Below are 144,179 nucleotides of genomic sequence, written 5' to 3' on the forward strand. Positions count from 1 at the left end.
TGGTAATAGTGTTGCCCCATCAAGAAACACCTCTCGATTTTGAAATTATCACATTCCTGCATCCCCATTATAATAATTAATCTAAATTATTATAGCAAATCAAATTATACTTGTGAAAATGTACTTTTAAGTTGACATTTGTTTTCTAAGGGAAAGATATGGCCATCCTTAACCCCCTTTCAGACGTCCATGCCCCTATATTATTAAATTTGCACCTAGAAATTTAGGATAGAGGAATCTTATCGCCGTTATTAAACGATATTATACCCTTAAAGAAAATGAAGTATTTTCAAGCCGATGGAAGTTCAAAGCAACTACGGGAAAAGGGGGGTGATGGCGCAAACAGAGGGGGCAAGGGGCATTGCCCCCAACCTTGGACGGAAATCAATTTTAAGGGGGCAAACATCGAAGTAAAGGAAAGCAGAATAGCAGGACAAAGGGGTACTCAAGATGGAATTAATTTTCACGTCTTTCTTGAATCATTTCTTCAGACGGGCAAGAGTACCTGCAGGGGGCACAGAACTGCAATTGCCCCCTCGGTTTCAAATTTTATAAACATTTCGCAAAATTTTGTTGCTCGCTTTGCTCGCAGTATCTGCTTTTCTTGCAGTCTTGTCAACTTCTGGACGCCGAAAATCTAAATGAAAAAAATTGTAAAACAGAATGTCTTGGCGCTCCATGAAAATTTTTGCGCCATATAAAATCAATATTTTTTTTTTCATTTTGCAAAAATTTGGATCTGAAAATTTTCTTGCGAGGTCAAAAGAACCTCAGATGAAACTGAACTGTGCCCTTTAAATGGTAGAAGGTCACTGTTAGAATTTTTGACTGGCCAGCGTATCTCCCACATGTCCAGCATGGATAAGGTGGGGGGAAGGAGCCAAACCAACACGAATGCGCAAAAAGGCAAGCAAGGACAGAAATTTGCGGTTAAACCACCACTACGTGAAGTATATATTTGATCTTACTTTTCTCTCTGGTAATTTACAATTCATTACAGCAAAAAAATGACATTGCAAGCGAAGCGAGCAAGAACATTTTTAGATCCAATTCTTGCAAATTGAAAACAATATTGTTTTAATAGGGTGCAAATAATTTCACAGGGTGCCATGGCATTCTCTCTTTTACAACTTTTTCATTTAGATCATTCGGTGCCCAGGCCCGACGCCTACCGCCCCCTAGCTACGGCTCTGAGGTTGGTGATACTGTAACGAAAGCAGGAATTGCGAGCAAGAAAATTTTACCTTACGTAGTATTTGCGTAAGATTTGAAATCGAGGGCGACAATTGCCCCCTCTGTCCGCCCCCTGCATGTGCTCTTGGCTGTCTGGAAGAAAAATGCAAGAAATGTATGAAAACTAATTCCATCTTGATCATTTTGTCCTGCTACTTGTAGATTCTGCTAGCATATCGTTTCTTTACTTCAGTGTTCCTCCCCCCCTAGAATTGGTTTCCGTCCAAGGTTGCGCTACTGGTACAAACCAAATTGCACTGTCTGCCCTCTGGGGTGAAAGGCATTTCATTGGGCCGTACACAAAATCATGGTATTATTATTATTATTATTATTATTATTATTATTATTATTATTATTATTATTATTATTATTATTATTATTATTATTAAAGTAAAAAGAACCAGATTTCTCCTCCCTCCAGCTGCTCAATGTGCAACTTGCCAAGTGGCAAACAACTTTATTATGATCCTTATTTAATAAGGTTTGTAATGAGGTAAGACACAAATTCCATAGGCTCATTTTCGCACTTTAGTGTGGTCCATTCAAAATATATCGGGGGATTTTAGTCTGCATTAATGCATACACTCCTCATGGCACTCTTTTACAGCTTTGCTAGCAATATGTTGATATTGAACGTGTCTGTTGAGAAGAATACTTTCAGAAGCCTTCTGGAGACTGGATTAGTAGTCAACTGTATATTGTATGTACCTCAGTGGCGTACGCAAGGGGGGTTACGGGGTTTAAACCTCCCCCTTTGAGTTTGTGAAATATTATGAAAAATTCTGTGGAAAAAAAATTAAATGGCCAATTTATCACAGTCAAAGATCTGGGACAATACTATTACTATTACTACTACTACTACTAATAATAATAATTTGAATTATTATTTCCATGCAGCATTGAGAAAAGCACAGCATTCCAAACACACGCGTCTTTCGGTGAATGGCTTCAAAATTAACACGAAATCTTGAAAATAAAATATGAGGGCAACTATGATTTAAAAGAGAGAAAAGTTGTTTTGTATCTCAGCTGCAACAATGTGCAATACACTGGCGTACGTAGGATTTTTTTTTCGGGATGGGCTGGAATAGTAAATATGGAAAGCACATGGCTTCGTTTTGGAGGGCAGGATGCATAATAAAATATTTTGTATTTTTGGAGTTTTTCAGTCTATTAAAATTGTATTCAAAGATAAAACATGGTAATCGGGACTCACTTTAATACAGGTTTCTCATTTACACATTTTGATTTTTTAATGTTTTTAACGGATTTTTATTTGAAAATTCTGATTTTTTTTTCAAAATTTCGGTAGGTGCTGTAACCCAATCAGCCACCCCTCTACGTACGCTAGTGTTCAATGAACATGTATTTTTTTTATGTGAGAACAATGAGAATTGACTAAAGAAAGTTCTTGGTTCGTTGTAAGCGGCTAATGTATAGACAAAGGCTAGGCGGACAAGAATACAGTCACCAGTCCGCCTTCCCATTGTTTACCACAGCACGTTTGAATGTCTCTTCTTAAAATGTCTCACCTTGTTGACTAGACAATTATTCAAATGACAATAAGCTTAACTATTGCAAAATGTTTTGTTGGTAAGAACAGCGAGACAATCCAGATGTGAATTATCGGGAACATTTATGCAGGGAAGAAGCCGGAAGAATTCCAACTAATTTCGGGAATCGAATCCGGATCTCCCGCGTGGTTGTCAGACGCTCTACCGACCATACCATCGCAGCACCTTGGAGGAGTTCCATACCTTGATTATTTAAATTTATTTTCTTGTTTTTATGGATTTTCTTCACACTTAAAATGTCTCGCCTCATTGACCAGACAATTATTTCGTAACAAAGAGACAAAAAAATGCTCCCAGAATTTGATAAAAATCGAATGACTAGAAAGTAATTTCATTCTATTGCCTTCATAAATAAGTACTATATTTATGTAGATATCTACTACTTAATAGTAGTAGTGGTATTAGTAGTAATTCAGCTAATTATAGGTATTATTAATTAATTATGAGTATTATTATTTAATTAAAGTATATTTAACAATGGTAATGTAAATTTGGAGAAAGTTTTAGAAATACCCCCGTCCCTTGATAAAATCCTGCGTACGCTACTGATGTACCTAGATAAGCGACGTCAGATGTCTCTGTATGTTATTGGGGCCATTTATATAAAATTGCCATCACCCATCCTCATATCAATGGGTACCTGGGGGCAAACCTAGTGGGTAAAGGCAGCTGGGCGTGATGCTGATCACATCATCCTAACCATGGCCGAGATCAAGAATATATGAAGCACTAACTCCACATGACTCCATATCCCTTCATGGCATGTGTGCACATTAGGGTGGAACGAAAACAAAATTAAAATAAAAAATCTAATAGTGCGGAAAAGTTGCCATTTAATGTAAAAACGACCAAAATAAAATTTGATGGTAATCGGAGCATGTATTACCGCAAGTACGATAAAGTTGATTTTTTTCCTGCTCTATTTTAACCTTTTTCTCTAGTTTCTTATTTGGGCTATAAAAGCCCAAATCAAAAAGTTCGTACTTTTTATGCCTTTTTATTAATAGAACAAACGTTTTGGGGGGGTTAAATTTAATATTTTAATATTTTTTTATCCTCGCCATAAATTTAAAAAACCCCAAAAAACGTTTGTTCTATTAATAAAAAGGCATAAAAAGTACGAACTTTTTGATTTGGGCAAATAAGAAACTAGAGAAAAAGGTTGAAATAGAGCAAAAACATTTGAAATTTATGAAACATTATCGTACTTGCGGCACCTCAAGACATGCTTCGATTACCATCAAATTTTATTTTGGTCGTTTTTACATCAAAAAGCAACTTTTCCGCACAATTAGAATTTTTTTTCGTTCCACCCTAGTGCACTTGCAGAGGTGTACCTTTAACATTAAATGAATTGAGCGGCTCGGGAGTAAAACTTGATAAACCTCACTCCATTCAAACTTGAGATAACGTTGTCTTCAGCTGCTGGACAGTCTCCTTTTTCTCGCACATTACTGAACAAAATCTATTCAGTAGCTGTTAATTGACAAAATTATGCAGGATATGATGTAGGCAGTAGCGTAACTAACACACTCTGCGCCCCCCCCCCCTTTAACTTTCAGTTGTGCGGTCCTACTCGTTTTTTTTTTTTTTTTAATTAAAAGAAGCTTTCCTTCCTAACATTTATGTTAGGTGTGTACAAATATGAAAATACATGTAATTTGAATCAATGTAAAAACTAAGACAATAGACAAACTGTAACAACGATATGAGTGTTAAGAAATGCGTCATACCTCGCTAACAAGTCTATGATGTCGATGCCTCCTGAGAGCCAAACTACAGGTGGATAATGTTATTATCAGATACATATAAATTATTTTAATGATTTCGCACCACTTATCCGGACCTTGTTGCAACATTATTTTAATATATTTATGATTTTGCCAGGCACTACATGCCATATATGCATTCAATTGAATTCAGTACATTTCGTGTTTTGATTTTTTTATATTTTTTACTTAAACCTTTCCCATCATTAACTTTCTCTTTACATCATGCATCACTAAAGTGTTTATCGAACCTATCTTCAAACATCCAGCACGGTTCACAATAAACAGATGAGTAGCATAACCAAAATATCTCTGGTTGTAGTGCTGGCGTAAAAATAATAATCGGAGGTTGAAATATTCAGGTAATGAAGGTTTTCTTCTAATCTGGTAATCTACTTTCTACTTTTCTAGTTATTAACATATTCTGTTTGCAGTTGTAGGGGCATAAAAATATGTGATTGGTTGAAAATATATAACTTTGTGAACAATCGGTCTACCTTAATCTATCATTCTTAATGCGTCCCGTGCGGGGGTTGCGGGGGTGTTATTTACGCCACTGGATCTATGTAATACTTGTATAAAAGCCACAATGCAATAGACGAACTTCCATTTGCATTTTTCTCAGTTCCGAACTTTTGTGGTTATCAAGTTTTACTCCACGTAACTGCTCAATTATTTTCTTTTCAATTGTTATTATTACTCGTATATCCTTGGTGAGAACGTTCATCTTGATACATCAGATGAGTGAATAGTTGGAAAAACTTTTCCTTTTCTTTCTTTATTTTTTTCACATTTCTTACTGTTAATATATTGAAATGAATAGTTATTCTATTTTGTTAACTTTTACAATTTATTCAAGAAAAATCTTTTGAAATTTGGAGAGAAAATTTTTGGCATGGACTCTGTGACCTTTCATGTAAGAATTTCATTTTGGAATTTTGAAAATTCAGGAACCATTCTTGACAGAATATGAAACATTAAATTCTGACCTGATTACCGCATTCTAGGCCTCCCCGATGGCGCAGTGGTAGCGTCGTCGCCTTGTAATCAAGGGGTTCCGGGTTCGATTCCCGGTGGAGGCACATAGTGCTTCGGATCCCACTTTAAACTGTAGGTCCAGTCCCGATTAGCCTTACTGTGCATAAAGTGGACTTAAAAAAACAACCAATCAAGATTACCGCATTCTACACCCAATTTTTTCAATCAAATGTTTCTAATTTGAAATGGACGAAGGCAATTTACAAGGAGGTCGACCAAACCCTCACAATGCCCACAAGTACATGTATTATTCTCTACATGTAACTTGACTCCCAAAATTTTCAGGTTTATTAAAATTTACAGGTTGAGGGTACTTTCGTTAATCTCCTGGGATCTGAGGAGCAAAGTAACAGTCACATAGCCAGGGAGTCTGAAGCTCCCCCCCCCCCACAATCGTACAAATATCTAATTAAAGTAATGTATATTGGTAATTAATTTTACATCCTTAGCATGACAAAACATATTGTATAATATACTGAGAATTTATTTTCAGGGCTTCTATCCCCCAATTCACTTTTTCGCCTTTAGATGGCTGATGAGGGATGGCCCCATGGCCATATTTAGATGGTGGTTTCTAGGGTTCAATCCCCGCCGAAAATTCTCACATGTTGAATTAATGGAAGTTCGGAAACCATAATCTGTAACTCAGTTTCCTAAAAAATATTCCAAGTTCCAAAGAAATACAACAAGGAGACAATGTTGAAACGATCCATCTAGAATTTTCATACATTTGGAATTCTGAAACTTGAGTGAAACAGCATTTTTTCTCGGAATTGCAGCCCACCCAGGCGACCCCTCCAATTTCCCTTCTGCTATCCTCTTTCCAAGATTATTTCTGGCTGGGTCAGACTGAAAATTCCCTGATGATTGTTCCAAAATTCCTTTCCAACTTTTAAATTCCCTATCCGATAAAGTTGAAAATCCCCCTTCACAGGAGTTGAAACCTCGGATCCCCAGTTGTGTAGCGGGTTATGTTCGCGATTGCGGTTACAATACATGCACCGGGCTAAGTTTTTTGAAACAATAACAGGTTACATAGTTTTCAAAATTCCAAAAATTACGTTTTAAGGTCAAACAACAAAAACTTTATGACTAAAATTTCCATCTAACTATTAAAGCTTCTTCTTGAAGGTGTTTAAAATTTAATAACAAAGTATAATATTTGTGCATTTCAGTACACACAGTATGCTGTGTGAAACGTGAAAAAATATATTAAAAAACATGCTGGATAGTCACTCATCTGGACTGAGTAAGCCTCCTCAAGGAAATAACAACAGCAATAATAATAATTATTATTATTTTGGAGTAAAATTGGTTTATAATTATATTTTATTTATTATTATATAATTATTGGTATTATTTCTATTATTCAAATTTCTGGCGACGCCTATAAGAACAATTATGAATGAACCCACCCGAAAATTTTTCCTGCTTACGGCCATGGAGGGTCCCCCTTCCCCCTAAAATAAAATTCTGGTTACCATCCTGTAAAGTAATAATGAAGAATTTTGTGATTTCAAAATTAATTAGTAAATAATCCTGGACACTATTTTTAATGTGATGGAAAAGTTTTCGATTCTCCCCACCCAAAAAAAATAGGCACCAAGTTACGCTCGTGGTTCTCTAGTCGTTGCTTGCTTTTATTATACAGGGCGAATCAAAAGTCCCTTAACACTCCTATGGAATGTAAAGGGTTAGGCTGGGTACAATTAGTCATAATAGAAACAGGTTAGGCGTAAGGGGAACCATATTGGTGTGTTTCAAGCCGACCTCCGCCATATTGAATTCAACTCAAATTTTTTAAATGGAAAGGGAATGGTGTGATATCAAATCAAGCCTAGTCACGAGAAATACAGTGGTGAAGGTTTTTTCGGTGTATCTCTTATCAGTTACAGTGACTGCATTATTGTAACAAATGACTCATTTTCCATGTGTGAGAAACATTGCCAGAATGTTCCTATATTACATACATCACCCCCTTCCCATTGAAAAATTTTGAGTTGAATTCAATATGGTGGACGTTCTCTTGGAACACACCGATATGGTTCACCCTAGGCCTAACCTGTTTCTATCATGCATGACATGGCCATTTGTACCCAGCATAACTCCTTTATATTTTATAGGGAGTGTTAAGGAACTTTTGAATCACCCTGTATAATGTAGTTCACAATGATAGTGATTTTTTCGTTTGCAGTGCAATATTTAGTGTCTTTAATATTTTTATCCATTTTAATTTTTGTGACATCTGTTTAATATCGCTCTGGACGAGTATACACGCGGTGATACCACCGAGTAAGACCAAGGTTATTAGGAGTAAAGCGTTTGCAGGGTACTTAGACACAGCGTTTGTTTGCTCTTCGCAAACGCACCAGTCACGGATTGACTCAGTCGGCCCGTGAGGAAATTTAAAAAAAAAAGTCCAAGGTCAAATATATTGCTTTGTTTTGAAGAGAACGAATAATCAGTGATGATTGTTAAGACACTAAAAAAATATAAATATGATTCGGCCTACTTACCGTCTACCAGACATTTTCTGTCAATGACAAATGAGTTGGTCTGAGGAAAGAGAAGATTGTCCATAGCATAGATAAAATACAGCAAAGGAGGTCCGCATCCAAAAAAGTTCAATTACTGTCTGCTAGCTTGTTGTACATACAGTGTTTCCAAATCACGCATATAAAAATTTACCGCACCGCTTAATTTTCCCTTTAGCTCAATTTTACCTCAGTTTAAGTAAAAACATTAGTAACAGTGGCGTAGCGCAGTTTTCTGTGGCCATCCCGCAAGTAATCTGTGTCCCATGAGTGAAAAATATGTAAATAAATAACAGTACATAGGATGATGATGCCATAGGGGTGGACGGACGTTCAACAGTCAGCTAGCCACCACTACTCGTTCACTGGGGGTGGCTTGTTTGTAGACTGAAGAAACCCGTGTCGCATGTCACTTCAGTCTGATAACTATCCAACCCACGTCATTTTATGAACAGTCGCTTGAGAAGACAAACTTGGTTCTCAAAGAATGTTGCGACACGGATACAGATCTTACTTTTAATTTTAATGGACCTCAATATGAATTGTACATAACGACGTACTTTCTTTTCGATACACCAATGAGTACACTTTCCTCGGACTTTTCAGAAAACAAGACTCATTATTTCCATTTTTTTAAAAAATAAGATCGTATTCAAAGCATTCGTAACAGACACGCTGCAAATGAAAAAGTGTCTCGATAAAAATGTCACTAAAACTTCAGTACGCAAAGTAAGTCGATTCAAAATAGCACCTGGCCAGAGGCAGATGCGGCGATACGACCAAGAAAAGTAAAAATATGTTATTTTTTTAAATTTATTACTGAAGGACCAAAGAAAAGGAGTCAGAATATTCCAAAATTTGTGCGAGATTAGTCAAATGGCAGCATAAAATGACTAGAAATACGCAAGAGGTTCGCAAAGTTTAGCGCATCGAAATGAGAACCCAGGCCCGCTACGGTTCCTCTTGAGTGCAATGCTGTTACCCGCGACCATTCCGGCGGTCAAGGCGAAATCCGATGTGCTGAGACTAGCGCATCCATGATGTCTCGGTAGTGTTCGGCTGATCTCGGCAGCAGTGATGTGCCGTACACTATACGTTTACGTCTACATGCGTTGTATACACGTAATCTACGCATAGATTACATTGGGTTGTAGTTTACATAGAGTACGTAGACAATCTACAGTGCATTAAAATTAATTTTCAAGGCTTTCATGAAAGGAAAGTGACATTTTCAACAATTTTGGTTCCTAACGAACTGACAAGAATCCTATTTACAACAAAATGTCTCTTCTCTTCTATCATCAACTATGGAAGAAGATAAATAGTATGCAAGAAAAACAACACATGGCAGTCATGAGACAAAATTAGTCTTTTCCCCATAAAACACTAGAATATTTTATATTAGGTTTTCTTCCTAGGTGATAAATTGTTCGAATTTGGAAGGAAGAGCATGAAAAGTTCTCTTCACACATAAGTAACTGATACGCAATATAATTTTGTTTTACTTTCACGGCGCCCTTTGCTAAGTTATCACCTCTCGCCATGTTGTTTACATAGATTACGTCATCTACGTGTATAAAATAGTCTACGTGTGCCTAGACGCACATCACTGCTCGGCAGTCACGGCACGCGGAGCCAGCCATGGGTTTTAGCGCCTCAACGAAGATACAGAAGGCTTTCTTTTTTCTTTTTTGCTATTGACAACCTGTCATGCAGCTGGGCGTTTTTCATCGTTGCCGAACTTGCTCTATTTTAACTTCATAAATCATTAAATCATATTCGGAAAGAAACATTTTCCTGAAAATCTGCTTGCTGACTTGGAAATACAGTTTAATCCAAATGTTTTTGATTCACAAGGTTTTAGAAATGAACTGATAGTGTCTTATAGAACTGCACTACGATAAATCGCCATGTAACTTGGTAGCATTTATGGTAAAATAAATTTTGACAACGCTTTAAAGAAAGTTTTCCGTTTAGCTCAATTATTTTGCACACCACCAGTTGAAAGTTTTCTGCTCTCAAGAGAATTCATACTTTTTAAAGATCAACTGAAGCGGATGTGCGGTCTGGCCGTATTATCCACTGAGATACCTCTCTTGGAGTAATATAAGGAAACAAAGAAATGTACGAGTTGTAGATTTCACAAATTCGCCACGAAAGCAGGGAGGCTAAAGTTTCTGTTCAAGTAAGATTTTAACTTAATGAGGCCTATGTTACTTCGTAATTCAATCATGACAATTTGTTATATTTATTTACTGAAGGAATTCAAAATAATAAGATTTCATAATTCTCATCGTATGGGACAGCTTATTTTATTGTATTATTCCTTTGTAGTTTAAATGTCTATTGTATTGCAGTGAGCTTTTAAATTTGAAAGGGCAATGACCTTGCCGTTTATCCCACAGCATTATTGCAACCCATCCCCTCCTTCCAGGTTAAAATATCGATCCTGACATTCGGCAAATCTTGCGATGACTACGTAAAAATGTCACGCCTCGCCACTGCATCTGGTCTACATTGCGAGCAACGGGGAAAAAATTAACTTCACAAAATCCTCAACAATAATGACATTAAACTTATACCGTACCATTTTTCTCAGAATAGTTATAGCAGTAGCGTATCCTGAGAATCTTATCCGCTTTGCAGCAACATTTATTATTTATTCTCTCTCTTTACAAGGAGAAAGGAGTGGAGGAAGACAGCATGCCAAAGAGCTCAATTCAAAATTCATCACGCTTCTCGAAGATACATAAATTTTATTAAACAGTTCTAAATTTTATATACCTGCTTATAACGGAATATGCCTCTATTATTATTTTGAATCACGAAAAATTTGCAACAGAATTTTGTAACTTTAAATCTTTCTCGTCTATGAAGTTAAAATACCACGAACTTTTCATGGCATTTCCATAAAAGCACGTATTGAAAATGACGGTTTGTGAGGAAGGAAGAACACAGGCGATTCTCTGATTGCAAATGTGATAGAAAAGCGTTGGACCTAAACATAAGTTGTTCGCAAATAGCTGTGTATATCGTGACATTTGAGAAGACTTATCAGAGCGAGAGGCTGTGTCCGCTACTAGATTACATTCGATCTTCTAAGTTCCACAATCTTGCACTGAAAAGTAAAGCAATATAACTGATATTATTACAGGAAACAGCCATTAGTCCACATTAATAAAAAGCTACCGTATATTCTGCAATCCTTCATGTGCACCTTGATTTGTGACACAAATCTACTTGTAGGTAAAATTCCACTTTTCTTGCTTTCATTTTCTTTAGAGAGTATACGATTGCAATCGAGCCTTAAACACGAGCCATGGTTCTGAAGCGTTTAGAGTTCTGATGCAAGTTTTAGTCAGAACGGGATGTAACTCATTTGGCTATAATTGAAGCGTTGTATCAAGAAGGAATCGAAGTATAAAATGTTATTTTTTTACGATGGATACTCGTCCTGAACATTGTTACTAATGCACTGTAGGGAACAATCGTGGCGTATTGTTGGGAGAAGCGTTGCTTAGAATTTAGTGAGAGCGGAAAGCTTTTAAAGACCTTAGATTTTTTCGTTTCACTTGAATATATCAGTAACTGATCAGTTATGGATATTTCATTGTACTTGAAAGCAGCTAAGAGTTAAGTTCGGGATGCTCTCACTCGGATGACTTCCGACTGTCCATATTGTAAAGTGGGGGACTGCGAAGTGCATGAGTTGGCTACGCAGTTTTCCCTCCTCGTCCCCCAGTCTGCAGAACAGCGAATAAATACCACTGTTCAGTGCTGACCCGAAGAAGATGGATCCGTCTTCATGGAAGTTGAGGATGAAGAATTGGCCATCGTCCCCTACCAAGCTCTTGATTTCCATGATGAAGAGGATGATGCCGTTGGCGATAAGGCGTTACCTGCAGATGAGCAAGCACCGAATGCACACGAGGAACTGTTTCACCCATGGTTGAATGGGAACATGGTGCACCCTGAGGAAGATGCACTTCAAGAGCAGATCTAGAAAAATCAGCAGATACCGGTGGATGTGGATATTGAAAAAGAAACTAGGGCGTTCAATTGGGACAATTACGATGGAGTTGTTCCCCTTGTTAGCCCTGATGTGTCACACTTTTCCGGTACAACAGATGAATCAGAGGAATACGAATCTTCTTTAGATTCTATGGTATTGCAGTCGAGCCTTAAACACGAGCCAGGAAACGGGCATTCAGGTACGAGAGATCCAGGCTTCAGGGACCCCTGGTCGACGAACAAACGCTTGGACCAAAGTCCTCCCCTTGCGGAGGTTTCGAAAGTTTGTCCTCTTCAAGACCCACCACAAATCCATGAGACAGTGCGTCGTTAGGAGGAAGTCGGACATGAGAGAGCCAGGCGCAGGAAACTCCGTGAACCAGAATAAGCAGACGCTGAAGTTATGAAGAAATAGCCTCGTTAGCTAATAGCAAAAGTTCCGTCTCTAAACTACAAGTTGTGATAACCACCGGCGAGATGAACGTGCGAAGAAGGAAAGAAAATCGTTGGTTTAAAGTAAGGTGCACTATGGGTTTGCGGGTAATATTACAGATTTTCTCCATCCTTTCAAGTGTCAAAATGCTAGGGCGAGAGGGTTTACCCCCTCTGGAAACTGTATAGGGTGGAAGCGCCGAAATTGGATATCTCAACAAGAACATAAGGGGGACATCACGTAGAAGGCAAACATTTAGTATGGAGTTTTGGTCCTGCAACCATTAAACAGGTTGCAAAAATTTAGAAGCCTGTGTGATAGTTTGTACATAATTGACGTTAAATAATACTGAGTTGAGATTATAATGTTGTAGAGTTAGGAAAAAGCAGGAGGAAATAAAATGTATATACGAGGTTACAACTGTTTTCTTGTATTATATATTTTTACTCACATACTTCTTGCAACTTGGATTCATTTCTAGTTATGGCTAAGACAAACTTCAATATAATACCAGATGATGAGTAGCGCAGCAACATTGCCGATTTGAAATATCAAAATTCCTTCTCCCAGATACATGAACCAAAATATACACTTAAATTAAAGTAAAATAATTTCGAAAACGAAGCCACGACATTGATGTTTTATCAAGAATGAACAACAGTGTTACTAGGTCCGAATAGGGTGTGTACATGGGCGTATTTAAGGGGGGCGTTCACAGGGTCCAACCCCCCCATTTGGATCAGTAAAATTACCAGATTACTTGTTCTATCCATTTGTTCATAAAAATTTCTTCGGACATATTTTATTTTCCTAAATTAGAGACGCACAGGACGGGATACAGAGGGAAGGAAATTACGTAATTCCACACACCAGATGGGACTGCAGACAAAATTGCAGACATTACTGATAGTTTCGGAATTTCTGCGATAAGAAACTGCATTCGGACTGTCAAATCAGTTACAATTTTCCCCCCTTGAATCTTCTTAAAGGAATTTGGTTTTTAAAAAGGCAGTGCAAGAAAACCAGGGAAACACCGTAGCATTCTCACGTTGTTTGACACAAGATGGACAGAAAAGTATCAATACTAAGTAGCGTGACTTGTGGAAATGTAGAAACTTTAGAGGCTTTACAATTTATCAGTACAAGAGAGACATTTCAGTAAGTTCTTCAGTTTCTTCAGTGTGTAACCTGTGGGGAGTTTGAAATATCTCCACTTATTCTAACTAAATTGCTTTATACAGTTGCTTCGTCCTTTATCGCTCTCCAAGCGCTTGCTGAAAGCTATAATGTTTATTGTGTCTTAGAAAAAAAAAATGAGTCATGATGGTTCTCAATCGACTCGCGAGAGGTCCCAGTTTGAAGGACTGACAAAAGATTTGATTGATTGGGTTTATTTTGTTTTGCATTTTCTGTCACTTTTGGCTAATCGTAAAGATGAGGATGGATGGTAATAAGATGAGATTAGTTAAGGACAATTACACATATGGACAGGACACAACACAGACCCCACAGAGGCCTCAACTGCTCTATAAGTTCTGATAGTAATACCATTGTAAATAAAATAAAAAAAAATGTTCCGTTATTGAAGCAAAGCAAGAAAGTGACATGGCTAGAAAAACTCTTGAAATATTGAAAACAATGGGAGGATGGTAGTTCACGAGTTAGAGGAAAACTATATGTTCGGAAGATTGGTGGGTAATATGAATAGTCGGTTTTAAGACTTAGTTTCTTTCAGCATGCAGTCATATTATATGCAGATACATGTCCTTCTAATGAGTGTAAAAGTTTTTTATGTGAAAAGGTGAACTTAAAGGTAAGCGAATGCATGTAGTACATCAGCATTAACTGGAGATTTTCACATCTACAAAGAAAATAAAAAAACACCTTGTGCATCCAATCGAAATTGCAAGTTCATTGCATTAAATCTAACCTTAACTGATTAGAGAAATCATTTAGATGTTTCAATACTTTTAAACCTACTTTTCCTTTCAACAAATGGACCTCCAGTGCATTTCTTCGATGCAGAAAAAATTGCAACAAAATGGATCAAGTCTAAGCATCACAGTGCCCTTGACCTTCACAAAGCAACTCGAGCCTACAGAAACAGCCCCAGTCAGACGTCTGTTTAGCTGATTTACATAATTTTCTTAAGAGTTTGGTTTTACATTTTGACTCGGAAGAATGTTGATTTGTGTTAAATTCAATATCAAAATTAAATTTGAAACAATTAACATTCAAAGCATCCTTACTATGTAGGCAAAAAATTGTATGCGAAGATTAAATTAATGGAAACCTGTGTTTCTGGGAATAATTGACAAATATCTACACGATTTTTGAGGCAGTAAACCCAAGTCTATCACTTCCTATGTAAAAAATCAAAGGTCGCAACCTTTCTTAATGTCTAGGAAACATTGCTGCTCCATACAACTAGGAATGTTATCGAGATGAGACGACATACGAGACAAGATTCTTGTGTAACGAGGTCGTTCTCATTATTATATATGCTTGTTCTTGTCTCAGTCTCTTCTCAGAAGTTTGTCAAAAACCTATTCTAGATTCACTTTATGTTCAGATAGACTAATCGGAACTGGATCTACAGTTTAAATAGAAATCGAAAATCTGCAAATAATTTGTCTCATGACAATTTCCAATGCATTTATATGTGTTAAAATGGGAAAAGTATAAACTCTGCTAATAGTGCCGGAATATGAAGTTATAATTTATGGAATTTCATAGCTAGTAAAAATTTTCACAATTTCTTTTGTGAGAATTGTGGAAGCATTTAGTCTAAGAAAACTTTATTTGATAAATTTGAAAGGAAAGATGGTAATACTTACGTATACTCTTCTGAAGCAGATACATATCTTATCAATCAATCTGCTGAATTAGCCTGCAGAATAATTTCCTGAAACTAAATTTTATCTTATTCCATCTCTCACACTCCTTTTATACAATTTTCATCTCCTCAAAATGGTTTCCCAGAGCACAAGTGGAGTGAACTAACTTAGAGTACCATTATATACAGCAATAGGTTTACAGTGGTTTGAAATAAATTTGTGTTGAACTATTAGAAAATAGGTTCTTTTTACAGCAGCACCATGAGTCCCCCCTCCCTTTCAAATTATTTTAGGGGCCTACGGTTTAGGGGGTACTGTACCCCTCTGCGCCACTGAGATGTCAAACGGAAATTTAGGAGTAAATACATGAAAGAAGCACCATGCAGGAAAGCAATCTACGATTGGCATCGGAAATTTGTTACAACCGGGTGCTTGTGTGCGAAGGAAAGAAGTGGTTGATTGATTGATTGATTTATTAGCATCCATTCAACTTTACAAAAGTTTGGAAGGCGTGAGTGAAGGTGACATTGAACGTGAGGGAAGCGTTCACAAGGAGCCCTAGGAATTCTACACGCAGAGCTTCACGTAAGCTGGGTATGTTACCAATGACTGTGTGGAGTGTTTTGTGTAAAAAAAATATGTGTATGAAACCGTACCGACTGCAGTTAGTGCAAACGTTTTATCTCCGAGACAAAGAAAGGCGGTTCCAGTTTTGCTGTGAATTTATTAATTTTCAGTGATGAAGCAACATTAGATTGCCATCCTGCTTGTTGCTTCTTTCTCGTATTTGCTCCTAAATTTCAGTTAGATATCTGTATCACTAAAATGTAGCACACAAATAGCCTTTTCAGCTCCAGAAAGTGACATCTTGAATTTACCACCATCTAGCGGCGAAAATAAAACTACAGGGAACACCTGAAATAAAAGAAAATAAGAAAACTGCGACTTTACTCGTTCAACTAATGTACTGTGTAACTTAGTAATGCTAATAGTTTCTTTACAATAAATTTTTGAAAGTGTTACCAGACTTTATGTACACCCTGTATTAATTTTTTAATGGAGATGTTCGTTATACATTATATGAAATCCACCAAGTTAAATCAATATAATAAAAATTATTATATTGAGTGAGGAGTCAAATTGGCTCCTTGGAACATTTTGGCAAGAGTAGATCTCCAGAAATTCTAGTCTAGAAGACGGAGGCAGATTCAGCCTCCGAAACGTAGGTAAATCTCTTTAAAAAAAATAACAATGCAGTGATTAAAAGTCCAAAGAACTAGAAAGAAAATCTAGTGTTATGTTAGGCAGGAGTAAGGACTCGGACAAAACCCATCAAGTTTTCAGACAGTGTTTACAAAACATTCCTTACGGAAATTTCTTCATTGTAGGACAAGCAACGTTTTTCCAACAGTTGTTTTATTGTTGAAGGCAACAATCCACACGTGTCTAGGCAAAAAGAAAAGTAAGTTTACACAACAAATACAGATATTTCTATGGGAACTAAAAAGCAATTTTTCTTCAGAAAAAGCTAAAATGGATACGAATACGGACGTATCAGATAGGTCAGAAATAGCGCTTCAGATTGTCGAAGCTGATAGCTCGAACATGTTTTCCGAATTCTCCAGCGATTCGGAGGAGGATGAGAAGCTAACGGTCCTCGTGCAGCGATCCTCGGTCTTCGAGAATCCGTCGAGCTACAAGTCTGTTCTTGCTCGCGCTGCAGACGCCGGCTACGAAGTGATCATAGTCGACATCCCCGGCCTCAACAAGGAGACGGAGATCCTCATATCGGCGGGCAACATCTCCCAAGCGACTTCCATAATCTGCGGATTGGTGTCGGTCGGTCTGGCAGTGGCTACAAGGAAGATGTCACTGGCGATGCACCTGGCGCTGTTCTCCTGCTTCTACTCCGCTCTCTACTTCACGGCTTCACGGTGGACTCCGTGCATGGGTTACGAGGTCAAGAGGAACGTGTCGTTCTACCGTCGCAGCCACCACGCGGTCTTCGAAACGCGGAAGCCCTTGGTTCTGGTGAAGAAAAACAAGACGAAGTGGAGATTACTGCAGAAAGTCGCATTTGCTGGTTCCGTCGCTGTTACAGGATGGTGGATGTATCGTTCTTGGACTTAGGAGCTACGTGAACTCTAGTGCTTCACGTAAGACTCTCCCACACGCTCTCGCAGTGACAGCATCGACTTAGCTCAAGTGATAGGCACTGATACACGTTGAACTAGAAGTGTACAGTGGCCGAGTCAAGTGTGTGATAGTGTTGATCAAGAAGCTACTAAAAGGACGCCCTTAGTGCGGATAAAGATAGTGCAGTGTATCAGAACAATTGTGCCCGAAATTATGAACTTGCATAAGGTACTAACTGAAATTTGCTGAAGAAGTGACAGATGTTCGTCAAAAAGATGATCTGAATTAGTGTGTAAATAGAAATGTAAGGTTGAATAAAGATATGTAGTTTTTGTTTCTGAGTATTTAAATTATCTAAGCAATTTTTTTTTAAATTGTCATCAGTTTCTAAGAGAAATGCCTCACATGCTCAATTGTATCTGTAAGAATCTTCTAGTCAGTCAGCTTATCAATGCTAATTGCATTTGCTATTGTATAAATATTTGGAATAGAAAACGCCGATATAAATATCAAATATCAACATTGAATGCATTCCACATGAAGATTCCTCTAATGCTCCAAAAAGACTTCTAAACTTCTCCTTCAAAATTTAAACATTAAAATATTTCCAGAAGGCGAGAGACATCTAAAAACTTGTTATTGAGGCAATGCCTATTTTTAACAAGACTTGCACAAACTCTTGTTTGCATGCAACGTCATGATTGATAGGTCATGGATCGCAACACGTCAACATCATGGTCATATAATATTACTATATTAAAAAAATGTATTCTGTCGTTTTTTCTTCAAACACTCATCATCAGTGCTAACAGTAAACGTGGAAAATTATTTTCAACATTGAAGAGACTTAAAACTATAGACTTAACAACATGGCCCTTCTTTTCAGTCCACAATGACATAAGTATTTCTCCAGATGAGGTTCTGAATATTATAGCTCAGAAAGCAAGATTGTTGAAACTTGATAATAGACTAAAAGATGTCAGTACACAATACTTTGTTCTATCTTAAGTATTGAAAGATGTCTTTGTTCTATGTGGAATGTTTGATCAGTTGACACTGGTTTTTGAAAAGTGATTTTTTTGTTATAGAATGTATTCTGTTAACAATGATTTTTTTATGTGATTGGAAGATTGGTAGAAGAAATTATATACACCTGCTGGAGTCCCCTCCTCCACAAATTTTATTTCTGGATACGCCACTGGTTTCGGGGAAACTTAGTCTAACCTCGGCTTCACTCATCACTCATGCACGTATAAGCATTGTGGGGAAGGCCGCTACAGAACTGATTGGTAACTGTGGGAAAAGTGCTCATCAACATTTGCTAATCAGTACATTAGAATATAGAAATTTCAGCGAAAAATGTAGGACTTGGGTCTCTTGGCTACGATGCAATGCACTACCCTAAGCAGTAGTTTCCCCACCATTCTCTTTCACTGTTTTCATATATATCAGTTTTACTCAATTCTCAAGGACAAACATTTATGTCTTAACCGGGTTTCGAACCCGTCCCGGGAGCTTGCTGTGCTAACCAATCCACCACGGAGATCGACATACCAACTGAACTGCCGAGCCAGTCTTAGTTTCGCCTGATGTTTCGCTGTCACTGTTTTACCTGTGTGGAATTCTTTCTGCCAATGCTACCACAACGGGATCTGTTGCCTTTGAAACACTGTCAACGTCATCATCAATTTCACACAGGCAGGGGCGGCGCTAGAAATTTTCGACCGGGTGGAAAGAAGCTGCATATTGATAAATTTGGGTGGCCAGGAATGAATGTGAAAGAGGAGTATTCTCCCGTGTTATCTGGTTTACCACCGGTAAATCAACTCTCAATTTTATATATGTAGAAATTGCTGGAAAATTTGAAGTTGTCAGACTTTTGTTTGTCTTACTTGCATGCCTGTATTGGTGTTTTATTTCTATTATATCTAATTAATAGCAAAGCATGAAAATTGTTGCAGGTCAAATTTTCAGAATACGCCACTGGTTTTACAAATATGTATTCCCCTCCCCCTATATCTCTCTGTATTTCTTTCGTTCTCGATTTTCTTCTTGCATCTTTCCCCTTTCCCTTTCATCTCTTCCTCTCAACTCCTATTTTTATGCCTTCTTACTACTCTTTCTTTCTCATCATGTGTTACCCCCCACTCTCCCTCTCTCTTGTTTTCTCGTTCTATTCTTGAAATCTTTCTCTTTACTAATTTTCTCGTCCATATATCTACTTTCCTCTTTCTTTCCTGTACTAATCTATCTCATATCTATGTTTCATTTCCTTTTGCTTTGCCTCCGATAGAATTACCTGCAGGCAGTGACGCAGTTTTGTGGGGTACAAAATCAGAGCTCCACACCCTACACACGTACAAATACATACATGTATATGATTTATTTATTTATTGAAATTAATATTGTTGAAGAGTCAGCACTTAGGTGTTTGGCCCCGTTATATTGTACGAGATATGGGGAAGGCATGAGAATTTCCAAATTTAGAATTGGACACACGGATTCGCTGTTTCTATTTCTTCTTTTAAGGTTATTTCAAAGGCATGGTCATGTTTAAAACAGGTTTTAAAAATACTATTTCCGGAACAGATGAAACTATGAACAGAAATAGATGCTTACACGGCTTATATTGAATTACAGTTTCTATTGTTAGTGTATCTAGGAACATATTTGATTAAGAAGTAAACTGTAATATGGACAATGTGAAGTTGATAGTAAGACAATTTGAACAAACAAACCTTTCTCTTTATTACTTGCTTCATGTTAAACCCGCATGGAAAATTACTTTCTACTTACACACACATTGAATTTGTAATTCATATTTCTAACAATTTTGTATACGTACATTCAAAAACGTATATGCATATAACTAAACTAAATGTTAGGCCACTTATCCCCGTTCATTATCTATCATGCGAATGTCGAGAGAGGCATGATGAAATCCAATCTCAAAATCCGGTTCTGGGTCAGTACAGGAAACAGAAAGCACCCCAAGATTCCGCATGCACTTCACCCTTCGGTTCAAATTGGGTAGATGGACTGATGAGTTTTTCTAGTCGTTCTATCAGTGTTCCATTTGTAGTTAATACCTTGAATATAGCGTCCCCTGGTATGAAAAATGCAGATACTAACGAGATGATCGAATTTTCTTCCACCCTAAGGAGCAGCAGGCAAAGATCACAGAGTTCGCTAAGAGATGAAATAATAACATCTCCCACACAAGTCCTTTAGGGTCGTCGATATTGTGAGATGTCCTGAGCGCTAATCTCTTCAGGTACTGCTCTGATGGAGTTTCTGGACTAGTCGCTATACTGGCGACCTAGTTCGGTGCAATTGCCGTCATTCCATCTTTAATTGCAGGCATCCCAGTCGATGCGCTGACGTAGAGGGGAAATTACGGAAAGAAGAGGGAGTAAGTTCGTGTAAGCTACAGGAAAATATTCACCACCAATGTTGCGTCCTTGCACGACTGGTGACGCAGCGAACACTTTAATGTGTCCCCTGCTTGTGAACTGCACCACGACAGTAGCAATCCACAAAACAAGATCATGAGGAGGTAGGGAATCAGGAAGGCTCCTCCTTTGAGAACGAAGCACAGGTAAGGGAATCTCCACGCCTCCGATGCCAATGCAAGAGATGAGGTAGAAGAATGCCTTTTCAGGTCCTTCTTCTCTTCAGTGGAGTGGACATCGGACACCATCAATCTGATGCGAAGGGTTTTCTGCCGTATTCGAAGCTCAGAGATTATGGAGTGTGTACAGTTGCTGATGGAGTAATGCTCGATGACAGAGGGAGGCGTACTTCACCACTCTGGGAACGTCTCGTCCTTTTCCTAATCCTCAACTCTCGGCTGTTTCCGTCTGAAGATCTTTAGACGAACCTACTTTTCGGTGGCCTTTCCTAGTGAGATTTGAGGAGGGTTTGCATCAGCTGATGGCCGAGCCTCATCGCACATATCTATCGCGGTCTATTCAACACTGGACCTCCATTGCTCTTCACTAGGCATGATACTCATATCTTTTTTGCCTTTTTTCCTTGTCGCTCGCAAATATAAAATTTGCTATTATTTCTTAAATCTTTCTTTCTTTTTTGCTTACCGCAAAATATACTTTTAGTGCTGATTTGTTATTTTCTCTGCACTAATTCCATGCAAACGTTCAGTCGATATTTTAAAAAATATGAACAATCAAGGATATCAGTGGTATTGCTCCTTCCTTATCCAATAAAATTGGCATATCTTTCATTGTTTCGAACAATTAATGTCGGGAAAGTATAAATAGGAGAATTTTAAAGTTTTAGCAATCAATAACATTGGCCTTAGAAGAAAGCTGATCTTTATAATTTAGTAAAGTTACTTCCAGTTTCAAAAACTGAGTCAGAAAACAATAAATACACACACATATTTCTTAACGATATCATTTTTGTTTGACGTATAACCTCGGATTACCTGTAAATAATCAGGTAGAAATCTACTTAATGTGTTTGAAGAAGTTTCATAATAAGTAAATTTTGTGGAAGTTATTTTTTAAATGTCTTACCAAAGTCTCGTACGGCACCGACATTCGGCCAGCTCCTGTGACGTAGTGATCACACTGTCATCTTGTAATCAAGAGGTGCCGGGTTCGTTCTAGGCGATGGTACATTGCACAGTGTTCGTATACCATTTTAAAATGTAGATCCAGTCCCAATTAGCCTATCTGAGCATAATGTGTACGTAAATAATAATAATAAAACTTTCAGACCGAGAATCTGAATATTAAATCTTGGTCTCTTATCGATAGTACAAAATCCTGCCTTGTTCTCGAACTCGTCTCGAGAAGTCTCGAAGTGTCTGGTCTCATTCTCACCTCGAAGGCCATCTAGGGCCGTGTTCGAAAGGTGCAAGACCGTACTTGAAACTAAGGCCGTGTCCCAAAGGTGCAAGACCGTACTTGAAGCGAGCATCCTCCGAGTATGATCTTGGAGTGCGGTCTTCAAGTCGTGGACTGGAAGTACACGTCTTTCCAATTGCATTTCGAGTGCAGCGCCAAATACGATCAGTAGATAAAACGAGTACTCATTGTTTTCCCCACGTTTTAAACACATGTTTTTCACCATAGAAATCACGTTGCATTTTCAAATGTTTGTACACATACATTTCCACACATTAGAAGCACTTTAACCAACAACTTCCTGACCCATAACGTATATTTAACCTCTGTTGCTGCCTTTCTATCTCCGCGATTTTAAACAAACGAACAACAAGTGTGGAAATCACGTGACCGAGTCAGCTTCCATCTGCACTGCGAGATATGCACTTGCGTACTCCTGTTCTTGGCGCTTTCGAACTGTACTAGGTGACGTCACTTCCGTCAAAACCATGCTTCAAGTACGTACTTCGTACCTTTCGGACAAAGCCTAACATCCTTCGAGAATGGTCTCGCAGTTCAGTCTTGATGCTTGGACTGGAAGCGAAGATGTTTCGAATTGCATTCGACTGCAGCGCCAAATACGACCAATAGATAAAACCTAGAACACATTGTTTTCCCGCGTCATAAACACTTGTTTTTCACCATAGAAATCACATAGCATTAAATAAAGTTCTTATACTTACAGTCAGTAGCGTGTCCAGAATTTTCGAAAGGAAGGTGTTATGTATATTTTTTTGGTAGTCAGTCCTCATTTTGCTATCTTTTCCTGCCTTTGATGTTCTTCTTTTTAGGAATGCTAGGCCAAAGGGGGGTTTATGACCCCCACCGCCACCCCTTGGGCACGCCTCTGCTTACAATACCTCTCCGATGGCGCAGTGGTAGCGTCGTCGCCTTGTAATCAAGGAATCCCGGGTTCGATACCCGGTGGAGGCACATTGTGGTTCGAATCTCACTGTAGGTCCAGTCCCGATTAGCCTTACTGTGCATAAAGTGGACTTAAAAAAACAAATGCAAACAACCAACCAGATTCCGGAGATAGAATATACATGACTTTGCAATATGCTTATTATATTATGCGCAGTGGCGTCGTGTGGAGTAAATCCTTGGGGTGTTCACAGCCAGCCTAAAATCAGAGACAAATTACACTTCCTCCCCCAGACCGAGGGGGCTAAAACACACAGAGAAATCAATTATTCATCACCATCGCACAGAAGAAAACAGTGAACTTAAGTGACATTGGAAAATCGAGCATACAAAAGACGAAATTGCAGCCAAGAATGGAAAGCTAAAATTTATTTTCTTTTTTTCTCCGAGTGCCTTTGCCAAATGTTGAAGAAAAGCAACATGAAAGTATGAATTTAACAGCGCGTGTTTATCGAGGATACGCCGCCCCTCGTGGCGGAGTGGTTAGCGCATTGTGCTACAACGCGAGGGGTCACGGGTTCGAATCCCGGCATGGGCATGGATGTCTGTGAGTGTCCATTCATCAATTTCATCATATCACTCATCCTCATTTTCGCAAATTAGCCAAAAGTGGCACAAGAAGCGAAGTAAAATAAACCAAACCAATAAACAATGACTTTTCTCATTTTTTTTAGTTTTGGAAATTCCTTTTCTTGCTTCTAAGAATTAACCCCCGCTCTCATTTTAGCTCATCATGATACCGTCGAATAAGGTGATTTTTTAAAAAATAGCTATTTGTAATTTCACAGTGTCACGGTGGTTCTTCCTTTTGGGTCTGCAAAGTAATTCCTTAAACTTGTAGGTTAGGTTGAGTGATAGGTATTTCAAGTGCTTTGTGTAATTTTTATTACCTTAGATTTAATCATGTCAGTATTGCAGACTCAAGAGGAAGAATGGTGTATTATAAGAGATCGCTGTGGACATGAAAGCGAGATCTTGTTATACACAGATGCAATCGACATTTATATCGACTGTATTTGCAAGCGATATATCAAGTCGATTGCAGTTGGTTCTCCGGCGCAAGGCTGTAAGGTTCAAATGGCCTTGCATCCCTCTTCGAACTGAAAAAAGAGGCCCTTACAGATGGTAGAGACGTTGACGGCGTTGTGAGGCTTTGAACTGACAACTACCTATACCAACCAAGCCGTATCTTCTCAGGACATATAGGTATTGCCCAGGAACCCTCGACAGAATTATGGAAGCTTTGCACCGACAGGAAAGCATATAAGATGTTTTAAGTTCATGGCCTCAAAATCAACAACACAATGATGTTCACAGGGACGAATCCTAGGTCCAGAATTGTGGAATCTAAACTTGGAACCATCTCTAGAAAAATTAGGATAGATTTCGGGATCAAAAGTACGAATAAACTGTGCAGATGACGTAATAAGAGTTGGACAGGAATTCCAACATTGCGATAAACTCTTTCGAGGACTTGTGTGATACGGCGAAATTGATGATTGCCATGGATCCATCACTGTGTGGAAGAAATGCTAGTCTTGTGCAGTCTGACCATCGACTGACAGTAAGAATGAGTTGCATTAGGTGAGAAGTGGCGCAACCACGGGGGGGATTGCCCCCTCCAACCTTCGACGGAAGTCAATTCTAGGGTGGGCAGGGGGGGCAAACGTTGACTGCCGACGACACTGGCTCAGAAAAGCAATTGCCCCCCTCAATTTCAAATTTTATGCAAATAAAAGTACATTTCGTAAAATGTTCTTGCTCGCTTTGCTCGCAATTCCTGCTTTTCTCAGTATCGTCAAGTTCAGATCCGTAGCTAAAGGGCGGCGGGAGTCGGCCATGGACGATCTAAATGAAAAAAGCTGTAAAAGAGAGAATGCCATGGCGCCCTATAAATCAATATTGTTTTCAGTTTCAAAAATTGGATCTAAAAATTGTCTTGCTCGCTTCGCTTGCCCCTCCAGGGAACGCCGCCTTAAAGTAGCACTGACCGTGCGGGCGGAGGGGTTTGCGTGCTTTGTTGAGGCTGAGAGCTATGCCAGCGGTAGATTTTCTACCAGCAGGGTCACCCATGCTGGACAGGTCTCAGAAGAGAAGCCAGACTAAGGCGTTCTGCAACGCCCCATCTTACCTAGTATATCCTATCCCAATATTCCTACCCAGTCCCAAACAAACAAATGCGAACATCTGCATCTGTGTCCCACATTGTGGAGTGGCAAGTGCCAAGGCCTAAAGATGGCAGCCCCATCATGGCACTCGGGGTCAGAGGGCCAATAACCCACTACCCTTAAAATAGATTATTAAAGAAACCAAACGAGGAAATAGCCGGACGGACAAACTGTTGACGACCTTTGGACTTAAAAAGAAAACTGTAGTAGGGTTTTGGAATGTTAGAACATTATATGAGGCAGGAAAATTGCAACAAGTAGAAGCAGAAATGGAGAAATATAAGTTGGACATCTTGGGAATGAGCGAAGTGCGTTGGAATGAATTTGGAGAGATGAAAACATCTAGTGGTATGACATTCCTCTATTCAGGTAGACCAAATGAAGATGATGAACATCGTAATGGAGTAGGCATACTCATAAACAAGAAGACTGCTCGAAGTATATTGGACTGGAAGCCTGTATCTGAACGAATAATTATGGTCAGATTACAGGCAAAGGTTAGAAATGTGAGCATCATACAATGCTATGCACCTACAAACCAAGCAGAAATAGAAGAAAAGCAAGAGTTCTACAAAGAATTACAAGACACTATAAATAAGGTTAAGAAGAAAGATGTTATTATTGTAATGGGCGATTTAAATGCTAAAATTGGCTCAGAAAATGTTGGACTGGAGCAAGTGATTGGCAAGCATGGTCTAGGTGATAGAAATGAAAATGGGGAAATGTTTGTAGATTGGTGTGCCTCAAATGAAATGACTATTGGAGGTACACTATTTGCACACAAAAATATACATAAGATCTCTTGGGTATCCCCAGATCATAGAACTCAAAATCAGATTGATCATATAGCTATAAGTAGGAAATGGAGAACATCTTTATTAGATGTGAGAAGTAAACGTGGAGCAGACATTAGCAGTGATCATCATCTTATGGTAGCTAGTTTTAGGGTAAAAATTATGGCTGCAAAGGAGAAATTTAATAAACAAAGCACAAAGTTTGACATTGGAAAACTACAGAATAATAGTGTAAAACAGGACTTCAAGTTGCAACTTCAAAACAAATATCAAGAACTAGGGGAGCTGGATGGTGATGAGGTGGAACAACACTGGGAAAAGGTGAAAAATACATTTACAACAGTATCAAAAGAAGTTTTGGGATATAGAAACCCTAAGAAAAAGAACTGGATGTTAGAGGAAACTTGGAGGAAAATAGAAGAAAGGAAACACATTAAGCAGAAGATTAATATGTGTAAAACTAGGAAAAAGAAAGCAGAATTACAAGAAGAATATAGGAAAAAAGATCATGAAGTGAAATATAGTGCGCGAGCTGACCGTAGAAAATGGACCAGTGAGTTAGCAGGGAAGGCAGAAAAAGCAGTAAATGAGGGAAATATGAAGGAAGTGTACCAAATTACAAAGATCTTGTCTCAAAAGAAAACCATACGGAATCGCCCAGTGAGAAATAGAGATGGAGTACTCCTTACGAATAAGGAAAATCAGCTCAATAGATGGAAAGAACATTTTTCAGAAGTATTAAACCAAACCATAGAAGGGACAGAAGATTTGCTTGAAATACCGGAAGAAATGCCAGAATATGAAATAGAAGATGAAATAACTACTAAAGAACCAACAAAAGAAGAAATTAAAAAAGCATTGAGAGAACAAAAGAGTGGTAAAGCACCTGGAATTGATAACATTCCACCAGAAATTCTTAAGGAAGACATGGATATGACAATAGAAATATTACAACCACTTTTTGCAAAAATATGGAAAACAAAATCAATACCAGAAGATTGGAAAAGAGGTTTACTAGTAAAAATACCTAAGAAGGGAGATATTACTAACTGCAATAACTGGAGAGGCATAACACTACTTTCAGTTCCTAGTAAAGTTCTAAGTAGAATTCTTTTAAACCGAATTAAAGGATGTGTTGAGAAAAAGATCCGGAGAGAACAAGCAGGCTTTCGAAGCAACCGTTCCTGTATAGATCAGATAAATACACTGCGTATTATTATAGAACAGAGTATGGAATACTTCTCTAATATGTACCTTATATTTGTGGACTTCCAGAAAGCATTTGACTCTGTAAATAGAATGAAAATGTGGACAATTGTAAAAGAATATGGCATTCCAGCACATATGATTGATCTTATCAAAAACTCCTATGATGGTTCCACATGCCAAGTTGTGCATGAGGGGATACTTACGGATCCAATACCAGTTATTTCAGGAGTAAGGCAAGGATGTATTTTGTCACCAACAATATTTCTGATGGTAATTGATAAAGTAATGAAGAGGGTAACGGAAGGAAAAAGGAGAGGTATAAATTGGAGTCTCACCCAACAGCTAGAAGACTTGTGTTTTGCAGATGATGTTTGTCTGCTGTCTCACACATACCGTAATATGGAAAAGAAATTAGGAGATTTGGATAAGGAAGGGAAAAGAGTTGGTTTAAAGATAAATAGTACAAAGACGAAATCATTAAGAACAAATGTAAAAAAGATGGAAAATTTCCACTTGAATGAGGAAAATATTGAAGAGGTTAAGGAGTTTACATATCTGGGGAGTTTGGTGACAAATACAGGGGGAACAGAAGATGATGTTAGATCAAGAATTAGGAAAGCAAATGTGGCATTTATTCAGCTATATAAAGTTTGGAAAGCCAGAGAAATTTCAATAAGAACTAAGCTGCGAATTTTTAGAACTAATGTGAAGTCAGTTCTCCTTTATGGATGTGAAACTTGGAAAGTAACAAAGAAAATTACTAAAGACCTACAGACATTCATAAACAGATGCCTAAGGAAACTTCTGGGAATATATTGGCCAGATATTATCTCAAATGAAGATCTATGGAAACGTACGCAAGAGGAACCGGTGGCAATACAGATCAAAAGAAGAAAGTGGAAGTGGATTGGCCACACATTGAGGAAAGATCCATCGGCAATAGAGAGACAAGCATTGAGCTGGAATCCACAAGGACAACGTAGGAGAGGAAGGCCAAGAATGAGTTGGAGAAGGACAATAGAGCAAGAAATATGGGAAGCAGGAAAGACCTGGAACGAGATAAGGAAGATGGCTGGAAACAGAGTCCGTTGGCGATGCTTCGTTGAGGCCCTATGCTCCATAGCGGAGTAACAGGAAATAAGTCAAGTAAGTCAAGTCGCTTCGCTTGCACTTTCATTATTTTCTTTAATGCATTTAAATAATATGTGTTGTACTACTGTATATATGTATTGATAAACTTTGAATACGTGCACAATTTCACAATTTAGATGTTGCATATGTATTTTCTTATTGTATGTTGCTCCATGTTGCATAGGCTATGTGTAAAACATATCTTGTACATGAAAGTTATACATATTATATGTACAAAAAGAATAATTTTCTGAATGCATTTATCATTCATTTTCTACCATTCAAAAATATAGTTTGAATGTGCTGAAAAAATATTTCAAATCGTTTGTTCCAAAGAAATGCCTTAGTACCGACTTTTACCCCCTTTTTGCTTAATTTATGAAAATAATAACGTATTTGATACTACCACTACTACTACCACTAGTAATTATTATAATAATGATAATGTCATTATTATTATTATTATTATTATTATTATTATTATTATTATTATTTGTACGTTTATTCTGGTACTTGCCCCCTTGACAAAAATTCGTGGTTTCGCCTATGCTGGTGATCTCCTGGAATGAGTTTAAAGTGACAGAAATTTCCTGAACAATGTGATTACAACTGACGAATGATAGACCTTTGAGTTCGATCTTGAAAACGAATATTCAAAGTCAGAAATGGCACACATTGTCCTCACCAAGTCCAAAAAAGTGAGAATTAGGAAATCCAAGATCAATTTCAGGCTCATCTATCATTTTCGACAGTCAGGGAATATGTCGGGACAGTCCATAACGAATTTAGACTTAAAGGACAAAATGTTACTACCGCGACGTTCTTAAAAGAGACGTTCGCGTGCGCCCGGGCACTACCAAATCTTGGATGGTTCGCCATGACAAAGGCCCTTGTCACACAGTGACCTCTGTGATGACATGTTGGTTAAAAAGCTTATTCCTGTGCTTCTTCTTTTTATTTGTCTCTCAATGGCTATTCCCTGTCCTCCAAATTGAAGATCCGCCTCAGAGGACACCATTATCTGACGGTGGACAACATTGAGAAACAGTAACCTATCAATTAAATGCGATTCCAGTAATTTTCAGCGTTACTACGAATAGTGGTTGGTTGATTGATTTGGTGTTTTAAGTCCACTTTATGCCCAGTAAGGTTAATCTGGACTGGACCTACAGTTTAAAGTGTGATCCGAACCACTTGTGCCTCCACCGGGTGTCGAACCCGGGACACCTTGATTACAAGGCGACGACGCTACCACTGCAACATCGGGAAGTCCATATATATATATATATATATATATATATATATATATATATATATATATATATACACACACACACTCATGCTCATAAATTAAGGATAATGCTGAATCTTATACAAAGAAATATTTGATGTGCACGTTGCAGCTTGAAATGATGTCTGGGTACTGTACCAAAGAACCTGTGTTGACTATGACCTTGATCCAGTGTGTGGTGGCGCTGTAAGCAGACAAATGACTCACAGGAGCGAAACTGCTGACCAGAGTACAGTGCCTACAGGAAGCGTGCAGTTGTGTTCGGTTGTGCGAATTGTGAGTGTGTGTGTGAAATGGCTCAACAAACACATATTGATGATGTAATGAGGGGAAGGATACTTGGGCGGCTAGAGGCGGGCCAAAGACAGCAGGTCGTGTCACAGGTGCTCCATGTGCCACAAAGTGTCATCTCACGATTATGGCAACGATTCCAACAGACTGGAAACGTGTCTCGGCGCTATAGCAGTGGACGTCCACAGTGTACAACACCACGAGAAGAGAGGTATCTCACCGTCAGTGCCCGGAGACACTGACGGAGTACTGCCGGGGGCCTTGCTCGAGACCTTGCAGCTGCCACTGAACAGTTGTTTTCAGACACACTGTGTACAGACCACTCAACAGGCACGGTTTATTTGCCCGGAGGCCTGCAATTTGCATTCCACTGTCACATGGTCACAGAGTAGGCCGTAACAACTGGTGTAGAGAACACAGGACATGGACAATGGAAGAATGGTCTCGGGTACTCTTCACTGATGAGTCCAGGTATAGTCTCAACAATGATTCTCGTCTTGTAACCATCTGGCGTGAACCAGGAACCAGATAGCGACCCGGTACCATCGTCGAAAGGGACCAGTATGGAGGTGGTGGTGTCATGGTGTGGGTGGCATTATCCTGGGTTCACGTACACCCTTGCATATCTTCGACAGAGGTACTGGTCAGGTGTACCGGGATGTTATTCTGCAAGACTATGTTAGTCTTTTCAGAGGTGCAGTCGGTCCTACGTTCCTCCTGATGGATGACAATGCCAGGCCACACCGAGCTGCTACTGTGGAGGAATACCTTCAAACAGAAGACATCATACGAATGGAGTGGCCTGCCTATTCGCCTGACCTCAACCGAATGAAACATGCTTGGGATGCTCTAGGCCGACGTGTCGCCGCACGTCTTCCACCTCCTCGGACTCTTCAGGAGTTCCGATAGACACTGGTGCAAGAATGGGAGGCCATACCCCAACAGCTGCTCGACAACCCCCTCCAGATTATGCCAAGCCGTTGTACTGCATGTGTCAATGTGCATGGGCATCACATTCCATACTGAAACCTGTGCACATGCTCAAAGAACTGCGGAACAACATTTTACAATCTCACTTGCTTTGTATCGTATGTGCGCTCTTTGGTTTTTCTCACGTTTTCTGTAATAAACAGGGTTAAACAGGGTATGTGGATGTCTTTCTTGTGTGTTCAACATGTGTGTGTGCTACCACAACTAGTTTGTTTCAGTGCTGTATCGTGGGGCACCAAAACCTGTATTATCCTTAATTTATGAGCATGAGTGTGTGTGTATATATATATATATATATATATATATATATATATATATATATATATATATATACAGGGACGTAGTTAGGGGGGCTGGGGGAGCACTGGCCCCCTCAAACGTCCAAGTGGCCCTGGCAAATGTTTCTGTATTTTAGTGGAAATTTTAATTTGATGGCAAATATTGCAAAATTGTTCTTCAGTAAATTTTGCTTATAGTTTTAAACATTGCTCCCAAATTTCCCGCACCATGAACGCCAAAGCAACACTTGGTACTCATTTGCATCTGTCGAAAACAGATGCAACGCAGGAGCTGCCGCTGATGATTTTGTAGCCCGTCCCGTTATAGACTGGGATATTTTTCGAAAATTCTGACTGTAGGAAGCATTTTTGAGGAAAAGCGGGCAAACAACATTTTCTGAATGTATTTGATGTGCTGATTACGAATATTTTGTTTGCCACTCTCGATTTTGGTGTTATATGCTTCACGCTAAAAAACAAAATGGCGGCCATACGAAATGAGTTCCTATTAACTTTTGAAGGAGCAGAAACAAAATAGTGATCTTGGTGTCAAACATTATGTTTTTGGATATGCTGAATCCAAACATTATGTTTCCTAATCTGAAATTTTGAGCTATGTGCTCCAAATCGCTAAAAAGCAAAATGGCGGACATACGAAATGAGTTCCTATTTACTTTTGAAGGAGCAGAGACAAAATAGTGATCTTGGTGTCATACATTATGTTTTTGGGTATGTTGAATCCAAATATTATGTTTTCTAATCTGAAATTTTAAGCTGTTTGTTCCAAATCCCAAAAAAACAAAATGGCGGTGCATCCATTCTATGTTTCATATCCATACTTTTGAACTAGTAATAAAAAGTGTAACAGTAGGTTTTTTAATTTAGAAAAAAGTATAGAACATTGCTAAAGTAAAGATGAAAAATAATAATATTATTCAAAGCATAAGACATATTGAAATATTAACAGTATCAGTGTATGTTAAATCCGCACGTTATCCTTATTCAACCTTATTTTGCCTACAAGAATAGTATAACATTTTTTTAGTCACGGATATTCATGCACTCCTTAGTGCGAGTATCTGCACATTTGCAAGTTGCAGTACATACAAGCTGGCCTTCCCTGCAGGAACATGTAGCGGATATACAACCACCCAAACATCCACAGGTGACAATGTCGTAGCAGGGTTGTGTAATTGGTGGCAGCGATTGAAGTTTTGGAACGAACTGTCCATCAACCATTTTCCATCCCAAGATAGTAGGTGGTGGTAGCACACGTTTTTGTATGACCGACTACCTCCACACCATGGCTTGATAGTGGACCCGTTGTACATGTAACCGTAGAGAATCGGAAGGGGGGGAGGCAGTGCTTACTGAACAGCTTTACTCTGGCTTCATCACAGCTGCTTGCCTCCGGTACACCATACAACTTGCATACGAACTTCTCTGCCTTGTGTGCTGTTTCTTGTTTCAATTCGTCAACACCAATATTTAGTAGATCATTATTATTAGTGTTAAATATTTTCCATGCTGTCTTCTTACTGATCCCAGCAATGTAGGATACTGTGTCTCATCCTGTTATGACGTGGAATAGGATGAGAGTTTCGAAGACAGGATCCGTAAATGAAAGCTTCTGCCTGACTTCATGTTCCTGCTCGCAACCACAATTTCGTACATCTAATCTTGTGAAATAACGATACCAATTGCACTAATACATCTGCATCACGTGCTGAGACAACAATGTTATCAGCACCAGAATGAAGACAGTGAAGGACAATGCGCGTGTCCGCCTCTTCTTGGTTTACCTGCAATCCTTCAATAGACAAATCACGATTGTTTGTCCGTACGTCATCCTCCTTGTGAAATCCCACTGGTACTCTACAAATATTTTGTCTTCAGGAGCATTGTTGATCAAATGATTAGAGAAAACAGGCCAAATCTTTTTTATTCTCTGAGTTAGCAAGAAAGTCACTGAATTTGTTGGGGATTGGCACGGATCAATTTTCTATTACTCTCCTTACTAAATGAGCATGTTTCAAGAACCTATCCCTTGTTCCAGCCTTGATTGAAGTTTCGTTGTACCGATCAAAGGTGACATCAATCCTCTTAAAGCTTCTTCCCATAGAAAGAACAAGGTTAAGAAATACATCTGCCAGTTGACCAAAGTTTAAAAACTCCTGCAGGCTTTCCAAGTGCAACAACTAATGCTTGACCATCTATTTTAAGGCATGACGCAGACGGAATTGATATATCAGATGGACAAATTACATCCTTGGTCATCACATCAGCTAGAATGGCTTTGTTTCCTGTTCTCAGATTTCCGTTTGTGTTGGCAAGGGAGATTGGAATTGGCATTAGTTCATGACACAAAATGCGATTTAGATCCACATTACGACCTGCCTCATAGGCAGTTGCGAGGCGCTGGAGAATATTCCTGTCAGTTTTCAAAATTGTGTCCTTGCCACTTACTACCTTGAATATATGAAGTAGCTAAATCCTTTGTTTGTGGCAATGTTTTGGAGGAACTGATAAGAAACATCTTAAGATAATGGCTCATTTTAAAATTTATAGGTGGATCCATGGTTCTATGTTTCTATCATTCTGAAATAAAGTTAAAAAAAAGTTTAGTCATTTTTGTGGTTGTTTTGTTTAAAAAAGAGGAAAAAAACTACAACACTTTTAAAAAATGTCATATTAGAAAACATAATATTTGGATTCAGCATACCCAAAAACATAATGTTTGACACCAAGATCACTATTTTCTTTCTGCTCCTTCAAAAGTTATTTGGAACTCATTTCGTATGGCCGCCATTTTGTTTTTTAGCGATTTGGAGCACATAGCTTAAAATTTCAGATTAGAGAACATAATATTTGGATTCAGCATACTCAAAAACATAATGTTTGACACAAAGATCACTATTTTCTTTCTGCTCCTTCAAAAGTTATTTGGAGCTCATTTCGTATGGCCGCCATTTTGTTTTTTACCGATTTGGAGCACATAGCTTAAAATTTCAGATTAGAAAACATAATATTTGGATTCAGCCTGCCCAAAAACATAATGTTTGACACCAAGATCACTATTTTCTTTCTGCTCCTTTAAAAGTTATTAGGACCTCATTTCGTATTGCCGCCATTTTGTTTTTTTTAGCGATTTGGAGCACATAGCTTAAAATTTCAGATTAGAAAACATAATATTTGGACTCAGCATACCCAAAAACATAATGTTTGACACCAAGATCAATATTTTGTTTCTGCTCCTTCAAAAATTATTTGAAGCTCATTTCGTATGGCCGCCATTTTGTTTTTTAGTGATTTGAAGCACTTAACATCAAAATCGAGAGTGGCAAACAAAATATTCAGAATCAGCACATCAATTACATTCAGAAAATGTTGTTTGTCCGCTTTTCCTCAAAAATGCTTCCTACACTTTTTACAGCCACATTTCTGAGAATTTGCACCAGGCTATTAAGGGAATTCGGAGGTCTTTTGAAAATGTAGCTACTTTTCTTCCCTGCCAGGTCAAAATTCGAGCCGATTGACTGGTAAGCGCTAACAGATGTCCCTTGGGATAGAAGTGTGATAGAAGTTCCAAGATAAAACTTCAGGGGGAGGGGGATTGCCGCTAACACTTAACCATAATGAAAAATAAGCCACCCCTCATTTATGGAAGATAACGAGGTATGTACTAAATTATAAACAATGATCTTGTACATGCTTTAGATACGAGATTACATTAGCTTTTCAAATTCTAAAGAGCTTTCTGTTATCATTTGTATAATTACTCAAGGAAAATGGCGGAGTGGTTAGCACATCTAGCTACGACGCCAGGGGTCCTGCGTTCCAATCATGGCCTGAGCATGGATGGTTGTAAGTGTCCATTCATCAATTTCATCGTATCATCACTCATCCTCATCTTCGCAAATTAGCCAAAAGTGGCATAAAAACCGATGTAAAATAAAGCAAGTCAATTAATCATTACTCATAGAAGCGGAAATCTTCGTCCCACGGGGTAGTGTACTCAACTTGTGCAATTTCCAGAGAACATTTTCTAATTCCATTTCTAGGTTGGTTATTTTTCGTTACTTTCCGTTAATCGCGGCGTTGAGGATGAATGATGAACTGAAGAAGTGGTGATGGGACAAGCATAGTACAATCATGCCTGACCAGAGTTAGAGTCTGGGACATCTGGTTTCATAGTGTATTACGCTTACACGTCGGAAGCGGAATTTTCTAAAAACTGTAGAAGTGGGCTGAAGGAAAGTAGCATCGCTGGGTGCATAAAAAGCCACGTTCGGCTGAAGCATAAAAATAATATTAGCCAATAACTGCGTGAAATCTGTTATATCAATTCAATTCAATTCAATGTTCCTTTATTAAAGGGCGAGGTTCCAGTGCCATCAAATATTTACAATAGTTCTGCATTCACAAACAAGATTATTTTTTACGAAATTATACCATAAACGTATGTAAATTTTGATATCCAGCGTCATCATTCTTGAAGTTCACAACCAGTTGGAAAACAGACAGGGACCTCCCTGAAGGTCGCCTCGAAATAGAAGGTGCTAGGTTCGATTCTGGTATAAACTATATATATGAGATGCCCAGCTGAGGATTTATTGGAGTCAGGGGCGGCCGCTCATAAGGACTATACGGACGCCGCACTGCAGTGTGTAATCACAAGTGAACAAACATTACTTTAACATTTGTATATTATATTTTACATTGTCTGAATTACAAATATTCCGTTGCTTATAGATCGTTGGTTAGTCGGTTCTGTATTCATTCTTCCGCGACAATTGCGAAGTTTGCAGGCCACCGTGCGGGGTAATACGGAACTTCGAGAGAAGTCTGGCAGGGCGGCGTCCTCCCACCTTACGAGACGTAGAGCATTTTCAGGCGCTGCCGCGAGGGGTAAGAGGCGAGGGAACTGGCGGAATAACACGCGCGGGATCTGTGGCTGGGAATGGGCTGGGAGGACGGAGGGTTTGTCGTCCGAAACCAACCCCCTAGGCGAAACTGACCCTCTCTCCGGAGAACGGTAAACAATGACGAGTTGCCAGAAGCAATGAAGTTAACGTAAGAAAGAAAATTACCAACCGTCGAAAGAAATCATTCTGTATTCCATAGAGCAATAAATAATGCAATTTCCAATGAGGAAAGAAAATATCGGTAACTGAAAAAGTACAGACAGGTGCTTGATATTTGTTATTTACCGTCGCTTTCTGCTACTTTTCGGTAATCACGACGATGAGGATAAGTGATAATTAAATGATGGAAGGGCACTCACAAAGAACACCCATGTCCAGGCCGGGATTCGAACCCAGGATCCATGGCTTTTTATAGCCACGGAAGTCGGCTACAGCTTCGTGTTACTCACAAAATTAGAATTAATTACATGTTTTGATTAGCACGTTTTGAAAAAACCCTGATAGTGTGACAAAGTTTCACAATTTCTTTTCAAGCCGGCTGTTAAATAAATTAGAAACTAGTCATCTTAACTCACCAAGAGCCGCTACAGGAACCTGTGTACTACGAATTTCTGAAAATTTGGCAAAATTGTCTGGCAACCCCGAGGCAATAAAATGACTGCATGGGAAGACGATAGCATTGACACTTGTTGCAAAGAGAATACTCGATTCTCTTTGCTTGTTGTTTCTTCGTTTTCCATGGAAAAGTGAAGCTTTTTCGGTAGTGTGCTGTAGTTGTGCGTTTGTTGCGATGAGCTATGTGGAGAACTTGTTGGTGCGAAGTTTTTCTCCCAGAAGTCTAGATGAATAAAATAAACATAAAAAACCTAGGCCGGCCTAGACCGAATTTGAATCTAGAACAAGCATGTCTGAAGAAGATTTCTGGTGAACAAGCATGTCTGAAGAAGATTTCTGGTAAGTTTGAAGTTTTTACTGTAGAGCTTGAGCTTCTGGTAACGCAGATATCACCTTTCCAGTGAGATATTTACTTTGCTGCCCTATTTCATATATCAATTAGTCATGTTGGACAGGAAACGTTTTTTGTGTAACATTTTTGCTAGAAATTTTCACGTTCAATGCACGTAAATATTCGTCATTGTGCTTATCAATTTTCCCCTCTGTTAAGTTAAAAAACAAACAACTAAATCTGTTAGAACTCTATTTCTTCTTCCATCTTTCGTAATCTTCGCATTACTGTTAAATAATTATTAATTTATCATAATATGTGCAAACGTGCAAAGCATGATATTCGGTAAAGACAAATATATCAATTTCTTATCATGTTGGCTGTTATATACGAAATTAATCAATTAAACTCACATTACAAGTAGAGCAAATTTATGAGCTGTCGCCCCTCCACTTTGGTTCAACACGAGCCGCCACTGATTGGAGTTATATTCCCATATTACAGATCCATCACCGCATTTGAAACCCTAGCATACAAGTAGCAGGGTGAAAGAAAGAGGAAGGGAAGTCTGTAGTTCCGATGTTTCAGTTATGTTGACGCAAGTATACACTGCTCAACATCCATTTCTAGTAAAATTCTACTCTCAAAACCAACATCGTTATTAATATTGCGTAATTATTATTTTTTGTTACACGCGCACACACACACAAGTGCGCTTGCGGTATCCCAGTAAACCACCAATATTATTTATAATAGGAAGTGGTGTTTACGGAGGGCGCTGAAGTATCAACCTTTCTTCCATGTAGCACACCGTGGACTGCATTGCTGTAGATTAATGAGACTCCGGTATGTGGACCCACAGCCAGTGTAATCCTATGACGGGTTCTGCCTTTTCTTGTCAATGTTCCTTCGTGATTCTCCTTTCATCTTATCATCATTCGTCCTCAACGTCGCGATTAAAGCCAGTTTTTGAGAACTAGATATTATCGTAGGAATAAAAGGGTAGGATAACAACGAAGCAAAAGCAGTAAATGCATCCACAATTTCCAAGTTCTTCCCTGCAATATGCTCAAATTCATATTTCTTCTTATTATTTTCTTTGAATAAAGCATTTTCCATATCATCAATTTCATGTACTATTCATCATATTAGTTGCCATTAACCGAATGTAAATAAAGTGACGCAAATATAAGAAAAATACAATAAAATACCAAAACAATCAAGTCAACAGTTGTGCCATCAAGTGCATGCGTGTATTTTCATCATGTTGGGTGCCTATTTGTCTGCCGTTTTAAAAGATCTTAGCGTCTATAAATCTACACCCCTGCTCATTACTCTAAGAAACAACAGCAGTACGTGCTTTGTAGTACTGAAGTATGAGATACACGAAAGGCAGTTTCATCTTGATGTCAGAGAAACCCTCCCGCGGTTGTAAACGCAAAGGGCGGAAAAGAGCCCAGTGGACATTCTGGCTTCTGGCTTCCTGAATGCCGACGGCAGAGAGAATGGGATGTATCCCAATGTATTTGGCCGACGGTCTGTCCGTTTCTTTTCATCCTTCCTCAAGTTTGTCACACCCTAAATGCAAGTGTGCGAGGCGATACACTTTCAAATTTGTCTCTGTCAGCTTGAATACAATAGAATCACGAATGTACTCTTTCCAGAAATTGTTTATGACGGGAAATCGGTAGAAACTTTGTTTCACAAATAAAATAAATATCCCGCTGTTCGGTGTCGGTCTGTCAGAGAATTTGGACTGTTAACCTAAGAAAGAAAGAAAGTGGCAAATGCAAAACCCCATTAGCCGCCCCAGTGACGGAGTGGTTAGCACATCGCTCTACGATGCCAGGGGTCCCGGGTTCGAATTCCGGTCTGAGCATGGGTGTTTGTTGAGTGTCCATTCATCAACTTCATCACATTACCACTCATCCTGATTCTCGCAATTAGCCAAAAGTGGCAGAAAAGCGAAGAAAAATCAATCAAGCAAGCAACCCCCCAAATACTGGCCTCGCCGATGGCGCAGTGGTAGCGTCGCCACATGTAATCAAGGGTTACCGGTTTCGGATCCCAGCGGAGGCACACAGTGGTTCGGATCCCACTTTAAACTGTAAGTCCAGTCCTGATTAACCTTCCTGTGCATAAAGTGGGCTTAAAACGCCAACTCAATCAAGCAAACCCCCACTAAAATTAGCCGCGATTATTATTTTTTCTTAGTACAATTTTAATTCCCAGAGTGTATTATCCACTTTTACAATTCTAACCCCCCTCCCCCTAGCCAGAAAAACATCCTGCATACTATGGTGAGTGACGTGCGTGTGTATATGAGAGTTGATTTTAATTTAACAACATCTGTCTGTCTCTCATTCTCTCTATCTCACTCTCACATATATACATATATACATTCATATATACATTCATACATATATACCGACAGAAAAACATCCTGCATACTATGGTGAGTGACGTGCGTGTGTATATGAGAGTTGATTTTAATTTAACAACGTCTGTCTGTCTCTCATTCTCTCTATCTCACTCTCACATATATATATATATATACATTCATATATACATTCATACATATATACCGACATACAGCTGTACATACATAATGTTGGTTATTGTTAAATTTCTTAATGATTTGATCGAGAAATTTCTGACATTTGGGCCCGTCCAAACTGATGAACCTAGCTACGTTCCTGTGTGTGTGTGTGTGTGTGTATATATATATATATATATATATATATATATATATATATATATATATATATATATATATATATATATATATATGTATGTATATGTATGTATATGTATGTGTGTGTATATATATATATATATATATGTGGGGGGGAGGAGGGGGGTATGTGTTTTCAACATTATTCACTTTTTTTCACAGTAAATTTAAGGAAAACTGCATTGTCTACAATGTTATTTCTGCTATTGTATTGAGTACAATGTAAAACACTAATGTTGGTGGTCAGCGTCCTAGGTTACGTTCACCATCCCTGGGTTTATTAAGGTCATAGTTCAAATATAAACAACGAACAACGTCCTCGCCCTTCATTTCTTGGTCAACTAATCTAAACTTTACAGTTTTTCTGAATGGCCATTTTAAAATGGAATCATATTGCCATTATTTCAATATATATAATTAAATGATATTCGCAGAAAGGCCAAAAAACATATGTTTATCAAGGCTCTTAATTTGTACCCGTGCTTACTGCTGTAAAATGGAGGACTGTAAATCACGTGACCAGTACTGTTCTTAGCTCTTTCTATCTCCTCAGCTATGAATTCCACTTTCCACAAGAAACTCCTTTCGCTCTCTAATTTCTTTTCAATACTTTCAACTCTGCAACAGAGCTTATCGATGACACTTTTCGATAGTTCGAAGTGATGCTGCATCGTGTGTTCCGTCATCCCTGCAGGAAATCCTTTGTAGCTGCACTGCATTTCCTTCCAAGCACACACAGCAAAGTGCCTCTGACATTCCTCATCCAAACGTGCGTCCACATCTTCTCTTATAACTTCAACACCACAACTCTCAGAACAAAGAATTTGGAATTTCAGACATTCAGAGTGGTGACATTCCAGCAGTTGTTTCTTGATTTCCTTCTTGCAATATTTACACTCGATCACCGTGCTGGGGCACTCATTCTCAATGTGTTTCGCTGAGATCTTTCCTTGGCAGTTTCTCCCCACAGTCATTGACACAGCAATTTCCTGTTGCAGAACACGCACTGGGCCTCACGCTGCACACGCTTCTTATTTTATTCTATTCAGAACATAGAACAAATATTTTGATCGTTTGCACCACTACTGCCATAAGCTCGCCGGCTGGCGAAAGTTAATCTCAAAGTTTCACGTCATTGGGGGATATTTAGCTACTACAGTTATTTTTAAGAATTATTATCTGGCTACATTTTGAACAATATGAGAGAAACGAATCTTTCAGTTCTGCGTTCTGCTAATCGTTGCTTGAACTCTAAGTTTGTAATTTAATTCAGTATAGATAGTTAACACAATTATTGATGAATCTGTGACGAAAACACACTGATAATACAAGAGTAATAAGATTGAAAACATTTACGCCTTAACTGACAGAGAAAACAGAAATCCGTCAAGCTCTCTTTAGGTGAGTATCACCACTCAAAAGGTATCGTCAGTTATCACGGTCCAACATACTAGATCTTTATGATTTGGCGCAAATTACACTTTTTTGTGCTTACTACAATCAGTCATGCCATTTTCTCTGTAATTGTTTACGGTACTTTGTGTTTAGTTTTCGATACCAACGAGACATGTGGTTTTGACAGGTTCCTTAACATATCGTCCATTGAGAATGCAAATGTTTTATCGGTACTAATCTGATATTCCCCGGACAGATTTCTTCATTTTTACAGAAGAAACTACTTACGGTAATAAGTTCCTGTAGCATTGTCTAACATCTGGAAGGTGTTTTGTGTGATGTGAGAATGTTTCATAGCGGAAATTCAACCATTGACGCCTAGCCCCATGAACCTTTACCGGTAAGATTAGGTTAGGTAGGGTCACGTATAGGTTACAATAGTTAAAAATATTGGTACTATTATCGTATGGGTGAAACACCTACGAATCATATATTTCGGACTTCTTTACATTGCTAACGTGTTGCGGAACATTTCTTAACGCGAAATAATGCATTTCTAACTAAGATAATGTTTATTTTCTTTATTTACGAGTACTTACTGTTACTTGTTGTTTCGAATCTGTAACACATTATGGCCGTCATAGCATACAGGTTTAGGGGGCGTTCTGAGAGTGTTTTGTCGATTTATGCAGTGGTGCAACCTCGTTCACCGGAAAATATCTACTTTCGTGCCCCTATTTGAAATTATGCTAATACGTCGCATTTACGTGTAGAACTTGTAAAATAACCTTGCGATTTACCACGTTCATTGTCCATACACAGCAATTCGGAACCATCTTTCTTTCTCAATTCGTTAATGCTCTTCCTTTACGCACAACACTCTTGCGACCTTGAATATTGACGTCAGACGAGGAATGCCTACGTGGTTAGGTTAGGCCTGTTAGGTTAGGTTCCATTAGCATAAATACAAAGAAAAAATAATATTTTCCTTAAGAGACGCGTTACCTTTCTATTGCCTAACATGAAAAAGGTCTCTCCTGTGACGTCAGAACACAATGTTCGTAGAGTGTTGTGCGATAAGTGACACCCATTCGGGTCGGAACCATCTTTCTTTCGAAATTTGTTAATGCTCTTCCTTTACGCACAACCATCTTGCAACCTTGGATATTGACGTCAGACGAGGAATTCCTACGTGGTTAGGTTAGGCCTGTTGGGTTAGGTTCCATTAGCATAGATACAAAGAAAAATTATTATTTTCGCTAAGAGACGCGTTAGCTTGTATTGCCTAACATGAAAAAGATCTTTCCTGTGACGTCAGAACACAATGTTGCTACAGTGTTGTGTGATAAGTGACACCCATTCGGGTCGGAACCATCTTTCTTTCGTAATTCGTTAATTATCTTCCTTTACGCACAACAATCTTGCAACCTTGAATATTGACGTCAAACAAGGAATGCCTACGTGGTTAGGTTAGGCCTGTTAGGTTAGGTTCCATTAGCATAAATACAAAGAAAAATTGTAAAAACAGCTCTCTCCTGTGACGTCGGAACACAATGTTGCTACAATGTTGTGCGATAAGTGACACCCATTCGGGGAAAAATGGCTTGTTCCGAACTCGACAGGTGGTTCTAGTGAAAACACGGCGAGGCTGAAACACTGGCTACGGGGTTGCATCGTCTTAACACACGGAACATTGCACTCTCATGCAAAAAGCAAATGGCGGGAGCAGAAACAGCGTGTCAGACAGAGATTTTCGCAGAAAACAACACGCATTCACATTAAAATGGATCAAATCTACATTCAGGAACTTCCAAAACGCTCAAGAAAATGATTTCCGTAAGTACTTTCTCCTGTAAATTTGAAGGAAATTTGAAGGAATCCGTTTTACCCATACGATAATGTTACCAAAATATTTTTTTCGAAACCAATTTGGTAAATATGCCATATCGCCCGGACGGATTTCTTCAAATTTACAGGAGAAAGTACTTACTGAAATGAGTTTCTTTAGCATTCTAGACGTTCTTGGAGGTATTTTCTTTCACGGAAAGTAAAAACTTCGTAGTTTAATGCTGCCGAACAAGAATTAATCACTTTTTACGTAAGAAATTGGCATTGCCCGTCACATTATGCCGTTGTTTCCATTGTGTGCGTGCAGATGGCGAGAGCGTTGAAAGTCACGCGATCTCTGCAGTGTTTCCAAACGTGGGTAACATTATCGGGTAACACTTTACTATACCTGAGACAGATTTCTTCAAATTTACAGGAGAAAGTACTTACGCAAATCATTTTCTGTAGCGTTGTTGATGTTCGGGAATGTAATTTTGATTCATTTTAATGCGAATGCATTTGGTTTTGTACGAAAATCTATTTCCGACGCGCTATTGCTGCTGCCGCCATTTATTTCCTGCATGAGAGCACAATACACTCTCGTATTGTCCGTATATGCTAAATTGAACGAAAGGAGTGCTAATGGAACCAAACCTAACAGGCCTAACCTAACCTAGTAGGCATACCTCGTCCCCGTGATGGTTTGTGGGACTATCGTGAATTTTTGGGCTAACGTCAATGGTTTTTCTGGCCAAAGGAACGATCAACGGTAAGCTATCGCCATGTTGTGTGTGGAAATCAACAAGAACAGTATACTCGTAAATGTAAGAAATATACATTACTTTCCTAAAAAATTCAATTATTTCACCTAAATAAGTGTTCCGGAATGCAGAATAGTACGTTAGCAATGTAAAAAAGTGCGAAAGAAATTATTCCCAGGTGTCTCAGGTATAGCAAAGTAGTACCCATTATCGTATGAGGGAAACTGATTCCTTTAAATTTACAGGAGAAAGTACTTACGGAAATCATTTTCTTTAACGTTGTGGAAGTTCCTGAATGTAGAATTGATCCATTTTAATGTGAATTCGTGTTGTTTTCTGCGAAAATCTCTGTCCACATGCTGTTTCTGCTCCCTCCATTTGCTTTCTGCACGAGAGTGCAATGTTCCGTGTGTTAAGATGATGCAACCCCGTAGCCAGTTTTTCAGACTCGCCATGTTTTCACTAGAACATGACGTGTCGAGTATTTTTAATTTTTTTTTTAGCTATGCTTGCCTAACCTAACTTATCCTAACCTAACCTAACCTTACGGAAAATGGTTTTTGGGGCTAACATGAATGGTTTTTAGGGCTAACGTCAATGGTTTGCGACGTATTAGCAAAATTTCAAATCCTGGCACGAAAGTAGATATTTTCCGGTGAACGAGATTGCAACACTGCATAAATCGACAAAACTCTCTCAAAACGCCCCCTAAACCAGTACGCTTTCACGGCCATAATGTGTTACAGATTCGAAACAACAAGTAACAGTAAGTACTCGTGAATCTAAGAAATAGACATTGATATGCATTATTTCACTTTAGGAAATGTTCCACATTCGAAAATAACACGTTAGGAATGTAAAGAAGTCCGAAATATATGATTCGTAGGTGTTTCCCTCATACGATAATATTACCGATACCCCAAACGTGCCTTTTTTTTTACGAAAATTTCTATTTTTAACTATATTCGCCGCGCTTTCTTTTTTCGATGAATTTAGGGGTGAAATGAGTGCTAATGGAACCTAACCTAACAGGCCTAACCTAACCTTGTGTGAATCCGAGACCCCTTGATTACAAGGCGACGATGAGGAAAAATCTTGACTAGTGTTGTCCATGATCAGTGGTTATGCAGTGTTGCAACCTTCTTCGTAGAAAAATACGTACTTTCGTGTTACAGATTTTGTATTTCCAAGTTCGAAAAGTGCACGAACCATGCACGGATAGCCCCTCAAACCATTCATAAATTGCCCCATGAATCATGCACGGCAAGGTTAGGTTAGGTTCTGTTAAGTTAGGCAAACATAGTTAAATTTGTTTTTTAAAATTAGAAAAAATATTTTTTTTTTTTCGGGTTCGAAAACCCCACAAACCATGCACGGATAGCCCCACGAACCATTCATAAATAGCCCCACGAACCATTCACGGATAGTCCCATGAACCATTCATAAATAGCCCCACGAACCATTCATAAATAGCCCCACAAACAATTCAGAAATAGCCCCATGAACCATTCAGAAATAGCCCCATGAACCAGTCACGGATAGCCCCACAAACCATTCAGAAATAGCCCCACGAACCATTCATAAATAGCCCCATGAACCATGCACAGATAGCCCCACGAACCATGCACGGCAAGGTTAGGTTAGTTTCTGTTAGGTTAGGCAACATAGTTAAAATTGTTTTGTTTTTTTTTTTAATTAGAAAAATTGAAGATAATTTATTTTTTGGGACATTCCAATTCCGGTACTATTATCGTATGAGGGAAACACCCACGAATCATATATTTCGGACTTCTTTACATTGCTAACGTGTTATTTTCGAATGGGGAAAATTTCTTAATAATTCATTTTTAACTAAGATAATGTCTATTTCTTCTATTTACGAGTACTTACTGTTACTTGTTTCGAATCTGTAACACATTATGGCCGTGATAGCTTACTGGTTTAGGGGGCGTTCTGAGAGTATTTTGTTGATTTATGCAGTGTTGCAACCTCGTTCACCGGAAAATATCTACTTTCGTGCCCAGATTTGAAATTATGCTAATACGTCGCAAACCATTGACGTTAGCCCCAAAAATCATTCACGTTAGCCCCAAAAACCATTTTCCGTAAGGTTAGGTTAAGTTAGGTTAGGCAAGCATAGTTAAAAAAAAAAAATTAAAAATACTCGACACGTGGTTCTAGTGAAAACACAGCGAGGCTGAAACACTGGCTACCGGGTTGCATCATCTTAACACACGGAACATTGCACTCTCATGCAGAAATCAAATGGCGGGAGCAGAAACAGCGTGTCGGACAGAGATTTTCGCAGAAAACAACACGTATTCACATTAAAATGGATCAAATTTATTTTCAGGAACTTCCACAATGCTAAAGAAAATGATTTCCGTAAGTACTTTCTCCTGTAAATTTGAAGGAATCCGTTTCCCTCATACAATAATGTTACCCCAATTCCTTCACAATTCCATGGTGAATTACAAATTCTACTGGATCTTCAACGCCGTGCAATTTCAGGTATCCTGTGCCCGTCATGTTGTCGCAAGTTCGTAATCAGAAATGATGAACAGTAATGCAAGCTTATTTACGTTCTACAACTGTTACACAGTTACAATACCGCGTATTAGGAAAGAGTGACCAGTTGTTACATCATTAAACGCATGCAAAAATTTGGTTCACGTAGTAGACGGACATCAAGGGAACAGCTTTCGTGCATAGGAGTGAAATTAATATCGAAAATTGCATGATTTACCGGCAAAAAAATTTAAGCGAGGGGAAGACATACTTCCAAGACCTTCCTAAAGTATAAATAAACTCATTTCGGTAAGTACTTTCTCCTGTAAAATTGAAGAAATACGTTTTGCGGAAATGAAAGTTTTACCCTTTATTTTTACAGAGGAAACAACTTACGGTAATAAGGTCCTGTAGAATTGTCTTAACATCTGGAAGGTGTTTTCTGTCATGTGGGAATGTATCATAGTGGAAATACATGTTTTTAGTTGAAAATTAATTCTCTGACGCACAATAGCCTTTGGTGCGTACACCTTCGTAGATAATCGCACGTCGTGCTTGTGTTTTGTCGATGTTTATTGAGTATGCAGTGTTTTCAACCTTCTGTGTTTCCAACCAAAAATACAAACACAGTTAAAATCCATTGAATCATTTACGATAGCCCAAAGAAACATTACGTAAGGTTATGTTTTAACTATGTTTGCCTACCCTAACTAAACCTTACCTAACTAGTTACACGAATTTTAACTGTTTGCCTAACCTTACGTAATGTGTCTTGGGGCTATCATCAGTGGTTCAACGCATTTTAAATATGTTTGTATTTTTTGGGTTAAGAAAGTTGGAAATGCTGTATACCCAATTAAAATTACAAAAAACAAGCACGACAGGCGATGATCTACAAAGGTGTTAACCGCCATATTCCGTCTTACGGAAGCAAAAACACGGGTATGACTAAAGATGACCGGACCCCTCTCCGATTTTCTTCATATTTGACATACTTACTAATTGAGGCCTGCTAATGACGAATTTGAAGTTAAAATTTGTTGGAAACTTCTAGAAATTGCAAAATAATTGCGAACCATTGATGTGTGGTTAGGTTAGTTTCGGTTAGGTTAGGCAAACATAGTTAAAATTTGGTGTCGTCGTAGTATCAGGAATATATATATTTGCTTGTGAAACAAAAAATTTCGCGAAAATCGACTGTTTCCATTCCGAAAACTAACGCCTTATTTTTGCTTATTTTGCAATTTCTACATGTTTCCGACAACTTTTAACTTCAGATTCGTGATTAGGAGGCCTCAATTAGTGAGTATGACAAATATGAAGAAAATCGGAGAGGGGGCCGGTCATCTTCAGTCGTTCCAAAAAACTAAAAGAAAGAAGTACTCTTAATGTGAAAAATTGAAATGGCCCAAGTTCCATTTGTTTTATTGCGATTTCATTATGCTACGAATGCAATTTTTACATGGTTCAATTTCGATGTATGACTGTTAACACATAATGCGGAGTTTTAGCTATTTCTAAACTTTTTGTATCTGGAAAATGCCTGAAACTCGCTATTTATGTCACTTTCCATATTCCTACTTACATATTCTGCTTTGAGAAACATTGCTGAAGGTGGCATTTCACTTTTTTCACAGAAATAATCTATATTTTCGACGTATGAAGTAAGTTTTGTTCGTTTCTTTTTCCCTTCGGTAACATGCTAAATGGCGGTCACAGTTTCACTACCGTAGTCGGCATGCAGTGTTTCCACCCCACCCAAAAATACCTACATAGCCCCACAAACTATTGAGGCATAGCCCCACGAACCATTCATACATAGCCCCACAAATTATTTCCGGTAAGGTTAGGTTGGGTCAGGTTTAGGTTAGAATAGTTAAATAAAATAGTAAATAATTTCTCCTGTAAATTTTAAGAAATCAGTTTTCCAGATACGGAAAGTTTACCCTTAAGGTTTTGTTCAATATATGCTTTTGTGGTTAGGTTAGGCAGGTTAGGTTCCTTACTTCTACATTCATTCCCACACTTCTACGATATTTACTGTCGACGGAGAGTATCTTGTCCATGAGAAGTGTGTAAGGTAATTTTCAAGTTTTTTTTTTTCAATATAAATAACTTTTTTAGAGTCCAAACAGTGCTCATTACTTTAAAGAAGGTTCAAATTTAGTGTGACAATAATTTCCAAAATTCTACGATAATTAGTCTTTGTGCTAGGAGAAATCATAAAACAATCGGAACCGATACCGAGTTGGCAACCTGATTTCTTTGGAGTTGGTAAACTTATTTCTATTCATAGCCTAGGACCATCAGACATAGTGAGATAACCCATACCTTGGACTCAGTATACGCCACTGATTGAGTGTGTTTTTGCCCCATATACAGAATTTGAAAGCATCCATGAGATTGCAAACTCCAACAGCCAATGAAACCTTACAATTTCCTCAACCAACCATAAGCTCCATCAGAGGAAGATATAAACCACTTGCATTATAACCTCAGCCACTGGTGGAAGATGCTTAGCAAGAGTAGTGGTCTTTGGTTGTTAATTTTGTGGTTAACAGACATAAATTTAGAATAATGGTGGAATCAGAGTTGTTGATTTATTTCACATAATATGAATTATTTATTTCACTTTGGTACCGAATGACAAATTTACAATGAAATTCTTTCGTTTCCAGAATGCAGTGTTACATCATGTAGATAGAGCCTTGGCACTCTAAAATCAAACTAATGTTGCATGCAATTGTTCTATCTAAAATTTCAATAATTAATTACAGCATGAATACCTTACCAAACATCTACTTCTTTTTAGAGAAGCTTCAATATATCTTTACAATGACACAAACTTTTAGCGCAGTGTGACAAAGGTGCAATAAATATATCATGTCAAACTTTAAAGTGCTTTCCTGAAAAAATGAAAAATTGGACATAGAACATTTACATTCTGAGTGGACGATAATGTGTTTGTGTGTTCATTTCTCAACTATAATCTCCAATGCTAAACATGGACACATATCTAAACAAATCCTCATCCATTACAAAGACCAAACCAAAAAATTCTGAGTAGTAGAGGGTATCGAATTATAGTTAAGAATTTACAATACCAGATCCTTCCGTAATTTCTATCCTACTTCTGATACTCACGAAATACGCAGTGTCGATGAATTATCTAAGGTTAACATCTGGGGGTGACTTGTAGAAGTTGTAAAATAACATTCTCAAATTTCGCAATCATTCTCCGTATAGAAGCATGGGCACCATGTTTGTTGATATGAACAATTGACTTTTGCGAGCATTCAATCGCAATTTACGAAAATGGCATCTACCGTGGGGAAAGTTTGCCGTTATAGTTCTACGAAAATAACAATTTTTGTCGGTCCAAGATCGCAATTGGCCCATAAACCATTCACGGATAGCCCCAAGAACCATTCTTGGTAAGGTTAGGTTAGGCAAACATAGTTAAAATTTGGGGTCATAGAACCATTCGGGGATAGGTTTGTTTAGGTTAGGCAAGCATAGTTAAAATTTGAGGTCATAGTAATACCAGGAATATATATATTTTGTTCTGAAACTTAAAATTTTGCAATAAACATTGTTTTAGTAGAGAAATCCAGGGTTCCTGTTCCGATCATCAACCATTCAATTTCGCTTATTTCGCAATTTCTATATGTGACCCCTAAATTTTAACTTGAAATTCATGATTACAAGCCTTCAATTATAGAGTATGCGAAATATTTAAAAAAATCGGGGGTGGGGGGTCGGTATTGTAATTTCACTCCAAATTATATTCTCACCAATAAGGAAACTTTCACGTTAAAATACTTTAGTGCTTGAAATGCCCATTTTTAATATGTTTATTTTATTGAATTAACCCAGGAGTGATAACCTTCCTTTGATAAATGTTAAGTCGGTCCAAGTTGTGGTTCTTTAATTCGAATTAATCATGGGGCAAGACTTTCTTTTACATAACTAAATTCCTAGTTTTGTGTTGAACACAAGACGGGCCAAGTTCCTTTTGTTTTGTTGCAGTTTCATCATTTGTTTACTATTGTCTTGGTAACGAATAAACTGTCCCTCCTATGTAAACATGTATGAGGCACAAATTGATTTCCGGTATCGGTTCACGAAATCTGTTTGTTTACCGTGCATTGTGATGTGTACTTGCTTCGGTAACGCTTCCAATTGTTTTATTTTTTTTTCAAATTCTCATAGCAGGAAGACTAATTATCGTACAATTTTGGCAATCACGGTCACACGAAATTTGAACCTTCCTTAACCCTCCCTCCGTAACCCACATGCCGACACTGAGTTCCGCCTTTTTAAATTTTGAATTATTTTCCTTAGCAGCGCAATAATGGTTGGGAAAGCACTAAGTAACTTATCTTCACTATTTCCCCGAAAACATAGAGGCATTAGCACCTATTTTCTGTCGTTCTTTCATTTCCTTACATGCATCTGAAGTAACTGGTCCCCCTTGGTTTCATATCTTAAATCACAGCATGCCAGCCATGAATTTGGGGGAAATAAGAAGATGAAAACCACGGTACGTTTTCGAAATACAAATTATTTGTATGCAGAAACCATTGCAGTACACATACGAAATGTTGGAGTTGTCAAAATAACGATATTGAAAAGTGACAACATTCGGTTCCTTATACTTGAGTCAGTATGTCTTTTCTTATGTACATATACCTCGTAAGAGTACAGGAAACAAATTGAGATTTGAACATTTTAAAAATGTTGTGTAAGTTTCTTCGAGGTGTGTTTTCTACATTTGATTGCTTTTTCTGCGAGTCAGTAAGATTTTGACAGAGTTTTGGAACAAATAGTTCCTTTCTATGCCCATATAAGTTTTACAATTTCAATTCAATTTGAAAAATACGTTGAAAATTTTTGAATAAATACATTCAAATTTTATGAAAAATACCTTGAACATTTTTGGAAAATACGTTGATAATTTTGTGAATGGACAGTTAATTTTTTAGTGCCTTCATAATACGGCAAAGTTTAATTACTTTTAGAATAATATTTTGGTGCATTTGCTGCAAGAGTCTAAGCTTGTAATTCTATAAAACTAATTTTTGTTTACTTTTCTTTTAATAGCTGATAAAAGTGTCCGAAATGGACATGTTTACATTCATGAATATTTCACCTGATTTCCAGCAAGTGCTAGTGTAATTCAATCTTGATTTGCATCAATAATTCACGTAAATAACGTTGGTATTGATGCGGCGGCACTGAGTGCCGTACGCGGGGCAATTTGTGCTGCAATGAGGACGCGGATGACAGAGGGTTAAAGTAATGAGCACTCTTTGAATTTTGAAAAAAAGTTATTTATGTTGAAAAATGAACAACTTAAAAAATACCTTATGCAAGTATATACACTCCCAACGGATAGAGGCAACAGTAAGTATGGCCCAAGTTCCTTTTGTTTTATTGCGATTTCATCATGCTACGAGGGGGGGGTCCATAATGGAGCAGTGGTAGCATCATCGCCTTGTAATCAAGGGGTCCCAGGTTCGATTCCCAGTGGAGGCACATAGTGGTTCGGATCCCACTTTAAACTGTAGGTCCGGTCCAGTCCCGATTAGCCTTACTGTGCATTAAGTGGACTTAAAAACAACCAATCAATCAATCATCATGCTACAAATGCAATTTTAACATGGCTAGATTTCGATTTACTTCTGCTAACACATACTGTGAAGTTTTAGCGATTACTTAAGAGAATATATGCTTTCATAGTCTACAATACTTACAGTCGTGTAGCGATTACTTAAGAGAATATATGCTTTCATAGTCTACAATACTTACAGTCGCGTCAACGGAAAATACATTGTACATGCTTGTGTATGGTATTTACAATGTATTTTCCATTGACGCGACTGTAAGTATTGTAGACTATGAAAGCATATATTCTCTTAAGTAATCGCTACGCGACTGTAAGTATTGTAGACTATGAAAGCATATATTCTCTTAAGTAATCGCTAAAACTTCACAGTATGTGTTAGCAGAAGTAAATCGAAATCTAGTCATGTTAAAATTGCATTTGTAGCATGATGATTGATTGATTGGTTGTTTTTAAGTCCACTTAATGCACAGTAAGGCTAATCGGGACTGGACCGGACCTACAGTTTAAAGTGGGATCCGAACCACTATGTGCCTCCACTGGGAATCGAACCTGGGACCCCTTGATTACAAGGCGATGATGCTACCACTGCTCCATTATGGACCCCCCCTCGTAGCATGATGAAATCGCAATAAAACAAAAGGAACTTGGGCCATACTTACTGTTGCCTCTATCCGTTGGGAGTGTATATACTTGCATAAGGTAATTTTTAAGTTTTTTTTTCCAATATAAATAACTTTTTCAAAATTCAAATAGTGCTCATCAGTTTAAGAAAGGTTCAAATGTTGTGTGACAATGAGTATAATCAGTCTTTCTGCTAGGAGAATTTCAGAAAATCATAAAACAATCTGAATGAACAAGTCTGAAACTGCTTTCAAGACTTCAGAGTCTTAGTGATTACTTACTGTGCGTTATCTGGAGATTCATTTTTCCCTTCCATACCCTCGTAGATGATTTTTTGTGTTCAAGCAGCCATTCGTTTTCTGTCAGCTTGGATAGGGGCCACTGTTGCCATCTACTTCGTGTGCATGAGAGCATAAAACCTCCTTCAAACCTCGCATGAAAATCCTGGAAAACTTTGTCTGAGATGACCATACAACCAAAACTTGCTCCTTGCTGCAAAGTGTGGATGCTCATGTAAGCTATCTTTCAAATCATAATTTTTCTGATAAAATACTTAGTGAAGCTTTCAATTGCGCTAATTAGTTTCTCGAAGTTTTGAAATCGCTTCCACAATAGTTTCGAGTGTTCTAAAGCATTTCAGTGGCATATTTTAATAAGTGGGTAATTTCTGAACCTTTTCATCCACACATCCCTAAATTCTCACTGCAAATTTATTTAGCATCCAGACATGTTAAAAGGTTAATGATCACCAGCAGAGGGGAACAGCAAAGGATCTCGGATGGAGAATGTGATGAGTGGAATTTCTGTAATGGTTTCAATTGTTTAATATTTTTCAAAGTTTCCTAGGATAAAGACTAACTATTGCAGAATTTTTGGAATTGATTGCTACAATAAACTTGAACCTTCCTGAAAGTAATTAACACTGTTCGGGGGCCCAAGTTCCTTTTGTTTTATTGTGATTTCATCATGCTATGAATGCAAGAAAAAGTGAAGAAATTATGCTTGTGGTCAAGAATTTTTGCTATTTTGTTTACAATGGTTCCCACACATCTGAAATGTCAGGGAATTTGAAGAAAGTAAAATTCTCAGGGAAAAATCATCTAAATGGGCAATGGGCATCTGAAGGTCTCAAATATGCTCCTACCTGTTGATTTTCTTCACAAAAAAACTGCTTTGAAGATATATTTTATGTTTATTTTCTATTACAGATTAATTGATATTGTGTCCATTTGTAAACTTTTCTTTCTCAAAAGTTTGAAAATATTTGTTCTATATCTTTTGTTTGAAATGTTATTTTGTGCACTATTATACAGTTGGGAAAGGTGTTTAACTCACACAAATATCTGTAACTGAATCCTTAATTATATGTGCACAGGGATGCCATTTTGTACATCATTTAGTGTGGTTTCAGAAAGTATACTGATATAAAATATTTCCCAGTACTGATACCTCCTGACATAAAATTAACTGATTGCTATAACAGAATATCTGCTGAACCAATACAAAATTGCAAATTGATTCTTGCAGAACATTCATTCACCTCCTCAATTAATGCATGTAACCAAGTGGTTCAATTTGTTTTACTTTAATAATGAACTGCGTATTTAGAAATTTACTTTACAAAACCATGACATACAAATTATGCATTTAAAATTATCAGTAATATTACTGATACACAGATAGGCCCATATAAATAGAGTAACAATTTGTCTCCTGCTGGGTTCCCAGTCATGTAGGCATCAAGGGGAATGAAGGAGCTGATGATACCGTCAAGTCTGCTGATGCAGATGGCGACATTCTTGTCCATGTCCTGCCAGTTAGGGACCTGCAGAATGTTTTCCACTGTTCTCTTCTTGAGACGTGGCAGGTCGATTGGGATGAGGTAACAGGGAACAAGCTTCGTGCTATCAGGCTGCCACGTAACAAGTCATCACTGGTGCTTGGGATTCCTCATCCCATCCCTCCCACTGAGAAGTCATCTTAACTGTGCTTCGAATCGGACACAACCATCTCACTCATCATTTGCTGCAAAGGCTGGACCCTCCGTTGTGCTGTACCTGTAACGTTGTTTTAAGTATTTCGCACATTAACCTTCCCAACTATTTATCATCCATCCATGTTGGGAGATGTTGACAGTGACCAAATGTTTATTTTATTTTTTTATTTTTTTAGAAGAATGGGCCTTTTGCACTGTTTCTGAAGAAGTTTTTAGACTATCCTTGCCTTTTTTAATTTCATGTTTATCCTGTGGAAGTCCCTTTACAAGTTGCATTTGTAACCTTTCTCAAATGTCTCTTTACACCCCTTTTTAAATTTTGAGGTAAGGGCAAAATGGCCACATGGCTGAAGCACCCAAAAATGTTAAATCAATCTATCATCTAGTCTGTCTCCTAATAATAATAATAAGTTGATGATGTCACGGCTATGAGGGGAAATGGGAGCTATTGTTTAAAAATTGTAATAAAATAAAAGTATTGCACTGTGTATTGAATACTCTGGAAAACTGAGGGAAAATACATTTCAGGTTCGTGTGGGAACCCTGAATATAGTGATTTTACATTGTTATATACCTGTACTGGGATTTGATAAAATTAAATATTTAGAAATATAAAATTGTATTGAGTTGTGGTTAAGATTTGTTCACTTTGTTTCTTAAGAATTACATTCTTACATGTGTGGAGTTTTGTAAAAATATGAAGGGCTTGCGAGACAGTCTCCGGCTGGCTTTTCCCTCCGAGTCAGTGTTTCCAACTTAGCTCTCTTGTAGCCAGATCTGGCTCTTTCGTGCACCCGTTTGCCTATGAAGTGGGGCACCTGCCCCCGTGCCTCACTATGATACCATCACTGGTTCCGGCCCACATATACCAACTTTTGCCATGATTATACATTTTGCACGTGACGTAATATTGTTATATTGGTTACGTCACCCCATCCCCTCTTGTATCCCCAGCTGCTTTTTTTTATGGCCATGCCCTGTTGACGTGAAATGGGCATAATATTGTTATCAGGGTATCCTTTATTTTCGATTTCATACGACCGTGAGATGGCTGATGCTGCAGGATCTAGATGGTGAAATATAAGAATAAATTGTCATCAATTTAGAGTTAACGGTAATAGCAGCTAACATTACTCTAGGAAGCACTTCGTAAATCTAGCTCCTTCAAAGTATGTTTTAACTCCATTTGAGGTGAAATTTAGCTCTTTTATGCACACCAGGTGTGACAACACTGCCCGGAGGCATGGAGAAATGCATTGGGCATATTGGAGTATTTTTTTTTATTTGTTATCATTAGAATATCAAATTCCGATGGAATAGAAAATGATATCAACGGGAAGAGGGCAGTTTGAAGAAGTGATTGCCCAGCAGAAAAGTTGAAACTCCCATTTGATTAGCCGTAACTTGATGTTGAAGTTGATTCACCATAAGGAATACATGTGATCTCGAAAATTCTTATTCGTCATATTTTTTACAGGTCGTATCTAGCTTAATAATCAGCTTTGAAACACGCTTCGACCTGCCACATGTGGAAAAATTCATACTGTCTTGTACCCCCACGTTTTTCTTCAGTAGCATTGCCCATTCCGACGATATTCAAATAAATGCACACATGGTGCGTAACTGTATCTCCTCGCCTTAAGTTAATGTGGCTATTCACCATCCAGGGTGAAGTCTGAAACATTAATTTTTATATGCATTAATAATTAAATCAGGGCTAAATCTCTTGTTAAAGTACAGCTTTAGTTTTCATCTTTGTGGTATGGTTTTTTCATTCAATAAATATATATATATAAATTCTTAATTGACAAATATACCTAACTAGGGGGCAATTAAATACATGTTAAGAAAAAGGGGGTGGGGAAGGTCAAGAGAGAGTCAAGAATTTTGCTTTTGTTATTTTGGTAGGCACCCTGTTTTAACATGGTTCGATATTGATTTACTTTTGTTAACACATACTTTGGACTTTTAGCGATTACTTAAGATTTTGTTCAATATACGCTTTCGTAGTTAGGTTAGGCAGGTCAGGTTTGGTTCTCTTAGCATTAAAATAAAGTCCCTAAATTCATTCTACTAAGGTTCCGATTTACTTCTACATTAATTCCCACTAGTCTACGATACAGTCACTTGTCAATGGAAAATACATTGTCCATGGGAAATTCGCGTGCTTTCGTAACATAATTTTTAAGTTGTTTTTTTTTTACATAATTTTTTTTTCTCAAAATCCAAACAGTGCTCATTACTTTAAGGAAGGTTCAAATTTCGTGTGACAGTGATTGCCAAAATTCTACGATAATTAGTTTTCCTGCTAGGATTTGATTGATTTGGTGTTTTAAGTCCACTTTATGCACAGTTAGGCTAATCGGAACTGGACCTACAGTCAGGCCCGTAGCTAGAACTGACCTCCAGGGGGCCTTTGTAAACAAAGTCCATTTTTCAAAAGTTACAGTATTAAATAAAGGTAAATTATGTGGGTTGGGGGTCATTAAATTAATTTAAAATATAAAATTTAGAAATATCATACACATACTAAAGTTTTTTTTTTCTACATCTTCTAAAACATCTCTTGAAGTGCTAATGCATCCCTTAATACACACTCCATGCTATTCTTTATGATACAGATATTTATATTATACATGTTAAAATGTACAAGGTGGCACAAAAGTCATCACCTGATTTTCTTAGCCTATTGCTTTTGTTTTAAATTAAACAAAGTAGTTTTTTTATGTTAAACTTTTATTGATACTTGTAAGTTTCATGTCCCCAATTATTAAAGATAACATCCAATAAATGACCACCATTTGAATTGATGCAAATTTGGGTTCTTTTTATTGCATTTTCCAGGTGTTGGAAAGAATCTGAGGGGAAAAGTTTTCAATTTCTTGCTGAATATTGTCCTTTAGTTGCTGTAACGTCTCTGGCTTATTCTTATAAACCAATGACTTCAAATTACCCAAAGGAAAAATCTGGAGCGGTCAAATCGGGGGACCTGGCCGGCCATGGCAAATCACCAAAACGGGATATTACTCTGCCCGGAAAAGTGTCACGCAAAATTGGCACAATATTTCCACGTTCTTGTGAGGTATACTTATTCATTTTCGCACACAATAAATTTCGTGAGTATCTTCTATTTAACTGACAATACACTACTGATATAAACAAAAAGATATCAAAACAAAGGTGCTGACCCCCATGGCAGAGTGGTTATCACATCGGGCTACGATGCCAAGGGTCCCGGGTTTGAATCCTGGCCTGGACATGGATTGTCCATTCATCATATCATCACTCATCCTCATCTTTGCAAATTAGCCAAAAGTGGCACAAGAAGTGAAGTAAAATAAAGCAATTCAATCAATCAAACAAGATAAAGGTAAGTTCAAATAGGATGATGACTTTTGCGCCACTTGTTACAATATTCACTTCAAACATAGTGCCTACCGTACATTCCACCACCGGCCAATGCAATAAAACTTGGGATCTGTTGACATTTAACGCAGATGCGGAAGGAATGTGGATAATGTCATCAAAGTCACAGATTTCTGTCAAACGAGAGGCTGCAACAGGGGCAGGGAAGGTACAGATAAAGATGGCTCCCTATGATAGAGCTTTCTAAAGTCTAGAAAATCTTCTAAACACTTGCCGCTGCTTAGACTTCTGCTCATAAACGGGATGAACAAACGAAGTTGTGAACAAAATAATATATTCTGTCTACATTTTCACTCTTCACCTCAGACAAATTAGAATACAAAATACGTAGTTTTACTTAATGTCAAGGGGGCTGGCGGCAGTGCAGCGGGGGGCTGGTGACCCTGTCAGGGGGGTTGAGCCCCCCTGGCCCCTGCCTGGCTACAGGCCTGCCTACAGTTTAAAGTGGAATGCAAACCACTATGTAGCTCCACCGGGTATCAAACCTGGGACCCCTTTTCTTGCTAGGAGAATTTGAAAAGAAATTATAAAACAATCGGAACGATTACCCTGTTTGGATTTCCGGAAACAGGTATTTATGGTCACAAAAGGAGCAAAAAGAACTTTTTATCATCTCCTTACCTAAGCATCCACACTTCCCATGGGCAAGACATTTTCTGTTGATAAAAGAAAGGAGAAGTATTGTAGATTAGTAGGAATGACTCATCATCATCCTTCGCTGTTTCCTGTCTCTGGCTGGGTCGGCATAAAAGTCAAGCCCCTCCATTTTTTCCTGGTCTTCCACCACTCCTCTCTTTCCAACGACATCTTTGTCTCCCCCTTGGCCTTATTCCCACTCTTTATGCATTGTAAGCTCTTACTGGTATTGGTGAGCCCAACTTAAGAGTTCAGTATGGGGCATATGGTGACAGTGTTGCCACATGGTGCATAGTAGAAGAAAGCTCCAGCGTGCTCAAGCGTATGCTGTAGTACACGCAGAAACAAAAGTTAGTAGTCAACGGGTACTGTTCAATACAAGAATGTAAATCCTTCCTCCATGATTTGGTGGGAAGCTGTTCATTCTTGCAGCTGTTGGTCAAGAATTATGACGGTCTGTGCAGGAGGAAGATTTGAAAATAACTGTTTCCGAATATACTTTTCATCCATCTTGCTGTCTATTTTATCACATACGTCGGCAGTGTATTTTCTTTCTTTTATGCACAGAAAGGTTAATCGGGACTGGATCTACAGTTTAAAGTGGGATCCGGACCACTATATGCCTTCACCGGGTATGAAACCCGGGATGCATTGATTTCGAGGCGACGACGTTACCACTGCGCCATCAGGGAAGCCTCTTTCGCATTTTTCGGTGCACTGTCTCATTTGAAACAGAACAGTGTTCATTATACCGGCATACACGAAAGCAACCCCCCCCCCCCCCCCCGTTCGCATTTTAATAAAGGAATTAGAATTTAATACCCGGTGGAGGCACATAGTGGTTCGTATCTCACATGAAACCGTAGAATTAACATATCTGTGCATAAAAGTGGATTTAAACTGAATTAATCAATTATTAGTAGAGGTGTGAAATGGTTGAAATTCTGTTGTATTTGTGTCAACAATGATTACAGAAAGATACATAATTACATCGGAAATATTCAATCTAAAATGCTCTCCATTTGTTTCCATCAGTTAACGTTATTGCCTTGCAAGCAACAAGTCCCGGATTAAATTTACTTAAGTATCTCATAAATCTATTCCCTATTTATGCATTTGTGTCAAACTTCGATTTATTCTTTTAATTATCTGGAAAAGAACTGCTCGATCATTTTATGTTCTTTTAATATAATGCTATCAATGCTTTTTATAATACTTGGTCATCCTTTGAGAAGAGCAAGTGAACCGGGGAGTCATCACGCTAGATCCGCCAATGCAGTGTGCGATATGCCTGTTTTCAGAGAAGAATTATCCACAATGGGAAAGCACGCACACAAATAACAAACCACTTAACCCCACGGAAGCCTATTCACGAACTTTTGCCTGGCCATTCCCCACCCCTTCCCTCTTCCCAACACATGTTTGCAGCGAGTGGCAACAGGCGGAAGGCTGTTATTTTTAACTCCCCTAATCATGGTTAACACAAGAAAGAAATGTGTCTTTTTTGAATGGTCCGAATTGTAAAAGAATGTGTAGACCATCATAATCTTACATTTCCTCTGCTTTTTGCATATTTATTATTTCCTCTTCGAATGTTAACAACTTTTCTTCCTGACAGAAACACTCTTGTTTGGGTTTGGTGATCTCAAAAATAACAGCCCATACTGAACTCTAAGTTGGGCTCCTCTATAGTCTTTCTGCATTCATCCTCTTCATGTGTCTGAACCACTTCATCAGTGCCTGATCTATCTGTCCGGAAGCTTCACCACTCCCACTGTGTCGAATCTCCACTGTCTGTATATTTCTTTTGTCTCTGTCATTGTCAAAAGTCTCTGCTCCGTACATAATTATTGGTACATAGTATGTGATATATATTTTCTTCTTGCATTTCATAGGTACATCCTTGTTCCATATTAATCTTCGAAGGCTTTGATGTAGTCCACCACCCATTTGTCCTCTTCTGTTTACCTCCTCATCTGTTCTTCCACTTCTCTCAATTATGCTTCCTAGATATTTGAAACTTTTCACTACTCTCAACTCTTCCATGTCAGTCTTTATTCTTGGTTCATTTCTGGCTCTGTTTCTTGTGGTTATTAGCACCTCACTCTTTTCTGCACTGAATTTCATTCCTGCTCTTCTCATTTCCTCACTCTATCAAGCTGTCTATACTTCTTCCCTGTTTCTCCATATTACTAAGTAGGAATGATTGAGTAATTATATTGGAAGCTTTCTTAAAGTACACTTTTTGCTGCTCATGTGCCATATTTTAATATTCCGACGTCACGTTAAATGCTTTCAGTGTTGTCTAAATGTAGCATGCTAAGATATTTAAACCTAAGCATGAAACTATTCCTTGCTCACGTCAGAAGATGAAATACTGCACTTGACCGAGAAGGTGTTTGACTTACGTGGGATGAGTCATGTCCATAACTAAGACAACAGTAAATGAATGGCTTGCAGCAAGTAAAGAATTATATAGGAGTATATGAAAGTGAAAAACTGTTTTTCAAGGAAACATGCAGTAAGTAATCACTATTCACAGGATGTGTTAACAGACATAAATCAAAATCGAACCATGTAAAACAAAAAGAACTTGGGCTGGAAAATCTCCTGGAAGGAGGTTGCCCTGGTCACGAAATTAACATGCTTGGGAAACAGTGTTTCCTTGCCCCACATCAAGGGATTTAAAGGGAGCCAGGAGATTCCTCCAGCTGGAGAAAGCTTCTCGGATGTTCACCAGCAAACAGTTGGAACTATTTGCATACTGGAAGCAAAGAAATGTACAAATCAAAGATTGCTTTGAAAGAATGTCATGAAGAAATAAAAGAAACTCCTTTTTAAATAATAATAGCTAGGTCATCTCTGATTATCTACGTGACCCAGAGCGTAAACTGCAGCCTCTCTTCCACATAGTTCACCCTGGACTGCATTGTGCAAACTAGTGAGCCTGTGCCATCCGGACTCACTTGTCAGTAGAATCGTCCGTGAGGCATGTATTGTGACCTGCCCATGTGTGTGTGTCCATTCACAACTTCATCTTATCATCATTCATTCTCATCTTCGTGGTTAACCAAAAGTTGCAGAAAAGTAAAGTAAAATTGTTTTATTTTAATCAATCAATCGCTTCCTAATACTCCTATAAAAGTTGCGAAAAATCATTAAACATTTGGAGCAATTACCGTTAAGCCTAATCAATTTGGATTAATTCAGTGGAGCCTCAGTTGATGGTAGATGTTTTCAGTCTCCATAAGTTACAATGTGAAAGTATTTCAATGCTTAAATATATTTTTCTTTCTTTAACAGGATTTGGTGATGGTGTGCTCTCTGTGGGTAATTCAAGATGGAACCTGAGAATTTCACTGAAAAAATGAAGTCTTATGATATATATTCATCAAATTACGTGTCTCTCATTAAAATTAATGGGAAACCAATCTTGCCTCCAGTGGTAAGTACACTCAAAATGTGCAAAACATACAACTATATCATTGAACTGTCTGCCTACAATTTTGCCACTGAAGATTTCTGGTCTAGGCAGGCCCGTAGCCAGTCGTTGTGTGTAGCCATTGTATAATGGCTACACACAATAGTCTGACAAAAGAAATTGTTGGCTACTTCCAACCAGTACACAAATTATTTAAATATACACTTTATCACTGCACACAGGGTTATTTCAGTTAAAAAATTTACACTATATATTCCACACAGCAGTTCGAACTAAGAAACTGTTTAAATGCATTTCAAGTTTGTACTGTACAGTTTGGCAGTCTCTGAATAAGAAGCACTAATTATGGTTGCATATCACAACAAGGTATTTCTTCAGGTGATCAACCGACAAGTTACGTCTGCGATGCGGCAACACATTTTTGAGAATTGAAAAAGATCTTTCAACCTCCACAGATGTTACCGGAGCATACTTAAAGCACGCGAGAACATGTGGATCTAACTCAGTTTGTATATTTTCACCTTGCAGAACTTGTTGAATTGCCCTTAATTTGTCCAAGTCCTTATTAGCTGCAATAACTCACTGACATTTCTCACGAACAGCCTGACCTTCAGCACCTGGTACAGCACAAATTTGGTCAACTGCAGAATGAAAACTGTCCATAGAATTTATCAGTGTTTCACTTCTCTCTTCCAGTAATGTTATTGTGTCTGGCAAATTTGAATAATGGGTGGTGATGAATCCTAAGTCGTCACACAACAGAATTGTTCAAAAGATGCTGTGTTACGCAAATTGATGTTGCATCATCTTCAGATAGGGAATTAATTACTTCAGCCACCTTCTGATAGTTGGTCGCGTAATATACTGCAGCAGATATCCAAGTACCCCATCTAGTTAGTATTGGCTGTGGAGGCAAAGCAAGTTCAGGGGCTGTTTCTTTAAACAAAAGAACCTGGGATGGTGCTTTGAGGAATATTTTCTTAGCATTGGAAATTAGTCAACTTCGGGAAATGATTCACGAATTTCCTCTGCAACTGGATGGAGAGCATGCACGAGACATCCCAATTTTAAAGAAAATGCCTAAAATAGGCAATATCTGGCATTTATGAAATAATATAGGCAATATCGTATGAAATAGGCAAAATTAAATTGCCTTTAAATTAAGCTATCCCCCCCCCCCTGTCCTTCGCAACATTCGTTTTCATCATATCTCTAACAGGAAAGAATAGGCATTTTGCCTAACATTCGGTCTCTAGTGATTACTTACTGCATGTTGCCTGGAGAACAGTTTTATTCTTCTGTATATTCCTTTGTTCATTAACTGTCATCTTGTACAGGTGGTGGACAGATTAATGGAAACCTTTTAAAAAGTTATGCAGTAACCTGTTAATATAGTGTGGGACCACCTTTAGCCTTTTGGACAGTTTGGATTTGTCATGGAATCGAGTCGTATAAGCCCTGAGTAGTCTCCAGTGGAATATTGTACCATTCTTCCAGAAGCACATCATACAGTTGCTGAGGGTGGAGGAAATTGTATCGTACTTAATCCTCTAAAATCGATCACAGTGGTTCTGTAATGTTGAGGTCCGGTGAAAGGTGTTGAAGTTCATCTTCATGTTCTGTAAACCAAGACTAAACGGCTCTGCCAGTGTGAATAGGGATATTATCATCTTGAAAGATGATGGGGAATAACAGCTGTGCCATAATGTGCACCTGGTTGCCTAAAATGTCCCATGTAGTTACTGGCCGTAAGTTTACCTTGCAGAGGAATAATGGAGCCAACAGAATACCAGAAGATCGCTGCCCAAACCATCACAGATACTCCTCCAGGTCTGACTGTAGGGCGACAGTCCGGAGAGTACCTCTTTGGGCCTTCGCCACACATACACATGCCCTGTTGTTGGAAACAACAAGAAAAGTGACTCATCTGACCATATTACTTTTTTCTAGTCACAACAGATCCATGTTTTGTGCTCATGGCACCACTTTTTTTAATACACTAATGTTGGTGATGGTAATCAGAGGTTTAGGAATGGCAACTCTTCCTTTAATGTCGAGTTTATGAATCTCCCGTCAGACTATTTTTATTGAAACAGGATGTGCCAGATGTTCATCGAGTTCTGCTGTCACTTTTACTTCTGTAGTTCTATGGTTCATTGTGACAATCTTATTTAATGCCTGGTGATCCCTGTCACCTAGGGTTGGCTTTCGTCCACTATTTCTCTTTGCTGAGCTTGTCTTGCCATGATTTATATATGCTACCGAAACTCTAAATAAAGTGGCAGTCTTCATTACTGATGCACCAGCTAAGTGTACTCCAACAATCTGTTGTCTTTGTGGAAATCAGATAGTTCTCCCATTTTTTAGCTTTACCTGGGACCATTGCACACGAGACTTTGCATGATGGTTCATATCTGTCCACTCAGAACGAATTACTCTTCCCTTAGCAATGTGTTTCCATTAATCTGTCCACCCCCTGTATGGACTGCTGCTGCCATCTACTTTATGTGTTTGGGCGCAAAGAGGTATGACATCACTAAATGCTTTCGTTGTTAGGTAGGTCAATTTTAGGACACTTAGTATTAACCTTTAGAGGACTGAACATGTCATGTCTGTAAAACCTCTCCGGATGGGAACTTTTGAAGCATGCACTTTCCAAACTATCTGCAAAGTACAAACAAGATTGTAGCTTGAGAACTAATTGTCATAGGGAGTTGGATTTTCTTTTTGCTTTTTTTTTCAGTATCACAGGGCTTTTTGTCATAGATGTAATCCATACATTGTATCCTGCCCCCTACAAATAAAAGTTAAAGGAAGAAGAAGAAGAATGATTTTTTAATGTATTTGGAATGCCTCTATAGCCACCATAATAGTCCAAATTGAACAAAATATGGGGGGGGGGGGGGAAATAACAATGTATAAAAATTTCAATGTTGCCAGCTTAGGGGGGAAAATCTGGATTTTTGCTGTATGGACAAAATTTGCAGGGCAGCACAACAAAGACCACTCTTTGAGCATATGTATACGGCGCACGCTATTAGAAGGAACATGAGTTCGGCCAATACCCAGCCAGTGCTACTGCGCTGTTGCCAAACTAACTGCTAGCGCAAGGGTAGGACAGAAAATTCGCGGTGTCCATTATTTTTGATAATGCATGCACGGTATATATGAGTACAGTGAAATAATATAGTGAATATTTCTACACAGGATTATATCATATCACTGTAGCATGTACGAGAAACCCATACCTGAAAGAAGCGTGAAGGTATTTATTTATTCATCACCGCTCTCGTCGTCTTCCTCGGTCTCAGCATGGACGTCCGTAGGATTTTTTCCAGGGAGGGGCAAGGAAGGTGTTTTTTTTTCCAGGGGGGGCCAAACAAGGCACATTTTCCTCCATAATAGTGTTGTTCCCTCAAAAACATTGCTTAAATTTGATTATCATATTCATGCAATAATTAACACATATTATTGTGGCTGTAATGAAATTACATGTGAAAAATATATAATTTTTGGTTGACTTTCATTTTCCAGGGGGGCCACGACCCCCCCTTGCCCCCCTCCCGGACGCCCATGGGTTCCCTTGTCACTCATTTCTGAATCACTCTCATGGAGGTTAATGATTAGATTTTGCACCCTTGGTGCCTGTACTACTGGTGCTAAGTTTTGAGAGTGACATTATTTAAAATAAAAATAACACACGGAACACACACAATCGCACGAAAGGGCTGTATTTAATCTTTTCACAAACTGTTCTTCGTGGCGCACGAGTGAACGATGAGCGAATAATTTTACACCGGCCTTGCTACGAAAACGCTGAACTCAAACTGACCCAGGCTTTCAATGTTCGAGAACGTCCAGAACAATGAAGAGTCATTGTTTATATCGAGGCGAATTTAACACCCAGTTTTCCCTAGACACAACAACTCAGCTGCGTCAACACGGTGGCAACGAAAAAAACAGGCTGAAGGAAATGAAAGGTGTTTCCCTTGTTTCTTCAAGGAACGATAACTCCGGCTGTAGGCGATGGAAATTCATGGGACTTGGACAGTCAAGTTCAAAATGTCTATCCCCATCTTATGATGAACATTAAAGTGGCGAGTTTTATGAAAACTTCTTGCGCGCAAGGAAAATACAGAACACTGCTTTTAACTTCCGCGCCGCAGTCTCCTAACTGTACAACGTTGCACTCCTGCCATTGGTTGATCGCCACGCACACCCTCTGCGTGGCCCCACCCGATATCGCTTCTAAAAGCGTGCGTCGTATAATGCCTGTGCCCCAATTTTCAAAAACAAAATGGAGATTATGCAACATTTCTGAAAGTCATAATTTTTGGGAAATGTAAACAATTCGGCATTAGCCCCAAGTCCCCTGATCACACATTGTAAACGTGTTTTTTTGTTCTCATTATTACATGTAAAAGTGAAATATATCAGAAAAAAGTGGTGGTTGAGGAATTGTAGCAGATTTTATGAGATCACAGAGAAGAAAAGGAACTTTTCAAACTGCTTGTTAATAACAAAAATGTTTGGGAACCCCTACCCTATAGTGTGGAATTTTCTTAACAAGTCAGTACTGGAAAATGGAGTGTTTTTTTCTTCTTCAAAATTCTGTTACATCACTCCCTTCTTCATTTTTCGACTTAGCTTCACTGGCACTGCTTTCAGAAGTCATAAGAAGCTCAACTCAGACTTTCAGATGCCATAGTGGTAACTTCATCACTAGACCTTGGATTCGTATGTAATTACATATTCTATTCCTTTATACATACCTTGAACTGGAAAATGTCAACAAATTATATAACCGACATGATTTTGCATAAGTTTTATGTTACATATTTGCCAGGATATTACTTATTTTTACATATTGCTAATTTACTTTACATAAAACAATATATTTCGGAATGTTTTTCCTATATTTTTGATCTCTGAAACATGATCAAGAACATTTGTAGCTCATGTGACGTCGCATTTTCTAATCAGTAAGATGCATAGTGCTTATGGTCACCTAAAATTCACTTCCAAATCGAAAGGCAGGCTGAAGACGAAAAAAAAAATATGGGAAGTGTTATTTAGCAAAAGATGCTGGAGTTTCTTTCCTCTCTTTCTAGTTGCATATTTTCATTTTGCTTTTAGGTTTAGGCAAAATTCCTATAAACTGGGCATTGGTGAACAAGAAAGGTACCAAATTACACAGTATGTTCCCTTGTACAAAAATGTATTTTCATTCAATGTTTCTTTCTGTAGATGCCTTTTTTTTTTTTAGAAAGTTACATAGAGCTCTTTTTGTCACAATACAGATGGAAATTTGACAACTACACCAAATTTGAAAGCTGCAAGTGTTCAACAATACTCTGATACTAGAGCCTCCAGATTATTGCTGCTGACTTGGATTAGACATTCGAGTGGATTGGGGTGTCAGCATTGAATAGGTGTGTTTGTTTTGGCAATGGCTCCCATCGATTCTACACTTGCTGAAAAACTAAGGTCGTTGGTGGCAATAGACAATGCCTTCACCACTGATGGCAATGTTGTAATGTGTCAAGTTTCTGACAAAAAGATGGGATTTTCTATGAAGTTGCAGTTGGAACAACACACACGAAGTGCTTTACATGTAAGAAAGAAGCAGTTAGTCTCATCCAAGAAACAAATTCTTCTCACACAAATGAATGAATGTTCCTCATCTGCAAGAAGTGAGTTTTTCAAAGATATGTGCCGTGCAATGGTGACTGCAAATATACCATGGTATATACTCCCAAGTGCCAGAGTATCGTTCTTTTTTGGAAAAGTATTGTAACCAGAAGGTGCCTCTGCACTATGCAAGAACTATCTCGATTTATGCTACCAAGAAATGCTGGGATTTATTCAGAGACAGATAGATGACTCCTACGTGTGGATGAAATGACTGATGTGTTGGGATGCTACATAGCTAATCTTATTGTTGGTAAACTTGATCCAGAAGCTCCGTCCAAGCCATTCCTCTTGTGTTCTAAAGTGCTGGAACATACAAATCATGCAGCAGTTGCACGTTTTGTGTATATACCTTTGAATTAGATTTTTTTAACATTGAAATGCACAGATCCTTTATATTGTTAATATATTTGTGTGTGGGTGATTAGAGGCAGTAATACATAAGGTTGAAATATAGAGAAAGCATTTGCTTATACCCATGAATTTTTGGAAAATTCACCTTGAAAACCGGGAAGAATGTTTGAATTTTATCATGGTCCCAGAGTGACCACCCTGATATCATCAAAGAGTGGTGTTTTGCCGTGCATTCTTCCAAATTTGGTCCATCTAGCATCCATAGGACCAATGCTAGAATCGAAATTACAGATAGTGTTTCCATAAACTGGCAACACTGCTACTTTTATACATTTTTTAAATTTTTTCCCCCCAAGAAGTATCAGCCTTTTTTCAATGAGAGTTTGCATGGTTGTAGGAAGATACCTGCTATATACTACACTTTTTCATTCACTTTTGTCGATTGTGGTGGCCACATAGGCATGCCTTATACAATTTTTTTAAATTTCAATTTTCTTCTTTTTCCTTGAACACTCATTATTGGGAGGTACAATGTATAAATTTCAGCTTTGCTAAAAAGCCTTGTCATTCTAGGGGTAAAATTAAATTTAATCTCTCTTAAACAATTAGTTTTGAACTACATTTATTATTTTTTTTTTTTTTAATGTGAACAGTTCTCATCTGGAGAGGGTTTACTGGCATGCAAGGCTTCCATCCGGTAAAGATTAAAAGAGCCTCTTATTTCCATTGCCTCCCCGATGGTGCAGTGGTATCGTCGTCGCCTTGCAATCAAGGGGTCCCGGGTTCGATACCCGGTGGAGGCACATAGTGGTTCGGATTCCACTTTAAATTGTAGGTCCAGTCCCAATTAGCCGTACTGTGCATAAAGTGGACTTAAAACACTAAATCAACCAACCAAATCTTATTTCCATTGCAGATTCTCAACTGTTCATCCTGTTGTACAACTTCAATTTCTATTCAGATTGATTTACCAAGTCATCTGCGACTTATTTTTATTGATTTCGTTATTGATGATTTCTGTGTATAATGACCACCATGCAATATTTCTCAACAAATGAATTACATGTTTTTTGCAGTCAGTTTTGTGTGTGTCAGTTATTACATGAATTAATAAATGCATTCCTGATTGCAATTTTCAACCAATAAGCATTTTATACTAGTGGAATATTGCATGTATTTTTTTCCACACTCTCACACCCACTGTAGAGATATTAAATGTGTTGTTTACTTTTCAGATGACCCTTCAGAAGCAAAAGGAAATGCAAATGTACAGGCTACAGGCTGTGGAGTTAGAATCGAAACTGATGATGCGCCAAAAGTGCCTGAAGCCATTCGAAGGTGGAACAGACAGTCTTCAAGCTCCCTTGAACAAAAATATAGAGATAGAAATTAATGTAACAAATGAGGACAAGTGCACATGTGACAATGCAGTATCATGTAAGGAATCCCGGAACCATTGTGATTGTCTGTGTGATGGAAAGCCCGAGAGTGGAACAAGTGTACCAAGCGAAAACGAAGGTGCACGTGAAATGTGTGATTTATGTAGAGACTCTGAAACTCTTCCCCATGCAGAACATTTGGATTGTATAGTTCCATCAGGCAGTGTTCCCAAAGTTCCACGTGAAGTTGAAACATGTGCAGGCATGATATCAGAAAGTACTCAAGATGGAAGTGAAAATTATTGTAGTGAGAATAACCATGAGGTTCTTGGAAGTAATGTTGGAAGAAATGAGAGTGTAACGTTATGTGTGAATAGAGAGGAGAAAGATAGTGTTGTAAGTAATTTATTGGATGCTCCGTCAATTAAAGACACTTCTGTACCAGACGAAAACCACTCTTACCCTGACAATAATTCAGCAGTGAGTTGCGACAAACTTTCTGATGAAGCACAAAATCTAGAAATAGGTACAGAGGTCTTCATTCAAAAAATATCTCCTTCAGGTGCAGCTGAAACTTCAGTAAGACTACATAGTTTTGAGATAGAATGCAGCATGGACATCAAATTGAAAGACAACGAATGTGCAGGGACGAAAGTCACGGAAAATGCCAAAGAAACTTGGTACAAGCAATTACCTCTTGAAAATACTGGAACTTTACCAGGGGAAGCCATGATTGAAAGTGCTGTTAGTACCAGGTTATCACTAGCTACTGAAATCAGTTCACTGGCTCCGTCTTCAAGTACTGACATAAACCAGTATTTGAATACAACTCTGGAGACCAGTAGCCCAAGTTCAACATCGAGTAGTACTTTGACTCGCAGAAAAAGTGATTGTAATTATACTCCTGCAGCTAAGAATTTCATGTCTACAAAATCCCAAGCCACTAGTAACCCAGATTTAGTGCTGAGAGATACTGAAAGAGGGAAAGATGATGTGCATGAACCAGCACCAAAACTAGTCCGACAGTTGTCATATACATTGGAAGCTCCGAGTCCAATTCTTTTGGCTCACATGGAGAAATGTGGTAGAGAGACTTCCCAGGATTCAGACTGTGTGAAATCACATTCCAAGGATATGACATTCAAGAAACCAGGCATTCCTTCCAAATCTGTCGCACCCAATCCAGTAAAGAGTACAAGACAAAATTTGTCTCTATCTGTTGTACGAACTCCAAAAGCCAAAAGAGGAATTCTTAGTGGTTTAATAAGAGCCAAAAGTAATTCTGAACATAATATTTACAGAACACCAAAATCAGGTGCAAGTACACGCTGTTCCTCAAATTCAAGCGTGGTTAGTAATAGTGCCAAGAGTGATCACAGTAAAACACCACGTAGCAGAAATGTACTTTCTTTCACCAAATCTTCCGTAAATCCAAAGTTGAACCAGGAGAAGCAAAAGCATATAGCAAGGTACTTGAAAGATGTGAATTCTCTGCCAGGTAGTATGCGTGGAAGTCCCACACGTGAAGATGGTTCCTCGAACTTGTTGCCCAAAGACGATGTTCTCAGGACGTGTTCTAGTCAGCCTCTACTAAATAAAGAAACTGTCGCACAAGAGCCTGTAGTCGTGGAAAATAAATATTTCAAGGAACTATTGCAGAAGATGCAAGAGGAGCACAAGACGCAAATGTTTAAACTTTTGGAAGAGCAAAGGAAACAACAAGAAGCTATGCAGAAGGAGTTCGTAAAGCAGCAGAAGAAACTACTGGACGAAATTAAGAGAGAATATCCAGATGTAATGAACACTCCAGAATCTCGAAAACTAGTGAAAGTCATTGAAAGTTTTACTGCAGATTCCGACACTGCACCAGAATGCAACGAAAATTCACAACGGAGGAATGACAGCCGTCAGTTGGTCCCAAATGAAAAAGTTGGTTGTGGGAAGAAGCTTTTTGAAGAATTGAAACATCCTCTGGAGTTGACCAAGGAACAGAAGAATTTCAGCAACTCACTTGTTCCAAGTTTACATGAAACGTATTCCAGTGGAATCCTTATAGTTCCTCCACGAGCAGAAATATCTGCATATCAAGAATTCATTCCACAATCAATAACACAGAAGGTTAGTTTTATTTATCCTTTGTTCCATTATTGTCTATGATATTTAAGAATTTTAAGAACATACCTAACAATATTGCAAGAAATAGAAGAAGCCTTTGAAATCATTTTAGGAAGTAGTAACTTGATATGTATATGCTGCATTATTTTCTACCTAGGTATACAGTTTGTTTTAACTGTATCAATCAGTTATCATAACAGGGTGCCATGGAGTAATTGGTTAAAGCAGCGGATTTGTAGTAATTTCTCAGGTCTGTTGCAGATTCGATTCCCACTAGAGGCAAAATAAATTTCACCTGAGGATGAGAGAAGATGTTCTCTCTTGAAACATAATGTTAGAATAAGTGTAGTTTAAAGCACTAGACAATAGATAATGTCCAATTAACATTGCATCAACTTGTACATTTGTCAAAGGAAGCCCTTTGTGCTTCCGGTTTGTCCTTGTGTTGCAAGAGAATGTGAAGTTGCATGTTTTCTGTACAGTATGTGACATTGTGGAGAAGTATGGGTGGAAGCTACAAGCCCACCAAACTTTGACTTGTTCCTAAAATTGAATAAAAAATTGGAAACAATCCGTACCTTTCATGGTTTTCCTCATGAGGTTACTTGGGTCATCGGGTGTATAAATAATAAAAGTGCCCTCATTGAGTTAACAAGACTTGCACAAATTTTGGACTGGTATGAAGAAAAAAATGGAGATTACTTCCAAGTCTGAAATGGATCTTGTATATTTGTCACCTATAAATTTAGATAGCATTCTTTCCATTTGAAATCTTCTGTTTATTTTTCAAATTTATCTATATTCCAGCTTGTAACAACTTACAAGCTAGTTTGTGTAGATAGTGAAGAAATTTTTGGGTTCATTTGAGATTTATATTTCTGGGAATAATGTGTAATTTATTCAATTCAAACTTGCATTTTACATATGTTTCATATTTTTATACCCATAAAGCGTTCCTTATATTGCTTTACTAACAACAACATCCTAATGTCCATGTCAACCCTGTTCCACATAGTACACCCTGGGCTGCATATTTGCTGCCTAATGAGGCACTTGTGCCTGGACCCACAGCCAGTAAAATCCTCTATATAAGGTTTAGCATAGTGCAGTGGCAAAAGTGGCGAAAAGTGGGTGGCAACTGCCCCCCTTGCCACCACTGGTAGCTCGTCTTGTTTTTTATACAGTCAGTGCAAAACAGTTATTTGAGTTTAGGAACAAAATATGGAATCCACATACACATTAAAGGATGGTGAATCCTTAAATCATAAGGGGGAAATTAATGGAGGGTTATTTTATTTTTGTGAACTACAAACTATTATGCCTACCATACTTTTGCATTTGTATTTTTAGAATTTTATTTATCCTGTAGAAATCCCTCTTACTTTTTCTTGCGTTTTTTTTAAAAAAAGCTTTTAATTATCTTTTCAGGCACTTACACTTGATATGAAAGCCAAATTTTTTAAGCTTCCTGCTTTGGTGAAGGGCTATCTGACACGTAGACTTCTCCAAACTGACCGTGTGCAAGGAATCATCAAGACCATACGTGACACATTGAGTTTTGTTATCCAGTTGAATCGAGAGAGACCAGCAAACTTAGTTGAAGTTAAAGAGAGTGATGTTGAACTGAATCGCAGATTACTTCATCAGGTATATACAATGTATCCATGTACAAATATGCAATGTTAACATTTTTTTAAATCTTTTGTCATTTGCAGAAATGTCATATGTATTGGTATTTTAATTACCTATATATTGATATTGTATTCCCTGATATTATGGTAATGCACAGGATGTATTTATCTTTCAGCTTTGGCATAATTTACACAATATCTGAATTATATCTTCCTCAAAATTTGATGAAGGTAATTTACTAGTCTGTACACCTCTTGGAATTAAACTCTGGTCACTTGTAGGGTGCCTAATTCTCTCTTGATAATTTCATTCAGGGAAGGGGAAAGTCTAGGTATGAGTCCTCCATGAGTTTCTTTGTCCTGTGGTTGATTCCCAGTCGAAACTCCAAAATTTCTGTGTTGTTGAATATGAAAACTACAAGTTTAAGTTTTTACTTAGCAAACTTAGCAATTGACCATGCTGTTTCTCAAGTCCTGCGAAAGGGCAAGCAAATAATATCGATGAGTGGAGACACATATTTATGGTGAATTAAAGATCCAAGATGTCTGTACAAAAACTGGGCATACTTTGGGATCAAGAGCAGTAAATAAAATGGCATTGCGGTGTTAAAATGGTGAATAAAATCCTAAATTTCATGTAAAAACTATACTTATTACACAAAATTCATATCTCACTTCTAATAGCACATGTATATAGTTGTCAGATTGTTAAGTTTATTCCTGTGTAAATTATAGAACAACCACAAGGAAAAAAAACCTTTCCCTTCTTCTGTTCAGCTTGGGCCATAAGGAAGCATGGTCCACTCTCCCTCTCGTCTCCCCGTGGAAGTACGGTGCACAGGAGTCGCGGGTCTGCGCAAGTTTCTTTGCTAGTGGTTCCACTATAGTCATTTTTTCCTTCTCGAACATTTACAGCAGAATTAATCAATTTTCAATGATTTGCATAATTCACATGATAATTCAGACCTCGGAAGGTGTTGTGTTTGTAAATAAAATCTAAATTTTTTGTTTAAGGGCATGCGAGACAGTCTCACCCGGCTTTTCCCTCCGAGTCAGTGTTGCCAACTTAGCTCTCTTGGAGCCAGATCTGGCTCTTTCATGCATTCGTTTGGCTGTGAACTGGGGTGGCACCCCCGTGCACCACTATGATACCATCACTGGTTCCGACCAACGTAGACCAACTTTTGCCATGATTATGCATTTTGCACGTCACGTGATATTGTTATATTGGCTGCATCGCTCCACCCCCTCTTATATCCCCAGTTACTTTTTTATAGTGCCGTATTAACGTAATATTGTTATCAGGGAATCCTTTATTTTCGATTTTATACGACCATGAGATGGGTGATGCCGCCGGATCTAGATGGTGAAAAATAAGAATAAATTGTCATCAATTTAGAGTTAACAGTAATAGCAGTTACCCCACCCCTTTGACAACTAACATTACCCTAGGAAGCACTTTATCCAGACTTCGTAAGCCTAGATCTTTGAAAGTCAGTGTTAACTAAGGTGAAATTTAGCTCTTTTCTGTGCACCAAGTTTGGAAACACTGCCAGGAGGCAAGAAGAAATGCATTGGGCATATGGAAGTATTATTTCATTTGTTATCTTGGGAATATGAAACTTCCGATGTAATAGACAATGATATCAACGGGAATAGGGTAGTTTGAAGAAGTGATTCTCAAGAAGAAAAGTCGAAACTCTCATTTGATTAGCCGTAACTTGATATTGAAGTTGATTCCCCATAAGGAATGCATGGGATTCCGAAAATTCTTTATTTCATATTTTTCAACTATTGTGTCCAGCTTAATAATCAACATAAATAAATGCTTCCACTTGCAACATGGAGAGAAATTCATACTCTTGGTAAACCCAGCTTTTTTTTAGTAGCAGTGCCCATCTGGGCGATATTGAAATAAATGTGCAATTAGTGCATAACTGTATCTTCTCCCCTTGAGAGTTTATTTTGCATTTTGCCATTCATTTCGTGACAATGCCCCCCCCCCTCCCCAGTACCGGGTTTGATACCCGGTGGAGGCACACACATACAGGAAAACCTCGTTAATACGAAGTTCAAGGGACCAAAAAATGTCAACTTCGTATTAAACGACTTCGAGTTATCCAAACTTTTCAAGATGACGCCTGTTTTCAGGTGTAAATAAAGTAGAGTATAAATTACCCCCACAAAGGATGTTTTATACTTGGTGGTAGCTCAGAAAATAAGCTTTATATGTACTATATAATAATATTGTACGTTTTAAAGAAAGTGTAAAAAATGTTACACAAAATGAGAACACGGAGCTTAACGCGGACACAAAGATTCCAAGGAGATGGTTAACACCATTTATCCTGCCTAGTTATACAACCGGTTATGCATGGGATGCATGTTGTGGCAAAAAGTCTTTTAACAAACGGTATTTTCTTTTAATTGTGCAAAGTCCTTGCTCTTCCACGAAATTCTTACAATTTTAGTTGATAAGAAACCCGTTTGCACGGATACCTAGGGAAAGGAAAACAATCTCGTTTACTGCAAGAAGTGAAACTCCGAAGAATGTTGACGGTAGTCACTGGCGCAAGCAAGAGACGGGAGATAATCGGACAGAATGAATATTGGATTTTATGTGCGTTCACTAGAACATTGTCCGTTACAGGATTAACTGGTAAGAGAAGATTCTGTTGGGAGAGAACACAACAAAAAAATCTGGGCTGTAAATTTCGTTCTGGTTCGGCTGTTAAAAAGACATCGTAAAAAAGTCACGTATTCTTTGCTTCAGTTAACTTCATAATCGTTCCCCCCCTCCCCCTTTGCAGGAATCAGTTCAAACTCTTCCTCAACTTGCATTGTAATCCACTCTGAAAAAGTAAACACACAACTTGCGATCTGTTTGCACGGAATTTGTATCCTAAGACACGTGCCGCACTCGATAATTACTCTGGTTTGGATCCCACTTCAAACTGTATATTTAATCCCGCTTAGCTCATCAGCATAAAATGAACTAAAAACAAGCTTTACGAAACTTGCGTATTTTCAGATTAATCAACAATTTATTGTAGGTTTCAGGAGTATTCTGGAGGTCAAACACTCGCTCCACGAAAACTTTTCCTCTCGTATTCCTACATTGAGCATTGCGTGTTTTTTTGCAGCACGCTAATGGTTCTGAAGAAAAGCGGGGATTATATGGCTTTGCGAGATTCAAAACAATGACGCTTATTCCTTCGCACTGGATGAGTCATTGCAGTTACCGGCAAGCGAGAGCTTTCCAGACGCTAGACTAAACACTGGCGCCAGCTGCAGCGTAAACACAATGAGACCGGCTGGAAGTTAGAGCAGCAGGTGGCAGAAGGGAAATAAATCATGGGTATTTTCAAGATAACGCAGTTGAAGATCGAACTTTTATCAGCAGTGTGAAAAAAAAAATGATCCTTGCATTACCTTTTACCATGCAACAGACAATACGGGCAATATTTCCTAACCAGACAGCTGCAAACAAGAAAGAGAGACCTGAATTCTGCAATTATCGCATTACCATGCACACCATTGGCGGATAATGAGCTGTTGTAGGAGAAGGAAGGGGGTCACTTTTCTTTTACTTATCATGCAGTTTTTGTTCGTTTTGAAGAAGATATTCAGAACTGTTTGCTTTATTTTAGACGCCAAAGGAAAGGAGCCAGTGTGCGCACACGAGCAAGAAAATTGTGGACGAAACAATTAAGGGGAGAAGTCACCCAGACAACAAAACACCGTTTTGTAAAATTTTATGACCGGCACAGTTGGGAAACGTATGAAACGGGAAACTGGAGTTGCAACATACGTAAGATCGACGTCAACTTTTGCAGGAAACCTAGATGACAACGCATTAAGCGGGTTGACGATGTTTAGTTGGCCTATGCGGCTTTGATTATCTGTAACAGTTTCCCTTTTTTTAATGAAGTTCTACAGGGCACAAAGAACATGCTTTTAATGAAAGTGGTTACCGGAAGTTCTCGGCTACCAGGCCAAAAGTTGCTCGCTCACGGGAAATTGCTGTATCTTGAGCTCAGAGCTAGACAGATGGGTGAGACTTCCAGGCGCCACGCGTCTTGTATTTTGGAACATTCGTGCGATCTTATCTCGCATTTCTCATCTAGCACTGGTGAATATTTCCAAGGTGGCGCATTCAGCGGGGATAGAGCTTGACCTCCCATGCACATTGACAAAGAATGTCAATGTCCAGCGGGCATTTCGGGCTACTTCCCTCGAGTTGTCAGCAGCTCTTAGGACAAGGAAACATGTCAAGGTCAAGTTAAAATAACGTCCAAGGTCTCTCCACATTCGATCTTCTCTTGTCGACTTACGCAGGTGTCTACTTCGAATTAAGCGAAACCAGTTTTGCGGAAGGGTCTTGTAAACAACTTCGTATTAAAAATTATCCGTATTAAAGTACAAGAAAAAACAAGCTAGCAGAATAAGAGTAGCAGGGCTAAAGGATACTCAAGTTTGAATTAGTTTTCATAAAAAATGCTAAGTTGCTGACCAAGGAAGTTTATTAAGATGTAAAAACACTTAACATGCAACATTACATGTTAAGTGTTTTTACATCTTAATAAACTGCCTTGGTCAGCAACTTAGTGTTTTGTTTTTTTTTTAATATGGAAAGAAGGCTTAATTATATTACAATTGGTTAGTTTTCATATTTTCCTTGCATTTTCCATCCAGGCGTCCAAGGGCACCTGCAGAGGGGGAATGGAGGGGCAATTCCAACCCCTTGATTTCAAATTTTATGAAAGTAGAAATATATTATAATATATTATACAGTCTCATCAAGTTCAATGCTGTAACTAGGGGGTAGCAGGAGTCGGCCCTGGGCACCGAACGATCTAAATTAAAAAAGTTTTAAAACAGAATGCCATGGTGGCCCGTGATATTATTTGCTATCAATGGGTTATCAGGGATGGCTTCATAAACCAAGTCCATTTTCAAAAGTTTAATAGTATTATATAAAAGTAAATTATGTGTTTGTAATCATAAGACACAGCAAATCTAGAAGTATCGTTCTAATACCTACAGTATATTTTCAATATCTTCCCACTCATAGCTGAAGCCGAGAGAATATATTCTAATTACTTCCTGCTACTTTAACTTGGCTCGTAAATCAGATGAAATAATTTTACACCTATCTGTTCTTTGTATTCTGTTAATTTAACCATTATCAAGTTTTGAGCAAAATAATATCTGCAGTCTACATCACTGCAAAGAAATTTTACAAAGTAGTTTATCAAACTTCAGAAAGGATAGGGGGAGAGTAACAGCAATGCGCCTGTCTGGCTATGGCCCTGGTGTTTGCGTCGAACGTGACATGTTCCAGTCCTGCCCTATATCCCTATATATACGACATTTTCTTACGGAGCCTACGCCACGGAATTTTTTTTTCAATGTGTGGAAAGGGGGGGGGGGGGTAGCAACATTCCTAAATCTCATTTCATTGGCGATGTGGCTTACGAAGCTTCAAGTTCCTTTTCTAAGTAGTGGAAATGTATTACAGTTGGCAACACTGCAGACAGGTGTGCAACCGGTACAGTTTCTACTTGAAACAACTACGTCATGCAGAGGGAGGGGCGTACAGTTGATTGAAAGAATGCACTAAGACCTACTAGGTATCGTAGGACTGCGGGTACCCGGCGGGTTTACAATACCTGCCAGGAACAATCTGGGTAGGTGGTCAGACAAGGTGGTGTTCAAGCGAGGGTGTTGTGCAGGTTGCATGGCATTTCAGGAATGATGTCTCGCGTACGGGTCTGGTCCAGGTCTTCTGCAAGCCTCTGGGTATAGTATAATTTCAAAGTGATATCAACTCAACCATACTTAGGGGTTAAATTATTTTCCGCTAGCCATCTGGAATGCCTTCTTCCTATGTGTCTGTTGTCTCACCCTCCTCCTATATGGATGTGGCAACCAAGTATTGAAATTCCCCTTGTGAATAGGGAATGGGGAGCTCTGGCTAATAGTGGCCTCCCAGATGGCGTAGTGGTTATGTCGTCTCTTTGTAATCAAGGGGTCCCAGGTTCGATACCCGGTGGAGGCATATAGTGGTTAGAATCCCACTTTAAACTATAGGTCCAGTCCCGATTAGCCTTACTGTGCATAACGTGGACTTAAAACACCAACTCAATCAAAAGCTCTGGCTAGTAGAACAAGGCACGTGCCATCTCCAGTATTCCTCTTAATGGGGTGGAAATACTTGTGTGATAGCAGTCTTTAGGTTAATTTGTAGATACATTTTTAAAGATTTAAGAAGAATTTAAGTCATTCTCTTTAATTTTACTGCCTCTTTTTGTAACTTGACTGCCTTTTTTTCGACCTACACTGCTTTTTTTTCAATTTTTCGTTGCCTTTTTGCCTGCCATTTTTAATATTTTTCAGTGCCTGAACATCCGGGCTCTAGTCATATGTGAATAAAATTATGAAATACAGAATGATTTTTTCAACGGCTGGTAATTTTCTTTCTTATGTTAACTGCATTGATTCTGGCAACTCTTCATTGTTTACCACTCTCTGAAGAGAGGGTCAGTTTCACCTAGAGGGGTGGGTTTCGTATGGCAAAACCCTCTGCCCTCTCATGCACAGGTCCCATGCATGAATCTGGTCATTGGCTTTACTCTTCCCAACTTAGTACTAATACTTACAACTTTGGTAATTGGTCCTATTTTGAAGATCTAGGTTTTCTATTAAGAACACAATAAAAATATCATATAAAAGCTATTTTACTTACGTATTTGTGAGTCTATTCCATGAGACCGATAATACCAATGTATTCGCATCCTGGATACCTCTTGGCCAAAACTTCGGTCAAGAAAATTAGGGAGGTGGGGGAAAAAACCGAACACAGCCTCAGAAATACATGGGAGGTAAAGGAAGAGATAGAGAATTTGACTATTATCTCCCAAGATAATATTATGAGCTTTAAATTATTAATTTATACCCCATCGTTCCAAGAGATAAAACAGCAGATTGTCTCCACCGTTGGCTTATGGAAAAAGGAGTGGATGCTTTAACCTCATGGGAATTTGTAAGATGGCTACAGTTAGTTACAAAGTACAATTATTTTAGTTTCATTAATAACATTTATTTACAGAGGGAAGGGTTAGCCATGGGAAATCCAGTTTCTGGGATTATTTCTAGTATCTTTCTACACTACATAGAAAAAATCAGCTTTAAATCAAATGGAAAATGAAATAAAGTTCTTTGGAAGGTATGTAGATGACATACTGGTAATAGGGGAAGAGAAAGGGCTAGGTAAATTATTTAACATCCTAAGCAAACAGGAAGACTGTATTAAATACACTAAAGAAGAAATGCATAATGGGGAAATTAGGTTTTTAGACCTAAAGATTAATGAAAATGGCAAAATTAAAACTGGGGTATTCCACAAAGCACTCGCGGGAGAAATCTACATTAAAAAAGAATCAAGGCATGCAGGGAGATAAAAGAAAAATGTTTTTTCTGAATTTCTACATAAGAGCGAATAGATTGTGCAACCAGAAAGGCACTTTGGCTAAAGAAGAAGAATGGATTTTGATAATGGGGAAAAAGAATGGATATAACAATAATGAAATGAAAATAAGAAAGAATGCGTACACATTTTGCAAAAGAGAAAAAAGAGGAACCTCTAAGGATAAGAAAATTACAGCCAAAGAAAATGAAGCAGGGGAAGAGAACATGAAACCTAAGTTCATAGGAATTCCTTACATTAAAGATGTTTCAGAAAAAATTGAAAAGTCTTAAAGGATTATAACATAAAAAGTGGAATGAAGCCCCCGCGAAATATAGAAAAGCACTTCTCAGAATATAAAAGGTCTGGAAAGGAAAAAGACAAAGACGAAGATGTGAAAGGAGTGTGCAGTATTAAATGTAACTGCGATAAGGAATACATCGGACAGACGGGGAGAAGTATGAAAGTTTGATGGAAAGAACATGACAAAGACATCAAAGACGGGAATCCCAGAAAAGGCTTATCCGAGCATGTACTTGAAAACTCCCATAAAATTTAAGAAAAAGTTGTTTTTAGAAGGGAAATCACGCTATCAATAGGAACATGTATGAAGTAGCTAACATATGTAATGATAGGGACAATAAGCTCAATCGGGAAGACTGAAATCTTGACGAAATCTGGATAAACCTATTTAAAAGATTGGGAAAAGGCCAAAAGAGGGAAGAAATAGGATTTCAGGTTACCCCGGAAGTGATTTGTGCCGTACAGGAAGTGTGTGAATTTGACCCGGAAATAACGTAGTTATAATCGAGGTGAAGACATGTTGTAGGGATTTAGCCTGTGCTTCCTGCATTCCCCGCGGAACATCAGCTGATTAACACGTAGACGGAAGAGAGCACATTTCTTGGATTTTTAACTCTCTTTTACTGCTTTTAATGAATTTTATGGGAATTTATAGTGAACATGACAAGTTTTAAGGGAATGCAGAGTGAAGTGGACATAGTTTTATCTGATAATTTTTTTCCCAATCCTACCTGTTCAACATTTCCTTGTGTGATATAATGACGTGGCATGACAGTATTGCATGCTTAAAGAATGCCTGAAGAAGGAAGCAGTCGCTTCCCCAAAACGTAGCTAACTCAAGGAGTAGACTCACAAATATGTAAGTAAAATAGCTTTTATATGATATTTTTTGTGTGTTCTTAATAAAAAAAAAGAAGGGTAAAGTACTCCCCTGTGCATAGCACCATGCCATGAAGGCGTATAGGGGGTGTGGAGGTAACGCCCCACACTTTCTTGATCCGGTCGTGAGTGGGGGTGATGTGATCAGCATCACGCCCCTGACCGCCTTTACCCCCCCAGGGTTTCCCCCCGATACCCATGTTATTCGACGCTGGGTGGGCGCCGGGGCCGCTTCCAACGTTAGAAAAATTCCCGGATTTGAACCGACCAGGGATCGAATCCAGGACCTTTATCATGGTAGTCAGACGCGTTCTTAATAGAAATATTTTTTTTAATATTTAATATTGTGAGTAATACACACCAAATCCAATATGAATGTTGATTTGTCGTCAAGTGTTTAAAAATATTCATATGGTCTACATCTGATGTACATAAAATTTTATTTTGTGCAATGTAATAGAGTTTGAAAAGTTGTTTAATTTTTAGAAAACTTGTAACCCTTGTCATCAGTCCTCCGAGATGATATTTCTTTTGTTCTCGAATGTATTTTGTTATTTGTATGGCTATTGAATACTGTGGTAAAATAGTGAGTATTTTTTTAAATGGATAAAAAAATATATTTTGAGTTTATGTGGGAACCGGCATGCGTATGTATAATACATTATATTGTGTGGCATTTCTGCCTCTTTATACTAATCATGATGACAAGTATAAATTATGATTAGATGATATTAATGAAAGGATCCACAAAGGAACACCCAATTGCAAGCTGCAACTTTGAACCCAGAACCTTTGTTGATTAGATTGTGAATAATTATTTGTAGTCTGTTATTTTCTTCTGATACATTGCTATTTTATAAGCATTACATGTGTCTTTTAACAGTTGAATGCTGCCTGCTACGACTTACACGATGTTTTCTTCAGTCTGACAACCAAAGAAAGAATGGCTATAATTGCTGCAGACAGAGAACTCCTTCAGAAAAGACAACATAAGCCACAAGGAAAAGGCTTCTTGTCAGCTGCCACAAGGAAGTCAATAGAAAGGAAAAGGAGTCAACAGTATGTACATTTGGTTTCATTGTTTAGAAATACTTATACTCTTTTCTGATGTACATTCTGGATCTTCTTTCTTTGCCCTGGACTTGCAGATATTATTTTCTTGAATATTTATTGCATTTCATTACTTTGACCTATGCAATGGCATAGAGGTGATGCTGTCTCCTTGTAATCGAGGGGTCCTGGATTTGATCCTTGGAAGTGCATTATTACACAGTGTGTGTTCAGTCCCAATTAGTGTATCCGACTTAGAATAACATTTCTTCCCATGTAATTTCATTTCATATTCATCTAATTCCCTTTTGTTTTTACAGAGAGGACAGGATAAATATGTCAGAACTAAGCCCCTGTGTATTGTTCTCGTGGTGCTTGCTAATATTGCTCTGATCATCATTAGAAACAAGGGGGGATTTTCTTTAAAAAATATTAGTGTTTCAACTTGCAAAACTCTCATCTTTAATTTAAATTTTTGTTTTAATAGATGCCTACCTTCATAGCCATATTCACATGGAACTGTAAAACCATAAATATGAATTCTTTCTCGTTAATTTTTGAACAATTGTAATATGTTTTCATGATTGTTCATGTTGAGGGGAATAAACAACATGGTTGATAACATAAGACGTAAGCGAGTTACTTAAGGTATATCCGTGAAACTTACTTGTAAATGTTCTATTAATTTTCTGTGGCCTCTGCCACCATCCACTTGGGAACTCGATGCTTCACTGTTAGGTTGACTTCCGGTTCATGTTGTTGTTTCCTCGACTACCGCCAGGGGTGCTGGTGTAGCCATTTTGTCTGCTGCGCACGATGGGTTTGAGCTGTTGTAATAGCAGGAGCCAAACATGATGAGCCTGACTTCTGTCGATATTCAGCTCGTGTGCAAAGTGCATAATTGCATGCATCTCTTTGATTTTGGTGTCGATTAGGGTGTGTGATGTATGCCTAACTGAAACTTTTTGGATCCTGTGTTTCTTGAACTTGAGGTGCCTTGCTAGTCCGGTAGTGGGTTGGGATTTTTTGCATCCGCTAAGTGCTGTTGTATACGCTCGTGGACAGATCTGATGGATCTGCCAATGTAGTGTGAATTGCACTCGCACTGGGTTGTCTACTGGGGAAAGGAATGATCTCTTGTGTTTGCTTAGGGCACTGGCTATTTTGTTCATTGGTTTGTGTGCCAGTTTTATGTCATTTTGTTTCAAGGACTTGGCTAGGCGGTTGGATGTAGTCCGGTGGTAAGGAAAGCCAATCCATTTAGCTTTATCACTGCTGGCTGGGTGGAGTAGGTTAGGTTGTCGTACTTGCATTTCCGCTTTGCTGCACCATGTAGAGAGTTGATGTACTGTGTATCCATTTTGAAGTCCTATGTCGTCACTATGGTAACTTCTTCCTTGAAATCTTCACTTGAACAGTGCGAGAAAGCTCTTCTGTACAAGTTAATGTTACATACATTGGCTTTATGTTGGGGTGGGTGGGTGGAAAAGAAGTGGATATACTGGTTCCCTGCCCCTGGTTTTCTATAGACTGTGGTGGTGAATTTGTTGCCCCTTTGGATGGTTAGATCTAGGAAGTTTATGATGCCTTGGTTTTCCCTTTCTATTGTAAATTGCAACCTGGGGTGAATGTTGCTAAGTTTTTCCATGAGTAGATCTATTTCCTCTTCCCTTTTGTAAACGACCAAGGTATCATCTTCATATCTGCCATATCGTATGTAACAGAGTTCTGGTGAGTGAAGAATATCTTTTTCAGCTAGGTGCATAACAATGTTTGCTATGGGAGCAGACAGGGGGTTGCCCTTTGGCCCTTCTGTTTGTTGAAAATAGTTGTGTCTGAGGCAGATTTCCAATAACTTGGATACCTCAGACACTTCCACTGGTGAGACCGTATTGGCAGAAAGCCATCTTTCCACTGAGGTGAGGGCTAGATCAATTGCGATGGAGTTATACATGTCAACTATATCTATGCTGGCCATTTTGGCATGGTTGGCTTGTACTATTGATGTTATTAGTTATTTGGCATCTGTGCTGTTTCAGAAAATGTAGATCTCTTTTTTAGCCACTTTGTGAGGTGGGCCGTTGGTTGGTTGAACCCTGCGATGATGAGGCGCATCGGAATCCCCTGTTTCTGTGTTTTTGGTATGCCATATGCTATGGCGGGAGATGGGTGGGTGTTGAGGAGAATTTTGCAGTCTTCCTGGTTCAGCATTACACAACTTTCAACTGCACGCTTGATAATGCGTTTGTACTTTTCGGTTGGGTCCCTGTCAATGGTCGATATATATCATGTTTTGAAGGTATCTCATCACGATATTTTAGCGATATATATTGTGTCGGTGATATATTATCATGATATTTTAGTGATATATCGTCACAATATATCGACACGATATTGCCGTGTTGGCAATATATTGTCAATATTTTAGCCATATATATCATGTCAGTAATATATTGTCACGATATTTGGCGATATATATCGGGGAGACACTATATCGCCGATATCACAATATGGAAAAAATATAGTATTGTATCATCTGTGACGATAATTTCTTGATGATATATCGCGATACCAAATTTCCGATATTGTCCATCCCCAATTACTTGTAATTACTGAAAAGTGCCAAGTATTTCTGCCCCGATTTTCTTGCTCGCATGGAAGAGCACCCTTATACGAGACATCTTAACCAATTAACATAAAGGCAAAAAGACTTTCCTCTGGTGTCTAAAATTACACAGATGCTCTTCAACCTGAATATGCGCATTCAATAAACATAGCGAATATAGCGTACTGCAAGTGAAAAAAAAAGACTCCCATCTTCCCCCCCATGAGCTCGTTACTCCGGCACTGTGCAGAGATATGCAGTAATTGAAGGATTCAGCCTCTTTCTCATTCTTTAATCCCTGCATCGGAAATCTTGCTCATATATCTGAAGCATTGACATGACAACATGGGAGAGCTTCAAGCAGTGATCCTTCTCCTCTCCCCCCTCCTTCCTTCTTTCTTCCTGCAACTTGGCCGGGAATAAGCTTAAGTACACTTGTGATAAGACTTGTTCAGCATGGCTCCACCACCTGTTTTTCTCCCCCTTCTCCTTCCTCCCGTTACAAACCAGTTGGAGGAATGTATGCAAGCAGCTGGCAACAGGTGCTAATGTGGCAACAGGTGCTAATGTTTTGTCTCGAGGCTCCAGATCTATGACTCATTCACTCTGAAAGAAAGAAAACTGCATTGTTTTGAATCTTGCCTCAGAATGTTGTTTTGCTTTGAAACAGGAGCACCAGATACAAAGCGAGGAGTTAAAAAAAAAAAGAAACTATAACTATTTTTTTTTCTTCTTGTTCTTCCATCTGATAAACACCTTGAACAAACAGAGCAGTGCAGGAAGGAAGTGCACATGATGCTAAGAATAATATAATCACCGCTTTTCTTCGGAACCATTCACGTGCTGAAAATAAATCACGCAATATTAAACGTTGACGGGAAGAGAAAAAGGAAACACATTATTTACGGGGAAACTATTGGTGGAAGGGGTGTTTGCCTCCGCAAGACTTCTAAATCCAATAATAGATCGTGAATTAACATGGATGTAAATAACTATCAGTGGCATGCTCAAAGGGGGGTGATGGGGGTTATAATCCTCCTCCCTCTGGCCAGTATTTCTAAAAAAATGAAAAAGAATGTCAAAGGCAGGAAAAGATGACAAAGTGAGGGCTGATTACTATAAAAAGTATACATAACCCCATTCCCCCTTTCGAAAATCCTGCGTGCCTCACTGATTAATTTATTGTGATGTCTAAAAATGCGTAAGTTCGACAAAGCTTGTTTTGTTCACTTCATGCTGTTGGACTGATCGGGACTGGATACATATGCAGCTCAAAGTGGAATCTGAATCATTCTGCATGTATTGAGGACACTTTGATTACAGTATATAAATATGCTTGGCATTCAGCTATAAATGATCCCCCCCCCTTAATTACCTGGTACTGCTAAAAATAGCAAATAATTACCAGTTTACAGAGTAAACAGAGATGTCACATGATGATGCATAAACTGAACCTAATAGGCGGCAGTTAGAAGCAGTCATCCACCATCCCTACCCTCAAAAGTGGGTCCCGTTAATCTGTCATTGACTTTCACAGCACGTCTTGCTTTTGTCCTTAGAAATTCATTAAATAATTTTTGATACAATATACCCCTAAAATGTCGATTGTGTAGTCATTTTTTACTGACACTTGAGTTTCACCCCTCCCTTATGCTTTCCCACATTTTACGTTTTTCATTTATGGGCCCCTGAAAAACATAAAATCAGGGTTTGACTATCAACATGACGAAAGGTACAGGATGTTATAGAAATATCAGATTGGTAAAATTATTTGCAGTTTTACCATTAAAAAAACAATTGACTGATCTGCCAATATCAGACAATACCCATAAATTACCAGTTAATATGCCTCATCCTATAAACAGTGTTCAAAGTGTGGAGTGGGAGTGCAGGGTTGCAGAGGGAAGGTATCACCTCAGGTAAGGACATTTATGCAAACCTTCCCTCTAGCTGTCTCACTGTTACATTAAATCATATGGCATCCCGATAGTCATCCTAAAAATTTGAGCATGTGTTGGTACAGGAAACAAAACAGCTTTCAGAGGATTTTATAAAGATCATAGGCACCACTGAAGTCTGAAAGTTCACTTGGGCTATGAGAGAGACAACATACCCCCATAAAACAAATTCCACGTAATTGTAAGTTATTCTACAGTGCATTCCTGAATAATAGCTGCTGTTTCTGGAGATAGTGCTTTAGTATTTCGTATCAATCCCTAAGATTGTATGTTTATTTTTAAGTCTCTCTGAACGCTTCATGTTGACCAGGGCATTCACTTGTTTTTCTCAGCTGTCTCAAGCCTCTTAGGCATGTTTACAATGCATTGTGTTGTGCCATGCAAACCTCCTGAGCATTCAGGAAACAGGTAACACTTCTGGGTTTGGTGTCAGCAGTTTGCATGGTAGCAATTATAATAAACACGATTCGGCGATTCGGCATCTAGGAAGAGCTCGATGGCCAGGGAATATAGAGGTGAGACAAGCTGGGAAGTGACTGGACTTTGGGAATTGAGTTGGTAGAGAGAGGAGGTCAGCAAGACAGGAGGTCGATAGTGGAAGCACGCTTTGGTCAACAAGTTAGAAGCTCACAGAGGACTTCGCTATTTTCATTCAGCTCAGAGACTTCAGTTAGACAGGTAATTATCCTACACCCAGCCATGATACAGGTTCAACGGTTCACAAAATCCAACGAGTTGCCATTGTCTTTTCAGTAGTTTAATTCCTTTGTGTAATTTGTACCTTTCGCATGCCAAGCAATAACTCGTCATGTCAATGACGAGTGGTCTCATCAAGAGGATGAATGATGAGTAGTTTACATCACCCCATCAGTTAACTGGTTCAGATCCCTTCATTCTATAGAATGACACGTGGTGGAGATACGTGGGCCTTTTCATTTTTTTTCACAGAAAATGAAAAGAGTTGCAGTTCATTTTTAACCAGTTTTAATTAATTTCCCACCCTTAATTTTGACACGTGGTCGAGGTGCTGGGATTTTCATTTATTTCTTCATGAACTAAATGAAAATTGAAAGATTAGTCTTTGTAACCAGTTTAGAATTATTCCCCACCCCAAATTTTGACACGTAGTGGAGTGCTAGTTCGTTACCCACCCCAAACATTTTTGCTCACTTATTTAGTTTTTTGGTATGTCTTTGCCAAAATTAATTTTGAAAATACATACGGCTTAAAGCTTTTTGCATTAATGGGGGGAGAAGAATTTATATATGCCATGATAGATGTTTAGTCTAACATGAGGATGAATTCGATTAAATTTATCGACTTCAAGTTTGGGTCGATAATCAGCGAAATGTAAAATGCGGAGGAACCTGCGCCCTAGCTCCGTCGCGGTTACCCGCGTCGAGCTGGCGCTTTTGTATCAGGAGCGTCCGGCATTCCGCGTGGCAGAAGGTTCGATGTCGGGTTTCAGGCAGCCACATTTTGCCAGAAATGCGGTCGGCCAGGGACGTCCGTGGACGTTTCCCTATCAATCTGCTCCTGGTAGCTCTGTGGTTCACTCACGAACCCGGTACCATGGTTACGACAAATTCCCACCTGGGAAATTTTTTACCATCCAGAATTTTAAATAAGGAATAAGGAAAAGGCATTTAGATTTGATGATTTCTTGCATTGACAGTGATTTTAGGAAATTTTTTTACATAATCTTGAATACGAAAATTATTACAACGTTGGTTATGAGGATGCAGTAAGCTACAGTGAACAGTAAACAATTTTACCCTTAACATTTTAATTAATTAATAACGTGGATTAAAAGTGGATTTTAAAGTTATTTATGAATGAGGAAAATAAATTAGTGCCACCGAGTCAGAGTCAATAGGCACTATCGTGCATTTTAACGAGTCATAGCACAGAGTATGCTTGTTTGAGTCAATATATTGTTATTATTATAATTATTATTAATTGAAAAGTTTAATTTCAATTTGGTTTAAAACTGACCGTAACTTGTAAAGGATTTAGAATGCTTGAACTATGACTGCTAAGACTTTTGCAACGAGGATATTACATTTTTATATATATATAGTTTTGGGAACTAATAAGGCCCCGAGGACCACTCATTTATATTCTTAATGACTGAAGTCTCCTAGCACCTCATGAAGGGAGCTTAGATTAAGGAGATAGTCAAGTTTATACGAGATAGTCACTTGCCTTACGTTACCTTAACTTACGCATACATTGCCTGAAAATTTTAATCCATGTTAATATGTAAAGAAACGAAACGCCAATTATATTCCTCGACACGCATGTACAAGGTTCGTACCGTGATTTAGGGTATAAACCGCCCGATTAATTAAAAGTTCTAGTTGAGAAGTAATAGATGTATTATTAGGCTGCAGTGACGAGAGATGTCCGTTCACAGGTAAGCAGTAGTGACGAGAATGAATCCGTACACAGATATACATATACTTATATGCTTTAAGCAAAGTTAGGCACAGCCAACTTATTTTGAATAACTAGAAGAGAATTAGGAGAGCATCACGGCGTGGACGTTTCTCACATATTAACGAGATTTTATTGTTAGTTTATATCTATATATTTTTTTTTTCCTGTCCGAAACATTGTTTCGTTTGACAGTTGAATATTTATCCTTAGCACGTTGTAACTTCGAATGTTAAAAACTTTAAAATGCAGATTGTTTTAAAATCTTAAATATAAATATTGCAAGTTTGCTCCAAGTTACGGCATTTATTAAAGTGAAACAGGTCTAATATTTTAAATCCACTCGCGTGACATAATAATAATTTATAATAGAATAGCACTAATAATATTAAAGATTAAAAGCAGACTTATTATTTAATAATGTGCTTTAGGCACAAAAGTTTTTTTTTTGCAGTATGTAATAATACTAGCTCAGCGAATACATCACTAGAATTTTATAGTTACTCTTCAGAAGAAGGTATATGATTTATATTAGCAAAGTTTATTTTTAAGCGCCAGTTATGAGAATATTTATATTATATGAATATGTAGACGTCGACGTCAAGATTTTATTGCGCTCCAGTTACAAGTATTTTCCTTCGGATATTGGATAGCTACCGATAATCCTGGAAATCCATTCTGCCATCGCAGAATGATTATGATTAAACCACAACGGTTTTAGTTTTTAACTTTGCCACAATAATATGCTAAGCATATTTTAGAATGAGTAGAGAGAATTAAAGATTCTTCAAGTTTTAGTGATGTTAGTATTTTAATGCATTTAAAGATCGCATAAATAATAATTATTATTTTTCAGGTAGTCAGGAGTAAATCAGACTCAATTTTTCCTTTACCTTGTACCTCAGTACGGTTCAATTGATGTTAAGTATTTAAGAATAGAAATAACACCTGAAAGTAGATAAGAGAAGTTTGCAGTAAAATTTAAAATAAGATAAGTTAACCAGTGCTAATAAATTTAGAGAATAAATAAATTATATTAAATAAATAAATCACGCAGATAATTTGAGCCTAGAGTCAGAAATAATTAAAAGTTGAGTTAAAATATCTACTACTTAGACTAGGCAGGCTTAAAGTACGTATTAGCTTTGAAGAACTGTTTGTTTTGATTGCCTAAGCAACATGAAAATCATTGCGATTTTAGTTATTTTAAACGGATTTCTTCCATACGTAAAAGCTTATAATTTTATTTATCTGTTGAACAAGTCCTTTGACTATCCTTATAATATAATTACTATTTTATTATTAACAACATTTATTATTAGTATTTTTATAATTTTCATAATCTGTTATTTTCAATGTCAGCGCAAGAAATCTATTACTTATGACCATGAGTGTACCAACGAGTTACAGTTAAGCAAACTTAATAATGATCCACCGTCCATTGATCCGATTTACGACGATGTTGCACCAATTGTTGAAGTGGTACCATTGAAAACGAGTCACCCGCCAATTCCCCCTCCACTCCCTCAGTCCATTATTATTTAACCTAGGGCACAACAAGAAGTTCAAGATTTATCCAGAAATAGTGTAGTCACTACAAGACGACAGTATAGATTTGCCGAAGAATATTTTATCCGTTAAAGATAGAGTTCAGAAATTTGCCGTAAGCAAGGGTCCTAATTTTGTTCAAAACAGTCGCAAAATGGAAAGTGAATTGCCTATTTCACCCTGTGTTCAGCCAGTTGTAAAAGTTAGAGTTATTTGCGAATCAGTCACCAGTAAAAATCGAGAAAGTTTCAAGTGTTACTTTAAAAGCAGAAAGTAAGCCAAATTTTCAGGTTCCCGAACCTGTTGTTTCGTTTACAGACCATATTTTCTACGACCTCATGTTCGACTAGAATTTTATATTAATTACGATTCAAATTTTAAGTATAATTCATTTTTTATGTTTGTTTGTACCTTATGCAATGTTTATTAGTCATTTAGTTTGCTAACAGCTTCCCAACTGTTGTTATTTTACCAGTACGGAAGTGTTCTAGTAACACGCTGTCGCAAGCGCAACGAAGTTTTTCTTTCCATCCAATTTATTACGTCATTTCAAAGTCCTTGACTTTATTTCGAACTCCCGCAGCGCTTACTACACCTTGTTCGTAGTAAGTTAAAGTTTTGTAAACAGTTACGCGTCATTCAATGTATCAGCGAATCCTGGCGTTGCATTTTCCTTCTCCGTTCCTATGCCTGCTGCCCGAAGCAGCGAATTTTCCCCTCCACATCCCGAACGGAACCCGAACGTACCCGAAGTCGCCGATCACGCCTGTCGCTGTAGAGAAATTTGTTCAGTCCATCCAAGCGACTACGAAGAATGCAACGATAAGCAGAAATACATTGCAGCTGAATTTGCAAATTCCTTTTCTGTACTCAAGCTCTCTTCAGAGTACTTTGAACACACTAGAAGCTCAGAAACACTTACCACAGGCTTTGCATATTTTTTTTTTTTTGCGTTAGTGGCGTTCGTTCAGTACAATTTTAGGGAATCAGTTTAGTTACGCATATAGCCATCAGAATTTGATTTTACGATATAAGTTCATGTAAACAATGTTAGGGATATTTTGTTCTATATAGATAATTTTTTTCCGTAAAACGTCACATTTATGCACTTCAGGTTAATCACGACCAATAATTTTACAAAGGAACAACAAGACGAATTTTTTGCGTTTTTCTCGCAAAATTTTCCCGTTTTTCATAGAGATATTTATAGTAAGTAAATTTTTTGGGAAATCGACGTATTTTTTTTCATTAGAATCAGGATAAAATCAAACGAAATTTTGATAAAATCAGGGAAATTTCTACAAAAGGGCAATTTTAGCACTTTATGCACTTAGAGTAATCAAGATTATTAGCAACATGCCAGGCTAAGCCTCGGTGATTGGCACAGGCATGTGCAGCAAAAGTCGCCACGGCATCGTTAGCCTTTCCAAATTTAAACAGTGTGGTTTACCACAAATGTTATAATTTGGGAATTTATTATTATTATTAATATTTATTATTAGGAAGTTTAGTTTATCTACCCAATTTGCACTTTATTTGACCATGCAGCTATAAATTCATTACTTCTTACTGATTAACTTCGTGTTAATGTTAGTACAGTAGGTAATAACTATTAATTTGTATTTATATGGTAATATATAGCATAACTATTCTCTATCTATTTTGTTTAAACATACCTAAGGGATTGACACACCATTCTTATATGGGTCAAGTATACCTTTCCGCGGCGGGTCTGTTTACACGACCAAGTGATTTGAGGTATACGGCGGACTCAAGAAGTCTTGAGTGGTTAAATTTCTTTTGTTTAAAGAAAATTTGAAATTGAGAAAGTTTTATTATTTTTATTGTGTTTAAAATTTGAACATCACCTTTTTTAATTCCCTGATGTTATATTTTGTTACCACCTGGAGTTTCAACGAAACTCAGAAGTAGCATTTACTGAAATTTTGTCTTACATTGCATATTCATGAACCACGGCAAATTGCACCGGCCTATCGTTTATTAGGAGGCCATTAGAGGCTTGCCAAAGCAACCTTTTAGCCTAATAGCTTGCTTTGCGCAACACAAATTTTATATATTTATTTTAAGGGTTCACAACATAATAATTTTTTTAAATTTAAACAGAATTTAGAACATGCTTGCAACACTTACTTTTGTTTATTAATTCTACATTTTGTAATTTTGAAGTGAAATCTATTACTGACAATAAATTATTTCAGTTTATTAGGACACGTAATGGTATTTTAATATCAGGTTCAGGTCAATTTATTGTTATTCAGAATTTGAATAATAATTTGAACACGCACAGATCAATTCAGCTTAACGAAGGGGAATCTTTATTTTTTAATTATCAGGATTTTTCGCAGATTATTGTGGATCAACAAATTTTACACACAAGAATTTTAGCCTTCGAACAAGTCAAAATGCAGGAAATTGAGTTATTACTTAATATTCCCAAGAATTTATCTGATTTCACTATTCCCCAATGGACTTCGCTTGAACTTGCTTTAAAACAACTTAATCAATCAATTAGTAAGAACATTTCATTTCAGGAATTAATTCTAAACCCTTTGCATATGTCTATATTAGTTTTAGTTATTTGGAATGTGTTATTAACCGCAACCTTAGGATATTACTTTTATAAGCATCATCAGCTTGTGAAACAGATTAATTCAGAGCAGAGCAGTAATAATTAATAGGTTAAGGCAACACATTAATCATGGACTTTAATATTTTAATTACGGTTGGATATTTTATTTAAATTTTCCTTATTTATTTTCAAAGAGTTATGGCAATTATTTTATCAGTTTATTTTAATCATATTTTATTTTTGATGAGACAATTTAATTTAATTTTAAAGAAAAGGCAGTGGAAATTAGTTGGTTTTGTGTACATGCATACTTGAATTATATATACCCATCCTATTGCAATTTCCTTTCTTTGTCATAATTTTTCCTTTTAACCTAACCTGTCTATACGGAGCACCATGGACAAGCAATGCCTACACCATCCATGGGCATTTTTCGTGACGGACATCCGCAGGCAGTCTACTATTACCAGGCAGAAAGACTGAGTATTATTCTACGAGGGAGACATGCAGACATTTTAAGTACTATTTCAAGAAGAGACTCGTCACCACCAATTTGAGGGAGACATGCAGACATTTCTACTTATTATTACACGGAGACTACAGGAAGGATGTAGTCAACCATACATTTCCCAGTATAGCGGACTACACATTATCAACAACACCTAGTGATGGAGCTAGATACAATTTCCCTCCACACTGCAGTTCAAACAACAACTTTTCCCCATCTCCTAAGTTCTACGGGTAATTTACTACATTTTTACATTGCCCCAATGCAGTCAAGACGACAAGCAATCCAGAAAGAAGAGGAAGCAGACAAAACATACATTCTACAAACAGCAGTTCTGGTCACAAACAATAATTACAGAATTGTGCTACAGTGTTTCTACACATACACATGCGAGCTCCTATCATGTGTATCTATTTGGTTATTTAACATGCATTATGGGAAACAGTACTTTTCCATAGTCCTTATATACATTTTCAGTTTTGTGCCATGCATAAGAACCAGTTTTATATGCATTCAAGTTTACAGTATATTACAAGGAAGCGACAAGCACCAGTGGTGTCAAGTGACCAGTGTTCGCATCAATTAGTGCATAATTTTTTTTTTTACGATGAAATTTTGCACTTCGAATAATAAATGGACATGCAAGCAATACAAATAACATAATTATAGCACTTTCGAACATTTTAGAAAGCATGCTTTAGTGCCAATATTTTATGCATATGTTTGTCGCATGCAGGTATTATTGTTATTTTTTTTTTTTTTTTTTTTATCTCTTTCTTTTCACCAACATGGAATATTGAAAGCGACATATTTGTTCGCAAAACATTTTTGATATTTATAACTTAAGCACATAGTTTTGTCACTTGGAAGATTATTAATTTTGTGTGCAGTCATACAAAGGTATTCACCACGCCATAGTTGTGTATACAGTGTACAGTTTAAACGTAGAAAAGAAAATTGAACGCTATACTTAAGTTTTACCAGCGACAGTTTTCAGTGTAACTCACTATATGCATTTGAATATTGTATAATAATACATTGGAATGTGCAACACAGCCATGCAAGTTTATATATTTGGCGATGTTAGGAGTGCAGTGCTACGTAGTTTGTAAAACATACGCATTTTGATATAATCAGGCTTTCACACGGACAAAACAGTGAGATGTGACAATGTTTTACATGCTTACTTACGTGTACTTATTTGTGCACCTTTTCAAGGTATTTTTTAGTTTGAAGAGTTTATATCGAGCGGCAATATAAACAAACATTGTGAATTCCGTTCCATCTTGCAAGACGCTCCCTCCAGCCGTTAGCTTCGCGGAACACACAGAGTCGTTACCGCGTGGCGAGGCATCACAGACTCTTGACTCGGAGCAAATGGATGAGCAATTATACATAATAAACAGTACGTACGCACAAAATGTGGTACATTAAGAGTTTTTCGCTTAACGACACGAACCTTTGTGATTTCTAGTCCTATAATAGTATATATTATTGTTTTTTACATCGTATAAACATACGAATTTGTTTATATTAAGGGTATTATTCATTATAGAGTTTAGGGAATAAAAATTTTTCTTTCCTTCAGGCTACGGCAAACAAGGGAAGGTATGTTTTGGTGGATTTTCTTTTGTATATTTGGGTTTTTTAAGAAAATATATGGAATTGGCGAACCTGAGTCATGTCAAGCTTTGCGATTTGACTTTTAAATTTTCAAAGAAGAAAATTTTTCCTAGAGGGCGCGAACGTATCAATCCCTAAGATTGTATGTTTATTTTTAAGTGTCTCTGAACGCTTCATGTTGACCAGGGCATTCACTTGTTTTTCTCAGCTGTCTCAAGCCTCTTAGGCATGTTTACAATGCATTGTGTTGTGCCATGCAAACCTCCTGAGCATTCAGGAAACAGGTAACACTTCTGGGTTTGGTGTCAGCGGTTTGCATGGTAGCAATTATAATAAACACGATTCGGCGATTCGGCATCGAGGAAGAGCTCGATGGCCAGGGAATATAGAGGTGAGACAAGCTGGGAAGTGACTGGACTTTGGGAATTGAGTTGGTAGAGAGAGGAGGTCAGCAAGACAGGAGGTCGATAGTGGAAGCACGCTTTGGTCAACAAGTTAGAAGCTCACAGAGGACTTCGCTATTTTCATTCAGCTCAGAGACTTCAGTTAGACAGGTAATTATCCTACACCCAGCCATGATACAGGTTCAACGGTTCACAAAATCCAACGAGTTGCCATTGTCTTTTCAGTAGTTTAATTCCTTTGTGTAATTTGTACCTTTCGCATGCCAAGCAATAACTCGTCATGTCAATGACGAGTGGTCTCATCAAGAGGATGAATGATGAGTAGTTTACATCACCCCATCAGTTAACTGGTTCAGATCCCTTCATTCTATAGAATGACACGATTTTATTTTCTTTCAGTATGTGACAGTCATTTTTTTTCCACAGGGGCCAACCTTACCTCATTAATGGAAATGTACCTAGTCATCCCCCTGCTGAATATCATTTAAGAAGGAGAAGAACTTGGGGTGCAGCTGATTACAAAATTTCTGCTGTTTGCTCATTAGCCACAGGTAAAGTTAGTAGCTGAATTGCATAATTGTAATAATAAGTTATAGTGGAATTAAAATAACATATTCAAAGTTAATGGAAAGTTGTGGTTGTCGAAAACTTTGCCAGTACTTGGATTGCTTTTACTTCCAGTTGAATAAATACACACAAAATGCTTGGTTGTTACTACTGACCAAGAATTCCTTGTATTCTGATAATTATGCATCAGTTGCACTGGCTGTCCTCTCACCCATCCACTTCTATCCAAATTCTCTCCCAAGTCTGTCTCTCCCCTATTACCTCCTCCCCCTTTGCCATTGCCTCATCCCCCATACCCAGTCTGCAATATGCTTGTAATTAAGTAAGTAAATCCATAGTATATGTAGAAGAGAAAAAGAAAACATTAACCCACATTTCTTATGTTTCTGACTCAATAAAAGTAACTGTTGCTGTAAATATCAAAAAAGTTTTATCCTAATTACTCATTTTTAAAGCAAGATGAGCTGGATGGCAGTTTGAAATTGGTTGTAAACAGTTTCATTCTTTTACTTAAAATTTATCCTTGTTTTGTTTTCAGTTCCTCCCATACACACCATTTCATTTGTTCCAGCGTGAATGTGCCATTTTCCAACTTGGGAACTAAAAATGTAAAATATAATGTAGATATTATAACTTTTTATAAGAACATGGTGGCTACTCACCTGGAATTCCTTGAATTCTGGGAATTATGTGTGAATTCTACTTGGATTTTTCTCCGTAGATGTGAAAAATTTCAACTTTTATTAATCCAAATTAATTCATACATTTACAAATTCCCCGAAGCAAGTTTTTTACAGTTTTGCTTTTTTTTATTGAGGAAGAAAAAGATAGCTGCCTGGAGAAAAACAGGAATTCTCTCAGTCCATGCAGAACAATCTATTTGGCAGGCAGATTATTGCAAGATTAGGTAAATTCTTATACAATTATCAATTTTTTGTAGATTAGTATATTCCGTAACATTTGTGACTTGTAATTGTAGATGTATTTCGAGTCTTGAGTATGTTAAATGCCAAAGGTAAATTCATCACCTTAAATTGAATATTTTAAATAGTATATATACCGTTTAATTGAATTGAGTTAGAATATTGGGATCACACAAACCCTTTACATTGTTAATATATCTGTGTGTGTGGGTGGTAATATGTAAGGTTGAAATAGAGTAAACATCTGCTTGGACCCTTGAATTTTTAGAAAGTTCACCTTGAAAACCTGGAATTATACTTGAATACTATCATGGTCATTGAGTGGCCACCCTGAAGAAAGCAATTCTTTGTTTACCATTAATCAATATGTGGCAAGGATTACGTAAAAGTTCACCTCTATTCAACAGTAAATTTCTATTCAAGTTTCCCTTCTATCTCTTAATTATAACTAGGGCTTGGATAATTATGCAAATGCATATTTAAGGATTTTTAACGAAAAAAGCATATTTCATATGCAGGTGCATATTTGTATGGAAATAAGTTGATGTGCATATTTTTGTACCTACAACCATCACCGAGCATATACTGTATTTATTTTTCTTCTCACTTCTCTTCTCTTTTCTTTTCTTTATCTGTTCTGTCTTTCTTCCTTCAACAACTTCAAACAAGCATGAAAATTATAGAAGACGTTAAAGAGGCCCTCGCCTAGGTTGAAGATCCTGTTTATGTACAGAAATTGGATGCAGTATTGAAAAACAAAAGTGGGTATGCAACAATGGTGAAAGTTTGCAAAGTTCTGCATACAAATGGACAACGTGTGGATGATCTGGAACTTGATGTGTCTAACTTTGTTGCCCTAAAATACAGTCTATGTGTATCTTGCAAAGTGGCACGTGTGTTTTCTGAATATAAGACTATTCTAGCTCAGAACACAAGCAGTTTCAAGTTCGAAAATTTCAGACATCATGTTGTTATCAAATGCAATCTTGATCTTGATCTGTAATGTATTGTGTTTCATTTAACGCAAAACCATATTAATAGAAAAAAATCTGTGTAGCGAATGAGCTTTCAGAATAATGCATATTCATTGCCTGGCATGTAATATTTCATAGTTTGTAATATACAGCATTTATAAATTAAACGAGTTTCAAAAGTGCATATTTTACCCCTTGTTAGTGCATATTTTGAGTTTTTTTAGTGCATAACTATCCAAGCGCTACTTATAATATGTGAAGTGAATATTCTAAAAACTTTGTCTCATATACAGGGTGTCTACTGACCTGGGAAACATGGAATCTACTTTTGTACCTGGAAAAGCCTGGAATTTAACCAGAAAGCTGGATTTTTCTCAAAGTTACCATTTTCACTACATGTGTCCACTTCACTTAGGGCTTATGTTTTGTGAGTACGTGGATGGCAACCACGGGGATACCTGAGCAGAGTCTGTCACTGCCTCCACTTGAATTTTGGGGGGAATGCTGAGATTCAAGGGATTTCTTCCTTAATTTTGAGGAAGTCAGTGAAAGCTTGGTCCTGGGTATGAGCAAGTATGTATGAGTATGAGTAAATATTCTAAAAATAAAGTAACTGGCCATTTCCCATTCAAGAAGAATATGCAGTAACATGTAATTATATAAATTAACATATGCTTAGAATTTAAATTAATAATTTTTAGAACTTTTGTAGTAAAAACAAAATGTAAAAAATATACTACTACCAAGGGATATGAATTACACGGCAGTTAAAGGTCAGAACTCAGCTTGCTTTTGTTAGTTACTGCAATTTTTTCTCAACTGACCTTCTGGTAGGGTTATTAACAATAACAACTTGTCTTTGTTTAAAAAAATATAGACCTGGAAAATAATATAAATAGACCTGGACAAACCTGGAATTTAAAAACAGACATTTAGTAGACACCCTGATATAGAGCTAAAATGCACTGGAAAAGTCAGGAAATCTTGTTTTTACAAAATTGTAGATTGATTGATTCCCTTGGGTGTTTTAAGTCCACTTTATGCACAGTAAGGCTAATTGGGATTGGACCTACAGTTTAAAGTGGGATCCAAACCACTATGTGCCTCCACCGAGTATGGAACCTGGGACCCCTTGATTTGAAGGTGATGACGCTACCACTGCGGCATCAGGGAGGCCCTACAAAATTGTAGACACTAGAGTGCTGCATCGAGGTTTTTTTTGTTCGATCGTGTAATAGTTTGCACAGATGGCACAAGATGGCATATGGAATTGACAGCTTCTTTGCTTGAGCGAATAACACTCGAACGATTGGTATATGCTCCAAGCCCAGTAGTACATGTATAACTGTCATTTGTCTGTTGTAGTGGGTCCTCTAATATGCATGGTGAAGTTAAAGACAGTGAAATTGAAACTTAATTTAACATAGTCATCATCTCAATGTTAAAATGTAGTTTAGTTTATCTAACCATATATGAAAGTGAATAAATGATTATGGGTTGAAAATACTAGGGATGATTTTTACACTTATATTTCTATGATTATTGTTACATTGAAAGTGTATCACACTCGAGCGTGGGAGACTCGAAGGAGTATTTTCGAGCGAAAGTGATTCCATGCATTACTCTAGTCGACACCCTGTTGTTTTCAAGTAGTTAAAATACATTATAACAATAATTAAAAATAAAATAATAAAATGGGGGTGGCGTTTAGAGTTCGTACCAAGGTTACGTTATTTAAGGCATGGATGTTCTTTCATGTAAGGAGCAATTACAATGTACGAACACAATTTGAATTAGATAAGATTAGAATCGTACGTTGCGTGAACGGTCACTGGTTCGGCCAATGGAGAAAGACGATGATGTTCCCTCTGCATTGGTCTTCGTTTACAAGCCAAATGTTGCTTACAGGTAGGAATCAAAAATTGAAAAAATCAGAAATCAGAACACTAGGGCATGTTACGATATAATATTTAATACATCACTGTAGAAATACTTACAATCTCTGGTCGCTCACCTACACCAGACAAAAACACTTGAGGACCCATAATGCACCGCGTTAAAACAAGCGAGCCGCGCAGACCGCTGATGGTTGACGCTGCACGTAAACACTATACTCTAGCACCATTTCCTAATCAGTTACGTTAGAGAATTTTGATATCACAAAGCTATGACTCTATGCATGGTCCAGAGAAGAGAAAACAACTTCTCTTTGACCTATAAAGGTGCTGAAAGTTTTAACTGTGAATGTTCTAAAACTGTCTCTCTAAAAAGTGAATGTCGAACTGCTAAATCGAAATGTGTCTCTCGAACTGTCTATCGAACTCCTATATCCACTCTAACTTTCCACTGCCTTTTCTAAGTCCTTACTTCGTCTTTTCTTTCCGTTCTCCGAAGAATTGTCCTTCACTCTATTGGTCGTTGAACTTTTTGCTCCGCCCACACGTGGTCACTTCATCATGTAGGGGCGATAATCGTAAAACACGGGGGTGTTAAGGGCGAGAATTGCTTACTGAGAGGCGATAATCGCATAGCATGAAAACACAATAGCACCTTGTTTGAGAGCTGATCTCGAGGAGTGAAAAGCATCTGTTCTAATTAATTTTAATGGCTCTCAGCTCAAGTTTTATGGCACACAACTCGGACACTTCGGTAAAGTTATTCCTTCCTTTGCTGTCGAAATCGCATCGAAGCGATGAGATACTAAGAGAAATGTTCTGGCGGGGTTGAAGTTCAAAATTCTATACTAATCATTCTTGTCACTGAGCTGTCTATGAGGAGACTAGCGGGCGGTGGTCGTGGAATTTATGCGTCTCGTGGAGAACACCATGTGTAGGGCGACTGTCTAGAATCCGAGCCTGGCCACCTGCACCGTCTCCCGAGAACAGAGGTTCCTTGTTTTTAAAAGGGAGAAGAAAGTCTTTAAATTTTAAATGCCTGAAGTTTCAGGTGATTAGCTCCTTCTCGGCCGAAATTCTCTTGATAGGCTCCATCTGGGCTGGAATTATCTTGACGTGAGCCAGAGTTTAGACGAATTTGTACGGGACAGATATGGGAGTTTATTGCCGGACACACTGTTTCCTTCACCTTGAAGTAGTGGCGGTGATATACGGGAGGCTTCATGGGAACGAACGCTCATTTCTCGAGGCATCTGGATTTCTTCTCAGAGAGCAGAAAGTAAGATCTTGGGGGAAAGTGTAGAAAGACCGATGGAGATTTGTAATTGGCACATCTGGGGATTTGTACTTGGCACATCGGTTATACATCCCCCTGCTCCCGAATAAAATTTGCTGAACTGTAGGGAAGCAAATTTTCTCAGCTAGCTGTTGCGTTGCCTCCTGCAGGACTTCTGATGTGTCTTGCCTACCGATGTTAACTTAGGTCAGAATGTAACCCTAGCACCCATAGACATAAGTGTTCGGGTCACATCTGCCTCTTATGGGCAAGTCTGCCTGCCTCTCTCCTTCTCCCATGGCTGTAGTTCCCTTCTGCTGCTTCTCCTCCTGCCTGGATTGGCTATGGGCAAGCGAGTTGTGACCTCGCTGCTTCATTTGGGGTCCATGGCATCTTCTTCCTTCTAACTGCTGACTCTGGTGTCGAGTGGCCCAGGAATACGGTTGGTAATAAAGGTGGGCTGCCCTCCTTGTCTAGTCATCCTGGAATAGTGGTCCGTCCTGGCCTCTTCTTCTGCCATCTGGTCTGTCTGACTGGAGTTCCCGTGTCAGCCGGAGAAATGTGTCTGGAGTCTCCTTGGTGCCTCTTCTCCTGCCATCTCTTTGGCTGTAGTATCTTATTCTGTGAAAGTTTTTAAAGGCATTAGAATATGCTTAGTTGAAAGTCTTAGTTTATCTTCATGCACTTTCTTCACATGTCACAACTTCAAGTCCCTTTACCACTTTAAGTTCCTTGTCTTCGTGCACTTGACCACTATGTCTCTTGATTACAATTTTATGAATAATGAAAATTACACAGAAATTTTGTAGCTTCTACATAGATAGTATGAAAATCAATACAGGATTTAATAAAATATTATATAAAATTTTGTTGGCTAGTTTTAAAAATAAAAAATTGAAAAATTACCGATACACATATTAAAATAAGAAAATTCCCTTTATTTAATATTCTTCATGCACCCTTCTCTTCAATTTATTTCATTGTTTTTAGCTTATTTCATATTCCATTACTGGGCTCAAGGCTTTACTAACACAAGTCTATTCCACTAACACACTTCATAGGTTAGGCAGTATTTACTGCACGGGCACTTAGCCCCTTACATGTGCATATTTAAAACTAAAATGGCCACTATGGGCAAATCTTCTGCTCTATGGCAGGAATTATGTGCACATCATAGGCACCGTCATTATGCTACAGAAAGCATAGGCCTCCTTGGGCAAATTAAAAATTAACACAACCCTTATAACAATACCATCCTTGTTATGTGTTGTTGGCAAGTGTATGTGGTAGATGTATTTATTCTGTGTCTTATACCTCACATTAAGTAAAATTAAGCAACTTGAGCCACTTAAGATGCAAAAATTTAAATATTCTCCTTATCAACATAAAAACAAACAGTGAATACTTATTATGGAGATCTAGTCTCCCTATTCTCCTGATCAAAGCTAAATGGTGCATGAAACTAGTTATTATAAAAACATAATCCTTATTTTACTATACAGACCCAACTTATTTTCTTCATCATACATCACTGGCCATCCCATGCCTTGGTTGGTCTGGTGTGTCTAGCCTATCAAATATTAACTATAATAAATCAAAATACACCTTTAGATAAAACATGGAAATAGATTAATCAATAATCAATTGATATTAATATTTTCTGTAAATATTGACAAACAAATGAAAAAGAAAACAAAGAAAAAACGAACACAACTACTTCTTTTAAGTAAATAAAATGATTACATGGCACTATGACTGTGCTAATTATCCTTAATAAACAGGATTATAAGTTTCATCACTAACTAGACATTAATAAAATGATACGGTGACTTACTGAGTTACGTGTGTGCATATATAGTGTTGCACCTGATTACACAAGTTTACAAAAATTAGGATTACAAAATGATAAAAACATAAAATTTAAACACACAAAAATAATAGATGACATGATTGTTTAAATGTAATAAAGAAGTTAGTATGAGCAAATGCATGAGATTATTACAAACAGAAGACCTAACACCACCTTCTGTTAGTTACATCATAAAACACGAATCAAAAGATTAAAATACAACTATATTACAAGTGTATGCATGTGTATGAAATTCTTGCTTTTTTGGTCGAGTGTAATTGTTGCCTTACTTATTCTTAAGCAATTGTTGCAATGTGTTAGCCCCGCAGGGCTATTTTATGAGGACTACGTAGTTAGGCCCTAACTTCTAGCAGCCAAATGTCGACCTGTCACGTGGCTGATAGAATCCAGGAACCGAACACGTCCAAACCCAACCCGCATGTATATATAAAAGAGTCCCCCCCTTGAATCCGACAGCAAGATGATATGTTGGTAAAAAAAAAATCCCTTAAAGCCTAAAGAAGGCAAAGTGTAAAATAAAATATGCTCCGCGCATGAAAACTGTCGAATTCCGCAATGATTAAGTCAAATCCATATTTAAATCATGTTAGCTCACGCTGCCATAGCGTCTTATGAGCTGTTGGGAGGACAGGTGACACGCGGTGTGCTCCAATCTTCCTCTTCCTAACTCCTAAACTTCCACACCAAAAAAAAATCTTTCAAGTTACCCGGGGTATACCAAAAGTATTCCAAAATGGTGGCAAAAATAAATTTTGGGTTCTGGTCTCCTTTGAGAATAGAAATTTTGATATTTTGAGGTTCTCTATAGCAAGAAATTAACCCTAGGGAGATATATAAAACGAAGAAGTTGGTCTCCCTTTTCATTTTAAATTCTTATCTATCATCAGGTCATCCATCGCATTCAGCAGGTACAGGTAAGCACGCTTGCTGAGAAAAATATTCAAGTTGATGGTTGCAAAACCATTCATAATGAATTGTTACCTAGTAACTATTATACTGTATGATTACACAAGTCACAGGTATGCTGGTTAAATCAGTACATCGAAGAAAGGTGATTTCGGAAAATAATTCCTCGGAACGTCAAAAATTTTCTAAAAAATTAGCTGGCAACACTGATTTTCACTAACTTTAAATGGTAGTTGGTTGCAAAACTTCTTGAACACTTATATTAAATAATTAAACAAGTTTGAAGTAGATATCCTGAAATAAAAGTAAAATTTTTACATAAATTCGAAGTTTCTCGGTTTACGAGCCTCCGATACGACACCTTCGTATAAAAACTGGATAATTAAAAATAAAATTATGCAAGTCCTGGTTGATTTTTTGTAATTTCCCTCAAGGGTAGTCTGTTTATGACTTCAGTAATTAGTTTTCATAAAGATCCGACTGTAATTAAGCATTTTATGGCTGATTTAAAATTCAAGTTCTCCACAAAGGTACTAGTTCAGACAAAATTTGGATTTCTACGTCACAGTAGCTCAATTTTATGAAACAATACAAGATTAACTCTTTATATTTAAGTAATTTATAGCTTAGTTGTTATTATTAAGTTCTAAATGTAAGAATTTGTTACAAAAATTGTAGCTTTTATGCTGAAAATTCATTTTAAGTGCTTTATTTAACAGCGTAACGCTTTTAAGTTTGGAAAATAAAAGATAAGCCAAATATTGTTTTTAAGAACCAATTTTTAGGTTGAAGGAGAAATACAGAACAAGATTCTATTTACGCCATCCTGAGAATCAAGTGTAAAAGAGTCTCCCAGCCTCCAGTCCTTTAAGAGGACTTCCCTTTGTAAAATATGTGTGTTATGTAACATGTGTATCATTAACATCCTGTGGAAAAAGATCTGGTCTCTTACCCTTCAACATCCTGAGGTACAATGTCCTTTTACCTTCGGTACAGTGCCACAGCTTCATGTTTTCCACATGCTGATTGGTTACCATCTGGCCGGTACAGCAGTCCAACAGCGCGAACACATCAACTCTCTCCTCCTGGTAGCAGTAATAAGGACCGGAGAAGGTATTGCAGTATTTCCTGGTTATGGCATCGCCAATAAGCTACTAAGAAAGTGTGTTTTCAAAAAGATTAAGTTACCTACAGAGACATTTTGCCTTTGGGACAATTGTGCATTTATCCTGGTATTTCTTTTGTTCCTTTCACCCGTTGTATTAATATTAGCCATGTACAGCTTATGCTCCCAGTTCATCTCTTCACCAGGTGGCAACTCAAAGTGTGCTTTTACTGCATTGTCAATGGGATAATTTAATTGAAGCTCTATGGGTGCAAAACCAGTGGAATGGTTGACACTTCCATTCAACAAGTTAACAACCTTGGTGACATGCTCTGGCCAAGCATTATGCGCGCCTTCACAGACCACTCGCATAAGCCGGTTCAAATCTTTGTGTATCCTCTCTACTAGGTTACTGCTCGGTTTGTATACCGGGGTGTAAGCAACCTTTATGCCTAGAGAGGCCAATGACTGTACATATTTATTTGCCTTGAACTGAACTCCATTGTCACTTACTATTAAATTTGGGATCCCGAAATGTAAAAAATAGATATCAATTAGCTTTCGTAGTATGCTGTCGGTAGTACTGTTACGTAAGGTGTATGCGGTTAAAAACCTAGTTTTTGCATTTTGAATAGTTAGTAAGAATCTTTCACCTCTCTTACCCCTTGGTAATGGGCCCTGAATATCTATGAACAAAACAATATCTCTACCTTCCATACTGTGCATCAACAGCGTTTGTCTAGGTGGGTGTGTGTTATCTTTAGTACTCTGACATGTTATGCAGTCTGCAACATAAGATCTGACATCTTTCCTCATATTTCTCCAATTATACAGTTTTAAAATCCTTCTCATCATTTTATCTACCCCAAAATGTCCTAAATTGTCATGGTAAGCTCTAAGAACTACTGGTACAAATGATTCTGGTATGCAGAGCTTCCATTCATTCAAAAAATGATAATCCCTAGTAACTAGCAAGTTATTTGGCAAAATTTTGTAAAACTTAAACCAGTTTCTAGACCTGGTTGAATTTTCTGTGTGCGTACCATCCAAAAACTGTATGATAGGAAGAAGTATGGGGTCTTTTCGTTGCTCCGCAGCTACGAAGTCAACGGAAAAGTCAAGTATCTCGTTACGGAACGGTTCACTTGTGGCATTTATATGTAAGTTTTCAGTTTCTTTACTTTCAAAAGTCCTGCTTAACAGGTCTGCCAGACCATTTTCTTTGCCCTTGCAGTAATGTACTTGAAACTGGTAGGCTTGCAACTGTAAAGACCACCTGGTCAGCCTAGCATTCCAGTTCTTTGAGCTGTTTAGCCACTGCAAAGCATGGTGGTCACAAATGACTGTGAACAAGTCAGTTAGTGGTTTACAGATTTCTGAATAACTGGGAATGAATTTTCTCAACCAGCCAAAAGCACCTAAAATTTTCTGTAGTTGTTTCCTAGTTCTAGGTCTAGGAAGTTCAACTATGGACTGTATCCTGTCCTGATTTATGTGAATCCCTTTCTGATCAATTGTATGGCCTAAATAGTTTATTTTCTCTTTGCAAAAGAAACTTTTCTTCAGTTTGATGGTCATGTTAGCAGCCCTAATCTTTTTAAATACTTCCTTTAAGAGCCCTATGTGTTCTTCAAAGGTCTCTGTCCTAATACACAAATCATCTACATAGATCATTACTTTATCTGAAAGTGTATCCCCCAGTGTTCTATTCATAGCTTCAGTAAAAGCTTGCACTCCGTTCGAAGAACCAAAAACTAACCTTTTATACTGGTATAATTTACCATCGAAACTGAACGCTGTAAGTGGTTTAGACTCTTCGGTAATCAAAATCTGGTAAAAACCTGAAAACATGTCTATGGTGGTTATGTATTTCTTGCCTTGAAAACCTTGCAAAGCCTCATCTATCCTAATAGGCTTCGTTTGAATTAATTTCTGGTGCAAGTTGACATTACGCATGTCAGTGCAAATGCGCAGAGACCCATCAGATTTCGGTATTACCACCAGGGGGTTGAGGTGACAAGATTCACTAAATTCTATTATATCCCACTCTAAAAGTTTCTGTAAGTGTTCCCTGACTTGAGATTTATAGTTATATGGTATGGGATAAGTCTTCGCTACCAAAGGTTCTGCGGTATCTACTTCTATTTTATGCACATACTTATTGCAACACCCAGGCTTATCATCAAAAAGATCATTAAATTCTAATAATGTATCTAAAAGTATATCCTTTTCTGTAGGATTTAGGATTTCTGCATCTTGTGCTTTTTGAAAAAGGTCTTGGGATGTGGCCTGTGTATTACAATTAGTATTCCCAACTGGTACTGTATACCTAGTTTGCTTGTGTACCTGGTTACAAGGATTATCTAAATCCTGAGTGCCTTCAGCAAGTGGTAGGGGTAACAATGGTACTACTTTACTTCCTTGTTCAGTGTTTAGTAACAATTCTCTTTCCTTCAGGTCTAGCTTAGCCTCTAGTGCAAAAAGTAAATCCAACCCAATCAAAATTCTTGCTGGTAGTTCTCTGACTATTAAAAATTGTACGGTTACTATTTTACCCCCAATATCCACATCAGTAATGAATTTCCCTAGTGATTTTTGTTTCTTTTTCCCACTGTAATCTATCAGCATTATATTATCAGTATTAAGCAAGGTAGGTCTTGAAATTTCACTTGTTATTTCTCTCCAAACACTCTCAGCCATTACAGAAATTTCTGCTCCCGAGTCTACAAGTGCCTTATATTCTTTATTATTGAAACTTACATTAACAAATGAACTACATTTTACTTTGTTCCTGATATTTACTGGCAATGAAAGGTTTTTTGCATTATAATATTCCTCATTATCTTCAAAATCCTCATAAAAATTCAAATCAACCCTACAAATTTCATATTTATTTTCATCATTCACCAGTTGCTTTACTTGTGTTTCCCTGTCATCAGTATCAATGGAGCTTCCCCCTTGCCTACCTTCTGTAAGAGGGGAGCCTAGGCATTTAAAGATCTGGTAGGCTGGTTACCAGTTCTAAATGGAGGGCTGTTAGGATTTAAGAGGGGGCCTTGTTCTGGTGCTCGGGTTCGATCCGCAGCCACCACTTGTGCATAAGTGGGACCCCGACCCTGGCTAGCCTGGTTGTTGGTCCTACGTGCCGGGGAGTTTCCCCTCCCGTTACGGTAGTTGAAACTATTTCCTCCCCTGTTACGATTATCGGTATAAGAGTTTGACCTGCCTCGGTATGAATTGTTGCGTCGCGGGTTGCTATCCCAAGTGCTACCCCGACGGAAGTTATTTTCAGGTCTTCGTGGGGGACTGGGTTCGAACCTAGGTCTTCGTACCCTGACCTGCCTAGCCTGAAAGTTTTCTTGTCTATTTTGGGGGTACCGGGGTTGGAACCTCCTTTGGTCCTCCCTTTGGCTGGATTGGGACACTATGTCTAACCTAGCCACTATCTCTGCTGCCATTTCTAGGCTAATATAGGGGTGGATTAAGAGTGCCTCCTTAACCTTGTTGGGGAGCTGGTTGGCTATGATGACCGTCTTTTGCTGGTCCGTCATGCCAGTTTGTATGTTATTCAGCAAGTTGACCTGTTGCCAAAAATAGGAAAGCATGGTGCCCTTGCTATGATCAGTGTACCTACTATTCATTACCTTGGCTAGGTACGTTGACTTCCACGTATCTGATTGATACGTGGACAGAAACAATGCCTTGAACCCCGAATAGGTATCAAAATTCCCCTTTACTTGGAGGTACCAGTTCTTAGCTACGCCAGTTAGTAACTTTGGCAGGTAGGATAAAATATCCTCCTCCTGCACACCCAGCAAGCAAAACGACTCTTCAATGTCTGCCAAGAACTGAGAAGCTAGGTACTCAGGTCTTGCAGCACTGAATTTGGGGAGTTTATCTAGGTCCCCAAACCTGACGGTAGTCCTTCTCCTTGGCTTATGCTCTACCCCGGAGTCACTATCCGAGTCCGAGGAAGCATAAGGGGTGCTTTGGGATTGAACCTTAGGCTTAAGCGCCTGTTTTTCCCTTTTTATCTTTAGCTGGCTAATCTCCCCCTGATTGCTCTCATATTTTTTCTCTAGCTCTTCGATAGCCTTCTCTAATTTGACAATTTCCCCACTATGATCTTTCTTTCCTTTTACATTTTTAGATAGGTTCTCAATTCTATCTAATCTGCTCTGTAATTTATTCAGAATCTTAGCATTTCCCTTTTCTAACTCGCCTAACCTAGCATTCATCTGATCACTCTCTTCCTTATTAAGCTCTTCAATCCCAGTTACTCTGCGTCTAATCACTTCGAGCTCTTTTTTACTCCTAGCTTCAAAGCTAACTTTATAAGTATTGAACTCATGTTCCCTGGCATCTCTTAATGAGTTCATGTAGCTAACAGCCTCCCTGTTAAGTCTACCCTCTGCCTGCTGTACCTCTCTATCAACTCTCTATTTTCTCCCTCTGACTTCTCTACTCTTTTCTCTAACTGGTCTACTTTCCCTCTTGTTGCTTCACATTTCTTTATTTGTGCCTCAATCCTAGCATTAGTGTCCTCCCTGTATTTCTCTATCCTATTTCCCAATTCCTCATTTAATGAGTCTATTCTTTGGCTCAAACTTGCTTCTAACTTCTCACTTGTATCTTTGAGCATTTCCATTAGGGTGCCCCTAAGGTCTTCTATGGTCAGTGCCATTTTTCTAGTTATTGGCATTCAAATTCACAAAAGAGAGGAAAAAAAATATCAAACAAGTGTTTGTTGTTAGTTTTAGCGGAGGTTAGTGCACTCGCGTGACATGAAAAAAAACTATTGCAGTGTCCTGATTTCTTTTAAAATTTTAGGGCAAATTTAGAATTTTAGCAGTACATAACAAATGACAACTTGGCTTTGTAAACAAGTCCCTGTTCGGGAAAAGCCATTTATAACAATAATTAAAAATAAAATAATAAAATGGGGGTGGCGTTTAGAGTTCGTACCAAGGTTACGTTATTTAAGGCATGGATGTTCTTTCATGTAAGGAGCAATTACAATGTACGAACACAATTTGAATTAGATAAGATTAGAATCGTACGTTGCGTGAACGGTCACTGGTTCGGCCAATGGAGAAAGACGATGATGTTCCCTCTGCATTGGTCTTCGTTTACAAGCCAAATGTTGCTTACAGGTAGGAATCAAAAATTGAAAAAATCAGAAATCAGAACACTAGGGCATGTTACGATATAATATTTAATACATCACTGTAGAAATACTTACAATCTCTGGTCGCTCACCTACACCAGACAAAAACACTTGAGGACCCATAATGCACCGCGTTAAAACAAGCGAGCCGCGCAGACCGCTGATGGTTGACGCTGCACGTAAACACTATACTCTAGCACCATTTCCTAATCAGTTACGTTAGAGAATTTTGATATCACAAAGCTATGACTCTATGCATGGTCCAGAGAAGAGAAAACAACTTCTCTTTGACCTATAAAGGTGCTGAAAGTTTTAACTGTGAATGTTCTAAAACTGTCTCTCTAAAAAGTGAATGTCGAACTGCTAAATCGAAATGTGTCTCTCGAACTGTCTATCGAACTCCTATATCCACTCTAACTTTCCACTGCCTTTTCTAAGTCCTTACTTCGTCTTTTCTTTCCGTTCTCCGAAGAATTGTCCTTCACTCTATTGGTCGTTGAACTTTTTGCTCCGCCCACACGTGGTCACTTCATCATGTAGGGGCGATAATCGTAAAACACGGGGGTGTTAAGGGCGAGAATTGCTTACTGAGAGGCGATAATCGCATAGCATGAAAACACAATAGCACCTTGTTTGAGAGCTGATCTCGAGGAGTGAAAAGCATCTGTTCTAATTAATTTTAATGGCTCTCAGCTCAAGTTTTATGGCACACAACTCGGACACTTCGGTAAAGTTATTCCTTCCTTTGCTGTCGAAATCGCATCGAAGCGATGAGATACTAAGAGAAATGTTCTGGCGGGGTTGAAGTTCAAAATTCTATACTAATCATTCTTGTCACTGAGCTGTCTATGAGGAGACTAGCGGGCGGTGGTCGTGGAATTTATGCGTCTCGTGGAGAACACCATGTGTAGGGCGACTGTCTAGAATCCGAGCCTGGCCACCTGCACCGTCTCCCGAGAACAGAGGTTCCTTGTTTTTAAAAGGGAGAAGAAAGTCTTTAAATTTTAAATGCCTGAAGTTTCAGGTGATTAGCTCCTTCTCGGCCGAAATTCTCTTGATAGGCTCCATCTGGGCTGGAATTATCTTGACGTGAGCCAGAGTTTAGACGAATTTGTACGGGACAGATATGGGAGTTTATTGCCGGACACACTGTTTCCTTCACCTTGAAGTAGTGGCGGTGATATACGGGAGGCTTCATGGGAACGAACGCTCATTTCTCGAGGCATCTGGATTTCTTCTCAGAGAGCAGAAAGTAAGATCTTGGGGGAAAGTGTAGAAAGACCGATGGAGATTTGTAATTGGCACATCTGGGGATTTGTACTTGGCACATCGGTTATAACATTTTCATTTTCTTTATTGCCCAGCAGACAGAAGTAAGAGGAGTTTCAGCAGAAGTGACTCTAGGTCATCAGTACAAACCAGTTTTCAGAACTCTTCACAAGTACAAGGAGGAATTCGTAATGTGAGTGCAAAGCAGGGAACAAACGCAAGGAATCAGCGACCTTGGAGATGACCAGTCAGTGCAGTGCTGTTGTCTACATTCCATATTGCAGCTTAAGAAAGTCGCAACTTATTTTTAGATCTGTGTATACAGTATTCTCTGTTCTACTTATAGGTATAGAGTAAAACTTAATATTACTACAGTAACAAAGACTGATATGACAATATCCTAGTCTGCATGAAAAGACACACTTTATTATGGTATTTATAATATTTCCTTCCATACAGTACATTTGTGTAAAAGTAGTAAAATCATACAACCAAATGTGACAAATTGTAGTTTAGTTGTGGTCAGATTCTTAACATCAGTACTGAGATGATTCCATGCTTGTAAGGTTATTAACCAGAATTTTAGAATCATTTGTCTCGATAGTCAAAAGGTGTGCCTTATTTCAGACAATCTATTGATATAACTAGCAAAGGGATAACTAATAATGCATGCAGTTAGTTTATTTGAATGCAAGAGTGTAATCTTGTATGAAGCTACCAAAGATAGTTTTGAAGTAGATTTATTTTAGACATGTGCTGTTTTCTTGAAATATAAATGCCTAATTATTATGCTCAAAAACTTACAATTGTCAGTTTACTAAGTAAGTTTTAGAATAGGTAGTTTTTATGATATATTTTTAGTAGTCGTACAAATAACAAACTTGTGATCTCAATGCATAACCTCAATTTTAATTTATTTAAAACTTTCTGTAATTGTATCATCGAGGATTTACATTTAATTGTGTGTAGGTGAAAGACTGTTCCATTCATATTTATGGAAAACTTGATGTGTGTATTTAAACAGTACTACAAGAAGAAAATTTAATCACATGTTTAATTTTGACTGGCTGTGTGGGCCAAATGTAACATTATCTTTCAGTTGTTCATTTTTCACTATTGTTAATAGGAAATATGTTAATAAAGATAAACCTTCATTGATTCTAGGTAAGCATTTGATTAACCTTATAAATACCCAAAAATATAATCCAATGGCAAGATTGTGTAGTCTTTTGCAAACATGTTCAGTATATATTCTGAAAAGTGTTAGTTATTTTAATCAAAAATTGTAATTAAACATGGACTTACAATAATGAAAAATGGTAATTTTCTTTAATCAAGCAGCTCACGTAGCTAAATACAATGCAATAGGCTTGCATGACATTAATTGAAATGCAAAATGTATTTTATTTTCTGTTACCAAAACAATGGATTACCAAACTTTCTATTAAGTGCTGAAATGTGATATCCTCCTCTTGTCCATATATTAATTGAAACTGCATTCAATATCACATGAAGTAATGGGAGTATATTTATAACATGCAATACCTTTCTGACTTAAGTCCAAGTTTATATTCACATTTGAATTGGTGCGTAAAACTGCATTAACATTCTTGCATTTCTTCATACCTAGGGTTCTTGGAAAATGTAATTTAATTTTCGGACTGTCTTACTCACAATATCAAAAGAGAAAGAAGCTTGTTCTGAAGATTTTTGACCTCTTTTGTAATGCAGGATAAAGTATGTTGAATGTAACTTAAGTAATTCTTCACACTGACAATTGTTTTTGCAGATGCAGATTCAGTTGAGACTGCATCCTCAATCTAGGCAGCAGATCATTCTTAATAGAGTCTATATTGTCAACACAATATTCCTTCACTTTCAGCCACGTACCCAATCTAATTAGTAGAGTCTGGATTTATAAGCACAATCAAACAGTAAAATAAGTAAGTTAATAAGCACAAAAAATAAGCATAAACAAATACAGGAAAATCTGAAAAAATATTTGTTTATTAGATCTCTTAACTTATTCAAAGCTGTTAAAGTGTATAAGGAAGGTCATCCTGAGCGTCTGTCAGTGAAGAATGATTTGTACAGTGAAAATGTTCTTTCCACATAGCATGACATCACAGGCGCATGTGAAAAGCACCATAGTTCTTCTTCGGTGAATTCCTCTTCAATGTCTGTTTCTTCACCAGAAATCTTTTCATAAATTTGGCACAGTGTTTTGTAACCGGGATTTTTCAGTAATTCGTGACAGCTTGTCGGACACAATTTTACCAACACCGTGAGTTTCTGAAGACAATGTTACTGAAATTTCATCAATAAGAGAAAGCGAATGTTGCAATGTATTATTTCGAGCTTTCAACTGGGTTATAATATCAGGTAATTTGGAAAAATGATTATGGATGCACTGTATCTTTTCTAGGATGCAGTTTCTCTCGTGCGGCTATTTAGAAGCATTGATCTCATCATCCCGATGCCGTAGTGTGATTGAAATAGGATTGAAATATGACAGATTTGAGTAAAATATGCTACTTTAAATCAAAATCATAAAATAAGCAAGCATAACCGTTTCCTGCAGAAATAAGCATTTATAAGCACTTTCAACTTTAGTTAAATAGCTCATCGAGGTATGTAATACGAAGTATAACCTTTCTTCTTACCATGACAAGTCTGGAAAAGAATATGCATTTCGCTTATAAATCCGGGCTCTACTAATTAGTATTGACAGGAATGTTAGAAAATGGATGCATTGTCTATTGTCAAGATTTAAAGTAAATGGAATACAGATGATCAGGAAATTTGGTCTGGATCACAATGAGAGAAAAAGTTGTGATAAAAGCTAATACATGTAAAAGTATGGAAAATAATTTCTAGCTTACATAACATAACCATGTGAGCATGTGTTTTTACATATAAATCTGTTGCCTGGGGATCAGCTAGGCCAGCCTACATGTTACATCAAACAGACACTTCATATTGTTACTATATTTGTGTGTGCATATCAGTGGCGCAACCACCGTGGAGAGGGGGGACATTGCCCCCTCCAACTTGAATGTAAATCAATTCTAGGAGGGCCAGGGGGTAAACATTGATGGCCAAGGGCACCTGCAGAGGGCACAGAGGGGCAATTATCCCCCTTGATTTCAAATTTTATGCTGTAACTAATTAGGTGGGTAATTAAATAATAAGTAAAAGAGAAGTCGTGAACTGAGGTCGTGAAATCAAAATAAACTTACCCCAACCAAATTGTTACAATAGTTATTTTGTTTGAAGCTAATGATGTGTTTTTTGCACAGTCGCCTCAGTCTCGTAAGAGAACCACAAATCGGGACAACCCAATTGATTAAACTAAAAGGAATACCACCAGTATTAATGCAAGGAGATGCTAGTTTCTCTAAAAAGGCACTTTAAGCCTCGGCTGGATGTTTCTCTCAACAGCTGAAAACTGCTTCTCCTTTTGATGACAAAATCTCCTAACGTATGCCTCCAATTTCGGTGATATTCTGCAAGGCTTTTCAAGAAGGATACACGGAGTGATGTAATGAATAAAAAATCAATTTGGGATTCTAGTTTGGCGTACAAAAAATTGGAAATTTAGCATTAATTGGATCTGAAAGCAGCTTTAAATGGGGCGTTTAAAGAGTTTTAAACCATTTTAGCATTTAAGTTCAATATTGTGCATCTTAGTGTCGTGACTTTATATAGATAATTCCAAGCGTTTGCACAATATCTTCAACAGAAATTACATAATTTTATTAAAAAAAAGACACGTATTTAGTTCCCACGCCTTCTGCAAGTTCGAGGATTTTCCGCTTATGGCGCTGCTGTCGTTTCTGGACAAGCAACCCTATGAATGTGTATCCTTCCATCTGCGGCACCGGTCATGTGCCGCTTGGAGTGGAGGAGGGGGAGGGTTTCACACCGCAATTTGTAAACTTATCTTGCTTTGACATCTGGTTTATGTTTTGTCCGCGCAAAAACCTTGGAAACTCAGGAAAGTGCATTAATTCCTTCAGTGGGTAGCTACTTTCAAAATACAAGACAGACAGTCTTGCAAGTCGAGGAAGTGAATCGCCATCACTTAGTTTACACAAATTACATCGGTTCGTACAAGTCTGATCCGAAACAAGAAAGCCAGTTACTTCGATGACTTACTCTGTGATGCTCTCCGATTTTTTTTTACATATCTAGGTTATATGCATCATAATGGGAATTGAAGAAAATGTAGGATGGAAGAGGGTGGTTCAGAAAAATACCATTTTCGCATTTTGACTTTTGTTTTTACCTAATACAATAATTATACTTATACTAAATCTTTTGCGCCGCGGTGAGACCCAAGAACTGACTTATTTTAATTTATTGAGGCTCAAAGTAAATAATAAAATAAAAAATTTAAATTAACGTTCATCATATTATTATTATAATTATTATTATAAAACGTAAAGTGCAAAATTTAATATAACGACAATGCTCTGTGTGAGTTTGGTGTGGAGTAACAAAATTTTAATAAATTTATTTCCAAACCATGAATTTCTTCTGAAATTAATGATCTCCCCGATCGCATAGTGGTAACGTCATCACCTTGTAATCAAGGGTTCCCGGATTACGGTCCCACTTTAAACTGTAGGTCCAATCCCAATTAGCCTATCTGTGCATAACATAGGACTTAATACAAAAATTGATGTAAGATTATGTATAAATTGACAATTTTGACTGACGTGTCGGCGTTAAATGAACCTAAAAATTAAAAGACAAATTATACAAAAATAAGAGAAAATTTACGAAGGGGGAAATTTATGATACTGGTTGGAAGATGTAGAGGCTGGGGAAAATGAGACAGGAGACACTTACCTGGAATCCCCTTCAATTTGAACAGTGACTTGACATTGGTAACATTAACTAAGGAAGCATTCATTCATTAACTGACATTCGAGCCTATAGGACTTATGACTTTGCGGTGCATCACAGTCAGAAATCTGGTGAAATCTTAATGTTTAGTTTCAAGTGGGATCCAAAACACTCCTTCGGGAGCGGCGTGCCTTCACCGGCTATTGAACCCGGGGCCCTCTGATTACAAGGTGTTACCATTAAGCCACCTGGTAGGCCCTCCTTAGAAATGCATTAGTAGTTTAGCGAGTAAAATTTTAAAATTTCGCTTATACTCGAAACTAGGGCGACTTTTTTTTTCGCCTCATTTGAGCTGGAATGAGACTTGGGAGAGTCTAGAACTTGTAATACAGAAAACTAACTTTTATTTATAACTCTTTTATCTCTCTGTGTGTGTAAAACCATAGTATCTTTTTCACGATTAGGTCTTGTTCCATTTTCCCTCGTGCTTTCTTTGCTCTCTCTCTCCCTGGCTCTTCAGATATAGAGCTTCCTTCATTTCTTACCCTTCTCTTTCTCTCTCTCCCTCCACTTGCTCGTTCTCTATTTCGCTTTCTACCTTTTGCTTCTGTTTCTCATTCTCTCTTTCTATAGATTTCTCTGTATTCCTCTCTTTTTGTTTATCTTCCTTCCTTTATCTCTTTATTGTTCTGTACAGTTTCTTTTCTTTGTTCCTTTTCTCACTCCATCGTGAGAAATGTTTATCTTCATTTCTCTCAATCCACCCCTCACTCTGTTATTATAGTCTGTTTTGGTTGGTTTTCCTCTTCCTTTTCCTCTCTTTCAGTCTGTGTTGCCTCTTTATTTCCACTGGAGGCACATGGCACAGTGGTTCGGATCCCACTTTAAACTGTAGGTCCACTCCCGATTAGTATGCATAAAGTGGACTTAAAACCACAAATCAATCAATCTTTATTTTCACTTTCATTCTCTATCCTTTGGTTTTTAAGCATCACGCTCCAGCCTCCTTTAGCCTCCCCCACCCCTAGGGGTGTCGTCCTCTACTGGTACCTATATATTTGAGAATGGGTGAACCCCAGAGCCGCTTTATGAAGAGAGAAGGCCGCAAAAATCCGACCTCACAAAACATGCCCAGGAACCTAATCTTAGTTTCCAGCAGGCCAGTGAGATGCCCAGTCGACTTTACAAAGGGAAAACTTCCCTGTTATTGTCCTTCAATACTTCCTTTGGGGGGGAAATCAACTTTAATCTCTATTTTTTCATTCCAGAAAGAATAGTTTCGGAGAATTAGAGACTATAAAAAGGAATTCACCTTGGCTTTTCTGTCACTTTTGAGCCGAGGACTATTTAGGAGAGGGTGATCCAGAGAGCACTGGCATACGCAGAGGGGGTGCTAAAGGAGCTATAGCCCCCCACCCGAAATTTTTAGAAAATAAAAAATTCAAATGAAGGTAGTAATAAAGTCGAAAAAACTCAAAATGACCCCCAATAACCATTTTTGTGTTTGAATTACTTTTAAAATGAAGGTTTAAAATGGTAATTTGAGCTCATACCAAATGAAAATAAAACACCAACACTGAAATTGATTTACGGCAATGTATTCTATGATTCAACCAAATATTTAATCTCCCTCTGTTCAGTAAAGGTTAGATTCATGACACGGAACCCGCATTCACATTCAGTTGTAGATATTGGTACAATTTCAATTGAATTCACATAATCCTTGACCTTGAGTGAAGTGAAAATGTGTCTTGGCTGACATGATTCCATAAAACACATGTTCTTAATCGTCTAAATGCCATGTGTGTGCATTTAATAGGACCATAATCAAAAATAAACCTGTCTTCAAAGCAGCCATTCATACTGTGCAATTAAGATTGAAAACAATGCTTTCAAACGTATGGTTTTCCTCGATCGGGGACCACCTCGACTTATTTTTATAAAACACAACAAAATACTACAGATCGCAACAAGCTCTCGAAGAAGATTAAATGACCAAGCGACTCAACATACGTCAGAAACACCGCCCAGTTTTAGTGTTCGATACAAGAGTACTTGTGAATCACCAGAAGTCTGAAAAATACCAAATACATGGCATTTAAAAGAGACAGCCAGGGGTTCGAATTTTTCAAAAACACTGGGTGGGCTCAAAATTTGAATTCACAAATCACATAAATTATTGGGTGGGCTCGGGCCCCACAGACGAGAATCAATTGGTGTCACTGTACACAGTCACCATAAATTGCATAACGAGAATTTTTTGTATGTAGCTATGGTATGGTAAACTTAATTGAATCCAAATGGAACACCAAAAGTATGATATAGTTTACAAGTGGGTTGGAAATAATGATCCCCGGTTGAGATGTGTCACTCATAACTAGAAATCTGATGTTTCAAAACAAGATGGGGGAAAATCCCTCCTATTGTCCCTTCAAATGACACACTGCATTAAAATTAATATATATTTGCTACTTTCAAATGACAAAATTCTGATTTTCAGTTTCATCCTCTTCCAAATGAGCACAAAACGAGCTTTATATGTTTCGAAATTATCTGTTTTTAAAATAACCATAAATTCTAAAAAAAGAAAATGTATTTATTTAAAAAACAGGAAATGTGTGTGTGCTCTTCTAAAATGGAATTTTCAATGCCCCAACTTTATGTGCGTGTGTGTATAATATATATATACATACATACAGTACAGACACACACACACACACAGATATATATATATATATATATATATATATATATATATATATATATATATATATATATATATATATATATATATATATATATATATATATATATATATATATGGAGGACGAATATTGTACCTTACAGATGAAAAATGTTCCTGCGCTACTGTTTATGCACCATCCAAGTTCACAAGTTCAGCCCCCCAAAAGAAAATATATAGGAAAATATAATTATAATCTCTAATTCTTCTTACGCCAGTGCCAGAGGGTATCAAGTACTGAAATTAAATAATAAAAATATACGTTTTTAGTATTTGTTGTATAATCGAAGGCTATTTATTTCTGCCGAACTTATTGGAAGGCAACGATTATATTGGGAACATACGGTTGTGAAGGCCAGTGTCAAAGATTTATGCACACTGGAACTAACCAAGAAATTTACTTTTCGTCTACTGGATCCAACCTTCTTTTTTGTTATTCAATAAATATTCGATCCTTGATCTATTTGATATTCATTTCGCATTTCATTTTTTTGCGATATTAACTACACCAAAGCTAGATAAAGAATATGTGTTGGTATATCCCTGTTCTTACACCATCTTTTTGCCTATTCAAGTAATAATAATAATACATTATTAATTAATTTACATATTTAATTAATGTCATTAATCTAATATGAATACTTTAATTTAATCATTTATATTATTATTATTTCTGAGACTTGGTTCGGACTCCCCCCCCCCCCGAAATATATTTCTTGATACGTGCCTGCTTTTGACTAATCTTGATTGATTGATGGATTTGTTGTTTTAAGTCCATTTTATGCACAGGAAGGCTAATCAGGACTGGACCTACAGTTGAAAGTGGGATCCGAACCACTGTGCCATTTGCCTACACCGGGTATCGGACAGACTAATCTTGAGTAATAGAGGTCCCGAGTTCGACGGTTATGTACAGAATGGTATCTGAAAGGGAAGGGGAAGTCCTCCATCTGCTTGCTAATATTTGGTTATTGTGGGGAGACTATATATGTACAATTTATAATATATCGATGCTTCAAGTGTAGTTGCCGGAAATTTTGCAAATACCTCACTCTTTACTTGCATCTATCGATTTTGGACACTTATCAATATCTCCAACTATTAGAGCACAGCCAATCATAATTGTGAACTGATAGCAAAAAGTTTGTTTGTTAAACTTGTTTTAAGACCAATTTATGCACAGAAAGGCAAATCGGGACTGGACTTATAGTTTAAAGTGGGATCCAAGCCACTCAGTGGGGTAGCGCAGATCTTTGCCCCCCCCCCCCCCCCCTGCAGGTAAAATATTGAGTGGGCCCCTTAGTGTCAAAAAAAAATATGATGCCAGAGTGGGACGGAGGTACAATAGTTAGCTCCCCCCTTCGTTGTACACGAAATTACGAGACAAAATTTCGTAATTTCTTGTACAACAAAGGGGAAAGAGCAGGTAACTAGCTAACTATTGTACCTCCGTCCCACTCTGGCATCATATTTTTTTTTGACACTAAGGGGCCCACTCAATATTTTACTTGCAGGGGGGGGGGGGCAAAAATCTGTGCTACCTCACTGAGTGGCTCGGATCCCACTTTATTCTCCTCCAGTGCAAAGAAACAGGGGAGGCAAGACAAAAATATATCAGGGAAATAAATGAAGATAACATTGAGAATATAATGACAAGCGTTATTAGGAGGGAGAGACCGAGAGGGGGGAGGCGCAAATAAAGAATCTGGGAACTTTCTTACACTACGCCTGGGTAAAGAGAGCAAAGAAGCTCAGTGGGGAGAGCGAAAATGTGTGAAAGGGGGGAGGGTTACTAAATAAATAAATTAATAAATAAATTTGAGAAAATTTAGGAATCACTCAGGTAACAGTGCAAGTATAGGGAAAGATTTGAAATGAAATAGTGTTTGTGAACTCCCAAACAGTGTGAAGGTGGAAGCAGACTAAAAGGAGGAAGGGTGTAGGGAAAGTACACGAAAATTTTTTCACTTGTATAGTATGTATAGCTGTAAAGGCCCAAACTGGAAATAAATTCTACAAGAAAATAACTTTTACCTCAAATATTATGCCTTTCCATTTTTTGTTATCGACTTATATCACTGTAGTACCTTCTTGAAACTAAATCAGGATGGTCTGAATCTCTGAAAAATAACTGGAAGAAGAATCTGGAAATATTTTCTCTACTTCAACGCAGCGACACAGCCAGGAATCACTTTTGGAGGAGGAGGAAGCTTCCCGCTGCCTGAGGCTTTGTATTTTTGCTTGAAATATTTATTTTAATGAAGTTACATATATTACACAGATATTAAAAAATACTGTTTTGGTGGAATTGTAAAAAAAAAATAGTAAACACTCCTCTTTTGGACTTTGAGGTGGATGTGTCTTCAGCCCCTAAGCAATCTCCTGGTTCCTTCAGGCCAAGATTCAACGTAAGAGTCGCTCATAATTGCCTTCTAATACTGAGTGAGTAATATACTCGAGCAACAAACTTATCCTTCAGTAAATGGGGTTGAACCGGACATCTAGATTGTGGGTAGTAACCTATCGCAACGTAAATTTCAATCTGCTACGAAGAAATAACTGCGGACTCTAGTCTTGAGTGATAGATAATAAAGCTGCGAAGGAACTCTATTCACTGAAAATTTGTCACTCCATGAAATGTAGCTTGGAAGGACTGAAACCCCCCCCAACAAAATAAAAGAAGGTTGCCACAGGTTAGTAGACCTCAACATCATTATTCATAATTTTAATGCTCCCATTCTTTTTTCGATAGACCAGTGATCATACTTTCTTAAATACTTTTTCATGAAACAAGAACCTTTTTATTAATAGACCATCAGTGCTCGAATTTTCCTTTCTTCTATCCCCAACGCGAACAAGGAAATTTGCAGCGAGGAATTTTCCCTTCGAACACTGCAGATCAAAAAATCGTAACACATTGGAAAATAAGAACTAGTTCGACAGAAATGTCCACAAAATGCCAAATTGTAAGAAAAATTAACTTACAAAATTACACAAAATAATGGTCACATTTAACTCATACGTTGTATACCCTGCGTGGCAGAGGATGGGATAATGGTATTTACAGCAAAGGGATAATTTACTATGGGTCCCACCTTTAACTGAGGTTTTCGTCCCCTTTGAAGTAAAACGTAACAAGTGTAGACAATATGGGAAATTCATTTCAGCTCTTACTTCAATATGAAAAGAATTGGGACCCCCTTGAAAATATTAGGTGGGAACTTACATTTTAAATATCACGTGTAAAACTAAAAGGTTACGAATTAACAATTTTGATGTTTATTGTAAAATAAGGATAGACTGGTTGAGCAACTGAATATTTCTACTGGATTCATAACTATAGACAATTGACACGCTACTCTAAGTTTACGACAAACTGCGTAGATACAAAGGTATGAGATGAGGGATATTTTCCTATCGATGGACATCTGCGAGCAAGTAAGTTAATTCTGCATTTCGGAGGGGGACCCATATGACAAGTTACTGGGGCCCCTCTGGCTGAGATAATACGTCACTGCTTGTTATCGCAGACGTCGTATATGATGTTACTGGGAACCAGATTTCTGTTTCGTAAATCGATTTTTTTATAAGCGACACTATATGTGGAATTTCTGCTATTATACAGGGTGTATAAAAACATGTGTCAGAAACTTTAGGGATTTATTCTTGACATCAAAACATAACAAAAAGTTCATATGAACATGGGTCCGAAAATCCTTCGTTAGGGAGGTATGAAAGGAAATAATATTCATGGCACAAAAATGAGACATTTACCAAACACATTGCCATTTACAAAAATTGCTCAAAGTGACCACCTCCTGCTTCTATGCATCCCCTGAGCCTGCGTTCCATTTTTGCCGTACGTTGTGGAAAACTCCTGGTGTGTTCCCTATTTGGTCAAATCCATGTTGGATACGCTCCCTCAGAACATCGACATTGGGTACCGGAGTTGAATACACCAAGGATTTTAAATGGCCCCAAAGGAAAGAAATCCATTGGGTTTAAATCTGGCGATCGGGCAAGCCATGCAATGGATCCCCCGCAACCAATCCATCTGTTCTGAAATTGGTTATCGTGATACTGACGAACTATCCGTGTAAAATGCGGTGGAGCACCATCGTGCATAAACCACATTCATTGGATGACGTCTAGAGGTACATCATCAAGTAAATGCAGCAACTCATGTCTGAGAAACTGTAGATACGTTTGTCCAGTCAGACATTGTGGAAAGAAGTAGGGGCCAATGAGATGAACATCAATGATTCCACCCAACACGTTGAGGCTGAACCTCTGTTGATGTTTGTCTTGTCGCACTGCATGAGGGTTTTCATAAGCCCAGATGTGATTATTATGATAATTGAAGAACCCATCACATGAAAAGCCAGCCTTATCAGTGAATAAGGTACATGCTAAGAATTGCAGAAACACAGCACACTGCCCTAACATGCTGATTAGCTTCCTAGTTCCTGGGTGTGTGGTTTCGCGTATGTCAGTTTCACTCTGGTACAAATTAAACATATATGTAGGTTAACATATACTTTAATAACATGAAGCACGTAAATAACACCAAATATAATGAAGGTTTCCACACAAATGTACACGAATATGATGAGGCGTACAACACACGTACGTCGCCTCATGACTCAACTCGGACTCACACTGCGCATGCGCACACTGCATGGCAACAAGCTTAATAAGAATGACAATTCGTCTGAACATCACGGCCCCTCTTGGAAGATCAGCTTCCAAAATTAGAATACACAATAATTATTACCTTTTACAATATAACATATTACACTTGAATACATAGATTACAATAAACACAAATTTTCTTTCTGGTTACATATTTACACTTTCTCAATTGGTAGAGGTGCAAGCTTCATAATAGGCCTCTTTAGTTCACCGTCTTTAGTTTTAACAGTTGCAACTCTTACCAAACCATCTTGTCCTTTGTGAGTTTCGATAACTCTACCTAATTTCCACTTCAATGTGGGTACGTTATCTTTCTTTATCAACACTATAGGGTGTTTCTTATCTGAAGACACATCAGCATTATGTAAACGCCCACCTACTCGTAGCACAGAATTTTTGTCAATGAATGGACTCAACGATAGAAGTGTACTGGATGAGGGGAGCTCCTGTTCTGTTTGTAAACAGTTAACCTCGCTCTCATACGCTTCACGTTGGGTGACCTTGACCCAAAACTCAGTCGCAGCTGATAACTCTTCGTTTGTCAACGTCTGCTCTTTTCGCTGCATGGAAGGCGCTCTACAGTTGCTTATGAATCTAAACATCCAAGCAGTAACACGTATTAATCTCAAGAATGATGAGAATCTCTGCAATAACTCCTTAGTGTCAAAGGTTGTAGTCAACAGCACACGAATCCTTGTTTTTCTTTCCCCTTTTTTTATTTCTTCACTTTCCACTGTAGATGATTCATGCATAGGCAACTCAGGCGAGTAAAGAAATGATGGACCATTCCACCATAAATGAGCTTCACACAACTGTGTAGGAAAAGCACCACGAGAACCAATGTCTGCAGGGTTTTCTTTCGAACGCACATGAAACCACTGTTGAGGATTCGTCAGTTCATGAATGAGTGAAACTCGGTTCGAAACAAATGTACTCCATCTGGATGGATCTGATTTAATCCAACATAGGGTGATCTGGGAATCAGACCAAAGGAAAATATCCTCTATATGCAATGACAATGATGACTGCACAACACTAATCAATTTGGCTACCAACACAGCAGAACATAACTCTAAACGTGGCAATGTTACAGGTTTTATGGGTGCAAGCTTTGTTTTCGAAACTAACAATCTGACTGTAACAGCGTTGTCATCATATACTGTTCGTAGATACACAATAGCACATGTACCTTTCTCACTGGCATCACAAAAACCAATCAGTTGACACAAAGTTGGTTCTCTACATTTTAAGCATCGTGGCAACTGTATGCTCTGTAACACATGTAATTCAGCACAATGTCTTTCCCATATTTCTCTTATGTCACTAGGAATAGGTTCATCCCAATTTAACTGTTCCTTCCACAGTGATTGAATTAATATTTTAGCTAACATAGTGACTGGGGCTAGTAATCCGAGTGGATCAAATATGCGAGCTACCTCAGACAACAACAACCTTTTGGTTAATACAGGGTTTTCACTAGGTGGGTTAATGATGAAACTCAAATGATCAGTATCCGGGTGCCACACAAGGCCAAGAGTTCTTATGAATTCGCTGTTATGGATGGAAGATATTGTAGGTTTCTCTCGCAAATGCTCAGGAATACTGTTCAACACGTCAGCATGATTTGACGTCCACTTATGCAACTCAAATCTACCCTTTCTCAACAATTGTGTCAATTGTTGCTGCATCTCTATTGCTTCTGGAACACTGTCAGCTCCACTGCACAAATCGTCCATATAAAACTGTTTCTTTAAGACTTCTGCTGCAATCGGGTAATTTTCACCTTCATCGTCTGCTAACTGACGTAACACTCTCATAGCAAGAAAAGCAGCTGGTGCCGTGCCATACGTGAGCGTATTTAAACGATAAACAATCACAGGTTGGTTGGGGGATTCTCTCCACAAAATTAATTGGTAGTCTCTATCCTGAAGATTCACCTTTATCTGGCGATACATCATACGAACATCACTCGTCAATGCAATAAGATGGCCACGAAAACGTAACAAAATGGATAGTAACTCTGACTGTTGTTTACCTCCATTCATTAACACGTCATTCAAGGACACGCCTGTGCTAGTTTTACTCGATCCATTAAAAACTACTCTCAGTTTTGTACTTGTGCTTGTCTCCTTTGTTATAGAATGATGCGGAATGAAATAAGAATCAGCGGGGGTGCTGGGTGGTTCACAGTCCGCCACTGGTGTCATATGATTCAACGCAATGTACTCTTGCATGAATGACTGGTATTGTTCTAGTCTCTGTCTATCAACTCGAAGCCTACGCTCTTGACTAAGCAAACATTTCATCGCCTTATCTTTTGAATAACCTAACTCGTCGCGGTTGACCTTAAATGGTAAGCGTATGACGTACCGACCACCATCCTCGCGATAATGTGTTCGTACGAAATGTTCCTCGCACAATTGTTCTTCTTGACTCGGCACTCGTAATTTAGGAATCTCCTCAGATTCAAAAACTTATTCAGAGTTTCGTTCAGATCATTTTCTTGTACAACAATGTGATAAGAAGACAGAGATTGTTGAGGTCTTTGTTGAGGAGTTTTGCCACAAACAACCCATCCCAAGCGGGTTTGAATAGCCACCGGTTCATTCATTCTCCCCTCTCTTCTTCCACTCATTAGTAACAATGGGAAAAGATCAGCCCCGATAAGCAACTGAATTGTGTCAGGTTTGTGATATGAAGGATCGGCAAGTTCAAGGTTTCGTAAATGTTTAAAACTCAGAGTGTTTGGTACACACGCTTGTGGCACTGTGTTGGATATTTTCTTCACAATTAAGGGCGAGCAATGATAGGATCTGTCCCCGTTTTTAGAGAGTATGTTCAAATCAACAGTAGAGTGTGAATTGCCGGCATTTACACCCGAAATTCCAGTAACCGACACGAACACTTTTTTACGTTTCAAGCCTAATAATTGGGCTGCGTTCTCGCTCAAAAATGACTTTTCACTAGCACTATCCAAAAGTGCTCGCATGGAGTGAAGTTGATTTTGTTTATCCTTTACTCTCACAACAGCAGTCGGTAACAAGACACGCGTTGCGTCACACTGCGTATCAGCTGTTATGTGCGACACCACTTGCGGCGTTGCCAAGTTTCCACTTACCTTAGCTCTTTGCGAAGTTTCACGATGGATAGACGTGTGGTGAGACTTACCACAAGACCTACACGAGCCTGATTTACACCTATCCACAAAATGGGAATTTTCAAGGCAGTTGAAACACAAGCCTTTCGATTTCACAAACACTTCCCTCTCTGGCACAGATAGGCTCATATATTCTTCACATTTACTCAAAAAATGCGATTCTCGACACATAGGGCAAGATGACGACACGTGAAATGAATTAGCACTTCTTCTAGCACTGGGTTCACTGTGGGGGGTGGGGGGTTTCCTTTGGGATCCTGGTTTCGGGTCCTTGGAAGATGCAGATGCTGCGAGCGCTCTCGCTCTGTTGTCCAGGAAGCCGCTCAGCTGTTTGAAAGTAGGAAGTTGCTCGGACGACACGCTCAGCTCCCATTGTTGCCTCGAAGTACTGTACAATTTCTCCACGGTATGAAACACTAGGATAGCGTCCCAATGCTGCACTGGAATGTCCAACACACGTAAAACTCGAACACATTCTGTCGTCACGTCAACAAGCTTGCGTAAGCCGACAGCAGACTCAGTTTGTAATGAGGGTTGGGACACAAGCCGCTTAATTGTGTCGTTCACTAGCGCGTGTTTCTGTTCATATCTGTTAGTCAGAATGTCCCATGCTTCTTTGTAATTCGAATCGGTTATCACTATAGACTGTAACAATAACGCGGGTTCACCACGGACGCTCGATTTCAAATACTGAAGTTATTGCGCGGGCGAAAGTGACGCGTTGTTGTGTACGGACGCCACGAACAAGTCTCTAAAAGAAAGCCACTGCTGCAGATTTCCTGTAAAAGTAGGCAAATTTAACCTCGGTAGACGCACATCACTCACTATCTTTGTCTCGGTCACGGTCACGGTAGTTTTCTGTTTTTTCGCGATGTATAACTTGGCCAATGCTTCGTCGAGCCTGTCTTGCACTGAACCAATTTCCTCATCATATTGCTCAAACTGTTCGTCGGTGCACTTTTCAGAGATTTCACGGATCAGTTTTTGAGTGTCTTCTGTCAGTTGTAATGCTTTGTCTATGTACACTAAAACATTACCTTCGGTGAGATCATCTGCCGCCAATTTCTTCTCTAAACGTGTGACGTCACGTTTGAGGAGACGTTTGTTTGAAAGTATTTGCTCCATATTTCAGTCTCAAAACACGTAAAGTACATACACGAAGATCACAGTCACACCCGGCAAGGATACGATGCACAGAATTGCTGGTAAGCACAAAAACACTGTCTCTCGAAGCTCAAACACAAAGCCGTTAATAAGGCGCACTTTCTCAGCGGGAACACAACGGATGACCGTGCCGTAACGAATCGAATCAACCATTTATCCGGCCCGGAGGACCATGATTAGCTTCCTAGTTCCTGGGTGTGTGGTTTCGCGTATGTCAGTTTCACTCTGGTACAAATTAAACATATATGTAGGTTAACATATACTTTAATAACATGAAGCACGTAAATAACACCAAATATAATGAAGGTTTCCACACAAATGTACACGAATATGATGAGGCGTACAACACACGTACGTCGCCTCACGACTCAACTCGGACTCACACTGCGCATGCGCACACTGCATGGCAACAAGCTTAATAAGAATGACAATTCGTCTGAACACATGCATTGACACAAATTTAGTGTGGCTGAAAGTGTGCCTCATTTAATCCTTGCACCCGTTGGAGGTGATACGGGTATAGAAGATTTTCATGCAGAATGTTCCAGATCGTCATGTGATTAACGCTTCTCCCAATTCTCCTTGTACTGGTTGATGGAGTTTCATCCACAGTCCGAAGAACCCGTTCTGCAAGCTCAGGCGTTCGTACATCGCGTGGTCTCCCACCATCTGCAACTCTCTTCTCAAATGTGCCTGTCTCTTGCAAACGTTGGTGTAGTCGTACAAACGTTCTTGCACAAGGTAACTGCCTCCCAGGGTAACGTTCAGCATAACGTTGACATGCTTCGTCCGTATTTTCATCTGCTAGCCCGTACATGTAGTGCATATCCGTCATTTCAGACACTGAATACATCGTTGTGATGTGTTGTAATGGAAGTTACTGTAAAACAGAACAAACAACAATCGGACACAAAAAAACAAATGCCATGCCCAACCGTACACAAGAAAGTGAGTACAAATGCACATTTGAGGTACATTACACAACCAGGAGTCAATACAGGGAATTCCGTTCGTACCTCCCTAATGAAGGATTTGCGGACCTATGTTCATATGAACTTTTTGTTATGTTTTGATGTCACGAATAAATCCCTAAAGTTTCTGACACATGTTTATATACACCCTGTATACAAAATTCAAGAGCACATTGTGGGGCTCCTACACCTCGCCCCGCCACACATTGCGGGGATTGCGCGGGTGGCTGCTACGCCACTGGAGCCACTACGCCTCCACCGAGTATTGAATCCGGGGTCCCTTGATTACAAGGCGACGACGTCACCACTATGCCATCGGAGAGGCCCTGATAACACAAAGTGTAGCTTCTTGCACGAGAACAGTAACAACAGAATCCTGATTCCAAAGCGGAGAATTTATATTTTAGGTATTTTACTACATATCTATGTTAGTTGGCCATTTTACTGTAACGAAATGAATTTACCGACGGAAACAAAAAGAAACATGCAGCTTCACAGTGCATAGGCTGGTGATCTCAAAGGACGATGTGTAAGCTTTTTTTCAACTAAGGAAAGGAAAACAGTTATTCTTCAGGGTTTCGGCACATCTGTCAATGGCCAGTGGGAAGGACCATTCCATTCTCCCCCTCTCCCTGCCAGATCGTAAAAGCAGCGAGGTCGGGTTGCTGAAACTGAGTAACGATGGTAAGAATATGGGAGATTTTTGGCTGGGAAAAGGAGAATTTCTTGGAAGCGACGTCAGCGCCTCCCTCGCGTTCCCTTGGTACTGTTGTTAGAACGGACCTAACGACACTCTCGAAATTTGGATTTCTTTCAACATCCAGCCGAGGCTTAATCTAGAAGAGAAGTTGAGGGTTTGTTGTGTGTCCATATAAGTACAATTCTAATTACCCAAGTTTGATCAAGAGTATAGTTTCTAGGACAAATAGGTAACATAATTTATGATTTGCGACACGTGGTCAAGTTTTATTATAATAGTCCCGCAACGAAGAATGACTATTCTCAACATCAAATACAACAATTAGATGAACCGGCATCCATTGAATAGTCCAACCTTTCATGAAATTATAACAATAGATTGATCTATCTCTTAAAATTACTTCCAAGTGAAATGACAACAACGTGTTCCATATTAAACCAATACTAAATTGACAATAAATTAGATTAGCAGCGATTTCTATAAAAAATGTTTCTTCTTTTATTCTACGAAGACCTAATCATGAATTTTTGGCCTTTAAACAACCTTATACAAATCTTAATTCTTTGGTGCTCTCACAAGGTATTTCTAAGGTACGTTGCGTATCAATTTCTTCCCAATATATCCGCGTGAAATTACGTAAGTGCATTTTAAATTCCTTTTAGAGACTCGTAGCGAACATGTTTCTTCAATAATTATAAAGCGTAACACTACGATAATACTGTACACGAGTAGTTCGCCAAATTAGGCAAAAGTGGGCAAAAGGGGAGCAAAACGTTGCACATCGTCACTCTGGGCTAATCGTGACGATGATTCGTCTTGATAGTTGCGAAGAGAAAAACCCAACCCTTTCATTCGCACTCCTTCCAACAATTCTTGATAATTCACACGTGCAAATAATTCATCATGACTATGTACGTTCCACAATAACACTTCGTTATTCACTACCGACAATCACGAAAAGGTACATACCTCAGCGACAAGCCGTTCGACTACGTGGTTCCTTGTACAATCGTAACGTCAAAACTCAATCATCCTCTCTCTAAGCGTTGTTTTGGCCAAACACGTTCCTTCTCAAACAGCAGCAACTCACACGTATTCGTCACAATACAGTTTCAAAGAACTTCTTCGACGTGATCCGAGAGTGCTAGTTAAAGGCAGGCACTGTTCTCGAAGGTCAAACAAGAGGAAGAGGAAGTATATCGTGACCAACGTGTCCTGTGTTCTTCCGAGCTAAGACTGCTTCCCAAAACTACTGCTGAGTCTATGCGTAATCGCGGAAACAAGTGATGAAGCTGAGGGCCTCTAGCGGTGATTCAGACAACTAGAAACTTAACAAAAGACTGACGCAATGCGTACCGAAGCAATGAGGAAAACTGTGAGGTTTTTCACGCGGTAATATAACGTAATGCTTTTATTATTAATCCGTGTAGAAAAATGTCACAATGCAAATAAAAATACATTTCCAAAAATGGCTGCTATACCTGTCGAAAAATCATTTTGCATGTTGGACTTCCTTGCAACAAAATCTGTAATTACCGTGCACTGTGCATTTCATTTGACATTTGATACAAGCCCACCTAGTGACAATTCATTTTGTGCATGGTATAAATAGTTTAGTGAAACAGGTTGGTTTTGTAAGTACAAATGAATTGGTCACCTAACTACCACCTCAGAATAAGACGTGAACATGTTTGCACATGTTTCCTGAAATAGCCACAATTGCAACTACAGAACTATATACAGATACAATCAAAAACAACTGTGTGAAGGTTCCTTGTAAACCTTTGTGCTTCAAATAATAATGATTTCAACTACTGCAGCAACTGTCCGATGACGATCGTAGGCATCAGTATACATTCTATTGAGAATTCCTGAAAAAAAGATTGCGGCTGATGAAGCTTTTGTGGACTTGATAATTTTGCAGGAGGAACGGTGTGAAAACGCCATGCACCAATGATGGGATCGACAATGTGGGAGCTTGTTTCCTGTTACTCCACCCTCTCAAATGGGCCTCCCTGATGGCATAGTGGTGGTAGCATTGTCACCTTGTAATCAAGGGGTCCCGGGTTCAATCCCTGGTGGAGGCACATAGTTGTTCGAGTGTGACTTTAAACTGTAGGTCCAGTCCCAATTAGCCTTACTGTGCATAAAGTGGTCTTAAAACACCAACTCAATCAATCAACCCATCCTGCCAAATCTCAAGGAGGAAACAACGGAACACATTCTGAAGGTCCCTGGCCTATATAAAGTCTATATAAGGTGGAAAGCACTTCGGAAGACTTTGGCAGCAGCAGCACCTGCTTCGTTGCCTTTAATGCCCAATCACACTTAGAGAAGGACGCTCACCATTGAAAAATTCTCATTGGACATGGCTGTCTCACCCATAGTTCTCATCTGCAAAAGATGGACCCTCCACTCTGCAGTGTATTTAATGTTATTTTAAATGTTCGGCACATTCTTATGGAATGCGCTGTTTTTAATGTTCTCAAATTTCTCTTCTTTCCCACACCTTATCGTCCATGTTGGGAGGAGATGACAATGTTTTTACCAATTATTTTAGATTTATGAGAAGCAGGGATCTTTTACACTGTCTCTAGGTAATTTTTTAGTGCCTCCTTATCTTTTATATCGCAATATTCTTATGCTTTTTTTTTGTAACTTTCATAGACATAGGTGTAGCTTGGGACATAACTTTGGGGAGTAGAATCTAACTGAGCTGAACTTGCGGAAGGGAGGGGGGGGGGGGGTGCAGAATTAAAAAGTTTTCAAGCCAATAAAAATATCATCCAGGACTATTTTGATAAATAACTGTTACATTTGCAAAATCAAAACAATTTTGTTACTTTACTCTCTCAGGTTTCAGGAGGTTACCAAAAGTACCATTACCTGTAAATTTTCATAAACCTGAGCATTTGGGGGGTAGTGTCCCCCTTGCACCCACTATGCTAGGCCTATGCTCATAGACATTTATATTTCCACATAGACTTAAAACATTTCAAAGCATTCGTGTTGCAACGTACCAGCACATAAGTTTCCACTACATGTTTTCACTTTAATACAAGGTGGCGCAAAATTCAGTTCCCCAAAACAGTCACAATCACGCTATGTTTGCCAGTTGTGCACCGTCTCCTAAACCATTCCTCAAAGTGAAATTGCAAGGCAACCCAAACCTATCGGTGATCAGGATATATCACTATCTGTGAACTATTTCGATCATTATTTCCCAGGGTGGCTACTCACTGGGAATTCTGGGAATTCTGCGTGAATTATTTGCTCTGGGAATTATGCATGAATTCTGCTTGAATTTTTCTCTGTAGCCGTGAAAAATTGCAACTTTTATTAATCCAAATCCTATTGAATCCTGTGACGTGGTCGCGTCCTTTGAGTATAGTGGTATAAATTTTGGAAGCTAAACAATAATATGAAATAGGTTTTGTTATACCAGTAAGTCCACGACCACTTCACATCAGCACTGGCCAAAAAATAGAGCCACAAAAAGGTTGGTTGTCAAAAAAAAACTAGATCTGTACGAATATTCAAATACCCACAACCCTTTCCTCTTTTTTGCTCTATTCCACCATTTATTGCCACTATGGTAAAATCACCATTCATTCCAAAACGATGACCACAGATATAATTGGCCCCCTTGCGCTGACTCCGAAATTAACGTGGATCACGAGCACCAATCCCCACCATACCATATATTTCCCAGATTATCTAATCGTCGATATTTAATATTGGTTTCCGTGTTCGTGGTCGTCTAGCCACGAAAACGGAAACGCTCTCAACATATATATATCAAAGCAAGGTGGAAAGCTAGTGAACGTAAAAATAAGAACCATTGGATACGTCAAAATTCATTTTTAGTGTCCATTTATTGTAACAAATTGTCACCCGGACAATTAGAAACATCTCCCCAACAATTTAACAAAAAACCTCTCCCTATATATATATATATAATTGTCTGTACAATATAATAAAACCCACGTGGAGAAATAAATAATTCCCTTTTATCCTACATGTCGTTAAAAATTATAATAATGAACACCCTTTTAATAAATACAAAATCATGTTTATAGTTTAGGTGATCGGAATCCTATATCGACGAAATTCTCAACAATCAAGATGTCGAATTTTTAACTGTACTACGTTTGGCATGGAATAAATGCACTAAGTTTCAAAACACCAAATGGATAATTCAAAAAAAGACTATTCCTGAAAATCATTACTGAACTAAAAAAATGACCGGTCAATTAACTTTAACATAAACCAAAATAATTTAGATTATTATACCCCGTTATTCCATGTCCAGACATCAGTCCAATGCCACAGTCAAATTCGTATGTCGATGCGGATCCGATCACCCTCGCCTGTGACCAAGGAAGGAGAAGGAAGCTCCTTACTATACCAATGCCTCAGCTGCAACGACTGTTCTCTCGGGAGAAAACTTCGCCCGTAGCTGAAGCTTTCCCCCTTTAGTTACAAAGTTCTCCGCTAGGGGAAACAGCGTTGCCAAATTTACTCTGCTCGACATCCAGAGCCGAGCGTCAGGGACACAATGACGCAAAACTCCTTGTTAGAATAACGAGGAGAATGTGGTGGAGCTTTTAAAATTATACGAGTTATAAGCAAACACCACAATCCTGAGGCGAGATTTTCACAGTTGAGTTTTTATTTTTATCGAGGAAGGAAAATAATGTTGTGTGAAAAATAAAAGATAATTCTCTCGATCTGTTTACTTTCTAGACCAATCTGACAGACGGAAAATTATTGCAAAATATGATTTCTTGAAGATTATTAGGTAGATTGAGTGAAATAATTACACAATTAACAATTTTTCACAGTTAATTAAATTAAATTAGAATTTTTGGATACATTGGAATCACACAGACACTTCATATTGTTACTATATTTGTGTGTGCATATCAGTGGCGCAACCACCGTGGAGCAAGTGGGCATTGCCCCCTCCCCCCACCTTGAATGTAAATCAATTCTAGGAGGGCAAAGGGGTAAACATTGATTGCAGAGGGCACAGAGGGGCAATTATCCCTCTCGATTTCAAATTTTATGCAAATAAAAATACATTTCAAAAGATTTTCTCACTCGTTTCGCTTGCAATACCTGCTTTTCGTAGTCTCTTCAAGTTCAGAGCCATAGCTAGGGAGCGGTGGGCGTCGAGCCTGGCTGCCGAACAATCTAAATAATAAAAGTTGTAAAAGAGAGAATGCCATGGCATCTCGTGAAATTATTTGCACCCTATTAAATCAATATTGTGTTGTTTCCAGTTTGCAAAAAAAATGGATTAAAAATTTTCTTGTTCGCTTCACTCGCAATATGATTGTTTTCTGTAATGCACTGTAAATTACCAGAGAGAGAGAAATAAGACTTCTCTTAATGGATTTTGTCATAAATGCATGAACAATTGTTGGGAGGAAAAGGAGCGTGCACATTTGAGAGGCAATTTATATAATTTTTGCTGTTTGTTTGTTATGAGGTGGACGAATTGATTGTGTAATGAATATACCTATATGCTGTGTGTGTATATATATATGTCTATTAAAGAAACTTTGAATACTTATACAATTTAGTGTTGGCATGTATTTTCTCATTTTACATCACTCCATTTTGAATATGTATAAAAAACATATGTTGTACATGAAAGTTATACATGTTATATGTACAAAAAGAATAATACTCGGAATGCATTTTATTTCCTGCCATTCAAAAATACAATTTGTGTACTTGTTTTCCATTATTAATTAATGTGAAATTGAAGGGTTCCAATGCAAATGCTTTAACACAGACTTCTACCCCATTTTTGTGTAATTTACGAGGATGATAACGTCTTTGATACTGCCACTACTACTAATAATAATAATAGCCATAATAATGTTATTATTATTATTATTATTATTATTATTATTATTGGTACGTTTATCCTGTTACTTGTTCCTCCCCCTCCTCAGACAATAGTTAAAAGTTCGTGGTTACGCCTCTGGTGCATATGTGTGGGTGTTGAGAGGCGGTAATATGCAAGATTAAAATAGAGAAAACATCTGCTTGTGGCCTTGAATTTTTGGAAAATTTGCCTTGAAAACTGGGAATTATATTTGAATTTTATCATGGTCCTAGAGTAGCCACCCTGTTTCCTCATTCCGTCATTAGTTCCATGGGTCAACTGACTTATGCGCAGTGGCGGATCCAGAAATTACCAGAAATTTTCCAGTTTTCCATCCTTTTTAACTATGTCGGAAAGAGCTATGATGTACCCTTCCCAGAATGGGATCACTTTTGCAGCCATTTCCCGCTTGGCAAACTTCACTGTCTTCTAGCGTCTTTCTCCACACACCTGTTTTCTGATTGCTCTGCTTCGCTTGCTCCCCGTGCGATTACAGCACCCTTGGCAGATGTTCCAAATCGTTTCCGTAAACGCGGACCGACCTTCTGTAGTTTAGGCAAAATATGTTTAACAATACCTAATAAAGTACAGTGCAGTGCAGTGTTCACAACTATTTCTCACAATCTGCAGCGAAAATGTGATTGGGTCATTCCATGTCAAATCAATCGTTAATAATTATTTTTGAACCTTAAGGATTCAGATTTTTTAGATTTTTTGTTTATACATTGTACCTATCAAGGGGACAAAAATTGCTAAATTTCAAATTTTTTCGGCTCTTAGGTTTTGAATTATTGACTTTCAAAAAAGCAAAAAATCCTAAAATTTGATGACATTTTTAAATCTTAATCAGCTGTAGACCAAAAACTATTTGACCTAGAGTGTTCACATTGTATCAATCTTTTCTGCTTTTAATGAGCTTTAATTTGAAATTAAAAATGACTGTGGTATTTGAATTTTGTAATTTTTAAAAAAACTAAAAAAAATGTTTTTTTGGAAAATCTCAAAAACACAATTTTTAATTTTTTTGCAAAAAATATGTTTTGAAGACATCAATTGACTATGAAAATTGACGGCAATGTGGTCCTATGGAAATTATTTTTTTTGTATTCTAATGTGTGCTAAATTTGTTGACTTCCATGTTAAAACAACAACTATATGCTGAGTGATTGATGTTGTTCTTCATATTAGTCTATTTTATAATTTTTTGACTACAAATAACATGAAAATACCTAAAATTCATCACTTTCAATATCAGGTAAGCAAATTGAAAAATGTAGGAGGGGAAGTCATTAAATAAGAGGAATTTTATTCTAAACTTCATGGAGATTTATACACAACGAAAATTTGTGTTTCAGCACTCAAAAAGGTTCCTTAGCAACATGCCATAAGGGTGTCGTGACGATCAAGCAATACGCGCCTGCGCAGTAGCTCATACAACATGGCCGCTACACTGTTGATTTGTACCGTAGAAGAGCAACAAAGTGTTATTCGTTTTTTGTGGTCAGAGGGAGTGAAACAGGGATGGCGCCAGAAATTTTCGACCTGGTGGGCAGAAGCTCCATAGTGATAGATTAGGGTGGGCAGTGTAAATGTAAGACCATGTATGTGTATGTAAGACGTATGTATCCCCCTCTCTCTTACACTCCCGATTTTCCTCTTACTTCTTTTCCCTTTTGTTTTGTCTCTGATGGACACAATTATTTCAAGGAAGTGTTTACACATGCGCAGCCATAGCCCAGCCACACATTCTTTCATGCATGTTAATACAGTGAAATAAATGTGAATTAGGTTTAAGCTTGTGTTGCAAATACAAGGCACATACTTCATTTTATGTATTCGGCGTCAATGATAGAAAGTGCGATGGTAGACAATCGTGAAGTTTCTCGTAATTTAAATGCATGTTTCTGAGCATAGTATTTTCATCCTATAAGTTTTTGACTGAAAGAGTTTTCTTACTCCTTAGGGGTTACTTTTATTAGCTTACAAGGTTTGTACAACTGACAAATCTATCTGAATGTTTGTAGTAGCAGCGATTGGGTGCAAACATTTGAGCGGCAAGGACAATATACGCAGGGGTGCCCTTCCCCCCCCCCCCCAAGGCCAATGGCGCATCCCCACAAAAATCACGTCCATGTCATCCGTCCCTCCCCCCCAAATCATATCATTTGCGCCCTGAAACTATATCGTAATCCCTACACCGAAAGTAACTTTTTCCTTAGCTTTTTGTTACAAATGATACACCTGCTTTAAAATAAGCAGTATACCAACACTAAGTACTATATTTTAAGAAGTGATGTTACTCATGAATATGGAGAATATCGCTCATGTCTTGTAATGCAGCTATAACATAAAAATTCACATCCACCTCAGTAAAGCGCCAAACACGCATTGTTGTAACAAACACATTATTGCGAGCGAAGCAAGCAAGAACATTTTTACATCCATTTCTTTGTAGGCTTTGAAGAATATTAATTTAATGGAGTGTCAATACTTTCTTAGGATCCCGGGATATTTAGTATTTTCCAACTTCTGTTTTAGCACGTTCGGGGTCGAAAACGTGTGGATACCATATCGCTAAATACAGTCTCCAAAATTTAATGTTCAAACTTTCTCTTCACTACAGAAATCCCTTGACAATCTAAGATTTAACACTTTATCAAGAGCTTCCTATTTCCCCCTTTAAATTTAATACTCAATCCTACCACAAAAATGTCCATGCCAATTTTAGACTTACTGTTGATATTGAAGACTGGATATTTCCTCCTCCAAAAAATTAATTCTCAGTCTCCACACCAGAATTTCTGCAACATTCTTAGACAATAGTAATACACAAGAATTGGATACCTTAATGCTCAATGCCCCTCTAACTAAAATACCCGCCATAATCTAAGACTTAGAGTTGAATACTGTCCCCGCCAACGTTTAATTCAGAATTCTCCCTAGAACCCACGTGTCAATTAAGGCCTAATATATGAGAGTTGGATATTTATCCCCCCCCCCCCCCCCGCACCTTCAATAATGACCTTAAACGCTTTCTTTTCTTCATCTAATGGAGGATTAAATATGGTGAATTTAAGGTGTAAAATGTTTACCTGTATTTTGGAAAAATATATAAATGTTCAATTTTACATTATGTGAAGGGAAAAAATCCCCCAAAGTATCTCGATGGCGCAGCCTGCGCCATAATCCCCCCCTGTGGGCACCCCTGAATATACGTTTTCTTGGTAGAAAAGGCTTAGCATAAAGAGGCCAATGTGGCTGGGGAACTGCATCCCCCACTTCCCGCTCCTCCTAATCGCCGCCACTGAATGTTTGGATTAAAATGAACGTCTTATTAGGAATGATTTAAAACACACACGGAAAACAAATTATTTGTCGGTTGTCCATTAAGTATCCCTAGGCTAATGAAAGGCTATTTTGACAAAATATCACTCGTCATAAGTAATAAACAAGTAAGATTGAAAAATCTGTTCAGAATTGAAGAGATTATTAGCTAAGTTGCTCTTCGTTTTCTGAAGAACTGTCATATTACTAATGAGGGAGAAGCAATACACGTATGGTTACATGAACATATTTTTTGAGGTAACAAAATGATTTAGAACACAAGGAATTCATCGAAGTTGATCATCGTACCAGTAATAATTCATCTATTTTTCATTGGGTTGTATGGCGTGACCATTTCGAACACACTAGAATGTCAACCTCTATCCTGTGCAGCATACCCTGGAAACTTTATTCTTTCAGGGCAACGAGTCCCTGGCACCTCGAACCACTGTCAAAGTAATAATTTATGAGGGTTTGTGTTTTGAGTGTCAGCGTGTGTTTGTTTTCGCCCCTTCGTTTAATCGCCATTGAACCTTATAACGTCGTCATTATTAAAATTAGCACAAAAATGACTTAAAATGAAACAAATCAACCAGAACTTACTCTTCCAAAAATGGAGTTTCATTAGTTTATACCTCTTAGAAAGTTCAGGTGGTAATTTCAATCCCACAGCGTTTCATTAGTGGACCAAGGCAGCTAATTCCGTGAACAATGTCGTTGTTTTCCGAAAGTCTCAAATATTTGTCTCAGGCAATCACCCTCTTCTGTTGTGATAAAATGCCACGTTTTGTGCGAGTTCTTTCTGTATATTTTTTCCCCCAATGGCATAACGCTGTCGCATTATAATGAAGAGGTCCTGTGTTCGACTCCCCCTGCTCTGGTGGAAGCACAATGCACACAGGTTCAGACTACACGATAAACTGTATGTTTAGTCCCGATTAGCCTATCTGAGCATAAAAGTGGGCTTAGAAACAAACTAACAAAATCGTATTCTATATACTTCGTGACATAACTCTTTTCTTTACTTCAGCTGCATCTACAGATTCTGTTGACATTTTCGGCTGATTCACGTGACAAAATTTATGTGTGGAACGAGGATTTCTAAATAGGATAAGCGACTTATTAGCAATTGAATAATTCTGTAGCTTTTTCCATACATAACTGATTTATTAAAATTTATTCACTTCGGTTTTGTAGTGATTGTTGTGATTCCTTCTTATTAGTAGAACGAATATAAAGTTGATATTTTGTATACCATATTGATATTTGAAGATGACAGGTATATAAAAATTGTAATGAAAAAAAAGGGACACTTCTGGAATTTCAATGCAAAGCTAATTAAAATTATATTATACTCTATAGCAGGCATGTCCAACTTCAATCAAGCAGTGATCTACTTTTTATTGTCACAACAGGCAGTGAGCTACTATTAATTGTTAATCTTTGCAAAAATCTGTACCTACTCAGCCATTATACATTATAGAAGTTGAATTCAAATAACGTATATTCGTATAATTACAATAGATAACTGCGATCGACCAACAAACGCCCCGCGATCGACGCGTTGGACATGCCTGCTCTATAGCATACTTAAACCCGAAGGTTTATGGCTGCAACAACACAAGCCTTCCATCTGTCCCTATCCTGGGCAAAATCAATCCAATCTTTCCCATCCTTACCGATTTATTTTAGGTCCAACTCAACGTTATCCCTTCATCCTCGTCTTAGCCTTCCTACTGGTCCCTTACCATCAGGTTTCCCAACAAGAATCCTGTAAACTATTATTTCCTCTGCCATTCGTGTCACATGGCCTGCCATCTAACTAAGTCTTCTTGATTAAATTATTCTAATATTAATTATAAAGTCGAAATAATTTATTGTGTTGCTGGTGGAAGTAACGCTAAGATGTTATTTAGATTTGTTTATTTGGAGATTATTTTAACCATAGCCAGGCTGGAGCTGCAGTCCTCAAGTTCACCCACAATTCTGATATAATCTTGATCATACCCTGCATAATTTTGAGCCTCCTAAGCCTACTAGCTGCTTTTAAACATGGAAGTATTAATTTGATCACAGTTTTTGTTTCAACAATGACAAAAGTGGCTTTCTATGGGTTGATAATATGTGAACATTTCCAGCATAGCTAATATTCACAAGTAAAATATACATGTTATGAACACCAGGTTACACTTAAATATTTAATCATTCATATATCCCCGAGTACATGTACTTATTGAATTTGATTGGGTGGGCACAGGAATTTTTGGGTGGGTGCTTGCCCACCCGTGCCCACCCCTGTCGCCGTCCCTGGAGTGAAACCTGAAATATATAGGTGTGCGCACAAGGGGGCCAAGAGGACACAGTTTCATGACATGAAATTGAAAGATTAGATTTATTTCACAACCTCCTGTGGTTAACAGATCTAGCACAAACTTTCCTCTCAATGTATATATGTTACACGTAAAAGGCAGTAATGTATATTGGGATCAAAACCTGGGCTCTCTTTTCCTATCATAATGTTTGAATGGACAAATTTTGCTGGGGAGAGGGAGGGGAGAAATCTCTTTTTTTTGATCAATTTTTGGGATTTTGAAGTGTTGTGGAATTGTGATTAAAAAAACATACCTTACAAATAATTACAAAAATGTCACTGTATCATTAACATATTAAACAGTAAAGAAAGGATTTCAAGTATTTCATGGTTATTTCCAATATACAGAGGCCTATATATATTTCCATATATGTAGGCCTACGTGCGAGAATAAAATATATATAATAAAGTTCTTACCTTGAATATTTAATTTGAACAGGAACTCTTGCATACCTTCGTGACTGAGTCACAGCATGCTACAATGCCAAGGGTCTCGGGTTTGAATCCTGGTCTGGGCATGGGTATTCTTTCTGAATGCCCCTTCATCAATTTCATTGTATCTTCACTCATCCTCATTGTCACAATTAGCTAAGAGTGGCAAAAAAAAAAGAAACAGTAATAATGAAACTAAATCACATCCATTCTTCTCTTCTTTGGGAAGGCAGAGAGAGGCCTGCATATCTTCACGATTTGAAGCTTATCCCTATACAAAAACCGAGGACATTGTTTCATCAATTATGTCACTCATTTTCATTCACTACTTGAAGGAATGCAATTTTCTTAAAAATCCTTCAATGTGATTCCCACTCACGAACTGGCCTGTCAGCCAGTCTCCCCCAGTTCAAAATCTCGTCATCCTCATCATTACAGAGCATGGTTGAAGAGGTCAGTGGCCTCTCGCTTCTGCATGTATTCAATGGGACAGTGTTGTTGTTTGCCCAGAGAACAATTTCCTTGTCACATGACCGTTCCTGTAATTGTAGTTTTGTTTCAAAATTTCCATCCTGGGAAAAATCCCACGCTGGTTAGCAAATTTTGTAATACAATTGGTGATCCTCCCGATGGCACGCTGGTAGCATATTTGCCTTGCCGGTGGAGGCACTTTAAAGTGTAGGTCCAGTCCCGATTAGCCTTACTGTGCATAAAGTGGACTTGAAACACCAAATCAATCGATCAATACAATTGGCATCACTGTGAGATTCTACCTCTGGGGAGAAGGAACACAGGAGTCTTCCAGTGAATGTGTGTTAAAACTCATCACCAAGTACGTATTGGAAGCCCTGCCTCCTCAGGCAGAAGTCTGGAGATAGTTTAAAGGAAAGATGCCCTTAAACTATTGTTTTCCCCCGTGGTCATCATTTGAGAGCAAAGCATCATTCACATTTGCTAGTCGATTATTTCCTGTATTTAGTCTGG

The 144,179-nt window shown here is 38.1% G+C and overlaps 2 protein-coding genes across 6 annotated transcripts; both read left to right on the top strand.

Annotated features, from left to right (window-relative positions):
- The first annotated feature begins 25,836 nt into the window (after nucleotides 1–25,836).
- On the top strand, nucleotides 25,837–54,881 carry LOC145999210 (uncharacterized). Its single transcript, XM_083136144.1, has 2 exons — nucleotides 25,837–27,238; nucleotides 54,634–54,881. The coding sequence occupies exons 1-2, from the start codon at nucleotides 25,837–25,839 to the stop codon at nucleotides 54,879–54,881; spliced, it is 1,650 nt and encodes a 549-aa protein (XP_082992270.1).
- On the top strand, nucleotides 41,365–114,146 carry Cp110 (Centriolar coiled coil protein 110kDa). Of its 5 annotated transcripts, none has more exons than XR_014443424.1 (8): nucleotides 41,365–41,557; nucleotides 62,259–62,400; nucleotides 69,678–71,939; nucleotides 73,365–73,583; nucleotides 83,101–83,276; nucleotides 97,366–97,490; nucleotides 98,324–98,413; nucleotides 112,990–113,101. XR_014443424.1 is itself a non-coding variant. In XM_083136888.1 (7 exons), the coding sequence occupies exons 2-7, from the start codon at nucleotides 62,296–62,298 to the stop codon at nucleotides 113,133–113,135; spliced, it is 3,036 nt and encodes a 1,011-aa protein (XP_082993014.1). In that variant the 5' UTR covers nucleotides 41,365–41,557; nucleotides 62,259–62,295; the 3' UTR covers nucleotides 113,136–114,146. The 5 variants fall into 5 exon arrangements, 3 of the variants coding, with proteins under 3 accessions (XP_082993014.1, XP_082993016.1, XP_082993015.1); XR_014443425.1 differs by having other exon boundaries at nucleotides 112,987–113,065; XM_083136888.1 differs by lacking the exon at nucleotides 98,324–98,413 and having other exon boundaries at nucleotides 112,987–114,146.
- The last annotated feature ends 30,033 nt before the right edge of the window (nucleotides 114,147–144,179 follow it).

The sequence above is a fragment of the Lepisma saccharinum genome, chromosome 15 (assembly GCF_977018435.1).
Source record: "Lepisma saccharinum chromosome 15, izLepSacc3.1, whole genome shotgun sequence".
In the NCBI taxonomy this organism is placed as follows: Eukaryota; Metazoa; Arthropoda; class Insecta; order Zygentoma; family Lepismatidae; genus Lepisma; species Lepisma saccharinum.

Excerpts from the sequence above, each read along its gene's own strand:
- LOC145999210 (XM_083136144.1), top strand. The coding sequence starts at position 25,837 with ATGGAGAAATATAAGTTGGACATCTTGGGAATGAGCGAAGTGCGTTGG. Across the intron at positions 27,239-54,633 it reads ATTGAGAGAACAAAAGAGTG|GCATCAAGGGGAATGAAGGA; the intron begins GTAAAGCACCTG and ends CCAGTCATGTAG.
- Cp110 (XM_083136888.1), top strand. The coding sequence starts at position 62,296 with ATGGAACCTGAGAATTTCACTGAAAAAATGAAGTCTTATGATATATAT. Across the intron at positions 62,401-69,677 it reads AACCAATCTTGCCTCCAGTG|ATGACCCTTCAGAAGCAAAA; the intron begins GTAAGTACACTC and ends TTTACTTTTCAG. Across the intron at positions 97,491-112,986 it reads TGTTTGCTCATTAGCCACAG|CAGACAGAAGTAAGAGGAGT; the intron begins GTAAAGTTAGTA and ends TTTATTGCCCAG.